This window comes from Lutjanus erythropterus, chromosome 19 (assembly GCF_056507025.1).
Source record: "Lutjanus erythropterus isolate fLutEry1 chromosome 19, fLutEry1.hap2, whole genome shotgun sequence".
Lineage (NCBI taxonomy): Eukaryota > Metazoa > Chordata > Actinopteri > Lutjaniformes > Lutjanidae > Lutjanus > Lutjanus erythropterus.
In genome coordinates this window covers 10,806,808-10,936,494 of record NC_139335.1, presented here as the reverse complement: position 1 = coordinate 10,936,494, position 129,687 = coordinate 10,806,808, and the positions used below count along the sequence as shown (strand labels likewise).

Here is a 129,687-nt window from a genome sequence, read left to right as displayed (position 1 = left end):
ATTCTGAGCCAAATTTTTCAACTTGAGACTGACCTTCCTAAATCTCTACAGTTTATACTTAAGCTGGATGATAGCTTCACTCCCTACACTGCAAAAAAAAGAGAAAAGACTTGAGGTCCCTAGTAATTAATACTGTCAGTGTCCTCCGCAGCTTTAGGGTTTTTTACAGCGTGGGTATATTGTTGGTTATGTGCTCAATATCCTTGTTCTCCTGCCTGCTGGACTCAACATACAGATCTTCCTGAGCTTTCTTCAGCTGCACCATGATCTCTGATACAAGCCTGCCTTTAGTTTGGAAAGACTTTGTGTTTTGACTGGGTGGCATTTCCTGCCCTCCTGCAGCTGGGTTGGTACTCTCCTGCTGCAGCAGCAGCTCCTTGTTCACCTTATCTGGAAAATGTAGTCATAAAAGTTGAACCCTATATTACCCATAAGGAGGTCCACTCATTTATAGATCACAGGACAAAAGATGCATATTACAGTTTAGTTAGTGTCTTATCTGTACTTGGACTTTTGCATTCGTGATTACATTAAATTATATCATATTACTTTGTATTGTATTACAGAATCAGTGCCAAATACTCAATATCTTATACAATCAAAAAACAAATTGTGATTACAAAAGAGGCACAGAGAGTGGTCATTCACTCCACTCTTCATTCAAAGTTTATTTTAATCCAGTTGGTTTTGTTACATGTATTGTGCATCAGGCATTTGAAATAGGTTACAGTCCCTCAAACTTCTAAAGGCAAACAGTCAGGTGGATGATAGATATGACAATAGATATGACTATATATATGAGTGTGTTGTGCAGTCAAGAGAGTATATCCTGACAGAAGATTCAAAAATCATTTATTTCCACTTTTAATTCCCCAAATATTATGCCAATTTCTCATATAATGTTTTGTTAAGTATTACATTACCATTTTAAAAATCTTCTTGGCCTTTCATTTACACATTTTAAAGAGGGAAAGATAGAAACAAAGATAGCAATATTACTATAAAAAAAACTTCTCCCCTGAGAGGCCTCTCAGTTAGTCAGATGTTTGGAGAGGTGCCAGAAAGTACAGCATGCAGTGTGTGTGTGTGTGTGTGGCACTGCAGAAATAGGGGCACACATCATTAGGTCGAGTGTAAGTTGATATACTGCAGCAATGTAAAAAAGTGCCATAAAAATTCCCAGTTCAGATATTTGCATGGTTAGTTATTGGATGTCATTGCACCTTCTCTTAACACTTGCTTTTGTTTTGTCAAAACATGTCAAAAGTTTTCAAAGTACAGTTCCTAAATCATAAGAGAAATGAGTTGTACAGTATTTATCAACATAAAGTCCTGGACTGACTAGTTGATAGTTGAGTCAGGATATGATCTAGACAGAAATCTGTTGAGCCTGTTCAGCAGAACGATCCTAGCATGGGTTGTTGACTTTGTCATAGATGGTGAACCAGTGGAGGCCATTGTTTGCTTTGACTGTGTTTCCACTGCCTGTCAGCAGTGATGGTGAGGTCTGGGCTGGGTAGCATTCATTGTTGCTGCCACTGATAATCTTAGCAGCCACAGCTTGGCTGGAGTGTTGAATTCTGGATCAGTTTCAACTCCAGCAGTCACTGCAGTGATCGTGACGTGGAGTAGGGACGCTAGAGACTCATTTGTGTGTGCAGATGGACGAGCAGAATGTAGGCAGACTGAAAATATCTTACTACACCATGAGTCAGAGAATCCTATGAAGAATAAGGGTTGATCTGTTGGGAATAATATCTTCTCATCATGCAGTGTTTAGAAAGGAAGTAACTCCCAGTGTTTGTTTTTGATTCAAATTATGATCATTTGATTAAAATGTACAGAGAGGAATGTCTCAGTTTGTTCTAACTTTTCATTCATCTGTACATACATTCATGTTCTGCATATAGTGTCAATATCACAACACATTGGCATTGCTATCTTTGGTTTATATCTGGCTGTATTACAACATTAAATCAAACACAAGACTAAAATGGACTGACCAAAATAATGTCACTAAAATAATGTCCTGCCAAGTTTATCATACCTTAGTTCTGAATACCAGTGCCATCAGTGCAGAAGTCAAGTTGCTCTCCCCTTGTTGAATTGACATATAAAAGAAGACATCAAAATTGTGTTTATTTTCTTACAGCATTACTTCTCTCTAGCAGATTTCTATAGCTACTTATAGTTAATAGTTTCCTGCATCAGTGTGGCATGAATATCATCAAATAGATAAACTGTCACATACAGCATAAACAATCAAGATATACTGTGTTAGCATTCAGCAGTAGATATTGTGTTGCAATCATAACTGTGTGAGACTTCCAAGAAACAGGAGGATTTTAACCGCAATCATTTTTGTGAGAAGTCTTCCTTACCAAACTAATTAGTGGCAGAACCCGGTACTCATCTGCATCCTCAGTGTTTGGTGGGATTAATTATTAATTGATGACAGTTAATGATTCATGAGTCTCTTTTCTTGCTTGCTGCAGAGGTGCGATGTGTGCTGCACAGGTGTTAGGGGGAAGCAGGAGGATTACTTCATGTGAGACCCAGTTCACACACCTGCACAACACAGGCATTTTTGTGGAGAAACAGGTTTGTGTTTCACATCATCTGGGATCTCATGCCCACAGGTTTTAACAGAATCACTTGTATATAAAGGCAGTTTAGGGAGCACCATGCATGTGTCTCCTGTTCGTCAGATTCCTGTGTATTTGTCTAGACCAAATATATGGTTTTGTTCTGTTTGTTCTGCATTATAGAAAGTGAGAGATGCATCAGTTGAGTTGAGAGTTGGGTGCACAGTTTGGTCTCCACCTACTTAGTAGAGACATACTTGAGAAACAGAAACAACTCTGCTGAATCTACTATCTAAACATAGCAAATACAGTAAATAAACACAGTGGTTTTTATATTATATTGAATTTTTGAAGCATACATGAGAGCATCAATAACAGTTTGAGGGCTGTTTTAGTAGATCATTTAAAGACAAAAACTCAGCCTTCCAGCTGTTTGGTTTATTGATTGAGCCAGCACCATAATCTCCAGCTCCTGACCTTTCTCAGTCTACTCTGATAACAGCTTCCTTGTCTCAGCTCACACCTGTGGCTCTCTCAGAGGGAACAACCGTTGAGTCAGGCCGGCAGGGAGGGAGGGAGGGAGGGCTGTCTGCAGGATCTAACTGGTCTTATCACAAAAACAAGGGGGAATAAATCTGCTAAACTCGACCACACATCAAAAACCTTTCTGCCCTCTTTAATATCTCCAACACCCTCCTTATGTTGTGTCATTTTGTAGCAGTAGACTAGGTTTCCTTTTGCCTGTGATGCACAGGACTGAATGAAATAGCAGCATGCACAGTATTTTACTCAGACTTCAGCTCTACCCAGCTATTGATTATGTGATCACTCCTAGTTGCAAACAAAACCTTAAGTTAATGCCCTATTTCACTGAGACGTAAAATGTCTTTCTTGTAAGCTTTCAGATATAAAAAGCCATCAATTCTGACAGAATGACAAGCAGTTATGAAACAGTCTCAATTTAATACTGATGCACCTGTATGACCTACATCAGAAGACAAGATCATCTGCAGGAGGTTTGACTATTTCTATGTAGTTGCTCTGAATGCCTGCCACTGAGTCAGATTCTCAGTGAAATCAGATGAAACAAGCCTGTATTTACATTTTCCCAGGCTAAGTTACGATGAGCTGTGTGTTAGCCATTTAAAAAGAAGCAGGAGGACATTTTTATTTTTTATTTTTATGGATGAAACACTACAGCTTTTGTCTCCAAGGGCCTCCAGAATCAACAAAATAGGGAAGTTTCTTGTAGTAGCTTTTAAATGAAAAGGTCACATGCTTGTAAGCAATATTTGACCCCTTCTGAATATTTCTTTAGTGTGGTAAACCTTGTCACCCATGTACAAGCAAAAACCTCTCTGAGGTCTTTACCAAGAAATGATGGTCTCCCCTCCACTTCTCTGCTTGGCTGAAGAAAGAGGAAGCTGTTTATGGACCGTCTGACGATGTCCTTTGGGTTAAACATTACCCTTGCACTCAACCCTTTTATCTGTGTTTGATTGATGGGACTTCAGGGGGCCTTGAGTGCTCCTACAGGTTCTCCGTCGCTTCCTAATTGCTGTCTTTGCCCCAGCTTCAACCCTCCTCTATCCCAGGGGAAACTTCACCATTAATTACTACTACTTCATGGTATATCAATCAGAGATTCCCAGTAGGCTGCTGAACGGTCCTCACATAGCTGAGTACATGTAAAAGAGTTGACGAAGTCCAATAAACTCATTCCTGTGGTGGAAATACTATCTTTTGCCTACTTTAGGACCACGACTCTGCATCAGCTTGATTTTCAGCGTGGCCATCATTCATGCTGGCAGGGACGAGACCCGTGGGTGCAAGACAGAGAGGAGACATGAGCTGTGAAGAAGCTCTAGCCTTTCATACTGTGAAACACATACACCACCAGTTGTGAGATCTGTCTGCCGTTTGCCGCATGTTTTGGTTTTCCCATACATTTCAACAGACTAAACTCAGTTTTGATTACATGGTAAAAAAAAAAAAAAAGAAGGAACATGATTTTTCACTTGCTGTATGGGTGGAGAGCTGCTGATGGTGTTTAGCTGTGGAGGAGGTGTTAAAAAACAACATCACTAGGCACTTATTATATTTCCTGTAGCTAGAATTTTGTTAGTTGTTAAAGTTTGTTCAAAACAACAAATGTAAAGTTGCTGAACAAGGACAGGCTTCTGGAAAATACCCCTGGGAAAAACAAGCCATCATTCAGTCAACAGTACTTAAATACAGATTTGAAGTAGATGTACGTCACCTGAATACGTCCATTACATTCTGCCTTACACATTTACTTCACTTCCTTCATTTCTCTTAATTAAACCACAGAACAATATACAAAAATGCTTAGTATTTATACACCTGGACTAATAATATAATAATATATTTAACACTCTTAATATAACACTCTGGAAGTAGCAGTCCTGTATGATGAGTACTTCTACTTTTAATCATCTTAGTGCTGTTAATACTACAGTACTTTAAGTAAAAATTGGCACACAGGACTTGTAAGGGAGTATTTTTATCACATGGTATTGTTACTCTTACAGCTTGAGTATTTCTTCCACCATTGGAAAAACTGTTGTTTTACTATTTCTAGTAGATCTATAAAGAATACTATTAAATATAAAAGTCAGGCACTCCCATGATTCTGTGTTCTAATGACACAAATAAGTCCTGTGCTCTGTCAGCATAAAAATATGATTGTATTATGTTTTGCTTTATCATAATAGCAGAAAGGCACTGGCTGTGTGTCTGAGTGTCTTAATCGAGAGGTACATCAAAGCAGCCATGAAGGAGACTTTTCCAGGAACCTGAGCCTCTTGTGCCCCGTAACCTCATCTGAGGAGAGCTGCGTACTTGGTGCCCCTTGTCAGCACCTCAGAAACCTTCTGCTTCCTAACATCCATCTCTCTCCTGGAGAATATTCCCAGGTGGAGCTGAGCTTTCACCGAAACCATGATGGAATGCACTGAAATGGTCTTTTCATTAGATGGAGCAGCATCCGATGCAGTAGAACGGCTCCACTTCCTATAATGAAAATCTTCTGTTTTACAGTACAAAGCAAAGTGATTTTGAACTTGCTGATTGCTGCAGTCTTATTTCTAAAGACCATTAATGTGTCAAATATATTAATGTGTTATAAATGCAGAAACTGAAGAGACTGCAGAGAGCAACATTTTTAAAATAATTTAAAATGTGTAGTGCAGTCGCAGAGATAATTGCTGTAAAAATGTCTTGGACTGTGGTCTTGGTTTCTGTAAATGGTCTCACACTTGGGAATGCCCATGAGGCCCGGGTGTGAATTAATGATTAAGACATGACTGCAGAATCCAACGAGCCAAGTATGGGAGGAATGTCAGCAACAATGATGTGAAAATAATGGCATGTCACATATGTGAATCTCATTTCTGTTGTGGATTCATTCATCCCTCTGCACCTCTCTCCCCTACTCTCTGTCTTTCTATGTATCTATCCACGACAAATGACTTCAGTGAAATTCTGCAAAACTGCACCTGACCTGAGCTTCAGTTTAAATACTTCTCTGCAAAGACATAGTATATTTTCTTAAACAATATATATATTACACCGTTCTGACTAAATTGCTTTATTAATTTCTTAATTATTTTTCTTAATTATAATAAATGTCTCTTGCTTCAGTATTTTGTGCAGTTGTAATATGAAGGGAAAAAAAAACTATTATTATTATTGGATTGGATTTGGTTGGCAGATAATGTTAAAAGTGTTTGATCAGGATCAGTAGCAAAACTTAAAAAACAAAAAAGAAAGGAGCTCCGTGACTTTTCAACAAGTAATGTTAAAAGACACCTCAGGGCCTGGACATCCCCTGTCCCAGAGCCCAGCAGACATGTCCAATAATCCATGCATGCCCTCATTATGGATTGCCTCATTCTTTTGTATTATTGCATATTGTTTTATGTGTTCACTTTTATCTTATGTGTTATGAACATATATTCACATCTATAATAACACTCTTTACCATGGCTTTTGATTTGCTTGGTTGTGTTCTTGAATAACTAAAGAAGACTGTGCTGTGTTCAGATTCAGTTTATTTTAATTAATAGACCTAAGTCAGCCATATTAACATCAGCAGACCCAAATCCCAGGCTCATATGACACTGATGTAAGTGGATGCTCATTGGTTTATGATTTTGGGGATTTATATAATAGCCATTATAGGACAATCAGCTTCTTTATTGGCACAGTAATGAAGCAGGACTGTATAATTCAACTGAAACGTCCTGTGAGCACCAGGTTTATGGATTGCTGCCCAGTGATATCATGTGATGTCATGATCATCATCATGTCATGTGGCTATATTGCATAGTTTGTCTAAAAACTGACCAAAATGGGGCGGGGGGATATGAAGGTTTACATAATACATTTGTATTAGTCCTCTGACCTGTTTACACAATAAAATTGTATCAATATTTATATTTCTATAATTAATATTTTAGCTACAGCTACAAATATGATTGAAATATGAGGGGATGCAGATTATATGTGCTCATGAGTTATTAGAAAATCCATTAGCTTACTTGGAGTTTTTGTATGATAAAATCTCTAAATTGAAGATGCAAGCCCAGAATAAACATATTTGATGAGAGAGTGCAAAAGGGAGCAGGACGACATTTCACAGCTCTAGTCACACCCAAATCTGTGCTGAATGTGATGCATAGTAACCTCAAATTTCTGCACAGCTAGTCACAAATTATTTTGGTGTTTGCTTACAGTACTTATAGCCAAACTAATAACACTGTGCAGGTCAGTCATTTATTGGACAAAAATCTTAGTGCAAACCTTGACTTTTATGAACATACCTGATGAATTGTCTTGTATTATAGGCTCACTATTGAAAAAGTCATCAGTAGGTTTTGATTTAGGATTCTAATGTTTGTCACGTTTGTAAAATGTGTGAAGTGTAGCATACTCTTGTGACTGTGCCAAAGACAAATGTTTAATGTTTAATAGTATAGTTTAATAGTAATAATTCAAATAAGGGGAAACTTTTACAAAATAACAAGATTAGCTATTGAAATGTAATAACACTAATTCTACTGGGAATATCCCACCTTCTGTTAAAATGCTGCATTATTGTCATCCAGACTTTTATTTTAAAATCTGCCTATGTGTTGTTGTCACATGCAGAGACATTTCATAGAAGCCTGTGTCCCCTCAGTTTGTCCTTCTGTCCCTCAAAAAATGTTCTTCAGACCCTGCCTGCACTGCCCTATACTATTTTGACATTTTCTCCTTTGCCTCTTTCCTGTCAATATGTTTTTTTAGACACCAGCAACTTTTATTGTTGAAATTCTGAAATCTTATTGGGCAACATCGAGTGAAAAGCTGCACACATAACCAGCGGCTGGTTCAATTTAAAGCCTGTTATGACCTGCTGGATAACTGGGATATTACAGTATAGCATAGTAGTATATCCCTACACTGACTTAGTCGACCCAGTGGCCTAAGACGTATTACAATCCTACAATACTAATCCTAGTATTATAGCCTAGTATTTGTAAGTTATTGTGATATTAATGTTAATAAAGGTAACATTAACCACCCTGACTCCCCATTCTCAAGTTCAAATGAGTCCAGTGACTCTGGTTAGTCCTGAGATAAGCATGTATGAACTTCTGACTGAGCTGTTTGTATAAATATCGGCCATTTGTAAATAATAATAACGAATTATTTTGTGAAATTATTTTTTTTAATCTACAAATTAAATCAGTTTCATTTATCAATTTAAAAAAACTAAATATAACTAAAAATAAAATATTTCAGTGGACTTAAAATCATTGTTTATTGATAGCCTTGCTGGAATTCCCCTAAAATGATGAAACTCCAGGCCTGGACACTGTAATGTTTGAATTATTTTCTCCCACAGAGATTTATGTCAGCCAAGAACAGGCCTAATCCAGAGCAATGTAAACTGTAAACTGGGTTTATACTTCTCCCATTCCTCCCACTGCAGATCCTGAATTTAGTAGGCTAATATGAATTTAATATTTAAATATATTGTTAAATTCATTACAATTTCAATGCAGGGCCTCGTCATTCATTCAGTGTAAGGGTTCCCTGCGGAGAGGTGTGCATTTGTGGGGTGAATCAGCGTGGATGGAGAGCGTTACCCCCCGGTTTCAGTCCCTGGACCCCCTCTCTGGCTGAGGATATCGCTTAGTCACCGCCGTTAACCGGGAGAAGCAGCGCCTCCCTGTGTACGCACCGATTGGTTGGTGATCTTGACGGGCTTGCCTTCTCCCCAGACCGTCTCCAGTCCAGGGCGGGGCTGACTCTCCGCCAAACTGAATTAGGCTACAACCGGCAGAAGAAAACTTACCCCGGGTCGATCCATGGAGCAGTGTGGGAATGCTGTATCCGTAGGTGGGAATCAGAGAACCGGACGGGCAGCCACATTTCGGCCACATCACCGTGGACTGCCTCTGCTGCTGGTGTGATCAGGAGTGACCACATTTAACACCACGGCACCGGGCTTGGCTTAAAAACATCTGCGGGGTGGAAAAAGAAGCGCGTTTATTTCCTGCGCCGCTACCAGGATGATGTGACAAATCACTCATCTGCTGCTTGAGAGAAAAAAAAAATCAGTGAAACGGGATTTTTTTTCTTTCACTGCTGGAGATCATCTGAGCTGGTTGTTTTAAGGGTAAGTTGTACCATTATCTCATGACTGTCTCCTGCGGTCGCCCATACGGAAGACAGCAGCCGGAGGAAGCGCTCACGCGTCGTGATCGAGGAGGATACGCGAGCTTATAGTAGTCGATTGAATTACTGGTCAATTGGTCGACATGGAAATCCTTCACATAGCCTAGTGAGCACAGCATCATTTGGGGTACAGGGTGCTGGGCCAATGTCGCTGCTTTTAATGGAGTTTTCATAGTGAAAGTAGGCTATTTAAAGTGCTCATGTAGTATAATTGGGTCTACCTTTAGGCCCAAACACCATTTAAAAAAGTGACATATCCTACACATTAGAGAAGGGTTGAAGTGGAATTAATGGGGTGTGAAATGAGCCTCGTGTCCAAAATGAGACATAGGATGAAGCTAAATTACTTTTTCCCCCTCTTTTCCCTAAACTTAAAATTCAGGAGAGATTATTCTCATTAGAACCACGCTGTATGGGGCAAAGGCTTGATGGAACGTTATATGGCTTAAAGCTGCTTGGCCTAATTGTAATTTTATGCTAGAGTAGAGTAAGAGTAAAGAAAATAGTATATCAAGGGGCTTTCCAGACAGTAGGACAACACAAATACACACATCATACACAACACATCACAGGATCCATGTCTGTAACACTGTCACCATAAATAAATCATGGAGGTTATAGGTTGTTTCAAAAAACAATAGCAGATGGAACAAATTTTGGACAAAGGAAATAGCCTAAATGACTATGTTGTACAATAATCATGCAACACATCAGCACAAAGTCACACCATGACCTCACTCATCTTTGTCATCCTCCTCCCACTCATCCTCCTCCCTCCTCTCCCACCTTCCCCTGGTCATCATCAGCATCATCTTCCTCAAAGGCGGCCATTAATGTTTGTGCATGTTTCTGTGAACCAACTAATTTTAGCGTCACACATTTGCTGTGCTGTAATTTAGATGGCAGCTCACAAAAGTTACGTAATTCACAATAAGAATGTGGGTAAAAAGAGCAGCAAACCGCATGTGCTCCTCACCTCCCTGCCCTCGACCCCTTTGAACCTGAAAGTAGTATTCCTTCCTTAGATCTTTGTCTTCCTCTGAACTGTGGGTTTCGTGTGGCACTAACACATGGTGACTCAAAGTGAGTCACGGTAGACAGTGACAAAGGGCACAAATTCCACAAAATCATACGCATGCATGGAGGGGTCACCTAAATGTCTAGTTTTGACTCATCAGAGGTTGAAAGCTCCAGGACAGCAGCTCACATATTAACAAACTGCAAACTTGTTGACATCAGAAAGGTTACACACTCCAATGTCCATACAATACCTGGGCAGACTGAAGTGAAACCATAGACGTACTGTATTAGAAACTGCTGAGTTATTTTGGCAGACAGGACATAGGAGCACATGGCCTGGTTTGTGTGCCCAGTGTTCCTGAAACCTTATCGCATGGAGGGAGGGGAGGATCATGGCTGGGGGTGATGTAATCACACCGATAAAGCAGAACCCTGATGTGTGATAGTGGCAGTCATACTCATCCTCTGCATCTACTCCAACTGGGCCCCAGAGAGAATATTCCCTGTGTGTGTGTGTGTGTGATTGGATGTTTATGTGGGTGCATGTGGGTACGTGATACTTGCAGGGAGCTGGGAGTAGCTCTGCTGAGGCAGGTGGACCATCCAGACCGGCCTGTGTTGACTGGCTGGTATGTGAGTTTTTCAGGGGGCTGCTGAGGGGGCCACACTGTAGTCATGCCTGCATGACTCATGGCGCGGTATCTGTCTGTCTGTCAGTCTTGCCAAGTACACAGTCCTGTACAATTGCTTCATGGTGTTGCCTTCAAAAGAGCACAGAGCAGAATTTTACGCTCAGTGGTTATGTAATACCTTTATTCATTGCCATTCTCCAATAGATATTTCTTTTCATACATCTAAAAGCATGCATCACTGTGCAGTATCACCATAGCAATGTTGTTCATATGTGGCCTAATCACTTCAAGATTATGCATCTACAAACATGACACAGTTTTTCAGTCCAGAATGCTCTCTTTTAGTAGATTTGATGCTCTTCTGTTGAGATGGCGCGGCCTTTAGTAGGACCACAAAGCAGCTATAGATTTCCCGGATTTGTCTTGCTGAAATCTGCCTGTTCCCGAACAAGGGTGTACTCTCTGTGATTGCTGGTCATTTTCTTCAGAGTGCAGATGCAATGAGCGTCACTGGGCTGAACAGTCCCATGTGTGCAGAACACATGCTTCTCTAAATAACCTCAGGCTGTTTCCCTGACAAACACATCTGTATCACGAGTCAAAAATTTGTTCACTTGAGTATCCTGTTTACTAGGCAACCTGAAGTTTTAGTTTTCTAACTGGGTAGAAATTTGCTCTGGCCTTAAGGAGTTATACTAAATAGTGGTATAACATACTATATTATCTGCAGTAATAAATCTATAAGTCTGTCTCTATCTGTAATTTACTGGACACATATCAATTCCTGACCTTAAGAATAATCTGATAATTATGCCTGCTTTTAATCTCACATGCTCTCAACTCTGATTTTTCCATAAAGTTCCCCAAAGCAGCTTTTTATAAATTCACACTTTATAACAATATCACTGAAAGGTAGAAACAGTAGTATTTGTCCAAGCTGTTCATAAACGCACCATAAAAGATAGTTGATTGTTGTGTCTCATTCCCAGGACAACAAATACTAACATTTTGGGTAAGTGAAGCGTCCTGAGCACAGCAAAGTAATGAGAAAATAAGGAAATACAGACAGAGGGCATGGTCTTTGCGGATACATCCACTTCCACATTCTAGTGGGTCACAAATAATGACTGAAAAGGATTATGTTTATATGAGTTGATACTTTTTTGGGGGGTGGAAATGTTGCATATTCTGACTTTAAATATTATATTCTGTATCTGCTGTATAAAACACAATACAACATGTTTTTATTGCTGGACCACAGGGACTCATTATAGAAGTTTTGTGCCTTATTTTATACTCGCTTTGCAAAAACTCAGCTCAGGATATTTAATATCACTGGGAACTTTGGAGTCTTGCCTTGAGTTCTGTGGCAGTGCTTGTCCACTGTTTCTAATTTTGGAATGATCAACCTACTCACTGTAAGTGTATAGTGTTGAAGAGGTTTTAATATCATTATGCAATGTTTGCTAAAGCTAAAAGAGTTAAATTATTACAGAGTTTAATTACATATTTGTCATAACTGACATGCATGACGCATGTCTGTCGTCACAGCAGGCATCTGCTTTGTGTGAAAACTGCTACAGTGAGGACTGTCTTATGGGTTAATGTGTGAATGTCGGGCACGGCAGCAGTATCTGGAGAGGTCAAACATGTTGACCGACTTGTTCTGCTACTTTAGAGACAATACGCACACTTTCCTGCTAAATATATTGGTTGCAACTGTTCCCACAGCTGAGCTCAAACAGACATTAGCCTAAAAAGGCATGTCAGGTATGGTTTTACAGGGGATTGATGGTGAGAGAGCCCACAGGCAGTGTTTGATCTAGTCCTCACTGGTACTCGCTCAGCTCGTACCTTTTTGACTTTGATGTGGTTATGGTTTTGACTAAGTTGTCAGGAGCAAGAAGAATAATTTTTCTCACATGTCAAATAATGTGGTATTTGTGGAAAAACAGAAGCTGTCTCTCTAGTGTATGCCGTGCAATGCAACAAGGAATGTAAGCAAATATATTCTGCCTTGTTATCGAAGGAAAAAACAAAACAACAAAACGTGTTGGATGTAGTGCATTGATTTTAATTTTAAAGGAAGTGTGGTGTTTGTTGCCTGTACAGATCATCATGCTATGGCTGCTTGTTTGTCTGCCTGGAAATACAGTACACTGAGTATTGCACGATCTCAGAGTGCTTCCCCTGTTGACGGCTCGGTTGTGTGACTCACAGCCGTTGCATTCAATTGTTCACGTCCCATGACATCTTGGCGGTGACATGATGCAGCGGCAGCCATGATGGTGAAGTCAGTTGTGATGTAATGCTGTAATGCAGCAGCAGGGCTATTTCAGGTCTACCTCTGAGCCTCCAAGGCCTCTGTCTGCCAGCATGCCACCCTGCCCTTCCCTCAGTCAGCACCTCATCTGTCATGAGCCCGACAGCCATACATGAACCGGCATTCACAGAATTTACTAGAAACCTTTGATGCACAGGTTTGGAGAAAAGTCAGAGGCGTGACTAAATTGAAAATACAGGTTACAATGAATTGTTTTTACAGTTATTTGGTTTAGGCCAACATTAGGCTGCAGCAGAGATGAAAACATCTAATTTGGGGTTGGTAGTTACAGGGTGTTTTCTGTCCTGTAGCTTGTGTTCTCACTGACATGGTGTCTGAGTCTGGTTAACCTCAGGACAAAGCTCATTTTCAGGGCTGTGGGAAAGCTGTGTGTGTTTTCTCAGAAGGCTGGTGCTTATAGACAAGCAGCAATGGCCTCTTGAACTTTGATCTTCCTCTTTGAGTGTGAAGAGCTCTCAGAGGGTGTGTCTGCAGATAAACCAATAAATATCTTTCTTTACCTTGTGCCTCGAGGCAGAAATATATATGTCAGGAATGTTGCAATTGCGTAGTCCTATCTGTGTGAAATCCCTTGACCGAGGATTTTGTTTTGAAGCTCACAGAAACTGGCATTAAGTAACTCTTAATCGTCAACTTGTGCAAATCAGTTCAGTCTCCTTGTACAATTTTTTGACTCTTGGAGAGGGCTTGTCCTGCATCATAAATTTAAAATCTCCCCAAAAAGGCAGTGCTAGGACTGCTAGAGGAGGATATGCACCAGTTGAAGGGATTTTCCACAATCGGGCAACCCAGAATAAAATCAGTGCTGCAGCCCAAATAGTGAGTTGGTGCCATAGAATATATATTAAATGGAGTGAATTCCTGTTTAATATAGGATATGTGGTTGGAGCGAGATGATCCCCCTCCCCAGATGCAAAGAAGCTCACGTAGGCTGCAGGAGCAACATTGGAAATTGACAAGTGACAAAGAGTCCTTTATTGTGATTTGATCAGCTGGTTATCACTGCCAGCTGTCTTTGAGTGTCAAGCTGAGTCCGTTATCGTGAAAACAAAAGCTCTCTGCTTACTGCCTGCCAGACTCTATTGACATATTGCTCAATTTAAGCTTTATAAACTTCTACATCTTCTAAAAGATTATTCATGATTTTTTATGTATCATAAACAGACACTTACTCATTCAGCAAATTTATTTGAACTCTAATTCATGTGAAATAGGCATACTGTCACCTAGAATAGTAGGACACCGCAGCTGTAGCATTGTTATCAGAGAAGTAAGTATTTCAGCTTAACATGTTTCTTTAAACTCTGATGGCATCTCATTATATTATTATAATTTACTGCATATTTCTCCTTTAATGTTTTATCACTGATTGGTAACAGATGATTTAATCCATGATGCCATTATTTACAACTTTGAAAAGCTTTCTGAAATTTGACTTATTATCAAATAGTTAGACAGAGCATAACTTGCTGTTCATAATACGCCCAGTTAGTGTATCACTAACCCACACTGGAGCCTTCAGCTGCTGTAATGACAGCACTGTGTTGTGTCTGTTTACTTTTTCACAGATCATTGTCAGGCCAGAGGACCTACTCAAGGAACACCCTGACTGATACAGTATCCCAGCAGTGTTACAGTGGCGATGAGAGTGCAGTTTTAAATAGGATAGCCTTCCCCCAGCCCCCTTCAGTCGTCCTCCCGCCCCTCTATCTTTGGCACAGCCAGTCGTCATACCCAGAGGCTGTGAATCCTCATTGTGTACCAGACTGCTAAACTCAAGTTGACTGTTCCCTGAATGGAACGGCACACACACAGTTATATCTGGACAGCTTCAGCAGTCCCACCAACATCACATACCATGCACCAAACTCACTCCAGCAGCTTTCCCAGAAATGAGGGTGTGTTTTGGACTCCTCAGTGACTTGTCTTTTACTGGCTTTTTTCGGAAGAGGTGGATCTTAGTGAGTTTGAATGTTCTTTTCTTTTTACTGAACATTTAAATTTAAAACACCAGTACTAAGAGATCGCTGAAGTGTGCCCATGGTGCGTCATAAGACCTGTTTCATTATCAAAGTGTACTACTTCCTCTGTTGAACTATGTTTTATGTTTGTCTGTCAGACAGATTGACGTGGCATCAAGCCAGGCGCCGTCGGCATATTTGAACAAGTACCTGATCTTGTAACTCTTTCCTTTTCTACTGCCACTGCTTCTTACACCCATGCCAACTTTCCCTTCTATTTACCAGTTGACAGAGCTTGTAATGCCGTGTGCCAGGGAAAATGATGTAAAGCCTCTCATTTATGGTGCCCAGTTGAACACGCCCAGTTATAGTGAAGGCATCACGCTTGAAGCCTAATATGTGCTGAAGCATATTCAGTCAGAGCTAGGCAAAAACAAACATGAACAGCAATGCAAATCAAAAGTAATTTATTCCTGGAGGCTGTTGGGGTTTGTACTCCCACTCAGTTGGTTTCACTTCTCTCATCTTGTCTGAAATAGACATTCTGTCTTCTCACCGATATTAAATTTCGTGGTCATTTGTTGCCCTTGCATGACAGTATTTGCCTGTTGTCACACAATGAGCAGAGTCAGGAAGTGTCCCTACATGTGTGTGCTCTGTGACCTGTTGGGGAAAACTGACTTTATTTCCATAGACAAAGAGTCTGTGTGTTTTCTTCAGTTAAGTCAGGACTGAGGAGGCCTCCCCCTCACTGGGCCTGTGACTGTCCCAGAGGACCTGACCCAGCCTTCCCAGTTTTCCTGTGCCTTTGTTGGGAGTTTTCCACAGATCTCTTGGCCCAGCTGCATGATTTCATTCTTCCTCCTTCCTCCCCATCGTCCTCACTTTTATATTTCCCTGATCCCAGCTCAGAAACCCTGGATTCCCCTTTGGGTGTTGCTTTGGATGCCCCCTCACTTTAGAGACTAGATTATTAGCTGATGAAATGATTATGTCTTGGTTAAAATGAGCGGTGGATCGATATCAGAGAACTGAAAATCTTACATATGAGGTTTTATTTGCTTTGATCCAGCCTGTAGCAGATTTTTACTTCAGTATGAAACTCTTTTGTGTGCTCTGCAACTAACATCTGAATGATATGAATGCAGCGGTCCACAGATTCTGTAGTTATTGTATCCTCTTCGTGTTGGAAGAGGAAACCCTGAAGGGGTTGAGGACAGTATAAGATGAGTTACAGATCAGAGCTCGTCTATGTTGACTTAAGAAGTAAAATCACACAGAAATGCAGTTATTTTAAACTTAAGTGTAAAATATTTAATTGAAAAGTATTAGAAGAATGAGATTAAATTGTACAAATAATTTATTGGTTATCTGATTTAGTGCACCTACTGCAACTGTTTGGAATTCTGTGCTATCCAAGCCAAGTATTTTCCGTGTACAAAATAACACGTGGATCTATGAATGTTCTTTAATATCTGAAAGGTTTTTCTGAGAACTGCCTCTGAATACCAGTCATAGAAATGGCGCCAAGTTGATGAGTGATTCTCACTTGTTTTGACACAGAGACCCATATCTCACCTCACATTTATCTGAGTCATTGCTCCACAGTCTACGCTGTTCGCGCCCTTTGCCAAAATGTGACCCACATTTGTGTCCCACCACAGTGACTGAGTAAATGTCAGACTCAGATTTCTGCAAATGTCAGACTATATATCAGAAATGCACTGTTTGTAAAGTCAATTTTATTCCTTTTTTTTTGTAGTTTGAGCAGAGGGTGATGTGTAGTTTGCTGTGGGATGTTTGTGGGATTGATGTGTGCTCTTCTCACCACACACAGTGCTGGGAACTTCAGTACATACTGTAGCTGTGAATAAGCACTTATCTGTTGGTCAAACCACATTATCATCCGTAAACCATACCCAACCAGATAAACTTTGTGCTTGTAAGACTCATTTTACTGACGGGTCGGGTCTGTGCTTCTTTGGTTTCTCTTTCATCTGCGTATTTGCCTGTGTAACAGATGAAAGAGATTCAAATATTGGAGCCTTATTAAAATGACCTAGTTGTTATGTGTGGAACAAAAACAGTTTCCCCTCCCTCCAATCCAGAGGGGAACCTCAAGACTAAATAGGTCTCTGCAGCTGTTGCCTCTGCAAAAATAAAATAAAATCCTCCTACCTGTTATGGAATCAAGTTTGTACTCTACAAACATGGAATCTGGCCCTGTGCGACAGTGATATTTTACAGTAAATGTGTTTTGGTGCAGGGGGAGGCTGCTGGCCTCAATTGATATTCCCTGTCCTTCACTTGACTTAACTCAGGCTATGCACAGCGACACATACACACTGTACACTCATAGACACACACACGTGCTCACAGAACCACAGGAGTGCATTTGTACATATATTCACAGCCTGTGGTGGTGGAAATCAATGCAGTCAATAATCTGTACTCTGGGCAGCTGCAGGTCTGCACATCTTTCAAGGAGACATTTTCAGAAATTGCATGTGAAGGTTGCATCTGTCAGAGGAATTTTTGGTAGTTTCAGCAAGTGTATGAAATGAAATGTTTGAAAGATTGAAAGGGCAAAGTTAGATTATTTAATTAGATTATATAGTTAATTGATTTAATTAGACCTTGCATTGAAAGTTGAGCTTTGAATCAAATTACAGTCGAAGGTGATTCAAGAAGAGAAGAATAAATTAGTGATTGAAAAATGAATGAAATATTCTAAGTGTAAGCTGCCCTTAACATTTCTTTTTTCATGCCATGGTATATGCACTATGCATTTATGAATGTTCTGTATTTTATCACACCTGACCCTTGATATGGGCGACTCTCCTCTCTTGTTGATACAGGTTCACCTTACTGTGCTTTCAGAGAGATTTAGCAGCGTGGAAGGTCAACAGCTGCTGTCAACAAGAAAAAGATAACTGAAGAGGGACTTTCTAGCTTGCTGTAGTATTTTTGAGAACAAACATCAGCGGTCTACTTTATTGTGAATTTATAGTTTTTCTCCAAACAAGTTGCATTATAATCATCGAATCCCAAAGAATCCTCAAACCATGTATATTATGTCAATTCTGGAGCTGTACAGCAGCTGCTTACTGCTCCTGATACTTCAAATACTTGCTTCTCTAATAACAGTGCTGCAGCCACAGTTAATTAGAGTTAATTAGAATTCAAATTCATGCCAAATATTTGCTGAATGAGTGTCTGTTTATTTTAGAAGCATAGCTGTTTGTAATGTTTTAATTGAGCAACCTGTTAATGGATTGTATATTAAATATTAATAAAATAAAATAATAATTGTATATTAAACAGGTTTTCAGCCTATGTAATATACTGTCTGTGGCTCCAACTCACTATTTGGACTGCTGTGCTCATTTTGGTATGTACAATTGCTACATATTGCTCCCTTAAATTATTTTGTTAGCCTTTAAAGCCATTTGTCATCATATCATGGGTTACTTTACCCTTTGAGAAGCTAACTTTTAAGTAAAGTTATGATTCAGTTAGAAATCAGTTTTAGCTGTCATTCTTTATTGCTTTCAGTAACCCCTTTAAGCATGAGGTTGACTTCTGAAAGCTCTGTCATAAAAGACTAGACAGCCTCCATTCTCTCCTCTGCTTGAATCCATGCTTATATGGCTTAATTCCCATTGCCTCAGTGCTACAGGCCACACTTCATCTGCTCTCTTCAATAGACGTGTCAACTTTGATGTCACACTACACTGAGATCTCACTCTTTGATTGCTATGCGCCATGTCGGAGTGGGCGGCAGGACTGACTCAAACAAGCCCTATTATTTTCTGCGTAGGGTGACGTATACTTCATCATGGCTGGGGATGGGATGTGTATGTTTACATGTGCAGTGTGGATGTGTTCCTGTGCATGTGAGCAAGTGTATGTTGTTTCCGTGGTTGTGCGGACCGGACATGGAGAATGTGCCCGGTCTGCAGTGTGTTTCCTGCCTTCGTTTGCACGTCTCCCCCTCCTCACCGCTGCACTTCCTTCCCTCCAGCACTCCTCGGTAAAATAAGCAGTAACCTGACCTCCATGCTGGTGGTCTCCCTCAGAGGATGTGAGATGACAGAGCTGATGGCTCTGCTTTGTGAAGTATTTTTAACCCTGTTGATTGATTAGAACTCAGAGATGAACCTAAACAGTTGTGATAGTAACATGACACTATATGCTGTGTTTTCTCTGGTTTTATGACTTGATAGGATTACCTTGGCTATTGTCCATTAACCATACATGCCAATATGATGTTTCTGCTAAGCCATAATGGAGTTACCTCGTCTTGTGCCTCACCCTGAGTAATTATCTCAGCTGGGAATTTGCTTAGTTTGCCATTTCCATTGATGGAGAAATGAAAACTTCAGCCTGCTCTTGCTTTTTTTGACTACGATCAGGCTGCACAATGACCGTTGTTCAGCCCAGTCCACATCAGGCGATACAATGCAGCCTTTTGTAGGCTTGATTTAGGCTGATATCATGCTGGAAACTATTTAGATGGGGATCACATGTTGTTAGGGCACGCTCTTTCTGCGATTCTCCTCTTACTCACTTAACGAGAGAATGTCAAACCTCCTGTAGACAATGAGGTGCTTGTTTATAGTCTCAGGACACATTTTGGACGATTGGGCACTGCACGAAACATTGCTTGCTCCCCTTTGTTGTTTAAAGTTTAGTCTCTTAGTAAGCCAGAAGATGTTGTGTCAAAGGGCAGGTCAGGGGATGAGAACTACACCACACCCTTGTCAGAAAGTCAGATGCTCACCTTATTGATCTCCTGATTATGTTTGATGAGTTGTGCAAATCGAGCGTTTTGAGATTTCTATCTTTGACAAGGGCTGTCAAACTAGTCCAGGTCATGTTTGAGAGCCCTTGTCTAATTTGTAAATGTAATATGTAATAAAAAATATTTCCATGCTTAGGAAATTATATTCATGAGTCTTACCAATATTATCTGTGAAATTTCAATGAATGCAACAACACTTTGAATCCAATTACATTGATTTATTATCATTTACTACTTGTAATATGCAGACAGAATCTCAGACTCATCTAATTGCCTCTCATTCCTCTCAGTCCTGTGAGCTGAATAACCTATCAGGGGTTCTCAAACTGGGGTCCGGGACAGGGGTTCCTGAGAGGGTTGTAGGAGGTCCCCAACAAAAGGAGGAAAAAAATATTTTGTTTTTCATCATATTTTTGGAAGTGGGAACAACAAGGGAAGAAACAGTGTTTGCCGTTTTGATCAGTTGTATTTTATTCTGATTCTTGTTTGATCATTGATTGACTACAAATACGTTATTATCTTCTAACCTAAAAAGTACTCAAAGGAGATTCCTTAAGACAAAATCCTCTGAAAGTGGGGGTCTGTGGTCTAATGTTCATAGATTGTACCTTTCTTGACGTGAAAAGTTTGGCAACCTCTGAACTACAATATCGTAGCGTTGTGGGGTAGGTGGATGAAAGAACAATGATGAGGAGGTAATGTGCGTTTGTTAGCTCAGCTGAGCCCAGATTTATTCCCTTGCCACAGTATCAGGTAACCTGAGGTTGAGGTGTCCCCGATAAAACAACAAAAACACAGTTCCTAACCCACTGGCTCCCTGAGCTTGTTTTAATTTGAGCTAAATCTCGTTTAAAATGCCCTGCATTTCTCTCCTCCAGACACAGACAAACTACTGTGTAATATAACAACTAACAAACATCACCACTTCTTTTTTCCTTCTGGAACTACTACTCAGGCAATTACCCACTATGGTGGACCCCTCCCTCAATAAAGCCAAAGGAAAACAAGAGCACATAAACATGAACTTATGCCCAGCATTTCAGTATTTTACATTAGACATGCTGATGCATTGCAAGGCAAGATCTGCAGCTGAAGACATATTTTAACTTGGCCACTGTTGGTTTTAAACATGTACCACATCGCTATGTTAGCCTTTGAGATGAGGGCAGGCCCTCTGGAGTATCATAGTCTCGTTGAATTTCATTAACTGTCCACGTTTGTCACACTGGACATACTCTGTGCCAATGCGGCTGGATTTTCCCATTCTGTGGTAGGCACTGAGATTCCTTGTGGGGTTCAGCTGGAGATACAGTAAGCTGAAGATAAGTATCTGTGGCAAACAAAGAGGTTTCAGGTCTGGCAGCCTAAAACAAACCGCTTATCAACTGCTTTATCCGAAAGTGGTGAAGGCCATTTCACTGTGAGCTGATTCAACAGGGTGTTGTCTGATCTAACTGAATTGGTCAATGTAGTATACACACAGCTCTGTTGTTATTGTATGGGACCATATCTAGTTGTCTTGGCCTGTGAGATATATATAGCCCACACCAAGGGAGGTTTTACTGTCGGCTTCCTCCTCAAGATTAGAGACGCAAACACAGCTCTGGACTGAGACATGATACAGATTTACGCAGTGAGCCTTATTTTTCCAGTGAAGTGAAGACAGGTCTATCTGTTGTGAGCTGAAACAGGCCGGCTAACAATCCTGAGAAAAGAGGTGCGTATCTAAGGGGCCTTTGCCCCGTGCACAGCAGCTCCAGTAGAATGGATGTAGTGAATAATTCACCTGTGCAGAATGACTAAATTATTCATGTGCTGAATTAGCCACGCATGTAATAATGTTTCACCTGTATAGCAAAAAGGAAGAAAACTTTGTAGTCAGCACAGCTGATATTCTCTTGGCTGATATTCTGTTTGTAAAGGCAGTGAGATTAAAGTAATTGTATATCTTGGTTTCTGTGTTCTGTTCCATCTCACCTCTCCTTCATATTGATTTCCTGTGCAGGATATTGCCGCACGTAGAAAGGCAGGGTCTGGTGCTGATAAAATAACCAAGCGCAATTTTCTAGGACCAGCGTTCGCCTGGCAATATATAAGGCTTTGTAGAGGAAGACAGGAAGCAGTGCGGGCAGTATGATGGTGAATACAGATATTGCTTCTGGTGGTGGTCCTTTCTTGCAGAGATAAATAGGTGAATCCAGTTCCATCAAGCTAGTTTGATGTGCACAGCTTTTGAGAGGTGTAGTCATGTTTGCTTTTGACAGAAAACAGTCCACTGTGCAGAGATCTGGAGCAGGATGTTTTTTATGTTGGTCTACAGTTTCATCCAGACGTACATTTGCAACTGAGTTCTATAAATACACCACATGCACGAAGCCCGCTGTTAGGAGGCCATTTATACTTTCATGAGCTATTCATATCTCTGGCACTCGATCCTGTCATTTAGTAAACACTGTTATGACAGTGAGGGAGTCTGGCAATAGGCCCGATACAAATCTGTCACTCTAGACTGAAACCACTGAGACTAAAAGGTTAAGTCTCCATTGTTAAATCCCACAGAGTGCTGACAGCCTGAGCTGAAGATCTGGTAAAACATGGGAAAAGGCATGAGCTGCTCCACCCTTCTTGGGTTTGTCAGCCATGCCCACCCTCAACCACCTACCTTGCCAGTCACAGCAGCCCCACCCGCCCACCATGCCTAACCCTCAGCTAGCTGTGACACTTGATCTCAGGGTCAGCTGCGACGGATATTTCTGCTGTGTGTGTTTTTTAATGTCGTAAGGGCTGGTTTGATGTGACAGCCTGTCACATGTCACTAGGGTCAATTCAGATGACTGCAGCTCTACTGGTGCTCAGTTGCACTTCACTCTCTGGCCTGCGGCTCTTCTGGGGTATTTTCTTCCCTGTAAGATTGGCAGAAAGAGAGTTAGAGAGAGGCTTTAAGCCTGGACTGTGGACTACAGCTCATTTTTTTCACTGAGGAGCAAATGGTGTGTAGAAGACATGTGTTGAAGTCACCCTGTTCATAGGCACTTTAGAGAAAATGCCCTAATGCTTATTCATTTGGTTATATCATATATGTAAGTCTGTATCCAAATCAACTTCCACAGCTGGTTAAGTGACCTGGCATTAATGTCTACTTTGCACAATAACATGTTTATTTTAGTGCCTGATTCTGTGTTCTGTTTCTGTTCTCTTCACCAAAATGAAATATCAGTAGCTTTGTAGTTATGTCAGCTTCTTAATTCGTCCCAGTTGGAAGCACAATGTGCTATATAAAGATCAAACACATCGTTCTGCAATTAATGCGCAGATAGGCCTCAGATGCCCGTAGGAGCTACACACGATACATGCCTGCAGTGTTAGTGAAAATGATTTATGCTAAGATCATCTGTTGGGGTGAATTGCCAGAACTGTTGCTTCTTCGTATTGTTTTCCACATGCCTCCACCTAGTTACTAGAATTACTCTCTGGTCATGAGTTTCTGTTCATCATTACGAAATCTCATTTAAAGGAACTACAGCTACTGTAAATTGAAGTTGATTTCACAATGTCTTCTTATATTGTTTCTTGTTGTGTTAGTGAGAAAATAATTTGGGGAGAGTGACTGCCTGGTTTCCCTCCATTGTTTCCAGTCTCTAGCATTGCCTACAGCATGGAGTGAAACATAAGAAACAATGGATAGTAGGAGCATTTATAGTGAATGACTAACTGTTAGAGCACTGGGAAATCCAAAGATAACCTGTTTGTGCCATTGGGTTTTCAGTAAAATGGTAATTTGTTAATCAGCATGGAACCTGCTTGTTTTAAACGAACTTGTAGGAACATCACTCTGTGATAATTTTAGCCTAAATGGTCAAAGTTGACCTGTAGTGGACAAAGAAGCAGAAGCAGCATGCAGTAAGAGAAAGAGGATGAAAGAGGGAAAGGAAGGATGAAGGCCTGAGGCCAGGAAGCGCTGCGGCTCTCAAGAACGAGGTATCCGGACTTCTCACTACCCAGATTAATGGGGTCATCCATCATGGTGCCTGCCCATGCATACTAGTTGGCAATTCCTTCTGTCTACTGTCCACCCTGACTCCATAATCCCTGCTGGGAGCAAGTACGACCCTACCTGGCCAGCCATCTGAGGCTCTGTCTGCCTCAATGACACAGCTCTGTCTGCCACCCTCAGCATGGCTTCAGCAAGCTTGCCTCCTGTCGAGTAGTGCATAGCAGTAGAGTACACAGAGTACCCGGAAACCAGCCAGCCCCTGTCCATAATGGTTAGGCTTCATGTGGTTTCCTTCTCTGCCATTTCAGCTTGGGTAAGTTTCAGCCAGAGATCTTGAGGAATGTGGGTATGGCATGCACTGAGATTAGAAATGGCCCCAGATAGAGAAGATTTCAAGAATGTACAAATATTACATAAGACTATCTTAGAAATGTTTAATTCATGAGTTATTTTTCATTAACATGTGATATGGGAAAGTCATGTGTGCTTTGTAGATAATGTGTTCAGTTTAAAAAGTTCTATGTCCATCATTTATCTTCATGTACAGTAGCGAATTGCGATTGAAAATTTTGAACAAGACATCTGCAGAAAAGATAGCAATCCAGTATAAAAGAGGCCATGGCTAGATCGCTATTTTATTTATGAAGAATGTGAAGCGGGAGGGCAATGTTCTCTTGCAAGTCTCTGTGCATATTTGAGGCATAAGGAAAACACAGAAACCTGGTTGCGTTGTGCACAATGGACAAGCACCAAATGAAGCAGTAGCGTGGCCCCCACCCACGCTTAGCTTTTGTTACTCTGACTTGAGTGTGTTCAAGGTGGCACTTAGAGTTGCATCCACTGAGCCAGTCTTCTGTTTGACTTTAAGCTTCACCTGTGACAGCTGGGCCTCTGTTGTCATAACCCAGTGCCTTTCTCTGCATGACTGGAGGCCATTACCAAGTGATTATTTTAAATGATAGCATGGAAAAGTTCACTGGGCTTGAGTTTGTATGCTGAACGTATTACAATAGATTGCAGCTCTCCAGACAGAGAAAGAGAGTGCTAGTTATGCCTGTCAACCGCGGTCATTATGGCCTGCTGGACGTCCCTACACCTGGAGAGATGTCAGCATGTTCTCTGGGTTTTGTCCGCCTGTCTGTCTTCCCTTGCCTAATGGAGGAAAGAAGTGGCCTGGAGAGGCAATGTCAGTCCCAGAATTAAAAACAATCTGGGTCTCGTGATTGAGTGGGAAGTGTTAGATTTGCACAAGGGCCAAGCGACGGCAGGAAGCCAATCTTGCAAGGCGCAGTGTAAAGTTATGGGTGTGGGTGTTTTCCCTCTTTAGATGTGAATCTCGAAGTCAAAACAAATCTTTTTGAGAAACTAGATTAAATCGTGGTGGTCTAAAGAATGTCAGTCTCAAAGCAGGGCTGGGAATGTAAACACTGTGGGAAACTATTACACGCTTCGAATTGTTGCCATACGACAGCTTAACCAGAAAAAAGCACAATCACCTTGAGGGTAAGATAAGACATTGTGGCGCATTAGTTAAGCACTTGTTGAGGTTGAATGTATGCAACAGTCATGTCTCACTAAGCCGCTGCCTTTTTTTTTTTTTACCATCAAACTTGACCATGAACAGATAACATGCTCTGTCAAGGGAGGGCTAATCCTACTGGCCTGGATAATTGCTAAACACAGAATTCAATCAACTCTCCTTCCCCCAAGGATATCTCTCCTTCTGAAGGACTTCTTGCCTATGAAGACCCTTCTTTCACAGACAGAGACTAATCTCGAGTCCTACCTTGTGCAGTGAATTCTAATTATCACTTGATGGAGAGATGACTGACATTTTCAGTGCTCCCTCACTGTTAGAAATGAGTTGGTGGCTGTCGTAGCCACGCTTGCGTTTGAGTAGTGACTGTGCCAACTGTTCCAGCTAAACTCCTTCTGAGACACGAGTTGCAGGCCCGTGCCAGTTCAGCTGCCATGTTGACTTTGGAGGAGGATGAGAGAAAGGGGAAGACAGACTTTCAAGGCACTTGGCTGGACTGTCTGTCGAACGTTGGAGGTTTACCTTGGGCTTTGACCAAATGCTCTTACAACCCACTGATCAGTAGGGTAATGGAAAACCAAATAGCTGCATCACGGCCGCATCAATGCATGAAGTGTTGCTGGCATCTTCTGCAAAACTACGTTTACATATGTAATTGCAATTGGAATGATAAGAATAGGGCTGCAACTAACGGTTATTTTCATTATCAGTCAATCTGTTGATTATTTTTTCAATCAATTGATTAATTGATTTGTCCATAAAATGTCAGAAATTTGTGAAAAATGTTGATCACTGTTGATCAACCCAAGGTGGTGATGTCCTCAAATGTCTTGTTTTGTCCACAACAAAAGATATTCAGTTTATGAAAGAAAATACTTACACACAGCTGAGGGTCCATTAATAATTGATTGGTTGTTGCAGGTCTAGATAAGAAAACAGTTTTTGCTGCTGTTAGATACAGATGTTAAATGCCTCTGGCCCAACTGTGTTTTATTATAAGCTGTCAGATATCTTAGTGATGCTCTGACTTCATTTACATAATTAAACTGTTTTTTTAAGAAGTCTGTCTGTGGGGGTTTCATCTGGCTCATAAGTAGATAGCAGGCGTAAAGAAACAATGATGCTCTAAATGGCAGTCACTCACACAGAGACCACATGCAAGTAAGGATGACAAGAGTGAGAGATTGTAGTAGTACAGTGCAGGAACAATTAGACTCATTTAGTTTGCTCCCATCTGTCCCTCCTTCTTTCTCTGGAGGCAGAGCAGCATCAACACAGCATTCAGGTTAAACAGAGTTAAAGCAGGAGGAGCCAAAGCTTAAGCAATCAAACAGTGTTTAGCGTAGAAGAAAATTAGGTTCCCTCGCTGTCTACTTTCAGTTCAGCCTCAGTCCGTTCCAATCTACAACCCTGAAGCTGAAGGCCCCTCCCTTCACTGATCTGCTCAATATCAGGAGCCCTGCTGTTTGAACTAATGGCGAGAGTAATTAAATGTTGGGAGTTCTAGCCTGGGGCAAGAGAGATGGCTGTTATCAGATTTGCATTTCCCAAATGTTAGTAGGCAGTCTGTCCAGAGAAATAAAATCTGTTATAATTCTGTCAGTGCATTTAAATGCAGATGATTTTACAGTCTTTCTTTAGTAATCCAAAAAAAAAAAGCATGAGTGAAGTTGTGTCATGTCCTTTTACTCTGTTTCCGGTCTTGTCCACTCATCTCTCTCTGCTTCCCACACTCGGGAGTATGTGACTCTGCACCAGCCAGCTTTGGCCCAGTCTGCCTTGCTAATCTGGTATCATACTCCAGACAATGTCAATGGAGGTCAAACAACATTCAAAATAAAAGCCTAATATGTGCACAAGGCCAAAATCTTCCAGACTGACGGTGAACAGAGGATGAAACCCCACTACAACAACTTACAAAACAAATTGCTGTTTTATAAACATCCAATCTAGTTTTTCTGCCTGTTGTAGCACTCTCAATAAATTTATTGTGGCGGAAATGTCAGCATGTGCTGTAGTACCTATTCCAGTGTCCTTCTGTGAACTGGTGAATTGAGAAATATCCGCCACAGCTAGACTGTGTTTAAATATTAACACATTGGTGATGACCCCTGCTGCCCTCAGTTTGAGGTTTTCCTCTGTCTCTGCTGAGATCCACTGACAACACTTCCCATCATCACTTGGGCTAAAACAGAAGCCTGTGGTGCGTTAAAATGGCAATGCGAAGCAGATGTGGTCACTAGAAGTCATGGACTTTTTCAAGGAGCTGGATCTGTAACAGGAGAAGAACGGACGTGACCTGTTGTGACTGCTTAAAGCGCAAAGTCCCTGATGTGACAACAAGAGTGCGTGTGTGACAATGCCATCTTGAAAAGGATTTTAACTGAATGAGACTCTGGAACAGAAATAACTTGGATAGATGGAAGGATCAGGGAGGGCATTTTTCAAATTCATTTGGTTTTGCAACAGTTCCATAGCTGAGGAGACACCCTATTTTGCAAGTTTACACATTTATACTTTGCAGAAGGGCGGTCATTGTTATGTGCATTCCTCCTGTCTGCAGAGTGAAAGATTGCTTTAATCAATAATGATTGCATAATTATGCAGTGTACTGCAAGCCTAGTGGGCCACCGTACCTAAATTGACCTCCCATGGGGCTTAAGCCCCACTTAATATAGGGCCCTATGAAATCTGTCATGACTTTTTTAAATCCTCAATTCTGCGTTTCTGGACATGATTATTTTTCACAGAAACCACAGGGCCCTACCTTAATCTGTCACTTTCTCGCTGACCTGCCGTGCTCCTTTCCAAAAGACACTTGGGCACCAACCCCTGTCAAAACATACTTGCCACTGGGACTAATAAATTTGCCGGGGAAACCCTGCTTCGCATGCACATTTTTGTGAGATACTGTTTGATCACTGAAAGTACAAATGATGTCTGTGTACTGTTAAGGGGTAAAGGAGTTGAATTTTCCATGGGAATAATGGTAGTTAAGAAAATGACGGGAAATGGACCACCAAGCCCAGAGAAGTGAGGTTAGATGTTGGGGCAATAAAATGAGGGGCTGATGATAACAAGGCTGCAGCTACAGGCAGGCGCTCGGATGGTGAGGTTTATTATGCACCTCCTTCAGCCCACAGGCTTTGTCATGGGAATGCATACATAGTCATTAGTCTCTGATAGATGTCTGCTAGAGGCAGAGCAACTTTTAACCACAAATAGGGATTAAGTTTGTTTTTAACTGTAGAATTAAGGAATTCCTTTTAAGACTGCAAGCGTCCTCACTCTCCAGCACAAATATTTATAGCTTTTTTTTCCAAGTGGCTCTGTAATCTGTTTTGGGGAAGGCATAAACAGCTGGAGACTGTTCTCAGTGGTTTCCCCTTTAGTGTCTAATGAACAGAAATATGTGAATACCCATGCTTATATCAAATAAGGGGCCTTAGCACCCTCTTGTGAAACAATTTTGCAGCACAGAATCATTACAACCATCATGTGTATAGCTGTAAACATTACATTTAAATTTGATTTTGTAATGAGAGTTGCCTAAGATTACATGTGATTCACTGAGACTCATTATAATAGCGACATCTCCTTCTCTGTCTGTCTCTGTAGCTGGCAGGCCTCGGGTGGGACAGAGAACATGGCTGAACCACGGCGGGAGAGCACCAGCAGTCTGCAGAGGAAGAAACCTCCCTGGCTCAGGCTGGACATTCCCACGGCTCAGATGTCGCTAGACGAGCCACCCACTTTTGTTCAGGTGTTCTTCCTCGCTAAATCCCTCTCTTCTTCTTTGTCACCTTTATCAGTTTGTTCATGACTTGTGTTCACACTATTCCTATGTATCCCTTCCTGTGTAGCCGGTGAAGCGACAGGGGTTCCTGCGCAGTATCAGCATGCCAGTGGAGACCTCTCACCTCCAGTCCCCACCCCGCGACCTTTTTGACACCCGGCGGCCTGTCTTACAACGCCAATCATCCATCACACAGACCATAAAGAGGTAAAGGCAGTTAGCCATACATTGGATTTATACTGTATATTGACATTTTGATGTATGTGGGCTGTAGCATGCTTCAATATTATAATATGAAGAATTTCACACCTCTTTGACAGAGAAGCATGCAAATATTTTTCTTTTTTATATCTTATAGGCTTTTGTATGTGTCTTGAGTTTGCATATTATGGAATGCAATGCTATGTAACCTAAGCAGCACATTCTTATATAAGATTCATGAGTTAAATAGAGGATGTTGGCAGCCTGTGTCCCCCTGCTTTCCTTACCTTTTTCCACATTGCATGGCTGTTTCTGATTAAAAATCTCAGTGTCATCTGCTTGGTAATAACTTTCCTAATGTTATAAATCTTAATAAAAAAACAAGTCCTAACCTAACAGTCTGCTTTGCTCTCTTTGCATGATGGCTACAGCACTGTCCAGCTGCACTTTTCCTTCTCACTGCCTGTTGTTGTCTTTTCTCTTTCCTTCTCCTTCCCTCTGTTCCTTCTTTGCCACCTTCCGGCCCTGCTCTGCCTGGTCGCAGCAGCAGAAGGGTGCACTTTGAGAGGATTAACACAGTGCCCATTAAGGGGCAGCGGGCTGCTCGCCGCAGCACCAGGAAACATCACTCGCTCTCCAGAACCCTGCTCAGGTATGGCAGGAAGTCCCTCACGTGACTGCAAGTGTTAGAGATGTCAGTCAGATGTGTATACCCCCTTATTTACTATAAGGGAATAAGTGAGTGTACTGTATCTATGTTTAGTTTACAGTGTCAATTCTGGCATGATTTTCCCAATGTAGCTTTAAAGGGTTAAAGTATTAAGAGAACAGTTCACACTAAACTCAAAAATACATATTTTTCAAATGTTTTTTGTCACTTTGAGCACCATAAGTTGAGTGTCATGTAGTCCAATTATATTTGAGAAAAGGCATCTTTACAGCTGATATCTCCAGAACTCACACCAAAACAATCTACATGGATAAATATCACTACAAAAGAGGAAAAATATGTATTTTTTGATTTGGAGGTGAACTGTGGCTTTAAATATACATCTCAAGATTCACAAGAACTGTCGTTTCTCGCTCAGTAAGTGGTTGCTGTTGCTTTGGGGTAAGAGCCACAAACACTTTTTAAATGAGTCACAAGAGGACCTGAAACCAAAAGTATTTTCCTGTGACAAATTCCTCTTCATTCAGAGTTTCAGTATTGACTGCCAGGCAGTGGGAGGGGCCACACATTTCCCTACACATCTGTCAAACAGCACAACAAGTTGTTGCTTCTGGGTGGTACCTGTTTGTGAGCCAAGGCTCATTCCAGGTCTGGTGGCTTCTTTGGTGGACACTGATTAGATAGCTCTGGGCTATGAATATGTTCAATCATAATCATAGAAACTGAGGTTAGAGTGTCCCTGCTGCAAAGAAAGGCACACGTATTCTAGACTATTAGCTGTATAATCATGTCACTGAGATAGGACCAGCAAAATGTGTCCACTGAAAGAAAGAATGAGCTGAGCTAATGAGAAATAGACTTTAACCAAACTTCAGTGAACATTCACTCTGCAGCTGGTAATTAGTGTAGAAACAGCTAGCTTGCCTGAACTTTCCTTTGAAGAATGTTTCCACTTCCACTTCCTGCCCTCGGGGTGCAGTAACATTGTTTGCTCTGGTACTTATTAGGTTTCAACTTCAACAACATGATTGCATGTATATTCATCAAGGTTGGGTGGATTGGGCTAAAGTCATGAGACACAATTAAAACTTCCGAAAAATCCCCCTCTTTCTCCGTGTGGATTTTATTTCCAGCATTAGAACTCCAGTAATCCCTCTTCTGCTCTCTCACCACCATGCATTCATTGTGTATGAGAGTGTGCGTACCTTGCTACCTGTCCTTCCTGGTGTGTCTGGACATAAACATGTCCAGGCTTGTTCCCTCTACTATCTAGGACACTTTTTTTTATCATCCTGGGCAGTACTGTCTTATCAGTCCTGTGCATATTTGCAGACCCCATATACAGGAGTCTAAAGAGGGCCATCATTGAGTGCGTTTATGTCTCTTGGCAAGTTTCACCACGCAAGCTATCATTTAATCTCTCTGTGGGAAATGAAGCATTTGTGTGAGTTTTGTGACCCAGGGCTGACAGGTCAGTGTTTGCGGTATTAGGGGAACAGCGGACTGGTTTGGGGTCAGTAAGGACGGCGATGCCACACAGAAATGGCAGAGGAAAAGCCTTCGCCACTGCAGCCTGCGCTATGGAAAGCTGAAACCACAGGTGATTCGAGAGATGGATCTGCCCAGCCAGGACAACATCTCCTTAACCAGCACGGAGACCCCGCCTCCTCTCTATGTCCCCTCCTCACAGCATGGGATGCAAAAGGTAAAGGAATATATAAGTTGATGACTTGCTGTAGCAAATATTGTTCTTATGTGAATCTGTTTTATTTTTTGAAAATGTGTCATACAGATGGTGGACTGTCATGTACTTTAGCCTAATAAAAGAAACTCAGGCTTTTTAAAAACTTGCCAATACCAGTCATTCTTTAACTGATGTTCCTGAATAAATCAACTGGCATAAGCTTGGCGCACAAGTACTTTGAACCTGTCTCTTGGTTAAATTGATCTTATTTACAACATGTATTAAATGTCAGAGATATAAAAAAATGTATAAAAAATGTCTGTGCCTTGATAATTCATGTTGTTGAGTTGTTGAACCCATTGGTCTCCAGATTGTGGACCCGTTGGCGCGAGGACGAGCCTTTCGTATGGTGGAGGAGGTGGATGGCTACAGTGTGCCTCAGACCCCCATCACCCCTGGAGCGGCCTCACTTTGCTCTTTCACCAGCTCTCGCTCAGGTCTCAACCGACTGCCTCGCAGACGTAAGAGGGAGTCTGTGGCAAAGATGAGCTTTAGGGCCGCAGCAGCGCTGGTCAAAGTGAGTGAAAGTGATGATAAATATATATATATGCATATATCTGTGTGTGTGTATATATATGTATATATGTGGATTTTATAAGTACTGCATTAGTTTGTAATGGCATATATGTTTATGTATGTGTTTCCCAGGGGCGCTCATTACGGGAAAGCACTCTAAGACGGGCCCAAAGACGCAGCTTCACACCCGCCAGCTTCATGGAAGAAGACATGGTTGACTTTCCTGATGAACTGGATACATCTTTCTTTGCCAGAGTAAGGCAGGAAACACAACAATGTTGTTATGCTGTTGTTATTATGTTACCATGTTTATTAATAATTTACTAATAATTGTCATTTAAATAACCAATGGCATAATGTTTTTTTTTTTGCATCTCTACTCACTATTTTTTCTTTCCATCATGGCCTGTCTAGGACATTCTGATGCAGGAGGAGTTGTCCACGTATACAGATGAGGTGTTTGAGTCTCCATCTGAGGCGGCCATGAAAGAGGCAGAGCCCAGCAGCAAGAAAGATGAGACGGAGCTGACAGGCAGCGCCCTAGATAAGACAGAGCTAGAGAGAAGTCACCTCATGCTGTAAGTTAATGTACTGTGCAACTGGAAAACAGTTTTCACTGTGAGATTTGAGCATAATGTCAAACCAGCATAAGTAAACCTATTAAAAAGAGATTAAAGATGAGGTTTTCTTTGCTCTATTGACAACAAATTTGACAAAAATATCAATAATGATATACCAAGGAGATCATATAATGAAGTGGTTCTTGATATAGCCAGATGATACCCCTGAAAGTTTTAAACATGTATTTCAAAAATTCCAGATAATGGATGACATCATGAAGAAAGGTAAAGCTGACACACCTCTTTTCATTTGTGTCTCGCCCTTTCATCTCCTCTGTTAACGCTTCCAGACCTTTGGAGCGAGGATGGCGTAAAGCCAAAGAAGGAACTCCAGGACCACCAAAGGTGCCCTTGCGGCAGGAGGTGGTGAGTGTTACGGGACAGCGGCGTGGGCAGCGCATTGTTGTGCCTGTTAAGAAACTTTTTGCCCGGGAGAAGAGGCCTTATGGATTGGGCATGGTGGGGAAGCTCACAAACCGCACCTACCGCAAGCGCATTGACAGCTACGTCAAGAGGCAGATAGAGGACATGGATGACCATAGGTACTGCTTCCCCCTACATATCTGACTAAAGAATGCTTTCTCTCAATGCTGTTCTTTTTTAAACCATATATTCTCTCTCTCCTCTAGGCCTTTTTTTACATACTGGATCACCTTTGTCCATTTGCTCATCACTATCCTGGCTGTATGCATCTATGGTATTGCGCCAGTGGGCTTCTCCCAGCATGAGACAGTTGATTCTGTGAGTAACAGCAGCTCAGTGTCGTGTGAAGCATCTTTGTTAACACACCTTCACAGCACTTTCATCTCATTGCAACTCATTTCATAGTGGTTGCACTTTTTGTGATTTGGATGTCTTTTTGATTTAGGTTTTAAGAAACAAAGGTGTGTATGAAAATGTCAAGTTTGTACAGCAGGAGAACTTTTGGATAGGTCCGGGTTCGGTAAGCACTCTTCTCTTTATGGTGTGTCACAGATAAAACAACGAAAATAAGCAATAATCATGTGAAATGTCTTTAAATAAACATGATGTTTTTTTTCTCTTATCCATCATCAGGAATCTCTGATCCACTTGGGGGCCAAATACTCTCCATGCATGCGGCAAGACAAGCAGGTGCATGATCTTATCAGGGATAAGAGAGCTATCGAACGCAACTCGGCTTGCTGTGTGCGGAACGATCGCTCCGGCTGTGTCCAAACCTCAGAGGAGGAATGCTCGGTCTGTAAACAAGCCCAATTTTTATCTGTGTTCTTTGACCATTATAATTGAATTACAGACAGAAGCTGTGCTCGTTCTAACCCCCTCTGCTTGTGATTTTTATTTCTAGAGTACTCTAGCTGTGTGGGTTAAGTGGCCGAGGCATTCCAGCACTCCCCAGTTAAATGGTAAAGACAGACAGTACGGCTCAGTGTGCCATCAGGATCCCAGGTAAGATATGACAGTATAGTTCATCTATAACAAGGTGCATGGTATAAATTGACTGGTTGTATAATGTTTGTATATTTCTGTCTTGTTACAGGATATGTCTAGAGCCCGCCTCAGTATCACCTCATGAATGGCCTGATGACATCACCAAGTGGCCGGTGAGTACAGTACAACCCTGCCTGGTATTTAGACATGGGGTGGATGGGCCTGAACTTTTTTCGGCTTCAGAAGACCAGAAATAGTTTGGGAACTGCTGTCTTAGAGGAATGAATTACGTTTGTTCCAGTATTAAAAATTAGTTTTGATTTGTTTAAAGGAACACCTTAAAGGTTAGAATAATTACCTAACCACTGGTCCTGGGTCTGTCCTTCCTGGCACATATGCAAATGTATCACACGCTTAAAAACTGAGATATTTTGCCATTGCTTAATGTTATCACCACCACATTTCAGTCTTCTTTCTTAGTTTAATCCAGCGTTAGGCTTATTTAACAAAAAAAAAAGGCTTGTCTTCTTTCTCAGTTATACACTGCTGCTGTATTGTCTTCTCAATAGAACTCACACAATTTAGATATGCTAGTTTGTGAGGGGTGAGGCGGCGCTGCAGAGTCGAAAATGCAGTATCGCAAATATATACTAAATAAAAAACTGCTTTTTGTCTTTTAGATTTGTACCAGGTACAACACAGGGAACCACACCAACCTGCCTCATATAGACTGTACCATCACAGGCCGACCCTGCTGCATTGGAACCAAAGGGAGGTGAGAAATGAACCTATGACAAATTTATCCTGGACACATAATGTATGACTAGTTTACTAATTAAGTAATATATGTTTGTTTGTTTGTTTGTTTGTTTGTTTGTTTGTTTGTTTGTTTGTTTTCAAGGTGTGAAATAACATCCCGGGAATATTGTGACTTCATGAAGGGCTACTTTCATGAGGAGGCTACTCTCTGCTCTCAAGTAAGCAGCTTTCTCCTTATTATACACAGAGAGAAGCCATTTAACACAAAAAAGTGTGAAACTTAATGTGTGCTGCATCTGCTGCTATTTTTAATCTGCTGTATTATTTTGCTAACTTATTGAATACCAAAACAGACTGGGAGTTCACCAAACGTTTCTGTGAGGGAAATGTGTAGTCTGTCTTCATTTCCATGTCAGTTTGGTATTTGTCACATTAACAATATGTGTCATATTTTCCCTTTTCTGTCTCCTTCTCCAGGTGCACTGCATGGATGATGTATGTGGACTGTTGCCTTTCCTCAACCCTGAGATCCCAGATCAGTTTTACAGGCTCTGGCTCTCACTTTTCCTGCATGCTGGGTGAGTCAGCGTTAGCTGTCAGGATCATGGAAACTAGTTCAGCTCAGTCTAAGAATTGTCTGGCAAAAGAAACAGACCAAAAGCAGAGCAGATGTATTTGATTGTATCATTAAAAGTTTGTTTTGAAATGATTTTGCTTTGTGTAGCTATTTTTTAAAAGTTAGCTCGAAACATGAGCAGGATTAAAAAAGAAAAAATCTCCACATATGTGAAACTCTTACTAACCAATGCAAATAAAGAAAAATCTTGCGGAAGAAAAGCACAATTTAGAAGATAAAGTCAGCCAAAACAGAATTTTAAAGAAGCTGAAAGTCAGCTTTGTCTAGCTTAATATACAATATCAGTGTTTTGAAAGACTGTTTGCACTCAGCGGTGAGGAACAGGATGATTAAAAGATCAGAATCAGAGTGAGGTTCATTGGCAAAATATGTTTGCCACATATACGGAAATTGACTTCAGTTGTCAACAGATCTTTTTTGTTCTCATACTCCAGGCACAACAGAACAAATGCACAGAGCGATAATGAGACAGATATAAATATATGAAAGACAGGAAAAGAAACAGGAGACAAACAGAAAACAGCAGAACAGGTGAGGTTGTTGGTTGTAGTATATGGGTAGTCCAATAAAACTACACAGAATGGAAAAGTTGTTGTAAACAAAAAACAATAAAGTCTGAGCATTACATATTTAGTCTTTATAATGAATTCAGCTGTATACATGTTAAAAAGGATTTGCAAATCATTGCAATCTATTTTTATTTACATTTTACACGACACCACAACTTTTTTGGAATTAGAGTTGTACATCACTGGTTTCCAGTGGTAACTGGAAAAAAAGTTTTTATTAAAGTACTTCAGCATTCCTGTGATATAAAGTCAGTCAGCCAGCACAAAGAGCTGACCTCACTGTTAAGAGGAGTAGCACTTCACCTTCATGCTGTCTGTTATCTGTCTCCGGGGTAATTAAACAAAGTGCCCTCACTACACGAACTCATTAAGCTTCAATGAGATAGAGGCCGATTTTGTTGATGGGCAAAGTCATCAGGCTGTTGAGGGGCTTGCCTCTTCTACTCAAAGGAATTATCTTCTCAACACGTGCGGCTTTCACCTGTACACACACACACACACACACACACACATCATCACATTGCACACACATGAGCAATGTCCATTTCTGCCCTCTCAGGATCCTTCACTGCCTGGTGTCGGTGGCTTTCCAGATGACCATCCTGAGGGACCTAGAGAAGCTGGCGGGCTGGCTGCGCATCTCAATCATTTACATCCTCAGTGGCATCACTGGCAACTTAGCTTCAGCCATCTTCCTCCCCTACAGAGCAGAGGTGATCACCGGTCTAACACTCACAAAATATCAGTGCAGAAATATCAGTGCACTCATGAGTCATATTATGTGTCAGAGATTTCTTGTTGGGAGATCATTGGGTGTGCTAATAATACCATACTTATAATGGAAATGGGTTTAAAATTGTGTTATAAATGTTTTCAAACATATTTTTGTAGGCTTACATCCCTCTCTCTGCTATCTTTGTCTCAGGTGGGGCCAGCCGGCTCTCAGTTTGGGATCCTGGCCTGTCTGTTTGTGGAGTTGTTTCAGAGCTGGCAGATCCTTGCTCAGCCCTGGAGGGCCTTCACCAAGCTGCTGTGTGTGGTGCTCTTCCTCTTTGCCTTTGGGCTGTTGCCCTGGATCGACAATTTTGCCCACATTTGTGGCTTCATCTCCGGCTTCTTCCTGTCCTTCGCCTTTTTACCCTACATCAGCTTTGGCCGCATGGACCTGTACCGCAAACGCTGTCAGATCATCGTCTTCCTGCTGGTGTTTGTCGGGCTCTTTTCAGGCCTTGTGGTGCTCTTCTATGTCTACCCAATCAAGTGTGAATGGTGCGAGTTGCTCACCTGCATCCCTTTCACGGACAAATTCTGCGAGAAGTACGACCTCAACGCTCACCTCCACTGAAGTGTGGACGGTGTGAGCACAACAGGAAGGCATCAGGTCAAAAGATGTGGACTGACAGATGATATTAGCCAGTCTGTGTCTCCGCTCTGCCCCTGTGTGACTGGGGGACTGTCCCCTTCTCTGTGAACAGTGACAATATACTTGTGTTTTTTTTACTCTGTCTGTATGAATACCTATGCCACTCATCTTAAGGACTTCCTTTAAGCACCTCCCTGTTCACCGGCAGTCATTGTCACTCCTTCACTGTCCAGTGAAACAAAGGTATGGCACTTCTGAACCTCATCAAAGCTCCCAGCTGCCCTTTACATGTGAGGCGGGAATTAGAGAAGCCAGCACTGGTACAAAGAGAAGGAATTTCTTTTACAGTCACACTCCAGACAAAGGTTTTATTATTATTCAGGCAACCTCATACAGAAGCAGGGACAAAAATCAAATATTGATACCTTTGGTGCCTTGTTGATAAATGTACCAACTACTGCCATATTTTTGTTACATTATGCTGAGCACTCGAATGTTTTCTTTTATTTGTTTATTGCTTCTCAAGAAGTGATGATTGTTTTGAACATGGTAGTGTTTTAGCTACCTGTCTACTCACATGTAACTGAAAACAACAGTAAAAAAAAATCTATAAATTAAAATGGTCTGTGCCTTTTTGTCAATTCTGGAATTTATCAATTCCAGAAATTCCAGTTGAAGATTGTTTTATAGTTTATTTAAATTATGCAACAAAGAAACAGAACATTTCTGCTACAAATTTTCAATTGACGATCAAAAACTTTTGTAGTGGATGATAATTTTTTACAGCCTTAACTAACTCACTTTTACAGAACAGACTGACTTCATCACATCTTTTGATTCAAATGGTTTGCCAAAAAAGAACAGTATGTACAACTCCAGATGTAAGGCTTAACATGATCAATTAATTGCATCGTTTACATTACAGTTGTGAATGATTTGACAAGTAAAAACTGATAAATGGAAGAACAATAAACTCACAAAGCCAAGATGCGAGTGGTAACATAAGAAATATAATTTGGAGTCTGATAAGTTATCAACTGCAAAGCCACTGGTTCCTCTTTTTTCGGATGAATCCACTCTTCGTCCCCCTCCTTGTTCGGTGGGACACTCTGAGGTGCTCACAGGAGGTCCAGTAAGACCTTGTTACCAATACTAAACCCAGTCCTGGTGCATACTGGCTCTGTGCCTCTGTCTGTCCATCTGTCATCTGTGTTTTGTTAATCTTTTCTGTCCTGAGTCCATGTTAGAGGTGGGTAATTAGAAGGAGGCTAGAGGGAAGGGGGTAGGGGCTGACTAGTTGGACTAGCAGCCGCTGTTCCGCCTTGCATACGCCTGCCCTCCGAGCATGTACTCCATCTCCTGGAACTGCATGCTGGATACAGAGATGGCTGACGGCCCTTTCTCCTTGAAGCCGGCCTTGAGGTAGAAGGGCACCAGGAAGTCCTCGCAAATCAGCAGAGCTCGGCGGAGGCCCGGTATGCAGCGCAGGTACTGCAAGTAACGCCATAGGAGGATGGAGCCCTTACCCTGCTGGCGACAGTGACGGTGCACTGACAACACATGGATGTGCACAGTGGGGGTGTGTGGGACATGCTGAGTCATTGCCTCCTGGAGAAAAGTCATTACAAGAACAGAAGGAAGTTTGTACAAAAAAACAGTAATACGCACTGAATGCAAGACTGGTCATATTGTCTTCTTTACGCTGTTGTTCTGATGTTTTCATACCTGTGAAAGCCTCTCCTTATCCCAGCCAGAGCCGATGATGAAAGCAACCAGCTGTCCCTCCTCAAACCAACCAAGAGACAGCTCAGGACACTGACCCAGGAAGTTCAGTACTTCATCCAGGGTAAGTGGACACTCTCCAGACACAGAGACGAACGCTGGGGAGGATGAAAAGAACTAGTTGATACAGCGTGTCATGTCCTGGGAGTAATGATGATGAAGATCAGAAAAAGACTACAGGATGAAAGAAATGTGCTCTTTCAAATTAAAACTGGTGCTAACATGATGTTGAACATCCAAACCCAGTATTTAAGATATGATACATTTATACCCTCCCCAATGACAGAATGGAAAATACAGTATATTCCCTTTAAACACATACAATGTCAGCCAAGTTCTTACCTTTTGATACATACAATTAAAAGTTATCAGGTTAATTATATGAACAGTGGCTGTGAACAGCAGAAACTCAACTTACCTTCTCTCTCAATCTCGAACACACTGATGGCATCCTGCGGCGTGAGGTTCCTGAACTCGCTGGCAGGGAGTGTGTGTCGTCTCTGTCGCAGGGGGCTGACCACACTGACCGGCGTCTTCAGAAAGAAGGGCTTGAGGAAGGGTGAGCCACTGACCTGCTGTGTCATGTTGCCTCAATAATTAAAGACAGGAGGTTCTATCTGTTGGTCGGGACTCTCCTGTTTGCTTCTTTTCCAGCCTTTTGCAAATCTAAACTTCACACTGATGCTATAAATGATGCAGTCAGAGTAAGTCAAACCCTGCCGACCAAGCTCTCTGTGTTCTCCGATTGTCCTACAGCTCTGGCTGTAATGTAACTCACTTCAGCAGGCAAGATGCTGACCTACGCCTCTTCTGCTCTCTCCTCCTCCTCCTCCTCTTCCTCTCTGATCTCATATGGTAAAGTGGTTCACTCAAAGTAGGATAGCTGTCTGTGCACGTGTCTCCAAAGTCTCTAAATCCCCTGCTCTCAAATGATTGACATTGTGTTCTTGGGCTGTTTCTTTTGTGATTTATATTTTATTTTAAACATCCCAGTTCAGAGACAGACAATTCTCCAGTTTCAGCTTGTCATTATGCGTATTATAATTTGAAACAAATTTGTATTAACCCTAGCTCCAGGTGTTGACAGCAATCAGTTGTGTTTCCCACACCTTACTTTAAAAAATCAGTGGTATTTTTATACATTGACTATGTGGTATGAGTATTTGAAGATATTTAAAGATCATATGACAAAATTCAGGCAGATTAATTATATCAGTATTTGCATTCAGCAGAAAAAAAGTTCAGGTGTGTGTTTTTTCAGTGTGAGGATGAGTGAGAGGTGGCATGACTGGATACGGTGTTAGGCATGCTTTCGGAAATCAAGGGCATGTGGACTAATTTAACCTTACTGAGTGAGGGCCGGGGGAGATTTGTGTGGATTGCTGTTGGGATGATTTCATGCCTCAAAGAGGTTTAGCACAGACTAATTAAATGAGAGAGCTCTTGCTTTGACTGACCTGATGTAAACCTGTTTGAACAGCCCTGTTTGACTGTCAAAGACACACAAAAAAGTGCCCTATCACTTTTATTTTTAATTATTTTTTTTATAGAGAGATAATCCTAAAGCTCTGTATTATACATGTAAATTACAAGCATCTGGAAGCATTGATTCTCAAGCATCTGCAAATTATCAAAGTGAGCAATGTGTTTTTGAAGTAGTCTTTATTTATCAGAAAAACAGGCTTCACACCACTCACCTGGCTTTAGGCTTAGCCCTAATATTGTTTAATGTAGCCTCAAGAGATCAAACCAGAATAGAATTGTTTAGGATTATTGTTTCACCCCATTGCTTCCTCTTGGCTTTCACTACAGTGATGAATGGGAAATCTCTCACGTCATCTGGACAGCAGGCCAATCACAAATACGAGAACATCTCTGCTCATGAGTTCATCAGATGTTAGAGACGAACACATACACGGCTGTCCAGAGATGAAATGACCTTTTTTGACCTGCAACTCTGTCAATCTGTGTGGCCTGTGAGAGGAGGGGCAGTCTGAAATAATTCCTCATGACCTCTTAAAAGAGCCTGTTATAGCCAACTGAATGACAAGGTTGGGTTTTAAGAATTCCAGACACAAGTTTCAGCTTTGCAGACAAGCTAATAAATTTAAAAAAGAGTTTAGGAGACAGGACTTTGGTTCGTGATACTGTGAATGCAGCATGTGGGAGCTGATAGAAGATTAAACTGATGTTTTTGTATACAGAAAACCTCACCCTGGCTGACAGTGTCATAAACCCTAATCTAATTTTGTGTGTGGGTGTGTGTACATACAATTGCACACATTTTCTCAGTGTATTATATTTTTACAGGCATGCTTGAGGCCTGTATTCTCATTAAACTTTACACTGGTGTGCACCTGTTGGTCCAGCTGAGCAGAGAGAGAGCAACAGTTAAACAACACAGCAGAGGAATGTCACTAAACACCTTACACACTGTCAAAATAAAGATGAGAAATGGGTAATACTATACAGCAGATCATATGTAAAGAATTTTTTGGTAATACTTACAGGTATAACCTCTACAACTCTATTATTAGTATCTAGAGATAAAGGTTGTACATGAGCTTTGTTGTGTGTGTGCAAGTGTGTCTGTCTGTCTGTGTGTCAGTAGCCTATTCATCCACTTGGCTCTGAGTCAGCTCTAATCAATTTGTTGATGCAGGTTGTACTGTTTTATCCGTCAGCCTTCTGGTGCCATGGGTGGTTTATTTGCCAGCAGCACTGAGTAAATGTTCCTTATTTCCGGGACAAGTTAACTACAGCACAAAAATACTTTTAAAATGGCATGTTACTACACTCTTTCATCCCATTTACACCTGGTAGTAAAATGTGATCTGTATCCATATAGGTTACCCAAACTGCTGTATGGATTGATTTACACAAACATACGAAGGTCAGGCAGCTCTGATAACATACCGATCATGAAGCATTTACATCCTGCATTAATTGATACCAGGTGTAAATGAAGTGTTTATTCCACTTTTTGACAGACAAGATCAAACTGAAATTCTAATCCTGTGTGAATCATAAATTTGCAGGTCCAGAGGGCCTTTCAGGTGGAAGATTAACTGAAAGTCTGACTTAATGGTTTTACAGCGGTCCATGTCACGTGTTATAATTGCAAAACTGCAGTGTAACCAAAATCTACTGGACAGTTTTGTTGTCTGCTTTGCCAGCAGAGGGCACTACTTATTCTAATACCAGGACTCATCTCTGGCAATGTTTACACCAGATTTACATACAGAATGAGAGGGGCTCTATGACTGTAATTGCTGTGAATTTAAAGGTTAATTTTAAATATAAAATGCTAAATCTATGTGTACGGAAATATGCATATCAAAGAAGGAAAGTCTGTAGTTGCAGAACATTAATCTTCAAAATGTGAGTATGTGAGAAAATTTATTTTTTTGTTAGAACATGCACATATTGGTAAGAGAGCATTCATTTAGTCCTTGTCTTTTGAGATGTGGTGAGTTTTTCTTCTCAGAAACATCAGCATATCGCATTTGAAGCAGACAGATTTGCTTTATAGCAAGAGAGATTAATGAGAACACTAAAAACAGTTTGAAAATACGTAATAACAATGATAATAATGATGATAAACTTTTTGTGGCCTGAAAAGACATGCAGAGATTACCTTAATACTTTCTTTTAACTTGCAGGCAAATTTAGCAACATATAGCACACACTAGACCCATCTCCACCCATAGTTTTGCCTTTTCATCTCAGAGGAATGACCCTCTTATCATCATACAAATAAATAATAATAAACAATGAATCAAATGATTTCACAAAATACCAATGCATTGCAATGGGTACTGTAACATAAAAACAAACAAGGTTGAAGAGGTTGAAGTACTGAATCTTTGTTCTTTATTGTTATACACATGCTGCTATACACACGAGGAAAGACAGGTATTGATTTTACAGAGAGCCACAAACCACCTACTGTGGAGTTATCCTGGATACCAGGTCAATAGTGGTCGGAACAGGAACAGGAAGGCACAGTGTCAAGTTGAAATGGCACAGAGGAGGAGGGGGAAAGACAAAATAACCATGTTACTTAAAAGCAGTGAGAGGTTTACGCCTCTACAAATTCACATGCAAATGCTAGCCTGATTATTAAAATGCAGTGTTTGCATTTATTGCATTGGATGTGTTCCTTCCAATCAAACATACATTAAGAGAATCCACTTGAACCTAAATACTAACATTAAATGCATAATTGATACATGGCCATAACATAGTAAATAAACAGTTCAGTTTAATATTGCAATAACAATAACGATACATTTTTTCCAGTAGCATGAAGTTTGTGGTAGAAAAAAAGGCTCTATACATCAGCATCAAAAATCCTGTCTACGGGCTGAAAACTTGTATATTGTAGCATTTATAAGAACACTAATGTCCAATGCAACAAGCAGGTAGCCATATCAATTCAAGGCACATAGATCTATATGCATGGCGCTACACATACAGGACCAAGGTAAGTAAAGGCGTTGCAGCCAGACAAACACTTGACTCCTTATTTTGCAGCTACATCACATAAGCAGACACTGGCATTGCCACACAGAGACTGTACAGAGATGTGCCACATCTACGGATGTCAGCTGGAGCATCTATGCTTGTTGCAGGCTTTAGCTATCTTTGAGTTCAGCTGTTAGGATGTGAATCTGCAGCTCTTATCGATTATCCGAGTCTTAAATAATGTGCATGTCCACTGAATCTAGTTCCATTACTTCAATATCAAGATTTTTTTTTTCATATGTAATATGCAAGTATACAATTTTGGAAGTAACTACACAGGATTCTAGTACAGTTATGATACACAGATATCACAGAATTTGAAATAATAAAAAAAGTGACATGTAGATGTTTAAGACTGCATAAAACTAATCTCATATACTCATGTTATAAGGAATGGATTATAAACGATTTTGGCAGAGTGCAAAATCACTTCAAATGGACACACAGATACATAAGTAATGTTTTCAAATTTCCGCTCAACTCAAATCAACCTGACCGAAAAACAAATTCTCAAGTCATTAATGTATTTCACTAATGAATACAATATCTAAACACAAACTGTATTTATAAATTCTTCTGAATTTAGTGTCAAGCAATTGATACAGAGTTAATTTAAAGTAAGTGTGCTTAAAAGCACCACCATGACAGGTAGTGAAATATCTCTGGAATCCACATTACTAGACCACGACTCTGGCCAAGACACACAACTGAACACCATCTGACAGTTAATGAAATGTTTTCAAAGCTGGGGAAACAATACCGTCTTTTAAAACTTCAGTCATAGAGTAAGGTACCAAGAGCATCTTTGCTGGAATCAAATTTCTTTTCTAATGTGAGAATCATTGATGGAATAATTCCTTCCTCATCCTAGTGAACTGCCTTTCAGGGCCGTCGTCGGCTCTGATCACAGACGAAGAAGACTTGACTGGAGGGTGAAAGGAACAGAGGTACTGGATGATCTTTGTAAAGCATAAATCTGTTCTGATGGATGTTGGGGAAAAGGCTGGATCAGAGTCAGGGGTTGAGGTGCTCATCCTCCATGTGAAGGCTGCTCGTGGGACACAGGAGAGGCTGGCTGGAGCAGTTTGTGCTCTGACTTTTCAGGCTTTCTGTTGACTCTGATGACCCTGGAGAAGAAGAAGCAACAGATAAGCAACATGAATTTTCCAGTCAGACTGCGGAAGCAGTGTTTATTCTTGATAACATGGCCTGGTTTGAATTAAAAACTGGCTTATCACAGGAAATTCACTTGATGATACCTGCTGGATCTTTTATTTTTCCTAGCTATGACAGGTGACAATGCGTCATTTTATGGAGAACAGGATTCAGTGAGAGCAGTAGAGCTCATACACAGAGAAGCAGAGCAGACAGGAAAGCCTACATACCACAGTTATTCCTCCATACCAATAGAGCAGGCATCGGGACCTAGAGCTGCCCAAAGTGAGGTGGTACAAAAGGACAGGATGACAGGGAACGGGAGAGGGATGTTAGGAAAATAGAGAAGCACAAAAGCACCCAGGTTAAATGCAGAGCACAGGGAATCACAGCCTTGAGTTTTGGATTTAAGAAGAGAAATGTTAGAGAACCAGAACAGATCGATCTTTCTAGATCAACTAGAAAGAAAACAACAATAAGCAAGAACCAGATCATCTGTTGTTGGCAATGTTATCAATTTCAGGAGCTGCAGTCAATGATCTATCAAGTGAGTTTCTCACCCGGCAGAGACAAGTCGCCTGGTGGGTCACTCTCTGTTTTGGTCAAGCTGCTGTGTTCACTGCTGCAGTCCTGTAGGATGTCTCCTCCAGAATGCATCCTGTCCTCTGGATCACCAAAGAAATAAATGTCAATAAATGTAACTCTCAAAAACAACAAATCTCTACCAGTGTCACATGATTAACTGAGAAAACTCACCATCATCTGGAGACAAGGATTCAGCCACATCCTCAGTTGCTGTGGCCTGTAAGTAGAAAGGAAAAAAAATCTTGTTAAATCTTTTGTCCATAGCAGAGTCAACATTTGAATGCAAGGTGGTGACGTGGGGGCTTACGTCTGTGGGAGCGGGGCTGCTGGACAGCATTGTGTGGGGCTGAGCATCAGACATCTCAGACAGCTTCTCCTCATCCTCCTCCTGGATGGGAGAGGATGGAGACCTAAGGGTGCTGAAGTGGGGGGACAAAGAAAGAAAGAAATCATGAATACAGAAAGATACAGCTAATTCAATCAATCACAGCTACCAACATGGACAAAAATTCACTCTACGTACACCACACTTCTCAATGGAGGAAATGTGCAGCAGCACCAGTTTACTAATGGGGGAAATAATTGAACACCACATCCTTGCATGAAAAGGGTTATGGTGTAAATCTGATTAGTGGTCAAGCCTAATGTAAAGTGATGTTTTTAACTTGTGTTGCACATACATATTAACTGATTTCCCGTCCTAACCTGATTACTTACAGTAATGTTTTCATGTGCATGTACACATCGACATACTCATTGTGAAATTACCTGTCAGGTGACTTGCTGACTTTGCTTTTCTGCAGACTACCATCACTTAAATGCTCTGGAGAGCTCAGCTGCCTGCTGTCACCTCCCAGACCCCCTGAGAAGTTGATTTCATCATAGAGGGGGGCAGATGGGATGGCAGGGGACACTGACCGCAAACCATTCAGAGCCTCTAGCAGTGAGATGGGTTCAAAGCCAGGAGGAACAGAGTCGGTGCTCTGAAAATAGACACAGACAAGGACTGGTGTTGACAATGCACAGCTGATGAACAACTAGCTGCATAAGTTATAATAAAGATTCAACTATTTAAAATGCAAATAGGCTATAGGGCAGTTTAAGTGTCAGATCTATAGCTGTAAGTCTGTGATGACACACAGTGCACATTTACCCACAATATTTGCTGAACAACAAGCCTTACAAAGCTGCAATGGCAATATGAGATACAACTAAGAAAAGCAATGCAAAAAAATGCATGTCTTCCAATACTGCACTACTTTGCAATGTTTTTACTGCAAAACTTCATATGGCAATAAAGCCAAAAAATGTTAGTGCAGCACTAACTCATGCCCAGTTTCCCCTTGATGCTGCTTCCCTCCTAAGCCAATTTTAGCAGATTTTAACTGATTATACACAGATGTGCATGAGACTTACTGAGTGCTCGTCATGGTCCATAGTCTGAGCCAGAACAGGGCTGAAAGACACGGGGGAAAGAGCACCAGGCTTTTTCCTCACAGCTCTGATCTGCAGTAAGGCTCTGAAGGCTGGCGCGAGGAACACAGGGTAAAATTAAACATAATTCATATAATCATCGACTACTCTTCAAATAGCATTATTTAAGCTCCTCGAAGAGCAGAACTTTATAACAATAATGTAGAACTTCTTACGCAGCCTGCAGATGGGACAGTTGTTGGCCTGGTAACGTAGAGTGTCTGCGCAGGAGTTGCAGAGACACAGATGTCGGCAGGGCAGGATGAGTGTATCTCGCAGATCAGACAGACAGACGACACACTCGTTGCTGTTGTCACTGTTCTCATCATCTGATGGCTGGAAAAAGAAAACAAAGTCAAGCAAATAAAACAACAATAAAAATTAATGACCTTTTACAGCATTTTGATTCATGTACAAGGTAAAGTTTTCAATGAAACCTTGGTTTCTTGGTTGTTTTTGTTCTCAATCCCATAGATCTCCTGTAAGAGGTAGCTCACACGGTCCACCTAGAAAGATACAGCAACAGGAATTTGACATTCATGTTTCAGAAACACATGTTCCTGTACACGGTGAGGTTCAAGAGAAATTAAAAGCAAAATGTATACCATATCCTCTCCACTGTCTTGTTTTGTGTTCATTTGTTTAACTTTTAGAAAAGTATGAGAACAGTGGTACAGAAAACGATTCACTGGCAAACATGTACAAATCTTAAAATTATAACCATATCTTAATATGATTTGTATTCAAAAACAGATTAAAAACACAAGAATCAGAGTGTGAAATTACTGTGAGCTGTAATCTACGTTTACAACAAACATTCATCTATTTAATGCCAGACTCCCAAGGGTCCTGGCACAGATTTTTCAAAAGCTGCAGTATGAGGGTCACCGCTGCTCTGTGTAAAACATCCTGCACTTCATTAACAACATGCTGTAGCACATACAGAATGTATTCACAATTTACTGACTTGAATTTTGGGTGAAGTGCAAAGAGAGGACATCCACAATACAATCCACTTCCAACTTTGATAAATTGTTAAATAATTTTTAAAAAGATGAAATGAGAACATACAATTTGCTTTTGCTTCAGAGGCTTGACGGAGAAGCTGCCATCAACGTGCTGGAAATAAAAACAAAAAACAAAAAACAAAATCAATCATGATTCAGCTCAGATAAAAACTTGTTTTATACAGATTAAAATGATTAACTTTTATTTAGATGTATACGTACTCTTTCAAAGGCTGCTAAAAGTACATGGGCATGTCCAAGGCAATCTTGAAAAGAAAATATAACATCCTGGTTAATGTCGATCCAAATGTGTAGCTTACAATTCATCTGCTAACATTGACAGCATTAATGCAATGCTTTATAACTGCAGAACTGTTATTTTACTTTTTTATAAAAATGCATTTGCCAGACTGAGTAGAAAAGATATATGGTCCTATTTCTCAGCTCTAGTAACCTACCGTCCCCTTCGTCAACCACAGCTTGGATTACCATGGGAAACACTCCTCGGTCAAGGTCAAAGTTCAGCTTTAAAGGAAAAGACACATACATTTTAGAATTTATTGTGTACCCATGTGCATAGTAAGTTGTGTTGACGCACTGATGCAGACCTTGAAAAAACATGGGCTGTGTAAGTTTCAGGAGGAGGATAATTAATGCTATTTGTTTTTGTGATGTGTGATCCGGTAACAAACTTCGCTAACTGCTGCAGATACTTACATCTTCCTCTTTCCACTCGCTGAAATCTATTTTGAAACATGGCATGGAGAACTGTTGGCTCACCCCTCGCTTGTAATGCACAGTTTCAGAGACCAGTGATGGATTCTTTGGGCTGTACCTGCACACAGTATGTCACAGAGAAAAATGGTGAGTGTGCATGACGATGAGGGGTTCTGGAGTTCCTGAAAATCCTATTTTCCCTAATTAGGCAACAGCAAAGGGTCACATTTAGACATTGCTCAGGAAAACATTATAGTGGCTGTCATCTTTAAGTACTCAGTACATTCATTAGTGTTCCATGAAAAAAAAACCCTGAAAAATAAAGCACAGCTGTAGTAATATCTGATCTTTTGATACCAGAAAAACATCTAATCCCTCAGTCTCACCATGACACAATAACTTCAGTGTGAACTATTACTTTCATCTTCTTCTAAGGCTTATCTGCAGTATCCATGGTGACGGGTGGTTGCTAAGGACCCAGCACATCTATTCTAGTCTTTGTGCTCCAAGGCTTGAATCTCACCATCCATAAAACAGAGTTTAAACGTCTGTAGCACAATGTTTTCCACAGTCTGTTTATGTGGTTAAAATCTGAGCAGCTGATACTCTCGTAGACAGATAAATGTTTGTTTAATTCGGACAGGAAATATGACATGGAAATTTCACGAATTAAGGAACAGATCTGATTCTGAGTCTGTTAGTTGAACTGTTGATCCTTTGTGCTACTAATAGCTACAGCTTCATCTGACTAATTCCCATAAAAAAGGAGTTTTGAGATCAAATTCTTACACTGCCATCCCATTAGAGAACTCCTCAAATGCCTGGCAGTAGAGGGTAATGGCCACCCGAGCATCAGCATCAAAGGTGAACTCCACACCGTACTGAACCTTTGGCTTTCCACCGTCTTCCACCGGCGTGTCCGAGTCATCTTTATATCTAGAATCAGGAGGTTTGACAAATTTTAGGCCGACAAAATGTAAACACTTTTCTTTAAAACCGTTCTTTATTTTTACTGTAATTTGTATCATAATATTGCTTTGCTATCTTTACCTGACCAAACGCAAAGAGTCCTTTCTAATGTTGACCAGACTCCTCAGGGTTTTCACAGGCTCGTGGGGTGCAGGCGTCACATATGGAAACTAGTGTAATAACATCAATATAAAATGATGATATTTGATTTGAAATTAGCAGCATGGTTTCAGTAATGGTATTATTAACAAAGCTGAATTCTCAGATGATTAAAACAACTGGGATGAAGAAACATCCTCTTTCTTACCTGCACTGGCCTATTTCCAAGAAAATTCAGGTCCATGTTTTCTCCAAAAAGGTATCCCTCTGGATGTGGTGTGTCAAATTTCTCCCCTCCCATGAAGAAGTGGCTGGCAAAATAATTCCCTGAGGATGAGAGAAAAAAAACGATTAATTATAAAGGTTTTGCGCAGTAATTTTAGTTTAAAAGCAGTTACATAAAATGATCCATGTGTAAACATACAGTAAAATGGTTTAGTTGAGGTGTATTATGATTCTTTTGAGCAACACAGTTTTTTGCAGAAGAAAATGGGTTTATGTTTAATAATGCAGTCTTCTCCGAGGCAGCAGTACGGTCGCCTCAATAAAATTCAAACCCCAAAACACCTTCAGACTGGTAGTGATAACACTGTATTTTCAGGCTGTCTTCTCTGCTATTTGTTCCATTTGATGTACATCTATGATTCAGTGGAGGAAGAAAAGTTAATAAAACTGACGTACATCAGCAAATCTGCCACTGTTTTACATTAACAGCCTATAAGATTATCTTTACCTATACAATATGTGTTTCATGATAATTCAAATTAGTCTAGTAATTTTAACCCCCTGTAAATAAACAACAAATAAACAAACAACACAAAAAAGATAACCAGTGTCTTTATAACCTCGTATCAGTCATCATGGGTGTATGTTGACAAACAGGAGTTTAGGATTTTAAACTGAGTTATACTGATATCCCGTCTCCATACTGTGTTTTACCATCTGAAAACGCCTTGATAACAAATTGAAAGTGTAATACAAACTTGCTTGTTGTAAATACATAATAAACTTGTACACTTCCAGGAAAAAGTACCAATCATGTAAATGATTTTGTTTTGGAAGCTAAAAATAATTTGTTGACACGTGTGTCATGTCTCTTGATGTCAGCATCGTCTGTCCCTTCTTGTAGCACTGATTTCTTGTGGATGAAACACTTAATCGAAGTCAGTACATTTAGTTTCGGTGTTGGATATAAAATCCGTCTTGCATTGTGATGACGATGATGCTAATAAGGTTCATAAACCAACTTGAATTAGTTCGGTAGTCCTCAGCAGATGCACGAAGTCTGATACATAATACTGTAAACATCATTTCCTCAACAACATCTCATCTATAAACAGCAAACAGTCACATTTCTATATGCTCAAATTGCTGTACTGTCCAGCTAATGATAATCGACATATAATTAGGAACCAGCTGGTCTGCACTCGATGCTTGCTCTTACTGTACAAGATACAGCCACAATATAACGTTAAAAGTCGATACCGACCAGCGATTACTTACCAGATTTCGGTGGAAATCGATAGGCCGAGTTGGCCTGGATATCGATATCCTCAACACCAGCGATTCTGCGGCTCAGGATGGACCCCATCTTTCCCTGCTGGATCGCCGATGTTAGCTACAGTTAGCTAGCAACTTGGCAGCCAACGGCGCGTCAGCAGCTCCAGTTAGCTCTGCCTTCAGCGACACTAACGCCACAAGAAAGATAACATCAAACCAGAGGAAACGCTTTCGTTAATTTGACATTTTACACGTCCAGTTGATCCGTGGCTACGCTGCGAAGGCTAATGCTAACAGGAAACAAACTGAGACGGGCTGTTGTTTTGCCAGAGCTGTGCTAACGTAGCAGGGAGTCAACCTGATTGGCTGTCGCCAAGCGTTTCCAGAAAACCAGGGCGTTCGCTCTACGTGATGGGACTGCCCGGCGGGGAGGAGGTCAGGAGGGGAAGGGGTCAGCACAAGGGCGTCGGTTGATGCTTAACCAATCCTTATTTATGATTTTGTTTAAAAATATGGTAACTTTACGTTTAATGATGCTTGATATATGGTTAGTCCCCATTTTATTATTTTATTTATTTATTTATTTTATTTATTATACTGTGTGACCTGAGTGCTCTCAGAATCGCGAGTATTTACTGCCGCCTTCTGGTCACAGTGAGTAACTACAATAGATTAGTCTAATTAAGTTTAATTATTAACTTCCGGTTTTCCTTTCAAAAATAAAGCAACAGTAAAATAAACCTACAACATAATCATAAAATATCTATTTTAACACTACAATATTGAACACTTTCGCTTAAATTCATGGCTCACGCACATCTTGTATAGTTGTTGCAACACTACACAACAACAACAACAACAATACTACTACTGCTGCTAATAATAATACATTAATTATTCATGTGATTTATTATTGTAGTGTAGGTCCTCACTGTGACCACTGGAGCAGTGAAGTCTTGTCATTTTCAGACGAATATGAATGGTGAATGTTATGCCATGAAGATGTGCCACTGTATGTTTGATTTGACTGTATAATAAACGTTTTTGGATCATTTACAAGGCGTTTTAGCAAGTTATATGTTTGTATGTGTGTGTTTGACCAAAGTGTTTCTTAGGATCATGAGTATTTACTACCATCTAGTGGTCATACTGAGTAACTGCAACACATTCAATCAATTTAGCGTACATGCAGACATTAAAAACTTCTGGTTAGTACTTTCAAAATATAATAATCCTTTTTGATTCCACAGCATTAAACACTATATGGCTTTAGTATACATATATAGACGTTAGTGTAAAGTGTTGGAGACACATCAAAAGGTAAAAAACACCAGTATAAATATTCTTGCAGAGGGCTGTAGTGATGTAGCTTTTAACTGTGACCACGAGGGAAGAAAAGATAAGGCAATGGTATATTGCCTGCGTTTAACCTTGATCACATTATTTTGAAAGAACTCACCGGAAAAGATTAGGTTTAATGTTGCAATTCTCATTGCGACCCCTAGAGGACACTGAACGCCATGATTCTGCAGTAAAACACTGTGTGTTAATTGTGACAGACACGTCAAAAAGTGATGAATATCAGTACACGTATTTCTACTGAAGAAGGTTTCTACTTATAATCACTAGAATACGCTGAAATTGATTCTTTCATGGTCATTTCTGTATGTTTTTGTATTAGTGTCTCACATTATTTTGAAAGTATTTGCCGGAAGTATTAGCATGGTTTCATGTCTGCATTGCCGCTACTTTGATTAATTTTATATTGCAATTCCTCATTGTGGCCGCTAGAGGGCATTAAACACCTCGATCCTAAATGAATTGTAAACGGTCCTTTTCAGGAAACTGTTCTCTACATTGAAAAACTGTTACAATAATACAACAATTAATGACCAAAACTGGTGCTGCTGTTGTTATTTATAATTATCACGGTATTGATGTGCTAATTTGATTATTTATTTGATCTTTTGTATCGTTTTTTTTAAACTGTGCTGCAGTTCCTCACTGTGACCACTAGAGAGCAGCAAAGACACACGATTCCAATAATCACCTCTTATAGTTCTACACTGCATGCAAGCGACGAATTTAAAATAATATTGCAGTTCTTCACTGTGACCACCTGAGGGCGATGAACAACCGCCTCGACACACACTCAGATCATCCGTCATCTCAAATTACCTTCAGGTACAGGATACATTGATCCCCATATCAGAAACTATTAATAAAACATAAAATATATTTAAATGTCTTTTAAAAAAAAAAAAAAAAAAAAAAAAAAATAGCAAGTGTCCACCTGAATTGTTCATAACTGTATCTTTCTTGACGTCTGCTGAGTGTAATGTAAATAATGGGCGTTCACTGCTTTCACTGGCAGAAGCTGAAACAGGCTATCATACAGTGTTTATATCGAAATCACTGTTATTAATATGACGTTATTTTTATAACATATTTTTTTAGTGATATTAGGATCCGTATTAGTAATAACTAATAATTAACCACTCCATTTATTAGCGATATTGAAGCTAGCGTCAAACCAGACGATATCATACTACCACTTCCGGTAAGACCTTTCAAAAATAAACATTTTTTTTTTTTTGCATTTTATTATTATCACCATTTGTTTACTTTATAATCTAATATTAGGTAATGATATACATTTGTCACTTGTCATATTTTTGATATGTTGCGTTCTTGTGTAAAACATGACAAATGACGTCGGGGGTAAATCCGTCTCAGCGGATGTTGACTGTCATCAGGAGGGTCGGAGCTGCTAACGTCAAACAACTTCAGTTACACCGCGGGCAGGCAGGCTGCGTTTCTTACAAAACCAGGTAATTTGGTTTTCACCACACTGACAGCTGCACCATTACAGTCGCAACTAGGAACAGTGTTTCACAAGCTGTGGACGTTTAGTCCATTCATTTTCAGGTATCGGATATTGTCTTCAGTCTGTTGTTTCTGTGCCTAGAATGGCGACGCTAGCTAGATTAGCTAACGAGAGCTAGCAAACATACTTTGCTTTGCTTCAGCTAAACAAACACATCGTTGTCTTCCAAGTTACCTAACCAGCTGAGTGCGAAGGAACATTCGCTGTCAGTCATTTCTCAACTCATTAATTAAGGACAAGTAAGATAAATTCTCGGTGACCTGCCTATTAGCCAACCGTAGTAACGTTAACACCATTACGCGTTATGGCCGTTAGCCACCAAGTCAATTAACGTGAATAATTATGTGATATAGTTGTAATGGATACACGCCGCAGTTGAAGTTGACATCATTATTGCCGTCCGCTCACATCCATTACGTAACTAAGTTATTCATGGTTAGTTGTGCAAGTAGCTTTGAGCTGGATTATCCGGGAAAGGATTTTAAAAAGGCATCAGCTAGCAAACGTTAGCTAACCTAGTTGGTTAGCTGAGAAGCGTTAGCGTTCGTTTGTCGTGGGTTGGTTATTTTCTCTCAGGCATCAAGACTTCATATCGCGACGATGTTCCACCCTTGTTCTTCCTTTTATCGCTTCCCTTTGTGTCACTCAGCTGGGCTTTGTTTGCATGAAGTTCTTTTGAGATTGAAAAAGTAGATTTTGGACTGCACCACAGCCATTTAAGTGACATTGTTATTGTTTCTATTTTTGAATATTACAGAATGAACTCCACTAAATTGTGAGGATCCTTAAACTCTGTGTAGTTCTGTAGTGTAGTTACCCCTGTTTATAGTACTTTTTGTTGTTTTGCTGCTGCCCAGAATTGCAGATTAACTTTATTAAAATGAACATTTTTGCCACATTACAGGTTGTGTCCTTTGACAGATACTTCAGGTGGAACCTTTCCTTTCCTAGTAGCAGGTAATTTTTTTCTTCTTAACCATTCTGTCAGGGGCCAATTAACTATGATATGCAATATACTGTATTGGCGGATATTAAGTTCACAGTATACAAAACCTCAGTGACACACTCTCAAGGACGGTAAACACCAAGTTTCACAAATGCTGTATTTATTACATGACTGATGTTAATTGTGCACAGACTTTTTGCTTTTTGTTAAACTTCTGTATATAGTATTTACACACATACTTGGTATGTGTACTTACATACACACAAATATGCCAACAAAAACCTGCATGCCTCGCTTACATTTTAAGGCGTAAATTGCTTGTCTGACATACCAAACAAAACTGAAAGAGTCTCAATCTGTTTCCTGTGGAAAAACACTTTATCAAAGCCTTTTTTAAGTCACAGGATATGGAGCCAGACCCTGCTCTATTTTGTAGTGTTCAAATTTTCCTGTAGCTGTCTACAGTCATAGTATACTATAAAATCCTGAAATTCCAGTGTTGTTTCTCTGAGACATTTGTTGAACACTGCATTCAGCCACAGCATGCATTATTTAGCCAGAGAGAAAATCATGCCTCCTGCTGAAAGTTCAGCCCTGAGACAGGATGAGGGACCTCACTCTTGTGTTCTTGTTGTGTATCTGTCTTATTTTCAGACTGACCTCTAAAGTAGGTACATTCTTGTTAATGTTGTCTTTACTGTGCTGATCATTATCAGGGTACACACCCATTACTTTCTGATTTTACTTGCAACATCCCGTCTCATGACAAAATACCACAAGTACTGTTTTTAATATCAATTAATTAATTAATCAATCTTATACAAAACAGGCTGTGCAAGGGTGTATTTATTTTACTTAATACTTTGAGCTATCACAGAGGGATAATACTTACCTCTTTACAATTTTGCTAGAAACGAAAAAATACTGGGTCTAAAATGTATCTTTATAGCATCGACCTTACTCTGGGTTAATGTGACTTAGTACTAATGGGATGTGTGACCCATTTTTGGTAGGGTTACTGGATCAAAACAACCCCTCTGCTGAAGTTTTCTAACCATTGACCCAGTATTGCTTAGGTGTTATATTGACCTCACTGGGTCAGTTTTAAACCAGTGCTTTTAGTGTGTAATAACTGTTCATTTTTGACTCTGGTATGGCTCACTTGATCCTTCAGTCAAACATATTGTCAGATTTTGTCTCAATCTCTAAAACATTTTACAAGAGCAGTGTTAAAAAAAGCTCTTTGATTGCTCAATAAATATCAGGGAGTGCTCCAATCAACCATGGCAACAAACCAACATGAACACTATCGTCTCCACTTCATCATAAAGTGGCTTCAAATGCCACTATATTTTACTCAGCTGTTCTGAAACTCATGGCACGTGTACAGACTGACATCAGCAGTTAAAGCACTTCATTAGCCTCTCTGACTGTCGTTGGAACAATTTATGACTTGGGAGAAGTCTGTGTCAGAGAGTAATGAGCCACGGGACTCAATTCAAACTGTGCATGTTTTTCTTTTTCTTTTTTTTTTCCACTCACAGAATAAAAGTCCACAAGAGAGTTGTGAGGGGAGCTCCGTGTCCAACCCCTTTCCCAATACAGACATCCGGCCAGTATGTCCAGTGACCCTCCTCCTCCGTACCCTGGAGGTCCCAGTGCCCCTCTCATTGAGGAGAAGAATGGACAACCTGGTAATAAAACTAAACATGCAGGATTGTGGTGAATGTTAACACTTACTCAGATGTAGGTGTAGGGACTTAATTCCTACTTTTCATGTGAGATCATTTCAAAAAGTTAAGGCTGTTTTCTTTGCTCATTTGTGTGATAGAAATTACTTGAGTCATCCAGTGTTGCAATTGTAAAAGAGAAATCTAATATATTTACTGTAATAAAACATAAAATGACCATGATATGTAATCAGAGATCAAAGATACATGTTAAATTGAAATAACAACAACGCTCCAGGTCACTTAACTCAAAGTTTAGAGTGTGTATTTTCAGAGCAGTGGACTTGATTTCAGGATAATGGGCTTAACTTTACATAGACAAAAATCTTACAGTTATAAACAACTGATTAACTTACAGTGTAGATGCTTGTTTTTGTCAAATTACAATGTTCCGCTTGTTTTGTGCTCCTGCAGTATTCCTGCAGCCTGGACCGCAGTATGCGTTTTTGCATGCGCTATTTGTACATGTTGCTCCTTTAAGTTTGTATGTTATTTTCATCTCTTTACGCTGTCAGTCTGAAATTTAAACAACGCAACAAGCTGTTGTTATTTGGACATACTTTCTTGCAGTTCGCCAGTTTTGTTTCATTAATACCACAATTGGCATCATCAAATAGCACAGTATGCCTGCTGTACACCCAATATTAATATTGGCTTGAATAGACTGTCACCATGGAGATGAAAAAATACTGTTCTGCGGTATGAATTCTTTGCATTTGTTTATCTGACTCAATACAAGAATCTGACAAAAGATCTGCACTGTGTACTAATAGCTCCCGGCAATGATAAGCTATAATAATACACTTTGCCGATCTTTTGTCTCATTATTGTTCTTAGTTTGCTTTTTGGCCCAGTACCTGTGCAAGTTTTTTTTGGATCCCCTACACCCTGTTTGTCCTTGACTAACCTCAAACCTTCTTTGTGTGTGAAACAGTAAGAACTGCTCCAATACAAGGACAGCCCTTGCCTCCAGACTATGGTCCTCCACCCTATGAGGCCCCACAGCCAGGCTTCCTTCCCCCACATGTCCCTGGAGAAGGGCCCATGCCTATGCCAATGCCTCCACCACCAGGTGCTGCAGACAGTCTGAATATATTAAATAAGCACATAAAGCATCAAAACAAGCTGACAGACACACTACCATAACATATGATTGCCATATAAAAGTGTTAAGGTTACTGAAAGGATTTCCTTACTTTCACACAGACCAACATTAGCTTTGATTTGGTGTCATATATTTGGTCACTTGATGTGATATACACAATATTCATTCACCTTCTGTTTCAGTTCAGTGCAGTTCAGGTTCATTTTTTTTACTTGGGCTCTGCTTCAGTTGTGCTTTACATAGAACTGCAAGGATGAACGTTAATTCTGAGTTGGCAGCACTAGTGACAGTTTAACATCAGTTATTGAATTCATTGTTAATATCACTTACTGGAGCTTGAAGGTTGTGCAAGACATTGATTTGTTTATTCCTGTTGGGTATATCTCCATCAAACCTCCTTTGCATCATTACAAGTTCAGTATATTCAGTGTCATTTCCTTCTTTACAGGCGGCCCCTACCCACCTCCGCCCGGTCACTTTCCTCACCCGATGCCAGGACAGATGGGCCCCGGTCCCAGTCACTTTGTCCACATGGGGGGTCACACAGCGACCGTCCTGGCTCCTCCGGGAGCAGCCACCACTGTGACTGTACTGCAGGGTGAAATGTTCCAGACCTCTCCAGTGCAGACTGTGTGTCCACACTGTCAGCAGGCAATCGTCACCCGCATCTCCCATGATGTTGGACTTATGAACACACTCTTCTGCCTCTTCTGCTTCTTCGTAGGGTAAGTAGATAACAGACCAGAAGTCAAGCAGACACCAAACAGCTGTTGTGTTGGATTTTGCAGGCCTCACACCCTCTATTTTATAAATCTGTATCACACACAAGACTAAAGAAAATAACACTAAAAGGTGACAGCAGTTCCAAAATACACAGTGCTCTGTCTTGTAACAGAGGGGAAGAATTGAGGTTTTTAAGGCAGGTCTTATGTATGTACAAGTCTTTAAAGGTCTTATATTGTATATTTTCCATCAATCAAATTTAATCAGTCTCAAGAATGATACAACAGTTAACACTGATTAGTGTCATTGAGCTTTTTAATAATAATGATATTGAATCGTGTTTTAATACATTGAAATCTAAACCATCTAACCTGGTCGTGCCTTTTTAGGGTCTGTTGTCAGCAGCCTGTTTATATGCAAAATAAGTCTGTTGCCTGTTTATGCTCTAACATGCAAATTATGCTGTATGCTCCAAATACTTTGACATCTGGTGTTTCACCAACATGTTCTTTGGCTCACAAGTTAGTCTCTGAATGCTTTGCTCAATGTAGACGGAGGACAGTCTCCTAGCTTTTGTTGCTAAAGCTGGGTGGAAACAATTAGCGTATAAAAACCCTCTGGTGGAACTAATGCAATGCCAAACCAAGTCTTTGGGGCGGCCTTTACTACTGAGGATTATAGAAGCACAGGACTGTTTCCTGTAAGGCGTGTCCATGAAAAAATTTTAAGGTGGGGTAGGTTTGGTAGCAGCTGTACACGCCACAACAACCTTGCATGTAGAAATTTCCATCAGTAGGTAGCGAGATCTGTGATTGCCTGGTATATTGCAAGACTGACATGTACCTGATTTGGGTTTGTTTTGTGTCAGTTAAAACATTGACATTGTAAAGGACATGATGTCATTTCAAAGCATTAAGGGGTTATCAATATTTAACTTAAATGACTACAGCGTGTATCAGTGATGTTGAATATTTAATCATGTTTTAACAACCCTGTACTAATACCGATAACTGTGATCATTTTAGTCACTATAGTCGTGACATGAAATATTCATGATGTTTCATCTCTAGTGTCTATCTTGTATTATGCACTTACATATTTTGCATACAGCGCTATCAATGACCTTTTATTCCGATAAGGTGCCCATAATTAATTTACTTCATTCAAATCAAGCTAAACAAGCAGACATTGCATGTCCTAAGGTTTGTTTTTTTAATGTCTGGACTTCTGCTCAGATGTAAGTATTATTTTCTTCTTAAAGGAACTTAAACAGAGCTGATTGTGCAGCGCTTTTTCTTGTTTCTTCATGTTTGAGGCTTACTGTCAGTGCCAGCATTGTGCATTTGCCTGCACTCTCCATAAACTTGTACAACCATGCGCAGGTGTTGAATTTTTGTCTGTCTGTCTGTTCTAATTTCCAGGTGTGATCTCGGCTGCTGCTTGATTCCCTGCTTGATTGATGACCTCAAGGATGTGACACACACCTGCCCTTATTGCAAGGGCTACATTTACACATACAAGCGTATATGCTAACCACCGACAGCAGTATGCTACAGAGACATGTACATGCACACACATAAACTCACACCTCCTCCTGCTGGTAGTGACAGGCTTCCCCCCCATTTTTGCAAAGTGTTGTGTAGCCCTCTTAAATTGTAAGTGCAGTTTTTTCTCATTATTTCACAGAATATTTACTGTATATATCTTTCAGCATAATTCTTTCATGTATAAATCTGCATTTGAAATGTACAAATCTCACTGAACTACAGAAGATGTAGGGCACTAAAACATCCACAGAGATGGATAGGGCACACAGGTGCATCTGGTCCTGTATGGAGACCTGGAGAAAAAGGTTTGTGATGTTAAAAGTTAATGGAAAAAAAACAGACAGCCTCAGTTAGAGAAAGCTGTGAAAAACAGTCACTTTATTTATTTGAAATCATCTGTGAATCTTGCTGTTAAGCAACGGTATTGAAGTCAAACATGCTGGGTTAGCTTTCTTGTTTCTTTTTTTTTTATTTTTTATTTCACATATTTTATCCATTATTTTAGCAAGTTAATATTGAGAACTGTGAACATTTTTGTCCATGTCTGATAATTTTGTTCTAACGGACCCATTTTTTTTTTCCTTTTATCATTATCCCTTTTGAATGTGAGCAAACTAACAAACCATTCGATATGGTAAATGTATTTTGCTTGTTTGGGAATGCCTGAGATTGACGTTACTCGCTGTGTTTATTAATCTTCTGGGCTTCAGTTAGAAGTCACAAAATGTTTAGTGATTTACAGTTGGGTGGATTCGCGTTGATGCCCTCTTTCCGTGTTGTGCTTAATTTTGATAATAAATCCAATATTTGCACTTTAAATTGGAATTCACGTTTCCCATTTTGATACATCCAAAACTATCAACCTCAGCTATCATTTATCTTTTAGACATTTTGCTTTTGAGGGAAAAATGACTTGCAGTGTCATCTTATGAGTAAAAGCAGTGTTTAAGTTTGGCTTTTACTTGGGTTTGTTGTTAGCTGAGTGAATCTCACCATATATGCACTTATTCAGAGTATAGTAGACTCAAAGTAGAGCTGGCAGAGTTTTACAGTTATTGTTGGAGACGCACTGCATTACATCACGGTTACCTGTTCTCCTCTCTCTGTCCTGTGTGTCAATGTGATGCACCGCTCCACCCTAGATTATCTTCTCACTGATACTGTTGGCTGATTGTTGTTGGTGCCACAGTAAAGAGGTAGCTAGTTTAAAATAGAAAAATATGTTGGCAAACAAATGACAGTGGTGGCACCATCATCACATAACACAGTTTAGCCTGTTACCCTCCTAATATGGCACCAGCCCTTAAAGAGTACCTGCATTGCTCAGATGCATGTTAGATAATAAAGATGTCTTCTGACTAATACTAAATAGTGACCTCTCTGCTAGGATTAAGCTTCAAATAAATGATTGTATCAGACATCTTGCAAAATGACATTGATTCCATTGAGATTAACTACTAACAATGAAACAACCATTGCTCCACCACAGCATGCCCGGACTGCCATTCACTCACCAAGTGCAGAGTTCATCTGCATGAGCCACATGTCAAAATGAATAACTCTCTCTGGCTAGTTCCTTAACTCTATGTGCATTTGATTTTTTTCCTTGAGGCTAGCTAAGCTGTGCAAGAAAGTCAATTTTGAGTTGAAGGATTGCATTGAACTTTTAATACAAAGTACTGTATGCCATTGTTGTGGATAATGCTGGTCTGCATTGCTCTCTAAATGTCTGTGATATGTATAACTATGTAAGTCAAAATTTGTTTGACTGTTGTATACAGGTACTATTTTATCAATAAAAATCAGAACATGATTTTCCATTGAAACTCTTTTTAATAGTATTTGGAAAACAAAATTATGCCTGGAAAATGAATACTGCACACACTGGTGCTCAACAGAAGCATTTCCATGACTGTCAGAGACTGTTGGTAATAAATATAAGTTTAGAAACGGGGGAAAGGTATGAGGGAAGTAATCTATGCCATATGAGTATTATATACATTAAAATGTTTAAAGTGCAAAGGTTTCAGTCTCTCCATCGGTGTCCACATTGAGCATTGCAGCATTTGTAGAAAGTTGTCATCGGTTCGTCAGCTGATCTCGTCTGAATCTGCATGAAATACGCCCGAGGGTGCTCACACTTTGGACAAGTTTCTGTGTACAGACAGAAGTAGTAAAAGTGTCAGTTTGAAAGCACAAGAAATCTTGGGGTTCCCTTATTTGGTTTATACCGTGCAGAAAAAAAGACGACATGTATGCAACAGTACAGCTGTAAAAGCTCTATTGATGATTGTTCACAGTAATATGAGAATCATCTCCAAGAAAAAAACAAATTCAAATCTGTCTGAGTGCAGCCTTTATTTATTCTGCAGTATTTGCTTAGAAATCAGAGCAGCTTTGGTAAGTAAAACAGGCACTTGAGGAATTTTATGAGTTACTACAAAGTTCAACAGTGTAATACTGACGGTGTAGAGGCTGTGTGCAGTGCTACGAAAAAATGGACACTCCTTGAGATTTACTGCCAAAAAATTGTGTTGTGTTATCATATGACTGCCAGTTCAAAGTCCAAGTGAAAAACAAAAAAACAACAGTAATCATAAAAATATGTTATGATAAACAGTGAAGAATGCACAACCCTTTTGGCATCAGGGTTTGAGATACTAAGAAATATTTCATCAGAATTTTACACTTGGTGATTTAAGTTTTGAACAATTAGCTTTACAACTAAGTTAATCTACTTTTTCAATTTAAAAAATTATAATGTATCTCAGTAGATTTTAGAGTGTAGAATAGTTAAATTCAGATCGTATGTTAAATAAAAAGCTACATGGCATGGATGACATGACAACACAAGTCTCATGTCACTAAAAAGATGGACATGCTTTTGTATATGCTACTTTTCAAATGTGATTTAAATCTTTAAAATAGAAGTTTCTTACAGTTTTGGTGATGATAAAAAAAACACTGTAGAGATCACACATAAACATAAACAAAAAGATTCAATCCATAAAACACCAAGCAGGGTATTATTTTGCATAGCAAATACTGTTGTATCACAAAGTAAACATGCATAAGAGAAAGTAAACTGTGTTAGCATGCACATGTGGGGGCGACGTTGATGGGGAACCAGTGCAATAATAAAATAAAGAACAGGTATTCAATAACTGACACAATGGAGTAGAAGAAGAAGTACACTACTTAACAAATTTGAGATTTGTACTTGTACTTTACTTGAATATTTCCATTTTATGCAAGTTTATACGTCCACTCCACAACACCTCTGAGGTGAAAATGTCCTTTTACTCCACTACATTTATCTGACAGCTTTAGTTACTAGTAACTTTTAGGGTTGGAAGAAAATATTGACAAACTTGAGTATCACTGTTATGTAATATTGTGATACATGCAAAGATTTGTAGTAATGAATCCCAACCCCTGTATTGTGATATGTATCGCATTGACAAATTCTTGCCAATGCACAAACTTAATTACTTTACTGATGGATTACTTGTTTCTTTATGGGATGAGAAAATTGTCCGACCTCTTAAGCTAAGAAACTTTTTAAAACCTCTCTTGAATTTGCTAGAAAATGCATTGTCAGCTAAAAACAGGACTGTTTTTTCTGAGCTCATAAAAGTTGACTTTTAATAGATATGTGGTTCTGGAAAAAGTCATCTATGCCTCTACCTCTGTCTACATGTCAGCTACAGGAATAATTTTAAAATCTCAATGTCTGTGTACAAATTGTTAAATGGTCTTGTCCCCTCTTATATTACAGACATCCTGTTCCTATATCACATATTAAGGAAACTGAGGTCATCTGACCAAAGACTTCTGTCTGTCCTGTGATCTAAGACGAAGTGCATGAAGCTGCATCAGAACTTTGGAAATCCCTTCCTCCCTCCTGCCAGTTCTACCCACTATAAAGATTTTCAAAAGCCAACTTTAAAAGACACTTTTATTCATGAGCTTTTAACTGTGCATAAATGGGCTCTTTCTGATCATTTATCTTTACTTTCATTATTAGTTGTTGTTGTTATTGCATATTATTTGTGATGATAATAATGGGTTTTAGGTTTTTTTGGGGAGAGTTTTTCCTTACTTGTTCAAGGGTCTACAGGACATATACTGTTGCACGCTGATTGTAAAGTGACCTGAGGCAAACTGACTTGACTTGAAAAGCAATAACATTTTTACTGTTATTGTTATAATTACTGTTGTTATCATCATTATTATTACTACTACTGTAACTGTCATTTCCTTCCCTCTGTTTGTATTTCTTCCTTCTTGCGTTCTCTTTTCCTCCATGTGTGTTATAAAGCACTTTGGATCAACTGTGTCGTGTGTGAAGTGGTAAATAAATAAAGCTGAGTTGAGTTGATTTGTAAAACACAGACAGTGATCATTTTACTGCAAAGTGACTACTACTAAGTAAGGTTCTGAACGCAGGACTTTTAATTGTAGTGGAGTATTTTCGCAGTGTGGTATTAATACTTCTTTTACCACAGTCACTTACCGGGTGTTGAGTCCACGTTTTCCCAAGCTGCAGCGCCACCAAGCACATCATCCACCTCCTTCAGCTTGGGATACTTTCTGTTATTTACCTGTAGAAAAGAAAAAAAAAAAAGTCAGTCTCACAGAAACTAAAGCCAATTGTGAAACTAAGATTATTAGTCTGAAGTGTAGTAACACTGACTGAAAATAAGACTTTTAAATGACATAATATGTGCCGTGATAAATCTCGACAAAAATTAACTCACCTTTCTTGTGATGTTGTGTACATACGGACAGGTGTTGCAGGCGAATCTCATGCACTTCTGTCCTTCCTCGACAATTAACACGTTTCCGCAGGTTGGACAAAAAAGAAGCATCGTAAAGGCGGAATATATGTAGCTTACAGCTACGAAACGTGGTATAAGTAGAATATTTTACACAGCTAACAAACGCTTTAAGTTTCTCTACTGTAAACAGTTTGTTCCATGTGGAGGAGCGGAAGAGGAGCTAGTGAAACCGGGTGCTACATGTTTTATCGCTCGGTGGGAAACAAAACATAACGAGGCTTTACATTTTAATTCAACGCAAAATATGATGTTCAGATTGGGTTTAAAAATGTTACTGAATATGGAATAACCAAATATTTTGCTGTTTGAGAAAATAGTAAAGTGGTGTCGAAATTTTCCTCCACTGATGGGAACCATTGGTACTGAGCTTCGGTTGCCTTCCGGTATATATTTAAGTAGGGGACACACTGTTTGTTGTAATTTTTCTCAGTTATATTTGTTAAAGTCTCACACTAAATCTTGTAGTCTCTTTACTATTCTTTAACGATGTGAAGCTCAGCACAGCGTGATAGTTTTAACATTATCCGCCTGACGAACCGGGCTGTTGTTTGCTGAATGACTTCCGCGCCAGATGATGGAGGAGCAGAGCCAGGACACTGTTGGAGGAGGAGGAGGAGGACAGTCTGTAAAGGATGGAGAGGTGGAAAACGATAAACTGACTGAGATGGCGGTGCCAGACGCAGAGGAGGAAGAAGACGAGGAGGCTCTCCCTCACTCAGAGATCCTGGACATTTTCGAGGAAGGACTCGCTCGACTTGTGCAGGACCCTTTGCTCTGTGATCTCCCAATCCAGGTTAATGATGATTTGTAAAATAGTGTTAAAATACAGAAATATAATACGTACATGCGGTATGTTGTAGGCATTTTCACACTCCCAGCTGTGATGCTTCACATTAGATCTTCCTTTTACTGTATTTATTTTACTGTAGTCCACCGGTAGCAATTTAATGATCACAGATTGTTAAATTAAGTTCCCACCAACCAAACCACAAGTCCAAGAAACTCTGCTTGAATTTTTGAGAAATGTGAAATGTGCATGTACAGATCAGGTGAAGGGTATCGACATTGCTAAAGAATAAAAACAGTTAAAGGGATGACAGTTGAAAATCATCTCTCCACTCATCTCATGTCCCCCTGACAGTTTCAGAGCATCTCTACAGAAATTGTTTGTAACTGGTTTGAATTAAGTAAAACAACCAATGATTATTTTTTAATATTATCCGTCTCTCAATTAGTTTTGTCAGATAAAATGTCAGATAATAGTTAAGCCTAAACATTTCCACAATCCAAGGTGACAATAATTACTAAGCCCAATATTATTCTAGGATGCCTGACAATATTGGCAAATGTACATTGTTCCTTTTCAAATAAATAAATAAATAAATAAATTACATAATTGTTTTTTATATGTCAGCCTTTTCATTTACAACACCATGGCTGAGGATTATATTCTGTTGATCCCCAACAGGCACATGGGGTTTGAGCTGTTTCCTCTGGGAGGTTAGCACTCATTGCAACTCTCGAAAAAAAAAAAAGAGGCGGGGGTTTTCAGAATCTGTACAGAAGAATTTTCTGTAAACTTGATCATTTTAACCTTTAGGTGACCCTGGAGGAAGTCAATTCTCAGATTGCGTTGGAGTATGGCCAGGCGATGACTGTGAGGGTTTTGAAGGCAGATGGTGAAACAATGCGTAAGTGTTGATGTTTTATTGTGTAATTTGAAGCAAAACAGTACTTCAACACATACTGTATAGTATGTGTTTTCTGATCACATAATTTTGTTTATATTTATCTGTATTATCTTTAATTTGTGAACATCACTACACAACTTGTATTGTTATTTTCCTTTTATTTGTGTTTTATTTACCATTATTTGAAAAAAAAAAATGTTTGTCTCTAAGCCATAGTGGTGGTGCAAAATGCCACAGTCCTTGACCTGAAGAAGGCCATTTCCAGATTCATGGAGTTGAAACAACAACGTGAAGGCGGCGTGAAACATGTCAGCTGGTAAACACTCAGAAACACAAGAACACAAAAGGGATTTGAAATAAGAAAAAAGTCAAACATGTTACATTCACACTGTTTGCTTACTTTCTTTTACAGGAGATATGTTTGGAGAACGTATCATTTAGTATTTCAAGGAGAAAAGCTTGAAGATGACAAGATGAGGCTTAAAGAGTAAGTGTGCATAATAATCACCTCCTTCACTTGCAGTGATGTTGTTATCAGCGCAGTTTGACTATTTCTTTCCTCTCTGCATTTCTTTGTATGTTTAGCTACGGCATCAGGAACAGAGATGAAGTGACATTCATGAAGAGACTCAGGAAAAAGTGAACAGCCAACATTTGTCACCAAAGTACAAGTTCCTTCAGTGTGTATTAGTCATCATGAATGCATGACTTACTTTAATTTGTTTGGGCCATTCCTGACACGATATCTCTGTATACATTATAAACCCCAAATGTTTATTCAGAAACTTGCTTTACATACTGAGCTGCTTCTGAGTGTACGTGTAATTAAGTTCACTTTTTGCTGCTATTGTGCAGTGGTTTTGTATTTATATTTTATACAAATATTAAAATATATTATTTTATTTTTGTGTGGTTGTGTTTTCCTTGAACTTGCACCTCCCTGTGTAACATTTTCCAGAGAGGGCAGCTGTAAACCTGACGATTTGAATATTCCTGGTAGATGTGAACACTACATGCCGTTGTTAACCTGTTAGTTTGAATGTTACCTGTGCAGGATACACCGTGAGCAGCGCAGGAAATTAGGTAACACGTCTTTGTCTTTCATATAATATTCTCTTTAATACAGTTTAAATGGGACTTAAAAGTTTAGATGTTTGAGTCATGTAGTGAATTCAGTGCAGTTACAGTTTGGAGCATTGGATGTGAGATTTGTTGTTAGGTAAGTGTTGCTTTGAAAATTAATTCTAGGATTTTATCTGCAGGTCTAGATTATTTTTTGATGCTTTTGCTGGCTGAAAACAGGATTTGTGTCCTAGACTTTTTTTTTTAAATCAACTGTGTCTTTATTTTTTAATTATGTTTTGGAGAAAAGGCAGTGTTTGACTCAACATTCAGTAAACAAGCTGTAGCTTGTTTTTCTACCAAACAACTTAAAATGCCATACAGGAGTTTCTAAAGTATAAATTTAATGTAGGACTTGATGTTGATGTCAGTTTAGTAAAGGTGAAATAGTAATAAATAATGAGTGAGGACTTTTTAGTTTCAGCCAACCTTTGATGGCATTTACCAGTTGGTCAAATGTAAACGTGTTTATTGTTGACAATTTGGAGACAGACAACATTGTTGATCACTGTTTTATCAAAATGTAGCCGTAAATTGATAAACTGGCAGGTATAAGTCTTTAAATGAAACACTTTTGGTCTGCTATCTGAGTCCTGAAACCTATCTCTGGTTTACATTTCAGATGCAAGAGAAATATGCAAATCATGCTTGTAAATATATTTGCCTTTTAAAGATTTAAAGATATGGGATCTGGTGATGTATGTTTGGTGTATTTGCAAAAGGAACTAATTTTTAATAAAGCGATGTCACGCTAAAAAAAAAAGTCTGGTGATGATATCTTAAGAGACGAGTTAAGATAATTGCATACAATGCCATACTGAATGATCCTATCCAGATATCATCATGTCTATGTTACTCCAGGCAACTATTGTATTCATCACATCAGTATGATTTATCTTTTGTAGAATTAATACTTATAAATGTTTTTTTTTTACCTTGAGAAGAAAAATAGAAAATTATGGTCACATTAGAATAATATTTCTCACCATAAAATCTAAACCCCAATCAGTTTCACAGCTTCTATTCTATGTACACACACCACATATACACCTCTACTTTCATTTACATTATCGAACATTGCACGTTCAACAAACATCCAAATATCAAAATATGAAAATAAGGCTGAGAACAATCTGACAATTTCCTTGTCTTTTCAGTATCCACCATGACTTCTTTAGACAGTGAGCTGAAGAAAATAGTAACAGAGCTGAAACATCTCTCACTCAAGAGACAACAACTTCTGGAAAGGAAAAAAGTCCAGTGCATATTTCAGGAGTTGAGGAATCGTGCTGAATTTGGACAAACAGGTGACGTACGTAAGACAGAAGAAATTTCACCTAACCAAAAAGTGCCTCTTCTGTCTTATTCGTGTGAGTTTTCATTTTGTTTTTATACCAGAGGAGGCGGCCTCAAACCAGAAGGAAATTGACAGAATTGATGAGAAACTGAAAGAACTGTCAGAAAGGAAGGCTGAACTCCAAAAAAGCCACGATAACATCCTCAGCACCGAAGATAATAAGAACAAGAAACGAGAGAAAGGTGAGCTCAGGTTTCCTGCAGCAAATCATTTCTCTATTATATTTGTTTGGTAACCACCTTTTTTTTTTGTTAGAGGTTAATTTCACCTCCAGTCAGAAGATAGAGCCTCCCAGTCCTGTTCCTGCCTCCCATATTTTCTATGTTGAGCCTCCACCCACTGTTCCTGGTGAGTGAGTGATGCACAAGTACTCTTTTGTCTGCACACAGCAAAACCGGCACACTAGAGAATAGGGATGTAACATTATATCACAACATTGCTATAAAAAAAAGCCACAATATTACATTGATAATTGTTTTATTTGATAATTTTACTTGATATTACAAAATGACTGCTGACTGCTGCATTGATTTTTTTTTGCAATTATACATAATTCAAACGTTCATTGCCAATTTCAGTTGGACATGCTGAGGTCATGTCATGACTACTTTTATTTTATTCTATTAAAGAGGGAAAGTAGATGCGCTTTAAGTTAAAAGGAAAATTGTTCTTATGTGAAAAAAAAAACTGCTGTTTTCCATACTGTACATTATTAAATAAAATACATTTTTCTTTGTTTATTAATATTGTGGTAATATATTAATTAAAAAAACCCATATATTTCATGATATGTATTAATATATCATGGACTTTTATTGTATTATTGTACCTACTAGAAAGTGGAAAAATAAGCTCCTCACAATGTCATGCTTGTTGCTGTCACATCTGGTGAGAACAGACTCTTCCACCTACTTCTGTCCATTATCAACAGGATTTTGAATGAGAAACCAATAATTAATTCTTACTGTTCTTAACAGCCCCCACAGTGATTCTGGACTTGGACAAGCTTCCACCACGTCCATGCAGGACACAGTGTCCAGAGTGTCGGCAGTTCGTCATGACAGAGACTTATACCTCTGTCAGCAGTGTGACCTGGATGGTGTGTCTCATGACAGCTTTGATTGGGTATGAAACCATTCCCTCCATCCTGGTGAAATGTTTGCATATGATAATGTTTTCATATAATCTTACCTTGTGGTGTCTATCTATATTTGTGCAGTCAGTGTCACAGTTATTAGCACATGCTTCCAGGTTCGCTGACATTTTATTTTGTTCCTGTTCCTTCTTTTGCAGCTGTGCGGCCGGTTGTTGCCTCATTCCCTTTTGCCTCGATAGGTTCAAATCCACCACACACAGATGTCCTAAGTGTCGAACATCAATCCAGACCATTAAAAAGCTATGAGAGGAAAGCAGCTGTTGAGAACCTGAAGCTCAGACTGAAAGAGCATCACACACTGACTTAATGGTGAAGTAGAATTTCAGCAGCATGGTTCCTTTGCACAGTTTTTCTGTTAGCACTTGTAATCATCATAGATCACTCTCTGCTGTGTAGGAAACACTGAATATCAGTGGCTGAAGGATGTTTGTCAGTTCAAACATTCAGATGCTACCACTTTGGTTTTAATGGAGTGCATGTCAGCAGGAAACGGCTGGATGGCAAAAAATGTGATCAATATCATTGTAAATATACTTTACTATTCTTGTAAATATACTTAAAATCTGTGAAATTACACAAAACATTCAGATGTCTGTGCAGTGATATGTTTGTTCAGCACAACCACCAAATGAAAGCCTTTACCTGTCATCTTTTTTAAATAAGTGCTAAAAGGTAAATTAAATACTGGTGATGATCATAGGACAACTGTGAATCCTAAAGACTTCCTGTATTTACAGAATGACTGCTACATTTACAACTGTATAATAAAGAGTAACATATTGCAAACAAAATCAAGTCAAGTCATTTTTACATATAGGCCAATATCACAAATTTGTCTTAAAGGGCTTTACAATTTGTACTATATACAACAACTCTTCCCTTGTCTTTAGACCCTTTTTCAGATGAAAAAAGTGGAAGAGTTGACAAGAAGAGCAACAGCGGAGGGTTACCTCTTCCAGGATGGACAGACAGCGATAGATGTTGTGCGTATAGAATAGATCAGCATGGCAAAATTGGACTATGGACATTCAGGAACTATAGATAGACTGTAAACAAATAAGAATATGGATCCGAGAGGTTGTCAAGCAACTTACAGGTGTTGTCAAACAGGCCTGAGCCACATGACCTCGTCTCTACCATGAGGACCTGGAAAGAGGACAGACTACACAAACATATGAGAGGCAAAGCTCAATCACTTCATTCACACAGATTAGATTGGAGAAAGAAAACAAACACAGTGGGAGAGAGAAACAATGACAACATACACACAAAACAGAGAGAGAGGTCCCAGGTCGGCCGGTAGTCTGGCACAGAGAAGCCTGAGTGAAAAGAGATAGAGAAAAAGACATAGGTACACAGCTTGGACCTGTATTTGTGGGACAGCAAGGGTTAGAGAGAGGCAGTGGTTTTCACTAATTAATAATATTCTTGTCTGTTGGACAGACAGGGCCATAAATACTCGGCTTAATAGACTTAGATAGCAGGCAGAAATGGTCATTTTTGCATTTCATTTTGACAGTAAAATGTTAAGGTGATGGTGTGACTTTCGCTGGGGGCTGTCCTGAACGGGCCATAAGAACATGTCCCTCAAGACATGAGGGAACCTGTCTATGGTGCCAAGAGCCTCACTGAGATTCAGTAATAGAAGGACGGAGGTGGAATCTGAATCCATAGTAAGCAGAAGATCATTTACTATTTTACAAAATGCAGTTTCAGCGGAGTGACAAGCTCTGAAAGCAGATTGAAAAGGTTAAAAAAGATTACTGTTGAGTCACAGCTATTTCTAGTACCTTGAATTGAGGGATAGAGACTGAGTATTATTCAGAGACCCTGGATGAATGTGCGATTTCTTAGAGTGGGGACAGTTGTGCCAGTCACAGGTGATCAATTAAATTAATTATTGGTCAGCATTGTAGGTACCAGAAATGGCCAGAGATCTTTATATCAACTTTACAATAGTCTATACTAGTATAGTAAAGGCAAAATATTTCTTATTCCAGCACATAACCCATTTAGAAGGGCTACATTTAGATTTCCAAATGAGGCTCTAATGATCTGAGAGAAAAAAATGAGCTGAGTTTGTCAGCAGTGCTCCAGATAACATGCAGAGGCAGAGAGTGAATCCCTTCAAATTCAGCAAAACAGCTGTTAGTGCAGTGATCTTAATGCTTGAACACATCCAGCCGACTGCCCAGAAACTATCCTGCTGTGGTGCATCATCTTGTGCATAACAGTTTATTTGACACTGAATTTTATTTTCTGCATACCAGAGGATTTTTTTTTTTTTGCAATTTGCAAACAGTCAGACCACAGACTGTGCTTGATTAGATTCACATGTGGCCAGCAGATGTCACTGCAATACAAATCAACTGTAACGCAATAGGGTTATTTTTCAGTATGAAGTGAGTGAATAACACAAATAGGCAGTGATTACACTAATGAATATCTGTATTTTTCTGAAGATGGTACCTGTTGTTGCAAAAACCAAACTGACCTTAATTCATTTATTTTTTTAATCCATTATCTGCCAGTCTTTAAAGCAGTTCATGATGTTGTAGAAACAATTTATCATCATTTATTTGCATACAGTCTTGATAGAGCACAGCAGGCTCTTGTGACTAGTTTCCCATATTACTGTAATTTGTTTTATATCTAAAAAAAAATGTTCAGTATGTTTTACACAGTGCACAGATATACACTGGAGATACAAGACTGATGTTTTGGCTGATCTGAACACTGCGAGAAATCTTGCCAGAACTAGCTGAGAGTATTTTTAATAAATATTTGGTTTGTCAGACTGGTTTGGCAAGTGCCGCTGGGCCACTTGTTTTGGCCGATTGACACTATGGTAACCCAGTGGCCTCATATCAGACACACTGTAAACATATTAACACTCCCAGTTTAGTTAAACATCTGATTTATGCTTCACAATTTACATAGAGACATAGAGACAGGAACATTTAGCATTTGTGTGTTTACAATCTGTTTTGATAGTGATAATCATTCCAAGACAGGATGGAGTGAAGTGCATAAAGCAGCATCTCCCCAGCTACAAGCAGTTTGTCCATTAGTTCTTCAACCAGGATTAGGACATTTTCCTGCTCTTTCTGCTATTACTGGTCAATACAACGCTGTGCATTTATGAAGTTCAAGGGGCAAAAAGAAGCCATTACATGAGAACAGACTGATAACAAATAAGTGGCATAACTTAAGATTGACATTTTTAAAGCTATTTCCACTGTCAGCTCAATCTGCCAGTACCAGTCCTACTTTATGTCAGTCTCCCTATACAATCAGAGGCTTTAAAGACCTCAAAGGAAGCAATGCAGCAACTTCTAAACTGTCACTGCACAAGTAGATTATTACTGAGCTGATTTATATGGTCAGAAAGCAAAGCAAAGCTGCCCAACCTCCAAATGTTCTCATTTTTCCACAAAGGAAACAAAAGCCATCCTCCCTTGCGTAAAAAAAAGTAGGTTTGTCTGAAACAGTCCGATAGGTGTTAGAATTCACCTTGACAGCTCTCAGTCCCAGTTCAAGTGCAGTTCATGTGAGTCCAGGAAGTCAGCGGAGAAGACGCCCACTGGTGTTGACATGTCCAAAGGGCTGACCCCCTCTGCTGGCACAGACAGGGTAAGGTCCAGCCAATCCATATTGTCCATGTTGGTGTTGTGCAGGGTCAAAGCAGAGGGCGGCGTGTTTTCATTAAAGTCCACCTCCATGGTAACCACAGGTGAGTGTAGCTCCTCCATCAGTGTTTGTGACTCCGTGTGAGCGCCCAGCGTGCCATCCAGGAGGGTTTCTAGCTGGGTGTCAGTGGTCAGGGCTGCCATGCCGGTCGAGGCCTTGAGTGGTACAGCAGGCAACTGTGCCACTTGGACCACGGGTGGAGGACGGGATAAAACTGTGTTGATGGGAAGAGTGGTTACACTGGCTGTCACAGGGAGAGGCTTGTCCTGGTTGGGAGGATCCTGTCTAATGAAGGGGGAGATCTCTAAAAAACAAGAAAAGAAGGTAATGGGTGAGACTATAATAGTTATTAGTACTTAAGGTCTCATTTAACCAGTGCATCTAATAAAGAAAGGCTGCAGTATTCCTCACCACCACTCTCGATTAGCACATCAAACAGGTCATCCATCTGCTGGCTAGCTGCAGTGGGACCCTGCAGAGAAATAAACAGACCAGTAAATGTTTGAGTGGGTATAGTAACATTTTAAAGGATAGTGCACTAATCCGTGTAATTATTTGTCACCTGAACAGCTGTTAGCATGCCGCGTGTCTGTTTAACTGCATCCTCGTAGCGGGGCGGGTCTTTACACTGTGACACATGGTTTGTGAATTTTGGCTGCTGCAAGAAAGTTGGCTGACTGGTACAGGGAGACTGTTTCACAGGGAAAAGACAATAGTCCCTTACACCAAATGAAAACAGGATACATCTGATGCAAACCATCATTCAAATGCAGTTGACACTGTGCAAACTGGTAAGTAAACCAAAGTTTCCCATTGTGGGACTAGTAAAGGAATATCTTATTTTAGAAGAGAGTCCAGGATCACCCTCTACCTTATTCGTAGGTCCTTTCAGACCAGCTTGGCTAGAGGAGGCGCCCACAGGACATCCACTTGCTGGGAATGTGTTGAGTAAGCTTGTTCTACTATCCATCCTCCAAGTCTGCAGAGAAATATGGACAGGTCAGCATGGAGGCATACATTAAGGAGTACTTTAATGCGATCAATGTTGTAAAATGCTTTCTCCTACATGCATGGAAATGTAGTGCATCACAACACCCACTATCTTTCTGGGAGCAATAAACAATTGTGGGTAACCTAAATCAGTTCAATTCAATTCAGTCAATTCCTCTGTACTCTGCTTTTTAGACATGTTAGTTTAGTTGGACCCCCTGCAGCTGAAGCATCACCTCCTTTCACCCCACTAGTGACAGCCCTGTTTGCAATGCTATGCAGTGAACTCATGAGTGTTCCCCTCAGTTAGCATTGAGTTGTGTCCTCTGTTGCTAATTCTGGCTGGTTGTTCGGCTCAGCGCAGAGACGACAGAGGGCAGTCAGGGCACTACTGTCAGCCTTCACTCAGCACCTGCTCCAGTAACCCAAGTTTCCACAAGCCTTCTTTTGATGCCAATAGGGAAGAATTTCACCACTCAGCTGAGGCCTGTTATTACTGTGGCAACAAGAAAGATGCATTACCCATGATAAAGAGTTGAAGATGTAAAAAAACCCCCGTCTGATGTGTGATTAGACAGTGCCATGGAAAACACTGCACCAGATGTGTGATATGCAACCTCGTCTGAATTTACTGCATAGAAAACAATTTCAGGTGCACACACATGGCACATATAGATGACACAACTCAAGTTTGCACATTTTAAAGAAACCCCAAACTATCAGATAATCACAGCTGCTAGTGATGACTAATAAGGAGACAGACCGAAGCAGCTTGTGCAAGCATTTGTCGGTTTTCTTACCTTTGTCAGTGGCTGAGTGCGGCATTGCTGTTGTAATGCAGCTGAAGCCTCTATTTTCAATGGCACCTGTCCAGGAGTCTGGATGAGGCCTGGGCCCGCACTGCTAACAGTAGTGTGTAATTTGATGCTGTTGGCAGGAAGCTGGATAGTGACTGCTGAGGCAGGAAGGGATGCAGGCAGGAGAATCTGAGCTCCAGTCTGGACAGGCTGCAGAGTTTCAGGCGGCTTGAGAGTCTGATGGCTGATGATGTACTGATTTTGAGGAACTAAGTGGCTCTGATCTGCCACCTCCTCTTGTTTAACCAACACCGGCAGACCAGGAGAGCTACAGGATGCTGAGCAGTTTGATGGGCTCCTGTTTTCCTCTTTGATCTGGATCGGTGCAAGAGGGCTGAGCTGAGGTGGAGAATCTCCTTGCTGACTCCTCTTCTCCACCTCCAGCTGCATCTTAAGCTCCTCTACCAGCCTCTGCTCCTGCTCCAGCTTCCTCTTCAGCTCCTCAATCTGACGCTCCTTCTCGTGGAGACGTTTGTCCTTCTCAGAGTCCTTGTCATAGGGCCTTGTCTCTGTGGTACAGTCCTCCTGCAGGGCTCTCTGTGGGGAGTTCACACACGGAGCAGGGTGAGTTGGAGACAGAGTTTCTGACAGCTTGGTGGGGCTGTCTTCCCTATTACTGTCCTCTATTCCCATACTGGACACCTTTGAAGCTATAGGGGACACAGGTGGGGTTAACTTTGTGTTTTCAGACTGTGAGGCTGCTGTGAGGGCTGTTGTCTCAGTGGCAGCAGTAGTCTGGATGTGAGAGTTCTCCTGATACAATTTTAGTCTCTCTATCAAATCAGTCTTGGTCCCAGAAACAGGCAAAGATCTGAGTTTTAGTTCCATTTTCAGCTCAGCAACCTGTAAAGATCAATAAAACAGATCATTATAAGATACCTCAGAAAATCGTATTTGTCCTCCTCTGCAGCATGCAAGAGGTGTGTATAGTCAGAATATGTGCAGGCAGCAACGTGTCACCTTCATCTCGTCCAGATTAGCTGGTAAATGATCCGGCTTGCGGTTTGTCTGAGTCTGCCGGGGCTGCACAGGGCTAGATGCAGCGTTCCCACTCAGAACAACACTGGAACAGCTGGTTTGTACCTCAGTTGTTGGTCTGTTGTAATAAGACGGGAAGAAAAAGGGAGTACACATTAGAGAGGGAATCTAAACTATAATCCATTCTTCACAATCAACAGCTTTTGTGGAGGAAGCCATGGGCAGGAAATGTGAAGTATTTGAGACAAACGGCAGCTGTGATTAAACAGTTATTACTTTCTTTAAAATCAGGTGTGAATTTTTTGATTGAATTAGTTGAAAATCAATATTCAAATAATTCATCTCTGACAGGAAAAAAGTATATGTTCTAGTATTATTTAACTCAATACAAAGTTTTGTCAGTCTGTCACAGTCTGCATATAAAGGTAAACTTTATATGCGGGTGAGCCAAATCCTATCTCTGGCTGTGTAAAAGCAGTGTTTGTGTTGCTAAACGGAGCCATACTTGAGTGTGGCAGGCGGGACGACCTGGTAGTTGTACTGCTGCTGGCTTAAGATCTGAAGCTGCAGGAACTGCTGTTGCTGCTGCAGGAGGCGGGCATAAGCGGAGTCCATCGGCACTTCATTGAGCTCCTGCTTCTGGTCCGGAGGAATGTACTGATGGTACTTTAACTTTTTCACCCGTGGTTTGGGCTCTTTGCTCCTTTTGCTGCGGCTTTTATCGCTGGGTAGCTTGGGCAGGCTTTGCTGCAGAACACAACACAGAAAAGGCGCATGTAAAACCAAAGAGGACCATCTGGAGGATATTTGATCCCTGTGACTGATCTCAGTCCAGTTTATCAGGGAATACAGTTAGTATTGCCAGTACCAACACTGCAAGACTTGGAACTGATACTGGATTTTTACAGCTTTAAGCGTTAAGGTGGAACATTGTTCTGACACTTGATGAGAACTGCAGGATGAGGAAACGGGTAGTGGAAATGTGACCCTTATTGTTTTACCACCTGCAGTTACAGGATACACATGAAAACAGTTTGGCATAAGAGCAGCGGGTTCTAGCTATGAAACCAGAAACTCAAGCTGAGTTAAGCAAGTACACACCCTCCAATTTGTCAAGCTCTGTCCTCTATCATATTCCAAGGGAGGCAGAGTTTATCTTATGCTCAGAGCATAACTGGATTATGATAAATGCACGAGTTAATGCTTCACTCCCGTCCTTTGATTTTTGGCTCACATTTTATACAGTCTGAATGAGGAAGGCCAGCCTGTCATTTGACCCTAATTGAAGACAAACTGTGGCTGGCACATATTTAAGCCCAAGGATTTGTGAAACGACTTTAAACCCGGTTGTTCTTTGAACTATGTTTGACTTGGCTGAAAGCTGACATTCAGTTCACCCCAAAACTGATGTGTCTTTCAGTATGACAAAACACAGACCCTGTGTCTTCTGACATTGCATCTCTCACCAATTCCAAAGGAAACAACAACAAAAAAAACCCTGCACTCAATAAATCAGAGTGACAGAGAATTCAGTTATAGGGGTCAATTTCATGTCAAGACTGTGAGCAAATAAACTACGTAAGTTAACTCACCCTTAAAAAAACACTACTACAGTCATTTTAAGAGGACTTTGTAATAAATAACTTGGTGACACTCGGGGCTGTTAAAAACACATCTGAAGCTCACCTTCACAAGAACTGGCCCCGGTGTGATACTGGGCACAACAGTGGTGATCGGCTGAGGAGTCGATGCTTGGTGGTTGCTTGGTTGCTCACTAGCTGAGACGAGGTTGACTACATCTGATGTGGACTGTGAGTTTGGCGGTGGGGAGTGCTGAGGAAAGCAGAGACAGAAAGAAACCACACAAACCATTCAGTAAGAACAGTGATGCCGCTACGCCTGGAGTCATTATTCCACACAAGGAAAGAAAAGCACCTCAGCTGGGATAACATAACCAAAAACAGTATAATAAGACATAACACACGGTAAGTACACTGTGTGCACACTGCAAATAAAATTAAGTCACAAAATCAAATTTTTCTCATAAGTGAAAAAAATCTACTAGTGTCCAGCCATCCTTACAGTGACACTTCACCCCCAAATCAAAAATACATATTTTTCCTCCTCGTGCTATTTAGATTTTCTGAGTCTCAGAGTTTTGGAGATATCGGCTGTAGAGACGTCTGCCTTCTCTCAAACATAATAGAACTAGATCAAAACTACAGGTAAGAAGAAAAATATGTATTTTTGGTTGTGGGGGTTAATGGTCCCTTTATAACATGAGACATTTCCTCCTTTAATTTCAGTTTAACTTTAAGACTCTGCTCAATGAATTAACCTGTCTAGTTATGGTTCAAGGTGGTGGTGTACCTGCATGGGCAAGTTTAGGTTAGAGGCAGTCTCAGTCACTCCAGACTCCCTTGGAGAGGCCGAGGTGGAGCTGGGAGATTGTTGGCTGGCAGGCTGTTGTGGCGATGTTGAGGCATCACTGCTGTCCTCATCAAAGTTGTAAATATCTGGTGTCTTAGAGTGGTCTTCCTTTTCACCTGTGGGGCCAGCATCAAACAAAAGACAGTACAGCTACTTATTATTTATTTAAAGGATAAATCAGTTAACTTTCTGGCTGATGATGAACTGTTAGTGGGGAATGTGGCAGCAAAGTGGGCTAAAACAAAAGTATTTGAATGGCTCAGGCCTTCTGACAGCTGATATATAATAGTGTTGTTGAGTATCTACCATGGACGACCTCTTCCGCAGCAGAGTCAACAGGCAGGATATTCTTCTCCACCAGCTCCATGGGTCCAGGCCTGTGGGCGATCTTCTCATTGAGATCATCAGCCAGTCTGGCCCTCTTCAGCTTCAGCTGTGTGGCCTGCAGGGAGGGTTCAGCCTGCGTCTCTGATAAACACACAAAGGATCATTCGCCGTGAATCCAGCCAGTATCAGTCAGCCTCTTAACTGCTTTGTCAGTGTGACTCACTGCATGCTCAGCCAGACCTCACAAATTCATGTCAACCTCAAAGATATACAGTATATCTGGTTCTAACTTTGTAAAACAAATTTAAACAGGCAGTAAGTGCGATTAGATGAATAAGCACCGTATTCATCTGTTATCTAGACAAAATTACCCAATAAGAACACACAGGACGATGATTACCTTGTAGGATGTGCATACGGACCAGCTCAGAGCGCTCAGGCCTGCTGCAGAGTTTGTGTTTTAAGAAGTTCCCAGTCTGTTAAAAAAAAAGACATTTTTCCATATGATTTTGGTGCATAATCTAGATTTAAATGGTTAAAGTCGTGAACTGTAGTGTGATAGTGTGATAACATTAGCTGATGTCTTACCCTGGCTCTCTCCAGGCTGCGAATCTGCTCATGAAAGGCAGCAGGTGTTTTTAGAGCTGTGAAAAGGTGAATCAACAAATCCATAACTTTTCTGGGTCAGTACACTGTATTTCCACACAAGCACACTGTTTCTTCCATTTGAAAATAAATGATTATTGATTTAAGCTGTTTTCTCCTTCTTATTTTTTTCCAGAAGAACATTTTTGTTTGGTTGTTTTGCTCTTGTGATTTAATTAACAAACCACTTATTGATAGGAGTGATATCCAAAACAACAGAAAGGAGAATGTAACAACACAAGTAGAACTTGTGAAGTACTTGTGAAGCAGTTTGACGACTAGCACCGTGAACTGAGGAGCACAAGCCCATTTTTCATATCATTATTTTCATATTTTCGTTGTTCTGCAAGACTGTGACATTATTAAGCAGGAACTCATGTGAGTCAAATGAGAAGTTCTGGCTTTAGTGACTCAAGAAGAGACTGATCCATGCAGATAGTTCCTCTTTGATCAGACAGAATAAACTCTTCCTGCTGGCTCACTGACCAGTCACCTCTGCTATGACGAGCACTGTTTAGTTTGACGATCCATCGGCCGAGGGGGGTGCTCTGAGGAGTGTGTCAGAGGAGCAAAGCAAAACATTCCTGCTCGTCACCTAAACCTCACTGCATACCTACCATAAGCCTGTAAGTGTGGGAGCAGCAGGGCGCTTAAGCGGAGAATGGCCTGGGAGGGTTGTGTGCACGCTACGCTTGGCCAGGGGACGACTGACCTCCACTGAAGGCTCAGTCGCTGACTCATGGGCCTGCGTGGAGCCAGGGAGGAGGTGAAGAAAGCCTGACAGCAGGAGGCTTCTCAGGAGAGAACAGGACAAAAGGAAGAGCCCTGTCTCTCTCTCTTTCTACCTTCCCAGCCACCAGCATGATTCTGTCACAGATTCAGCTCATCTTTTATTAGGTGCAGCATGGGGACTGAGTCTGCTCCACTTTTGTCACATCAAAGGATGGATGGCATAAAGTAGGAGCTACTTCTGGTGTGCTGCTTGATGGCTGATGTGTTGAAACTTTGAGTCAGTTTTTTCTTTGGCTATGTTGTACATGACTACAATTATGACACTATCGGAAACAATACTCTTCACATTTTCTAGAGTAAAGCAAATGATTTATGTGCAGACAGACAATGGTCCTCATGCAAGAACATTTTCGCAATCTTATCTTAACTTTCTCTTACTTTTTTTTGCATGATGGGCTTGTACAAACATGCCATGTCAGATTCAGCAAACGCTCGTAATGTCAGATAACTGTGTAAATGATGTGCTTGTGCATATTTGAGTGCATGTGCATGTGACTTGTAAATCAGCATAATTAATACCCTAGTAATACCATAAAATTACACTTCCTGCCCCCAGGAAGGAATGGCATTATAGAGTACAAAGAAGAACTTTACGAATTTGGATACTGAAGTTTTGGTTTTAGAGATCAATAAAGGAAAGTTTATCTTATTGACAGCATCAACAGTGGAATTAAGGAGGCTGTTAAAGCCAAGAAACAGACAAAAATAAGAGCTGTTAATGACATGTTACCTTAGGATTGTACTGTCACCGAAATAAAGAAGAAATGTTTCAAGCATGCAATCACTGACTGTAACAGGAGGAGGTTAAGGGAAAGTGTCCATCACAGAGACAGAGGACAGAATATGAGCTACAACAGATGATGCTGCACTGTCAGGCATTGCAACAGAGGATGTTCCTTTGGACAGCCAACATGCAGCCAATACGCCTGACAGTAGGTAATAATACCTCATTAAATTAATGATGAGAGGCCTTATGTGTAAATTTAGAATTATGCTATAATCAAACAGGATAATGTCAACGTAACTATGAAGTGCAATTTATTTTTCCTACTCAAAATGTCTTAAAATTCATGCAATATACTGTCATAAGCTTCAGTTGAGATAACAGCAGACTAGGGAAGAAGGGAAACTGGATTCACTGTGAGTTTAGTTTGTGTGTGTGATGTGAATACTCACGCGGCATGATGCCTTGCTCCACAAGCTGCTCCCGAGTTCTCCTCTGCTGTAGACAGAGCTGGAGGACTGTGAGAGTGCAGAGACACAGAGGTCAGAGTTGAACTTTTACCATTCAGTGCCAAGTCCGCTGAGTCAACTAACAACCATCTCTGGCTTTAAACCTGCCAGACTTCAAATAAAACAAAGTACTTATTATTTCTCAATCAATATGCTACCCCAAAGGCCCGACAGTAAACCCTGTTCACCACCACAGACATCCTATTCACTTCCTGTATGGTTTTAACTACGGTTGTTAAGAGTACCGCAAGTTTTACAACAGTTAGACTCAAACAGTGCGATGTGATTGGCCGAGAGCCCTCCCAATGAGAGTCAGTATCTCTGTGTGGGATGCAAATACACAGAGGAGTCAAACAAAGTAACTACAGTACAGCATACAAACAGATAAAAGAGGGATTAGGGCTGTGGCCGCGACAATGAGCAAAACTAGAGATGGTCATGACACCAGCAGAAGCCACATGAGTCATGTCGATTCAGTAATTATTTTTAAATATAATGTTGCTTTGGGTGGATCAGCAGTGATCAGTTATGTTACTGTAGCACTTCAAAGACTATCTTCTAGCAGAATTGGCCGAGCCTCGCATGCACATACAGTTCTTGGACGGTCCTCTGTGTTATTTTCCCATCAATATAAACTTTAGTAAGAGCCCAGTTTAAACATTTATAAACACGTGAACGTGGACATGTTATCTCCGTGGAATAACAACGCTTCATGCAGAAGAAAACACTTTCAAGAGGAGGGTAATGGGTGATGATGACGAATGAGGCGCCGGTGTGAGCAACAAGAGGCCCTTATTGTCACCACTGTAGTGAAGTGAAGCTGGCTTAGCTAGAGCTACTCAGTGGCTCAGGGGAAACAGCTACTCCCACACAAACACACACACACACACACGCACACGCACACACACACACACACACACACACACACACACACACACAAAGACAGACCTGCTCAACTCTCCTGGGAAAGGCGCTGCGTCTGAACAGGCCTCTGTGACTCACTCTAGCAAAAATAAACCGGGCAGCTGTGAGAACAAGGCCTGGGAACCATGAAATTTGGGGGTAGTTAAGGGGGTGGGATCTGAAGTTGTATGCAGAGCCGAGGGGACGTTCACGGGCTTCCACTGGTGGGCAAGGGAACACAGAGTGACAAGTGCTGAGGCGAAGGGTGGGAGGCCGAGTCTACTCTGAGAGCAGCCCATCAACTCTGGAGCAGAGAACACTGTGTGTCTGCCCCGCCTGCTGTGTTTCCTATTACAATGCCAGGCCAGGGGGGTGAGGGTCAGCCTGAGACAGATCAGACCAGGAGATTGTAAAAAATTGCCATTGCTTTGTCTCAATATTCATATCCACTGTGACTTGGACAAAATGCCACAGGCAAGAGAATTTATGAGTGCATATAACCGCATATCAATAACACCACAAGCTGCCTTCCAGCTCCACGAGAGAATGCCGAGTTTAATTTGAGCATCGGTATGGGGGTGCACCTCATGCCCGGGGTCCTCCTCACTTTGTGTCATCTTGTGTTCAACCTGAACCCTGGCTAACCCCTCCGTGATGCAAACTGGCTCCACTCTCCAGCTCACCAGCAGAGCGTAAACAGAGGTTGTTGGAGAAACACAGAGAGAAGGCTCTGCTGAAATCCCTGCCTACTGATGTAATCTCTAATCTCAGACCCATGTTGTTCTCAGCAAATCATCCCTGGAGGTCTCCCATCAGACCTTTTATTTTATTTGACTTTTCTTTTTTTATCAACGGTACAAATAAAAAAAACGGTTTGGTGTGGCTACAGATACTTCTCATCCAGACAAAGCTGAATTTTGTCTAGAAACAGACTGACACTGGGTTATGTTGACTTTACTGTTATAAATACCACAGACTCTAAACAGAATCCCATTTTAGCAGAGATGGAGGCATCTATAACCAGAGATAGACTTTACCATGTATATACAGATTATATTGGTTTATCAAAAGTAATTTGTCTGTGCAGCAGCTTATTCAGATTTTTTTTTCTACAGCCTGCACTCACTTGGTGCAAAATGACAACCTGAATTCATAGAATTGATAGACTTTATCTTATATTGTCAGAAACTGGGAAAAAATAACCAGAAAATACCAGAAGTATGAAACAGTTAATCACATAATCTTAAAACATGTGAAACGAAATTAAACTAAACCATGTCTCATTTTTATGTTAAATTGCTTTAGCAAAGCAGAAATATGTCAGCACTGACTGACAACGTTTAGCTGATAAAATGGAGCTAACATGTCAATATGAGCTGTCAATTACTCTCTGAATTTAAGGACATTTGTAACCACATCCCAGTGGTGTATTATTTTTTTCCCAAAGCAAAAGGGCCTAAAAGAAAGCCAGATTCAAAGTGATGAGAAAATATGAGTGGGCGTGTCCTCAGACTGTTGACAAACTGGTCTGCATCTGATTAGAAAGTTACATTTAGTCAGGTCATGATTAACAATTTATTGACATACAATTTAAATCATTTTTAAAACATGATAATCTTGCAAGATGGTCTTTGAATAAATTCACATTTTGTCTTCTTCTTGCATGCTATACATATCCAGTATTGCACCATTTTTCTCATTTGTGTTGTTATAGGTGTACTTAAAGGTATCGTGCAACATTTTCTTAAAAAAATAAATATGTAAAGACTCATGCACATATTCCCATTCAAACATCACCTATGTCCCACTAGAAGTTTGTGGTGTTGGCTGCATCTGCAGAGATGCTATTGTCTACCTGTATTTATGTATTTTTCATTATTTTGCTTTGCTCGGCACCCAAATCAACCTTATCAACCCAAAATGTTGGTATTTGACATCCTGGGATGATCTGGGACAGTTTGGACAAATCCTACTGATTCTGCTTTTAAATCGTAAACAAGCAGTGTTGTACATTAACACTTTTGTAGGATGCAAAAAATAGTACATCTCAAAATATACCATAGGTAGCTCATGAACTTTCATCAATATGCAACTTCATAGATATTACAATGAGTTAACCATGATCTAGTATAGATCCTAAACAGCATTAACATTGGTGTTATCACTGAAAGACAACTGTGAAACTTTTTAAGAGTCAAGTAAATCTCGATCAGCAGCATGTCTGTGTACTCACTGTCTATTTACATTACAGGTGTGAATTCATGCTCATATCTTGTGAAAGAAAACCATAATAGTGTTTCAGCAGAGTGCTTAAACAAACACAGACAGAATAATTTGACGAGTATTATCTCCTAAATCTCTCCCACGCACACCCTGACAGCTTTTTCTACACCAAGTTTGATTTATTATCCAACAGAAGACAATAGTCTCTTCTGTAAGAATGATGCTTGGCATGAATCATTGTGATGAGCTTTACTGTTGCCCTGTCATTTCCTGTTAGGGTTCCGTGTACGTCACTATAAAACCCCCTACTACTGCAGCTGCCAGCATCAGTAAAGATTAAGAAGAGTAAAAAAAAAAACTTTACCTCATACAGATACTCAAATAAAACAATGAAATGCATGTAGGTTAGACACGAAAGAGAAAAAGCACCTGATTTGAATTTACCCCTGCAGATTGAAGGGGTCTCCACATCGAGGCAGGCCATAGAGGACAGTGGTGGTGTGCTCGGCGGCCAGGTCTGGAGTCCCATGGAGTGATGAGGCCAGTGGAGAACAGGAGAGTCAGGGAGAGAAAAGATCCAGCTCTGAGCGAACGACAGCTGGCTCTCAGAGCTGCAAACAGTTCCTCCTCTCTGGCTGTGTGCTGGCCTCAGCGGAGAAAGTGTGTGTGTGCTCAGTCAATGTCAGGAGGAGGGAACACAGTGCTGCTCATGTTAACCCTCGCTAGGTCACTGTGCTGTACTCACAGAGGACTAATCACGCTACAGCACAAAAACGCGCTGAACTTTTTCAAATGATTTTGCAAATAATCAGAAGGGGACCAGATCATTTACTGGTAGTCAATGCATAGTTGATTAAAACAAGCTGCTGGGAGTTTTTAGAGGGTATGTCTCCATGAGAAAGAGCATGAGTGTTTTTTTCCTCTAGAAATATTTGCAGCACTAAATAACAATGACAAGAACACTTTATCCACAGGGACAAGGAAGCTTATCTTTAAACATTTTTTGATGATTAGTTATGAGTTTGTTTTGTTTTTAAACATGTGATTAGTGTGTTCACTGTTGCTTTCCATTGCTACACTATTCACGTGTGCCAGCCAGTGTCCAGCAACACAAACTTGTATGTGACTGCTTATTTTAAAAACTGTGATGTGAACACATCAAACTGGACAGAGGAGGTAAAAATTCAGACACACTGGCTCATACAAAAACATGCTTAGTCGTGGCTTACAATGGTGGTTAGATGCCATTCACGACTAAACACACTAACAGGAAATGAGATAAAAGGAAATTGCACTAATTATGGTGAGTTCTGTGTGTTTCAGTGGGTCCAGGAAGGCTGGTTAGAAAATAAGTCGAAGCTAAAGAACAGGCGTCTGATCCTAAAGAGGATCTGATGTCAAGGTGAAGCTGCAGAGACACAGGATGCTCTGAGTCCGGCCATTTCTGTGATGTGACTGAGCAGGACAATGCATGCTGGGGAGGACCAGGCCGCTGTGCTCTGGATTAATAATGTTCACTCGTGGGATCAAGAAATATGCATGTCAAACAGCGTGGGACAAGGGGAAACATGGAGTTGATAAAGTAAATGGGATTGGTACAGTCAGGCACAATATGTTATGACAGCTCACCGCTGGGATTGAATAATGACAAGCAAGCCCATAAAAATATGGAGCTGGAGCAGTTGGAATGTGAAAAACATATTTCCGCGTGTCACACCGTCCGTAAATACACAAAATTCTTTTCACATTTCGCAAGTGTGCTGGCCACAGAAACGAAACAACAGATTTTATGAATGCCTTATACACCTGTTTTGTCCCACAATCAAAACCTCTCTCCTGCATTTAAGTCTGCTCTGGGGTCTCAAATTCCCATCCCTGTCCAGACCAATGCTGTTTCTCATCTTCAGAAACAATCTTAAAGTCTAATTTCTCATCTTAAACCACAAGGTAGCTCGTATTAATTCAAGATGTTTTCCATTCATGCAAAAATATATTTGAAAGAAACTCTCTAGACGGTATTCAAATGATCACTTTCATTAACAGGCTTGGAATATCATGTTTTTAGCACTACAACATCACTGCACTGACTATTATTAATAGACATTTTAGCTTAGATTATCAGACTCATTTCACTTCACATCCATCTGCTTCCCACTGGCCAGCTGTTTGTCATTCTCTTATGACTTCATGATTAATCACTTAGAGTTGACTGAGGGACTTTCACACCTGTAGTTCTGTTCATTTTTAGCCCTTTTAGTTCTCTTTTTTTTGCGGGGGGGACTTTTATGCTGAAGATATGACAGGAAAGGAGGAGAGAGAGAGAGGGAATGACATGCAGGAAAGAGCTGTCAGCAGGAGTCGAACCCACTGCTCCTGCAGAGAGGACTCACAGCCTCAGTACATGCGGTGAATGCTCGACCAACTGAGCTACCAGGCCACCAGCCTTTTAGTTCTGGTCCGGTTCAGTTTACACTGACTATTAAAAAAGAAACCAAAAGTTGTAAACACAAAGTCATATGGACTGACAGGAAACTCATTCATTGGATAGTTTTGGCAACTGTCATCCTGCATCATCAGTGGTACGCGGACGTGATTGGATAAATCAAAATCTAACAGCAAGTCATGCTGTCCAGTGCTGCACCCTATGTGTTTATTTACAGTATCTTCTCTGGTGGTTAAACAGTGCTTATGAAGAAATAACTGATTATGACCATTATTAGGGCTGAACATTATAATTCTCTTTTTCCTTAAAACATTGATATTATTAAGCTGTGATTTTTGTCAGGATCTACACCAAAGGAAGATGTTTTCTTAAGTCTGTAGAATATGATGTTTAGGCCAGGACATGACTACATTCAATATAAAATGGTACTCTGACACATATTTTGCCTTTAACAAATACTGTGCCTCCTGCGATTTGAAAGTTGCAGTAAATCATTTTAAGATGTCAGACAAATTTCAATTAATTGTCCAGCCCTAATCATTATCAGTCATGACTGCACCTGAACCACATTTTAGAAATAAGGATGAACAGATAGAAGCAGGAAGGAACAGTGGCATCTTTTACTGTGATAATATGGTAAGTAGGTCACAATCACCGGGCAGATTTAATACTGAAAGACTGAAAAATGTTATCCCCTTTATTTCAAGAGCACAAGAACTGGATGCATCTCAAGATCTTTGTGGGCAGGATTAAATAGTAGTTTAGCACTGGAAATCATGCAATCATGCAAATCACTATCTACTATCATAAAATTCTGCGGTTGGTCCATTTTGCTTTCACACCCCGAATGAATGGCAAGGCTGAGACACCCCTTTTCAGGCAGTCTTGGTTGTTTACTCCGCACCAGATGATTGCTGGACTTTGGTTTGGTTTTATCTGCCATAAAACAAGCTACACATGACAAACAACACTTTCACACCAGCCTAAACAAACCAAACTAAACAGACAAACACGCCAGTTCCTTAAAACTAAACCAAACAAAATAGATTAGATGTGAGAAAAGAGAATATAACTTATATAATAGCCTACAAATTACAGTGTAGTTTTTGTACATATGGGGTTAAGTAACTATAAAACACTTACAAAAACAAGGGAAGGAGAAACGATTTTTCAGAGGCAGAGACCAGGGGTATTTGGCTAATTAAGAATAATAACAGCCACTTACTAATAGTGCTGGGGTACAATCATGTATTATTGTGATAGGGACATTGAAAAACAACAAGCTTTAACTTGTGCGCTCTGTGTTTTATCACCACTGAGAAACAGAAAAGTCTCCCAATATTTTATCATACTTATTCAACTTTATCCAGAGGCTCCTGCCGCTAAGTATCATAGTGTTGTAATACACATGATGCTGGTTTAACAACTCACTTCCCAGAATATCAATCATGCGCTCCCAAACTTGATATCTTATTTTTTTTTTTTTTTACATCACTCCAATCTTATTTCATAACTTTTTGCTTGTCTTGTCTTGCCTCACTGTGTACTTTCACAGAGGTATTTTATTTGGTACCCTGTGTGTACAAAACAACATTGCAATTTCATGGCTGTAATAGTCATACCATTCACGTCATTATACATCATTTTCAAGCGCAATGGATTCTGGTTAGCTCAGTGAGAACCAGCATACTCTTAAGTTACAGACATCCAAATGTTTTTGCCTTACGGAGGTACAAAGAAAAACATTTGTTTATAAATATTTGCAACATTGATTCAAAGGCAAAATATTTCAGTGATGCAATAATGTAAGGCAGCTTTTTTTTGTAAATACAAAACAAATCCATGTTCCCAAGGAAAAACTTTGATTTCAGTAACTACTTAAGCTGTGATTACATGTTGGCTTCCAAAGCCAATTCTGATCTAATTCCTAACTCCATTCCACAAACAAATCACTGAAAAGAGTTTGTTTTCTCAGAGTGGCCTTGCTCTTAAATGGTCAACATACAGTATGTGTTACCAGGCCCTGATGTTTTGGTCACTGATTCAGCTCCACTTAAGGTCCACTCACTCATCTCCCCTTGAAGCAGCAGGGGCCATGAGGACACTTCTTCTAGATGTGCAGGAGGACCAAAACCCTGCAGAAGATTCAGCAAAAATAAGTATTATTAATTTATACTGTCGGAGTCATTGAGTTTTCAAAATACTGTAAATTTAAAGGTGCTCAGTACGACATTCAGACTCATTACATGTCACCACACAACTGTTTGCAGTGTTAACATATAGTGGAGTAATTCACACTCCCTTGCTGGGACAATCGCATGTGTATGTTTGTGGTTTTCCGAGTGTATGCTTGTTCCTCTCCTCAAAATGTTTCTGAAAACATTTTAGACTAGAAATATGTGATGCAGTAAGAGAATATTGTGCCATTTGTGCTCAACACTGCCTAGTTTCAAGAGTCTCTGTTGGTTTGTTCATTGTGCACACTCTACAAAATTAAACTAATTATGTTTTATGATGTGACGATGGTTTATTTAAGATCTGGGTAGGTTTAGGAACAGAAAACACTTGGTTATGGATAGGGAAAGGTCATAGTTTGGGTTAAAAAAAAAATCACTCTTGGAAGATCTTTTGTGGGTCTGGCGGCTGCCATTCTGGCTTTCGTGAGGAAAGCCAGAATGGCAGCCGCCTGGTTACAGTCTTTTTAAGCAAGAAAGAGGTGATGTGGTAATCTGTGTTTTGTGAGTTGTGTGTTCAGACGACAATTTTTTACACCAACTTTATTGAGTAAGTGAAGTGCGCATTTGTTTGGTCTGAGATACTGGTGCCCCACTGTGACCTCTGGGGTGAATGTTGTATATAGAAATTTAAATCCGAATCTTAATTTTATTCTTTCATTTGGCAATGACTTCTAATTTGTATATCTGTGTTTCCATAAATGTCCATTACAGCCAACTATCTATTGTACGCACTGTATGATATTATTTATACTGTCTTGTTTTGTGTTCATGTGAAAAGCTTAGGCGTAGTGACAGTGGATGAGTAATTTCTGTGACACAGCCAAACATTGCACAATTTCATTCTGGGCCTCCCACTCTAGATGGGAATCTCTGTAATTAGGAGCTGCACATTCCCCAAGGGTGGACAACAGCATTCTCATCTCTACCATTACCATCACCACAGTGTAATGATTTTCAATTAAGAGCCATCTGCGATACATGGCTCTTGATGATGACTTCTTCAAGTTAAAGTTTGCATAAAACATTTACAACCTTTGGTAATAATTAAGTGGTCTAGTGGAATACAATACTTGGCATTAAGAAGACAAATCCTGTAAATTAGGAAAACAGGGTGGTAATGTTGGTGTACAGTGCAGTGTTGTTGATAGCGTAAAGTAATTTGTAACATGAGCTCTGAATCTCAGCCAGGAATAATGCCAGCCTTCATTGTGCTTTTAGTTAAATCCATACTCTTTTTTTCCTAATGACTCTCATCATCAAGGCTGTTATACCAGGGCATGAAAAGACTATTGATTACTGTATGATCCCTGATGGGTTTCCATTTATGAAGCATAACTGCAGCAAGTTTATTCACTGCTCTACAAACACACGCCATTATTGCTCCCACTATAAAATTCAACAATCGTTTTGCTGTACTGATGCTGTTGCAGTTATGACAAGATCAAGCCAAAGGCCCCACTAAAGGAGATTAAAGGAGGAGGAGGCAGGAGCAAACAATTTGCTTCAACCATAGATTTTTGATTAAATACGATGTCAACCCATATAATATATATTTAAATAGGTTTTATAGTTTTAGATTGCAGTACTCAAGTTTGTTCGTGCAATTGCTACATATTGCTCCTTTAAATAAAGTTTGTACAAATTAGTCCTGTTCCAGATCGCCCAAGTGCAGCAAATATAAAATCTCAGTCACAGTATTCTTTCTACTTCGCATTTTATGTGGAAAAAACAACCACAATTCTGGCCTGAAGGTACTGTGACCAAAACGTTGTTGTTTTTTCCACATAAAAAGAAGATGTGAAGAAGTAAGGATACAAGCGTGCTCCAGCGTTTCTTTAAAGTTAGAGCCTGGGATTTCCCTTTAAATGTATGTATAATTTGTCTGCCACATGATTTTACAGGGCTGACAAATACAAAAATTGTCTCTTAAGAAGACTGAGTATTTTACTGGTCTGACAGGTTAGCTCACAAAAATGCACCCTTCATGATCATCCTTCTTAGTTTGAAGTCTATTTAATTCTGTTTATTCCATGTTTAGCTGCTATAATGCCACTTTGACACACTATTTTAGAGCAATATTGACAGTGCAATAATACTTTACACTAGCTTCATATCCTGTGTTTATTATCCACCTACATTTGCTCCTGAAATAGAGGTGATTCTTGGACAATGTTTCCTTTGTGTAGTGAAGGATAAAAAGTACAATGTATGATACAAACAGAAACCCACTATTATTCATAAGTCCACATTGTTTCCTGTAGTTATTTTTACCAGTCATGTCAGGTAGTTTGTGCTGCTGTATTGTCATAATGTCCTGGTGTGTAAGTGTATACTCCAACCCCATCACTGTGATCTGACAAGCTCATTAGACTCTTGACCCTCGGTGCCAAAGTATTCTTGAGAGCCAAAATCCACACTTCTTTTTTCCCAGATAAAGTTTCTTTGAACATCAAAGCACTCATTAACATCAAGTCCCATGTGGGGGCTTCACACTAATGCACATACTTAAATTTATAAAGTCATCCTCAGCATATTTTTGCTCACAGTACAGTACACTGTCGAGGTCAAGTAAAATTTTGTGACAAACAGTATGTTTAACTTCCATCACACAACAAGGAGAAGAACAACACTTAAGGTCAAAAACACTCTTGAAAGACCATAAGCCAATTTCAAAACAACACTTAAAGGCTTTGGGAGTAATTCTGCTGCTAAAACTGCTGATGGGCACACTATAATCAAGTTCAGGTGCACCGTGATGAGGGAGTCATCTATACAGACCCTCAGCTCACATAGGTATTTCCTATAAAACCCAGACTGCATCAAATTCCATGTGGATTTTCACTGGGGAGGTTCCAGGAAGAATCCCGGGGAAGATCTGGATAAGACGCACATTTGACTTAATGTAGGTGCAGGTATGCAAAGCAGACGGCTAATTTCTGGCCCACTCTGAGATGTCAGACTGAATAAGATCGATTTGAGTTAAGCAAGCACGTTGCTGAGCATGTGCTGCTACACCACACAGATGTTCAGTTTGATCAAACTATGAATCTGTTAATCAGACTATTTTATTTATATATTTTTAAGTATCAGGTTTTGGCATTTGGATGACTGATTGCAGGGTTGTAAAACACTGACATTTCAAGCCTTAGAGTAGAGTTATTTATCATGGTAGTGAAAAGTCTGGGTGGCTGCCATGGCATTATCTTCAGTAAAGGCATTAAGTGTATCGCATTACACCTGGATCTAAGTTTAGTCAAAGCTAATAAACCAAGAATGTGCTCTTTAATGATGGAACACAAGTCAAAGTGTCCTGGTCGGTGCCTGAACATCAGCCTTTAAATGGATAAGGCTATAAACAGTATATGATTTAAAATCATTAATATGAGCATATTTAATGGGAGAGATTGCATGTGTTGAAAGAGGTTGTAGTAAAATTGGATATTCATTTTCACTGGGGAGTCTCCATAACACCCACTACCATCACATCCCATGAAGGCCTCTGCAGATGGTGGGAAAGCCAGAGGGAAATCCCTGTAGGCCTCCAGTTTTCTTTGAAGCTGCACTACATGCAGCTGCTATGAGAGGCTAAAAAAGGCAGGCCTGTGGCAGCTTTGGCCACATTAACATCATCATCGAAAACAACTAATTGCATACACTTACCAAAAAGTAAACACACTCACACTTGCCCAGAGGCATACTGTAATTACATTTAAGCATGCGCATCAAACACATATTATTTATATTTGCTCTTTTGGATGAACTACATGACCATGGGCAATCACAGACATTCCTTCCCACGTTTTAGCACTGGCAAATAAAATAATTAAAGTTCATCCAACTGTTTCACCAAGACTAACAATCAGTCAGTATTAACGTTTGATGGAGAGGTTAAGGCTTGCAAAAGTTGTTTTTTTCCATGACATCAAAATACCACGGAAATTGAGTGTACTGATTTGCTAGCTATGAGTAAATCAAAATGGTGCAATACGTCCAAACAATTGCTGAGCTGAGTCATGTCACAGCATCACATGGATGTGTTTATCTCACTATTTGTGGCATTTTGTTGAGAGGCATCTCATAAAATCTACCTGTGGTTGATTTTTCATTTTACACTCACAGATTAAAGATTAATGGATGCATCTGACTCTATTTAAGACTTGAGATAATATGATGCAATGCACATATCCCATCAATACCAAACCCTCTGCAAGTTCTACATAAGTGAGATATCAACAGAAAAAAACATCTCTGTAAAGCAGTTAGATTTCCTCAGTCATGGTGCCTTTTCAAACTTCTCAAATATGGCGGAAAAATATTCAGACAAATATGTGTTTACAGAGGAAAAAGATCAGCTGATATGATGAAAAAAAAAACCCCAACTGAATATGAAGTTAGAGTCATTTTTTTAATAACAGGGGATATGCACTCTTTTTCTAAAATGAATAAGTCTGTTGTGGACAAGGAGGAAAATAAAGTGCATCTATGATATTGTGTATTTGTTTTTGTACAGTCAGTCATCATTAAGTTCATCTGGTTTCAGTTGGGAACACAGGGGCAATAGAACAAGATAATATTTATATTAAAATAGGTTGACGAGGGTCCATTAAATTGAAAGGCATAAGAATGAAAGAAGAAGAATTTCAAAAAGCGTTGAGAGAATGGTGTGTACACAGCTATAAAGAATAGAATAGGGAAATGTTTTAAAAAAGGAGGTACAAAAACCTCACTGTGAAACAACACGTACCACATTAACCAGTGATTAACTCAGCACTACAAAGCAGGAACAGGCTATGCTGCTAAAAATAGTTGATCGTATAGGCAGAACAAGCAGCTGGACACCAGGGAAAAAAAAAAACTTTTCCGTTTCTGCGTGCGTCTGGGGTATAGCAGCGTCCCCACAATCTGGACATCATGTAAAAAAAACAAAATGTTACAACTGCAGCGAGGGGCGGGCAGCCTCTTCACACTTCCCCTCGAACATTCCCTGATTTCAACAACCATAGCTTTCCCATAAGTCTAATTAACCCTCGAGTGGCTGTTACTCAGAGCAGTTGCACAGAACATAAGCCCTCCTCACTCCTCTCCTCTCCTGGTTGGACCCAGCCAGCGGAGTGCTTGGCAGGGGGTCGGTTAGGGGTCGACCACAGACAGAAATAACCTCTTGTTTGCTCACTGGCATGCTACAACCCGTGGTGTTGTTCTAGGAGCCAGACATAGTCTCTGTGTTTTTGTCTAGTATCATAGTAGATCCTGAAGCCCAGTGACAGTGATACTGCATCAGTGAGTGGCCGCTTCAAGAAACAGTTAATCGTATTTAAGACTGGAAAAGTCTTTGAAACAAAGTCCGACCACAAAAACGCAGATGGAAAAAAGATAAATACAGTCTTAAAAACAATTATTTTTTATTGTTTTATGAAATAAAAAATAACTGTTAAAAAGCAGTTCTTAAATAGCTGTTCTAAGTAGCTTGAATGGAGTTTTGCATTCGAGTAGTAGGACCGTTTAGTGGACTGCTTCAGCTATATTACACTTATGTAATACAATCAGAGCAGCTCTGCTGACTCAAGGGGAAAGCGTCTTACTTTATGTCAGCTATAGTCTTCACATTGCATTTAAATTCAAATGACATTAGCAGAAACCTGGTTTTAGTGTTTGGCACAGGTACAGACTGTTGTGATAATGTCATCAGAAAAGCAAAGTTTAGAGGCTCCTGAAGTGTGAAAAAAGTCATTAATTCAAATTAGTGTTAATGCACCAACTTACACAGAGGCAGCATGCCAACATTTGGCACCACATAACTTTTCCATGCCTGAGTGGAAAGTGAAAACCTCTTTCCTTATTCAGTTTGGGATATTCAGGCTGGGTTTTCAACTGAAACACTCTGAAGACATGGGCAAATCCAGCAAGCAGATACCTTCTACTGTTTCCTAAACTTAATTTTGAACATTTTCTTCCTAAGCTCTCCACCAATATACTCTCCATCAACACAGCTTAGTGGTGCGCATACCATTTTAGTGTCCCCAGAAAAAGATTGGGAATAGCATTCGCTAATTGAAATAACAGGTAACGATAACAGTGTAACCGTGGCCTCAGCCTCGGGAGAGGCAGACAGTCAGAACAGCAGGCTGCAAGAACACAGTCCAGACCACAAGGGAAGCATTAACTGATCTATAAATACCAGGAATATTAAGTATGTTTGTTTTCAAATGGTTAAATGAATCATAAACACTAAAGCAGCACATAGTAAAATAAAAGTCACGCTGATCATCAAACAAATGTAAAATCAAGTATAAAATGTGCAATAATGTCCTAACAATGATGCATATAGAAATAAATATGATCCATTACACCGAGCCGCGTTTCTAATCCAAAACTGTTTTTCTGTCTGTCAGATACACTCCCTTTATTCATCCACTGTCATCTCCCTGCAACCGATTTACTTCCTGACTCAACTATGGGAAACAGTGAAGTTACTCTGATTACAGACATTTCCTTCCTCCACCATTCACAGCAATGCCTGGAATGGCTGCAGTATTTACTCAGGCCTGAAGCGGTAAACTGCAGATCCCACACCCACATGGCATATGCATCACAGGCTGCAAAGGCCACGGGTTCCTGGGAGAGTAGTTCTTCTTAATCCAGACAGAAAAAAAAAAAAAACTTCAGCAACAGACATGATTCAATCAGATAATCTGATCAAGGTGACTGGTATTTCAAAAGCCTCTGCTCTGGCTGAATCCATCTGTGCTGCTCTGGGACCCCTGACCAGACACAAGATTGGATTCAACGTACAAAATTGTACAGGAGCACAGTGCCTCTCCAAGTGCCCCATTCTGGCTTTGGGCCCCCTTAACCCCCCCCCCCCCCCCCCAACACCCCCCACCCACCAAATTCCCCCTGACTAATGACAGCTATGTTTGGATCCTAAATGGTTTTCATGCCCACTTCTTGTGGTTTCCAACTTTTTTTTAAGTTGTTTTTAAAAGCCCCTGTGAGTACCATTCTACCTGGCTTGGTGTTAAATGAACCCTCACTTGGGATTTTAACGTCAACAAAAAATAGCTCTTATATTCCTTTCATTTAGGCTGCATTTAATGTGCAAAACAAAAGATTTGGCAAATAGGAGGACATACTTTTTCTTGTTTGTGCATCTTGAATTGTCAGCAAACTCATCTGCTTCAGGAACATAAACCAGCTTGGATTGCTGGACGTATTTTGATAAAAACACAACTGGACTTTTGCACAATATTGCTTCGAGAGTCTCACCAGAGAGGGGCACTGCAAGCTTATATTTGTTATATGTGAAGCAAGCTAACATGATCAGATTTTTACTATATACATGTATATCAGGAAGGCCCTCCTGTGATTGAGTAATGTTTATTGTCCACCTTCTCATTGTGAGTGGTTTCTATTTGTTGGGTAGAGGGTATGACTTACCCTTAAGATCATTATCTGATGACAATCTTTATTATAAACATGTATTTAAAGATGGATTTATTTCAAGATATATGTATTATTAAACTACAGCAGGGTTATCATATTACATAGTTGTTTTAGGACCTTAAAATAAAGTTAAAGCTATCCCTAAAATCTTGAATGTGAGCATAAATGGTTGTTTGTCCACCCTGTAATCGACTCTCACCCACTGTCAGCTTGGACTGGCTGGGACTGATTCCAGGTCTAATGGATAGATGGATTACACTGCCATCTAGTGTAATAAAAGGGGACAATTATAGGTGCCTTCATCCATTTTCCTCTAACCCACAGGTATCTTTCCTGTTAAAGTTAGGAGGTACCCATCATCTCTACCCCGTTTTACTCAAGATACATAATCATCCATCTCAGAGATACATAATGACTGAGCAAACAGTTGACATTGTTTATGCTGATTTTTTTTTTATGAGGAATGAAACCAAAAGCAGCTGCAGCCTATTAGCTCCTCTACCCATCAGAGAAACTGCAACCACAAAAGCATGCAAGTAGCCAAACGCATTTTGCATAAATTACCAGCTGTGGTGTTTCTGTCTTGTCTTGCTCTCCAAACGTCTGCACGTATCATCCAGTGCTCAAACTGGCATGTCTCGCCAAGATGGCCTACTAGACGCACCACATAAATTGCGTGAGCCAGTAGCTGAGGACCTGACAGATTTATTTATATCTAAGAAACAACGGATTAGGCAGTGGAGTAGAGGTGCAACACCAAATAATTATCCTTTTATCTATTACAAAAGCGCCACCATAAACAAACACCTGGCTGTTTTACAGATGATTTCTCTGATAAGTGTTCGTAGTTACCATTTAGTACAGTCAAGTTTGTCTTTTGAAGATCAGATCTTCCTCAAGTAATTATTAACAAAAACAAACATCTAACCTAAAAAGAAGATTAAAGGAATGATTAAGCCTTTATACGTCCTCATCCTTTTAAAGCAGGGACCACATACTAGCTTGGATTTAATCACAGACATGGGGGCAGTGAAGTCTCCATGAGACGCAGCTTTTCAGTTGGCTCCTTTGAATCTAGGAGGTTAAAATTATATCTGAAGTGTTGCTTCATAGTGATAATTTTAAAATCTTTTCAGTCCATATGCCCTCCATCAGCTCTGTCCAAATATAGAGCTAAGTATGAAGCTACAAGAGTGTGATAATATTAGTCAGTGATTCTCTCCCTTCGAGGCGAATCGTTGGAGTGGATCCATCATGATTCTGCAGGACGTTATCTGTTTCGAAATGTCCAACTGTATTAAAATAATGGTGGCTGAGGTACCCATGGTCAGGATAACTGCACTAAAATTTACATTCACATTTATTTCACTCATTTCAATATATTATCTTTATGGAGTGTGAAGGGAATGGATAAAAAGTTTTACTGCTGTACTTTCTGTATTTTCCAGTGTAAATCTATTTTTTTAGAGAATGTGTACTAAACCAGACAACTGTTTCTATGTTTCTACACTGCTAAACCTTTTTACTATTACATCTCAATAAGGACAAGAGACATTTTGTGTATTGGTCCTGTGGTTTTCTAAAAACAATCCATGCTGAACTCTTAATTGAATGAGTGACTTGATTACTGGAGTCACTTCATTTTCATACATTATATTGCTCTCTCAGTGCGGCTGCTGTGAAGTCCTCGGAGTCAGCGGCAGTGATTAAGTCCTATACAAATAAACCAGCCTCGAATTGACTCTCGCTGAATATAAATGTCAGAACAATTTGAGAGGTGGGACATTGTCATTTGGCAAAAACTTCACTGGAGCCACGGAGACTTCTGAGCGCTATCATCTGGAGAAGCTTGACATTTGCTATAAATAGATAAGAGTTGAAGGGTTGATATGAAATCCCCCCGGGTACAGTAGCTGAAAAGCTTATAAGGCTTTTCCTTTTTTTCCCCCCAGCTATAGCATTTAGTTTGTGGTTGTTCATTAGTGCTTCCACAATAACAACTTTGACACAAAAGCACACACTCACATTGTAATCAAACAGCTACTTTGTTAAAGGGTATTTAAAAGATGGCAAGAGGATTTTCTCTGTCAGTTGTTTTTACACATAGTTTATACTTTAACCGACTAATATAATCAGTATCACTACCACTTTCCAGTTCCAGTACGAACGTATATTAAAATCATCAAACAACTATTTAAAAGTAGGCCTGACATGTAACAAAGGGCGCTGGCTGGAATTGACTCGGCTATCAAGCTGCTCCACAGCAGCCTCAATACAGTTTACTTTAGTACTGTACATAATAGTATGAAGTCAACCATTTTCACGAGTTTATCAGTCAAAGAAATAAACATAATCTTCAGTAAGGTACACTGTATTCAATGCATCCTTAGAGAAATAAAAATTGATTGTGAATTTGTAATTTCTGGGTTCATATTCCTCGTCAGTGGGATCAGTGTTGTTAACACACACTCGCACTTAATTACCGGGAATTTAAAAAAAACATCTGTTGCTTGAGAGTGATTGCAAATAAATATGTGAGACTGTCAGAAAATAAGTTCCATCAAAACTAACTTTTTAGCTGTGACGGCTACAGTTGTCAGTTTAACTTCAACTCCACCAAACGACTTGAGCAATGAAGCAGTGAAAATATTGGGCAGAGGGAAGAGCGTGGAGAGATATACGACTTGGAAAGTAAATTTGCAGAGAGAAAGAGAACAGCAGCAATAAATGTCCACCTTAGCTGCGGTGAAATACAGCTCTGACAGGAGCTCAGGCAAATAAAAGGACAATTTGTCATAAACGGAAAAGTCTTCTGACCCTGACACAAAGTGGGCAGCTTGATCATGTTGGGAAAATAGTGTCACCAACTGCTTTGTCACGTAGTGGCAACATTACCACTTCATTATAACAAGCAAATGTAATGTAATGTGACAAAGTACCGTCATTATCTATGAAACTTGTGACAATATTGCAAATTCATCAAATGACAGAGAAATAAACTAAAAAAAAAAACTACTACTACTACTAACTGCAAATTCAGTTAAAACTCTTATAAGCTCATCATGTTAATAATGTGACTGGATTTTTTTTTTACATTTGCAGATGAGGATGGGCTGGGCAGACCCGAGACTTTCCCTCAAAGGTCAAATTTAGCTCCAGTTTGCTTTGAGTAACCCAGCCAAGCGTCTGCTCTGTGTGTGTGTGTGTGTGTGTGTGTGTATATGTGTGTGCACGCGCATGTGCACTCCTGCCAAACCCTCCCAGAGTGCATGTTAGGGAGATCAGCTTTGCTCCAGTAAAATGTGTGGGCTGAAAATAGGCCTGATCGAAGAATAGTGTTTCATATTACATTGCACAGGAGACCCATGCAGCTGAAGCTCTTACTGATGTCCCCTTCACTTTTCTAGACTGAGGTCTCCTCTTCTCCTGAGCAGCACACAGTGGACACCAGTCAAGGTCACATTATCACCACAGCAAACTAGCAGAAACAGAGGACAGTGAAATGTGCAAGCATCGAAGATTCAGTTAATTCTTAAATATTTTAGCCCTCAAAGAGCAACTCCACCTCTGTTCTTTTAAGATAAATGGCTGTTTTGTGTGATGACACGGCTCTTTGCAATTAAATTAGCCTGTATATCATAAAGTTTTATGTTATATCCCATCTCACCATTTAATTGTGTTTTATTATATTATCTGTAAAGAGGTGTTAAAAGGTGCATGACAGCGATCCCACAGCAACAATCCCTGAATCATCACTGTACAAGACACCTATTTTTCTACCTGTTTATGTCATCATTCAGAACAAGCGGCGAGTTGCAGTTTAATACTATAATATTCTTTATAATTATTTATTTAATTGTGAGGGCTTTGTGACACCAAAGAACATAATCACATCAGAAGCAGTTAACTGATGCAGAAACTTCTGTCAGTCATGAAATTTGATTTCCTTGTGTGGGACCTGATGATGACAATCGCCAAACTGTTCAGTCAACATCATGTCTCTTGGTAAAAGACTTCTGTAATGGGAATTAGTCTTCGTCTGATTTTGTGTTGCAGTGTTGTCTGGGTGGAAACAGTAGACTTTCAGAGTTGCAGGGTTGCACTGTGCCAGAAAGACTTTGTGATAGTGAGAAGGAAAAAAAAAGGTGTGACGAGGTGTTTGTCAGAAATTGGGTGAAACGGGAGAATTGTGATCCTGGGAGGAACAATGAAAAACGTGAGTCTCCTGGGAAAATTGGGAAGGTTGGCAAGTATGTAGCTTTTGGATTTGTTGAACTGTTCATTAAGCTTTTTTCATCGACTTTTGTTATTATATCATTCGACACAAACACAGTATCCAGGTCTGCATTTTGGGTCCAATTCTGTGGTTTTCTTGTTCCCCAACTTGACATTTTATGACACCTTTAAGTTACGTACGTGAGGTCACATGGCAAAACACGTACTTTGACCAAGATTTGATTGTTCAGATTTGAATATTAAGGAACACTGAGCTACAGAATAATATAAAAACCTCAATACAAAAATAATGGACCCTCCCTTTAAGTCTGGACTCTCACTGTTCATATAACGGTTAATCTGTGATGACAGAGTGAGTTTATTACCACTCAGCTTAAAACTGTGAGTCATAAACATTTTGGTCCCTTTAGCAACACAGTGCCTTCTTTTTTGTGGCAACATTGTTTTTATTCATATTAACATGAGAATGACTCTGCCTTGTATGTTTGTGCTTTGAAAGCTGCTAAAAATAATCAAAGAGGCCACAAGCACTGTAAACATAGTAATGGGCATTTTGTGGGTTGGCTCACCTGGGAGCAGACTGGATGGACATTTAAACATTATTGCTACTGTTGAGTCATAATTCTCTGGGATATGTGCCAAGGCTGGCAGCCCAATTCTGGATATCTCTGCTGTGGCAGGTCCACAGTTTTCTCCCTCCAAGCAGCTAATGTTCCCAGCACCAAAAGCATTACGACCCCCCCACAGACCCACATATCTGGGTCTCTCACACATAATGCATCGCCTGCAGCAAGAATGCTTTTGAAAGGCAAGGTGAATAGTCAATGACATCTGAAAATAACCACCTACAGCTGTGATTCTTGAAATGGAAGAAAAATTCTCTGAAGTGAAGCTGAGAGCGTACATCTTTTTGTTTTACTGAACTTCCAAATAAGTGGCAGTGGGACCTCCTGGGTGTAACTTTTATATCATGAAGCCCATCATCCCCTGTCTCCCTGTAATGTACTGTCTTATACAATTGCAAAATACCAAACAACGGTCTTTAGAACAACAGGAATAGTTTAACTTTTTTGGAAGTACATTTATTCCCTATCTGATGAAGAAGCTATAGCAGCAGCAGTTGGTTAGCTTAGCTTAGCATGAAGCTTGGAAACAGGAGAAAACAGCTAGCATGGCCCTCTCAAGATCTGCACACAAGCACCCCTAGAGCTCACTAATCAAGACGTGCAAAAACTCAAGTGTGAAAACAATTTGCTGTTTTACAGGTGGTTATGTGCCGAACTATTTCTTGGCCATGAGCAGCAACTTTCTGGAGTCTCTGCTGGTTGCCTGGCAACTGCTCAGTGCCAAAAAAAAAAAACAAAAAAAAAAACAGTGACTCATATCATATTGGCTTTAGTGAGGGTTAAATAAACAAAATGGTGGTAATTATGGTACTTTACAGGTGCTGGTTAGCAGATTTTATAACTTTTAGACAGAGCTAGGCTAGCTGTTTTTGCCTGTTTCTAGTCTTTATACTGAGCTAAGCTAACTGGATCAAATAGATATGAGATTGGTGCCAATCTTCTTGTTTAACTCCCTGCTAGAAAGGATAAGGGTGTTTTCTTAAAATTTGACTTTTGCTTTAAGACATCATTGTTTTACATAGCCTATATCTATTCCCATCTTTCTATCACAAAGGGTGTTGATTGAATTCAGGAAAAAAACAACGAAAAGTGAAATCTCCATTGCAAGATGTAGACAGAGTGAAGCAGCCAGACAAGCGCTTACTCCCAGCGGTCAGGAGGCTCATTATCCCCTGTGAAGCTCACATAGTTAGAGGAGAAGTGAACTCTCATCCCGCTATAATGAGACTGGCATTCCACTAGAGACTTTGGCATGAAGTTGGCGAGGCAGCCACCCTGTTGCTCTGCAGCTGACTGAGGGAAATGAGCAGAGGCTCTGATGGCGTCCTGAATGGGCTGTTAGGTATCTACTGCCAGGCATCACTGCTTCCACTGCTCTCTGTGGAGCAGGATGACCTGACATTCTACTGACAGGCACTTTTAAGGATTTCTCTGACTTAGGCAAAACTGGACAGATGTTGAATCTTGCAGTTTGTAAGAAATGAAAGAAAATGAGAAGAATAACAGAATTCTGTCTGCCTCCTTGGTTATTCTTTTTGTTTATTATCTTACTCCTCAGGTATTTGTAATTCATCAGCTACCTTTTTAGTCTAGCAGCAGCCCTTTAAAAAGATCTGTAGACAAGAACAGGTCAGATTTCCCACAAACATGGCATCAGCCTTATTTCATTTTTTGTGTATATTATTATTTTCATTTCTCTATTTTTTGGAGGACTGGAAGAATTCTCATTTTTATGTTTTTGTTTAAGTTACAGTATGTTTTAGCTTTTGGGCCGAAGTCAAGTGCAAGTTTGATCCTGATGCTTCTCTGTCTGGTGAGTCTGACTGGAGGATTTTTGCTCCTGCATATTTTTTTTCTGAGATTTTGTTTTTTAAATTAAACATTACTAGAAAGAAAATAGTTCCTGCATGAAACTGAAAATAACAAGGACTGTGGATTATCTTGAGTAACAAGGTCATTCTGTAAAGAGACACTGCAACTGAGTTTTTAAAATATGACACGTATTTTGTATTTGGTGTTTTGAGCATCACAAGCTGAGTGGCATTTAGTCCCATTATACTTGAGAGAAGGAAGACATCTCTTCAGCAGATATGTCAAAAATTCAGCAACTGACACCAAAACAATCTAGATGGATAAATAACACAGGCGGCCAGAGGAAAATATGTATTTTGATTTTAGGATGAACAGTCCCTTTGAAAAGAATTATTAGACACGATGATAGATTTGTGATCAACAAGCATTTTCTGCACAGCTCTCTGTCAACATGCTCCACTGTTATTTTTAGTGTGATTCAGCCTTTTCTTAAGTCTGGTGTATTTTCTAAGAAAGACTTGACCACAACAGCAGAAATACATTGACTTACAGACAAAACAACAAACAGAAAAGATGAAGAGAACAGAAGAGAAGAGAGCAGACGAAAAGAGACATGTTTCTAAAAATGTCCAAAAGTTTCTGCTCACATTCTTTTTAACAACAGCTTTAAACTCAGAGAGAGTTTGAAGTCTTTCCAGTGGCTATTTCCAGCTATACAAGAGTCGGATATTATGAAGTCTTTCTTACTCGTCGTTGTCAGAATAATAAGCAGACATACCTGCAGGTATGTCAGTGACCGAACACTTCAGCAAAGTTCAACTGTTCTGGATTCAATTTTTTTCTTGTTAGACAGAGCAGCCTCTCTATGGGACTATGAGCACTGAGGGTGACCAAGAGATTTTAGTTTGTGTGACAGTGAAGTTTCAAAAGCGCTGAAGAGGAAAACATGCAATTACGACATCTAAAACATCGCAAGAGGTTGAACGTTAATCTACTTATGACAACATGCGTTAAATGCTTCAACACTAAGTTGTGTGCCTCTCCTGCGATACGAGTAAGTTTTCAAAAGTTCCCCTTTCTCATGACAAGAATGTGCATCATCTAAACATAAAAGGTCGCTTCATCTCAAACCCTCTCAGCTGGGCGCTTAACTAATCAGATTTCGTTCAGCTTCTTTCTGCTTTGAAAAGACTTTTCTAAAAGACACTCAATTTTATACGCTCAATTTCAAAAGTTTGTCTCAACCACAGAAAGCTATCAGTGATAAATCTGAAAAATGCTTTGGACCATTGTGAGCTGCCAGTCCATTTAGTGATTGGTTTGGACTGCACAAAAACCAAATTATGCACTTTCCACAGCCACATAGTTTGAGTTCAATTTACAGAAGACACACTGGAAACACAAAAAGAAATAAGCTATTTGGGAAATAGGCCACTTTGACAGCAGTGACTTCAGTGAAGATGAACCAAGCTCAGAATTATTCTGCTTTGCCAAATGCACATTTAACAGCTTGAGCAAAATTGAAATTTATTAACAATACATCTCAGGGCAATGATAATCTTCAAAAAGCTAGTTTGCACACAGTAGTGGCCTTGAAGCGCATACGACTGTTTCACTTCGGCATCTTTTTCATCTGTAGGAAATCTCAAAGTAATACCCTGCAGCTGTAGTACCAGGTCATGAAATACTTTGAACACTACAGCGTGCCATCAGGTCTGTCTCACTCATGGTCATCCTGGCAATTTTTCTGTTACCATGACAACATTTCTCTGCACTCCTCTGCCTCTTGATTGTGTGGAAAATGTTCAAGAAGACAAAGGGAAAAATGTCAGAATCTGAGAAGCAGTGACTGAGCACAAACAGTCACCACTGACTGGCCTACTTTAACTACAAATTACTTAAAGGCTCAGATTGATGTATTTCAGATGTTGCATATCTCACCAATTTTAGTCTCAGTGTTCTCAGCTATCTATAGTCGTAGAAAAGTGTGTCGCTCCATCTTACAGGCCAATCCTTCACTGTCATCCTACATTAATAAAAATCAGTCAGCCACATGGTGTGAAACTTTTTCTGGTTTTAAAGGTTGATTTGTAGGTACGACTAACTTTTGGCACCTCATACAGTGGTGCAAAAACTCACAGCTGCACATTTTGTTGCATCCTTCAAAGTTTGGACTAGGACTAAAAACACAACTCAGAGATTTCAGAGACAATATTCATATATTTTTCTTAAGGGTTGTCAAAAGCATTCACTATGCTAGTCAGTCTGTCTGTGTAGTGTTTTGTGTGACTGCTTGATGGGGATAAATACCGATTATCTTCCCTGCAACACTATCAAGATTTAAAGGACCAGTTTCATATTTTGAGAAACGCACTTATTCATTTTGTTGCAGACAGTTTGTTGAGAAGATACTATTCTCTTTTCTGTACGGTAAACACAAAGCTACTGCCAGCAGTCGGTTAGAAACGGGGGAACCAGCCTGGGTCTGCCTTAAGGTAACAAGATCCACCTTCCAGCACTTCTAAGCTCACTAATTAATAAAGATAGGAATCGCGAACCGGTTCCAGCTGAGAATTGGCTCTAAATTGTCCAATCCATTGGAATCATATTTGTCAGAGCTTAACAAATTTATTGATGCCAGCCTGCTTTTCTGACAGTTGCACACTGCAAGACAATGATGTCGAACTCATGTCTTTATGCCGCTGAGCACAGAGGAAGAAACTGTTGCATGGCTTTAACAGTGCTAATGTCTGTAAAATGATAAATATATCAATGAAAAATCAATATGCTGAAACATCTTTTGACACAACATTGGATTAAATTCCTGTAATAACATTTCCAAATGAGCAGCCTGCTCATTACTGTGGGCAAATATCATAAGTTAAAATAACTTTTGTGCCACACAGGCAGACTTAGCAGACTACTAACTAGAAAAAACTAAATGAAAACAAACACTGTACAAATATGATCTAATTTTATCCATTTTAGATGACAGACTGTTGCTGCACTTAGCTCTCAGGCTACAATCAGCTTGACTCACCCATCACATGCATGCCTTTTTTCTACTCTGTGTCGACACTGTGGAGAAACTCCGACAAAATGACAGTGCTAAAATCTGTGTAGGCCCACGTTTTTCAACACATATAAAACTGATCAGAAATCAGTGAGGGGACTCAAAGAACTGGAACAACAACAAGAATTTAAGCTATGGGCATAGACATTGGTATCAATTAAATCTTACAAATTCCCATCCCTACCAATTAACAAAATATGCTATATCTTGTTTGTTTAATCTGTGGAACAAGCTGTGGTTTTACAGTTTCAATTGAAAATTGCCCAAAGTGACCTTTCATTTTCAAAGAATGAATCATAAGGAAGAATCTATAATTGTCAGAGTATTTTTTTTGCATATATCTTAGGAAAAGAACAATTGAAAGACGGCACAGCCAGATTTCATTCCATATAGACTCTCTTTTTAAAGAAGAATTTGAAAATGTAAATCATAGTTGTCAGGGTATAAAACCAATGATCTGTTGATCTTAACAAATCAAAACTCAATGGTTTAACAATGGGATAACTGTCAGTGGAGAATAAAACAAATGTTTAAATTAAAAAATACAACTGAATCATGACCTTAAAATCAAAAATCATATCAAATCACAGATTTGGAGAATTGTCACACCCCTAGGTTTAATGGAGCATTATATAGTGAACTATTTTTTGGTTTTTAGTCTGAAGTCTCTGCTGTTTGCCTTGCAACCTTACTTAAATGACAAGACTTCAGTCACTGCGCTCGGCCAGGATAGTACGCTCCTTACCGTAACCCCCTGTAAAACCACAAACTGACATTTGTACACTTTAGTTTTGGTATGGATTACACAAACAAGGTATTCCATGGTAATTTAGTGAGTTTAGAGGTGATGGCAGATGGATTATGTTACTTTTGGACAGAATCAAATATGATCAAGGTAACAAAATCTACCCCACTGGTTTCAATCAGCCCCGTGAAAGAAAATTGAACCCTTTTCTCTGGCTTGAAAATAAAGTATTCTGCCTCATTATTCATAATAGTATTTATCTCCCACTATGACTCTGCATGTTGTCTCATATTAGAACAATGAGCAGTTGATACAGTATCAAGAGAGTCTGGAGATGAAAAGAAACCACAGGGTTGAGAAAGTCAAATCAGAAGGTCATGTACATTTGTTTGTGTGTCTCACTTTGAAGCGGAGAGCTTCAAGCCATGCCGGCATGAATAACTCATACAGCTGTGAGCAGAGGCCAAAAAGACTGGGGTCACATGACAAAGGACTGTCTGCATGACACTTCTGCTTTTCACAACCTTTTCAATAGAAACTATGTTGAAATGTTGCTGCAAAGGTCCTACTATTATAACTTGAATCTCACAAAATGACAATAATAGGGTCACTTTTAACAGAAAATGACTGACATGTTGAATTTGTCACAGATTTAAGAAACAACAATATGTCATCTAATGATTAAAATAATTTCAAACGAAGGCTAAGCACTGCAGCTTATATGCTTCAACATAACACTTTGTTATGAAGTATCCAAAAAACCTTTCCAAACACTGGGATAATAGAGCATGATGCAGTAATGAACACTGATATTTCAGAACGGGAAAGGTCAGCATGCTAACAGCAGGACCTCTCCGGAAAAACATTATCTACTTACTTTTGATATTTCTTATGTTTAACTTGAATTAAAGGATTGCTGTAGGTGGTTATCTGTGGGTTCTTAATATGTTTTACATATTTTGTTACTACCTTATACAGCAATATAAGTTTTCCAACAAAGATCCAAGGAGCTATACATGCTTACAAATGCTGTACTTTTCACAGTTATGTTAGTTTGGGGAATTCTGTATGTGCAATATAAAATCAAATAACTAATAGTACTGACCCTTTGGATAGCAGGATTTTATATTGACACTGAATGTGGATTTACTTGTCCAATGAAAATGTTGTATTGATCTTATTATGGAAGTCTGATTCTCTTCAACCTGCCCAAAAAAATAAACTGACGTTAAAATGACATTTAAAAGCTATTGCTAAAAAAGAATGGATAAATATAGAGACCTAATGAGCAGGATTATACTAAAAAAAGAACACAAGCAGCGGACACAGAGCAGATATAATAAGAGTAATTCAAGTGTGGATCAAAACTTCACAGAAAAGTTAAAGCATGAATATGCAACTTCTTTGACACTATTGGCACAAGGTGTATGTGCTAATGTGATTCACTGCACATTTTATTGGACTGTACTACATTGCAGTACCTTGACTCATATTTAACTGGCCTAAACTTTTCTCAGCACTCAGCGACAATGTAGCTGGCCACGTTTGGCTGTTTTATAGCTGTGTGGTTGGTAATGTGAACAATATGGTAAGACACTGAGGTCACAGTATCCATACAGGTGGACAAAACATGGAGGCAAACAGCCTTTATGTTTTGCTTTAGGCCTGAACCGAACCATGTGACAGTTTCATTAGCTCAAATGTAACAGAAACAAATTACATTACTACCGTACAACTGTACACTACAACCGTCTTGTGATGCAATTACACCAGCCTCTTTTCTTTTCTTCCCACCTGGCAGGCCGCTGGTGAAGATGAGGAACTCTGCCATATTTATTAGTGCTTTGAAATGGCTAATGTCTATTACATGGCTATTATTATGATCTAATTAGGTTGTGCGCCCAAACAGACACAACTATTTCATCTCATCTTTAAACAGTAGGTCAGAATGACCAGATTTCGTTATCATTTTTGCTGACATTATTTTTTTCATTTATGTTGTCCTCACAATTTAGTCATGAAATAAAAGACCACAATGAATACTTACGTCAAAATTTTCATTGACAAAATTAACATGGGTGGTTGAGCAGTGGAAAAAAAAGGCTTCCATGACTAAATAATAGTAATCTCAACTTCATATCTGGGAGGGTTCGTGACTGCATCTTGCACAGCTGTGACACTATTACTTTGAAAAAATCTGTCCACAGACATATAAACACTTGTCAAAATATTGTGGTACTCTCTGCTACAATAGGTTGGCCATGAGGACATGCACACACAGACTCACAAGGTGAAAACAATACCAGCCCCGCTGTGGAGGCTGGTATAAATTCCCCACTGTGTGAGCATTTAATCAGGCTCTCGGCTTGTTTTGAGCAGAATTACAACACTCTCGTCTGCCCACCTGCTCCCACCTAAAGCATGGCAAAGAATGACTTGCGCCATAAAATTATTGGCAAAGATGTCTGCAAGAGTCATGCAGTTGTCATGCAGCAGCCCTGTAGCACAATCTGTTGAAAATTTATGCGTGTACATATTTGATCACTGTAGTCTCAGAGCAGTCCTGCAGAAATGTGCTACCTATTCCTGTTTCAACAGATACAGCCTATTGATTACGGTGCTGGTCAGTTTTATTGGTGCACCAAGTAAGCTTTGTATTTGATTATTCATTATTTACTCATATATAATATAATTAAACATGATGCCTTTAGACTTTATCAGGACATAAATAAAAAAACGCTTCATCAGCATTGCTCATGTTAGATTTAATTCATATTGTGCTTTTCTAGATTTCATATCTGTAGAGTTGAAAACAACTACTTTTTTGTTGTTGTTGTGGTTTTTCAGGTGTGTAAGGGATATAAAAATATAATCCACACGATAAAGCTGTAAAGAACAAAAGTTGTGTTAACTTCACTGTATGATGCATGATAACAAAAATAGTGACTCATCATTTCAGATGGTGTCAGAAACGCTGACGAGGGTAAATACCAACTGCTGGAAGGTATAAACAGCAACAAAAAAACGATACTACAAACAAAGCAAAACTATAACATGTTTGTTTCACAGTCATTCACTATTTCACACCACACAATCAAACATTTCAATGAAATGTCTGGGTCTGGAGTTTATTTGGTCCTAATAAAGCTGTTAGTGTAGTGTTCTCACTTTAAAGGAACTCTAAAGTTTCATCCTTAGGGACTGTGCAAACTATTTATAGTGAACTTTAAAGATGCACAAAGACGAGACAAGCAAAAACTCCCCCGACAGCCAATTGTAAATAAAAGTAGCCTCCCATGGCTAAGACGATTCAACATCAAAGAAAAAAAAGAGTGAGATTTCTCAAGTGGCAGATGGTAAGCCTCCTTTCACTAATCATAATTTTAGATAAAAAGGTTTCTCTAAAAATAAATTGCCAACTAGCTTTTTTGCAGATCCATACTTGTCAAGGCCCCTTCATCATCTGTTACTGTTTGTAAACGATCAGTAATTAATAGCAGAGGGTGCAGGGTTGTCACATAGTCTGTTGAAGTGAACCCTGGAGTAAAGTGCTCTGCATGCGGTCACAGACAATTTGAGAATTGTGTTAATAAAACTCTAATTCATATCACAATGTTCATATACAAATCCTTACTAAGAGTAATAACATTCAGGCTGTATTTGTTTTTCTAAAACTTGGTCCTTTAACAAACAAGATTCAAAGCCTGTGAGTAAATACACCAGTTAGTGTAGGATGTGCCATTTATACAAATCAGGTTGTAGTAATACACAGATAAACTCTCTGCAGAACTGTGCTCCTGTTGGAATGGATAAAATATTTTCTTAGATATCACTTGTGTTATGACTGTGTGGGAGAGGTGGGAGTAATGAAGTCCAGGCGGGTTACAGCTCCAGATAACACTGTTATACTTTAACATATTCTTGTTTTGACTTTAGAAAGAAAAAAAACTTGTGATGTTCATATGTTCCTCATTTTGCTGGGAAAAATTGTTTGATATGATGCATTTCAATACATTTGAATCATCCTTCACAATTTCTGACATATTGTTTTTTGAGATACTTGTGCCATTGATCAAAGTGTTGGTGTGTTTTAAACCGAAGTTGATGCAAAATGAAAAGTCAGGATGTGACAAAAATCATCACAGAGGATGGTCTTTAAAATATGAATATTTATACAAATGTGGCATGTAGTTTTTGAAATGTTTTTTTTTTTCTATGTTCCAAAGAATAATGTTTGGACAGACAGACATCAACATGCCTCAAGCCAAAACAGGCACAAAATATATTGAATGGCTTGTTATTAATTTGTGCACAATTTGATTTTAACAGGCAAAATCTACTTGTTGTTCCAAAAAAGTCGGTCAGTTAAACTTTAACATATAAAGTACTGAGCTGTTTACTCTAGTTTTACGTAAATGTCTGCATTTTGTGTTTCACAACAATTCATAGAACTGAAAAATAAAGTCATTTTTCTCCAGGGTGAAATGTAAATAAAAGTATTACTAATAACTTGGATTTAGTTGTTTCTAATGCCAGTGCCTGGAGTGACTGCAGGTTCTAATCCTGTGTTAGGAATTTTTTGTCGTTGGTGTGACTTAAATCACGGACTGTACCTTTATAGACAGTTTAAGACTCACCACAATAATAAACGGCTGTGAGAGTTGTAATTAGAGCCATTGTACACAGCTCTCTCTCTCTCTCTCTCTCTCTCTCTCTCTCTCCCGCTCTCTCTCTCTTCATGATTAACTCACTCATCGGGGTCTCTTCTACTTTGCGTTGTCTTTCCCCCACTCTCTCCCTCTCTCTCTCTCTGTGTATCGGCTGTGTGGAGCGGAGCAGCCTCAGAGGTGTCTGACACCCTCCAGCAAAGCCAGGTGCGCCACTTCACTGATGCGACCCCTCTCCAACTATTAGCAACAGTGGGCTGCCTTTTCAGAAGAACCCGAACTGCTTTTGCATTAACATTTTTTTTTCAAAGAAAGAAAAGTACAGGAGCGCACTTTGATTTTACGCATGGAAGTTGGAATCAGCCTAATTACATTTACGCATGGCTGTGCCTCGTCTCTTCGGAAGATGCGTCCGGGCTTATGAGAGCTTATCAGGGCGTCAAGAGCGGGGTAAAAAGTGAGCAACGATGCGGGGCACAGAGCTGCTGCTCGGTTACTTTCTGGTGAAAGTTATGGTGTGCGACGCGGAGGGTGAGCCGGGTCAAACCGTCGACGACTTCATTATGGTGACCGGGTTTAACGACTCGAAGGAAGGGGAGAGCGGAGTGACGGAGAGTCCGCACATGGAGGACAAGTGCCGCGGCTACTACGACGTGATGGGCCAGTGGGACCCGCCGTTCGTATGCAGGACGGGCAGCTACCTGTACTGCTGCGGCACCTGTGGCTTCAGGTTCTGCTGCGCGTTTAAAAGCTCCCGGCTGGACCAGACCACCTGTAAGAACTACGACACCCCGCCGTGGATGATGACAGGAAGACCCCCGCCAAAAGTGGACGTGGCGCTAGACAGCGCCAAGGATAAAACCAACCTCATTGTGTATGTCATATGCGGGGTCGTGGCCATAATGGCACTGATAGGAATTTTCACCAAGCTCGGTTTGGAAAAGACGCACCGTCCGCACCGAGAAAATATGTCAAGGTAGGTTTGAATTTATACCAATGTGCGTGATTTTAATGACCAATTATTTTAGAGTTGCGAGTTATTTATCCTATATTTTCTCTAATTTGATCTGTCAAAACCTGATAAAATAAAAGGTGGTCGTTTCTATGCATTAACTCACCTCTGTGAACAAAACGCTAAAACTGAATCAAACCCAAGTCACAGAGTGACAAGTTGTTCTGCAAATTAAATTGTTTAACACTATGAAAAAAGAAGGTCAGCTCAAAGTTCATTATTAATATTAAATCAGAGAGATATTACTGGGAAAATGAGTTGGGCACAGTTAAAGATGAATCCCCCATCAAAATAACTTTTATGACACTCAGCCTGTTCATCTTTAGTTGCATACCCAGTCTGTACAACAGCAAGTCACATGCACATCTCACTTTAATTTGAAACAAAGGATTGTCAAACTATTTCCAGCGATGTTGTGACATGTTTTACACACGTATGACAGATTTTTTGTCCAAATATAACTCAGGAAGTGAAGATGGTTAACACAAAAATAATTAAAATTAGTTATTTTACATTAAGGGTTGCCAGTAATGTTACACCTCTTTGGTAAAAACATTTTTTTTTCTCTGGATCAAATTCTATAATGCATCATTTAGTATCTGCAAGATGTAGAACAACATTTCATGAAAAACTAATTTGTACTGACAAACACACTAACACCCCCCATCTTTCTCAAACACATTTCACATTTGGACACAAAGGGGCTCGCAGGCTACATGAGACTAATTTTGGCCTTAAGTCTATAGTGAGGATATGCAGTTGTTGTTCTGTGAAAGAGCATTAGCCAGCAGTCCATGTTGTGGCAGTTCAGTTTCCACCCTTTACAATAAATAAGCTAAAAAAAACACAAACATTTGAGAAAAACCTTTTTTTTTTGTCATATTTGCTGAATATGTCACTATATTCTGACAATAGTTCATAGTGCTCCTAATGACATTTGCAATAATCCACCACGCCTAAATGAAAACAACAAATCAGAGCCAATCAAAAATCAATCAAAAAATGTCAGTACACCAACGCTTTGGCTTGGATTGATTGTTCAGCAAGTCCTTAACAGAAAAATGTCCATGTTGGTAGCCAGTTCAACCAGTTTATTCCGACTGATATGTCTGTTTATTGTTAGGCCCCCCGAGTGGATGTGGTAAGTATGACAGGAGAAATGTAAAGAGCAAGAAAATCTCCATTTGGAGGAGGTGAGGTGGATGGACAACTCAAACAAGCAGAAGACCAGGATTTGATTCCTTTGTGAAATATTATTTACATTTTTGGGCAACTTAAATTGTCATTATGGATGTGACTCCCATTGCATCACTTCCTGCTTTGCTTGAGTGATGTCATCTCTGTCACAGGAGAGACATATGGACATATGTACCATAGCTGTTTTAACCCAAACCACAAACCAAAAAAACAAACAAACGTAATTTACATTTGTAATGTCATGTGAAGTATGTCGTCGCGTAAGTGATGTTGCATCACTGAAGTGCATCTTTTTTTTTTTTTTTAATCTCATTATTTCCATCCAGTTTTAACAACAAAAGCTGGGAGACTGTCTTCAGTCTGTACTGAGCAAAACATTCAGTTCCCCCAGTGGCTTGATAGGCAGTTTCATCTGAATGCCATGGCCTGTTCAGTTGTCCAACCAGCATCGCTGTGTATCTGTCTTATCAATAGCCACTACTTAGCAGCCCCTCATGGGAAACCTTTCATGAATTATCTCCCTTGAACTCTGCACAAAGAAAAGAGCATGGTTTCCACATGAATTTGTATTTGTGTGTATAAGAAGGCAGGCCAGTCTACAGGGTCATCAGATAGGAAGGTGAATGGTGTCAGAAAATTGAAACTTTAGAGGGGCATTCAAGATAAGTACCACTCACCCTGTGAAAATATATGAAATGCCGTATGTGGATTTGGAAGAAGCGTTAAGAAAATAGCCCTGATGACATCACCATGATGTTATCAGGGTCTAGGGCTGTACTTATAATTCTCATAATTTTGTGAGTCGAATTGGATTTTTCGATATGATTATATGACTATTCATAACTTTTTTTTCATAAAGACTATCGAGCAACACTTTACTGAATTGCTAGATTTTTAGATTTTTGAATGAGGTTCAGCAGGATTTTCAGGGTCACAGCAACGCTCACGTAATATTGAAAACAAGCCAAGTTAAAGCCTGGATTAGACTCCCAAACCAATGGCATCCAAGCTAATGTGTGCTAACTATGCTAACGATCGACTGGAAGTGTGCAACAAACATTTTTTGCTTACACTAAATAGCAAACAAAAGACAGATACTATATCCTTATAAGTTGCTGAAAGCTGTAAATTCACCACTTTTAAGCAGAAGACAGAAGATATGTAATCTCAGCGCCTGACCGGGCTGGGTCTCTCTTCCTCAGGGCAGCTGTCACTGTCTCAGAAATATTTTGTGTCCTTGGGGTCTGTAGCAACCTGTACCTGTTGCAGACATCTCCGGCAAGTGGACAGGATGACTTGATGTACAGAGGTGGAATGATTTAACCCCCGAGAAAAAGCTGCGTGAGCTGAGTGCTCAATCTGCAGCCACTCCTGGAGTCTTAACTCTCCTGAAGATCACTGCACACTAACTGGCAAAAAAAAGACTACTCGACTTGAAAAGTCTTAGTCAAAAACTTGGTATTTGCCCAGGTGGATGTGGTTTTGCAGGGTGTAGCAGTGCATGCTTCAGTTAGCTCATGGCTGTCTCAGCCTGTACTCTGAGTATACAAAAATAAGTTGCACTGAATGTCCAAGTATGGGCTATTTTTATTTCTAAAGCTCTGATCTTGTCAATATATTTTAGCCCTATTTATTTCAGGGGGGTAGTGGGGGGTAAACCCAAGTAAACTCAGTTTATCCACCTCCTCCATCTTTAAATGTGCTGAGAGTTTACTCACCTATTTTCAAATCGACCGTATCAATCAATGAAGAGAAACAAAGATTAACTACCACCTCTATATCTACCACTTCACCCCCGACTTAAATATATTTTCCAGTATAAAATGAAGGTCAGTTTGAGAATTCATCTTTGTTACCGGTTTTGCTAGTTTATTTAGAAAGTGACAAGATGACTCAAAGCAAGCTGACAAGAATGTGCATCAGGCACACCACACTCTGTGTGACGCAGGATGTAAGGCACTGCCCCTGGGCAAAATACCAAGTTTTTAGGAAGTCCTGTCAACTGAGGGGTCTCCGATGCACAATTCAAATCTTTGACTTTCAAATTTTTTGTTTCAGATTGGGACTTTTTTCATAGACAGCCCAGGAACTTAAGAAAACGTTACGAACTTGGGAAGCAGAATATGAAAGATAGGGAGACAGACAGGGTCTAAGGAAAGATGCTACTGAGTTGCATTATGGGAAATGTAGGATTTTGTGTCGAGTTTGACCAATACTACACTACAATACAACACTGGAGACTTCTGTGTCCTCTTTCCTACAAACAGCCACATTTCTGTTTACCATGAAGTTTATCTTCCTCTAACTGAGGCAGCACATAAAATAGCATGGTCATATGAGTGATTTCAGAAGGCACAGTCAAACCCTTTACTTTATCATTTATTGTGGGACAACTTGTTAGTGAAAGCTGGAGTGCACTGCTTTACTTGTGCTTGTTACTTAAAGATGTCCTCACTGAGATTGATCTTTTATATTTCCAGAGCCCTCGCACATGTTATCCGCCATCCTGCAGAACATACGGACGACATTGGACTTGGCCAGCACTACGAGAACATACAAACCAGAGTCACGGTTAACAGTCTCCGTAAGTACTGCAGCGTCAGCAGTACACAGCACTTACGTAGCTACAAACCTACATACACATTCAGGCAAGAGAGCAGCTGGGTTCCATTTATCTATTCACCAATGCTGCTGCCATCTGCTTCTGCCAACTGCTTTCACTGACCAGACTCGATGACACCACCACAACCAATTCCAATAGATACTCATAAACTACAAGATTGGATTTTTCCTTAAACAGGCATATAAACCTAAAATTGTGAGCCCTATATACATTTACAGTATATATATATGCTTGACTGTCCTGAATTAGCTGTGGAACAGGAAATGGTGGCAGGAAAAAAAAAATCCTGGTGGCTGGTGAGGCAATTAGTCATGCCCTCAGCAATCACTTAACATACACACTAATTACCACCGACAACCTAGAACTCTGTTTCTTAGCCAATACTTTTTGTATGCAACGGCCTCACGCATTATATCACACTCTCTTTCTCTCCTTCATCAACACCAACACCTACACACACCCACACATATAGAAAAGAGTTCTTATTAATGGTAACCTGCTTACTGCCTTGACAGGTTCAGTCAATAAAGGTTTCTCTGCCTCCCTCCCTTCCTCTCTTTTCAAGCTGCATAATTATGGTAAATGGCATCTCATATGAAAAAAGCGTTTTACAGACACAGTCAAGCAGCATTTTATGGTTGTATTCTTCCTTTATAGATACTGTACTTGCTATAGCTAAATAACAGACTTAAAAAGTACATAACATATTTTTGTGGATCAAGTGAGGATGACCTCTCCTGATTATGAGGTCCAAAGTCATGCAGTAGTGAGGTCAGAAGGCGAGGAAACAATAAAATAATCAAGCCAGGTTATAGCACAGTTACAGCATAAAAGGAATTACTGAATGAAGGAAATCAAAATGAAATGACAATATGTGGCGCACTGATGTCCTTTAATCTAGAGTGCTTCTCAAGATGTTTCACTTGAGGCAGATGCAAACAAATACCAGTGATTATCATGTTCTATGGAAGTTTGCATGCTCTCATCACAACTGAAGAGTACAGCAGGTGATTTCACTGATTAGTTTGGACGGTTTGCTAATTAGAGAAAACACCTGGTGTAATCTGTGGTTCAAATGAAAACCTGCCTGCTCCTGGCACACATGGCAGTTGACTGCCTATCTCAAATTACCTCGTCATATACACAGCCAGGATTTTGTTGTGCAAATATTTAAGCGTTTTCAGTGAGCACACCATGTCTGAAATTAATCTAAATTCATCTACTCGAATGCATACATTTATTACAAATCAAGAAAAAGTAAATTACAGATGAGCAACAAATTGTTCTTCAGCCAAAAGTGCTGAGCCAAATGTTTTCCACAATGTTAAGATGCAAAAATAGTGGGAATGCTGACAGATTTTGCAAAATCACAAGCAAAAATGATCTTAAATCTCAAATTCTTCAAACAGTACTTCTTGATGAGTAATCCACAATATAATAGCAATCCAGGGAATGCGTAGTACATATATGTTCATACATGTACATTACTTGGTTGCAGAAATGTAAAGTAGTCAAACCTAAGGACAGGACACAGAGATTTACAGTTTTCTACTTGTACTGTTTAAGTCGTTTTTTTTTTTGTTTTGTTTTTTTTTACTTGGCTGCCACAAGGCCCCCAAGTTTTATGTCACCTTGAAACTTTCTATCCAACCTTTCCATCTCATCCTATTTACTATAAATATTACTGGAGTGATAAATACAGTTTAACTTGCAACAGATCAAACCTCAAATTTTGAAAGGTGTTCTATTTTAGATGTCCTTTTGTTTTAGGTGAGATGTTTTTTTGCTCCCTTAAATCAGCTGAAGTGAGGTGTCAGTACTGACATGATAATAATTAATCATTCTAAAATCAGAGCACTTTCTTACCGCACCTCCTCGCAGAGTAATTATCAGTTCATTAAAAATCAGCCAACACTTTGACAGTCAGGGCTGGTCTTCAGAAGGAGATACTGTGGGTTTTCTTTAGTATCATTATTACCTATTGTAGTACAGCTCATATACTACAAAATACTATAATATATGACACACTTGCTTTTTGCTGTTATTCTGCCTGCATAGTTTGAACTTCAGTACTTTAGTTTGTCAACCAAAGAACGTGCAGGTTAGAATAAAAGAGCCAGTTCATAACAATGGGAAAGGTATTTGTGCGCAGCTTTTTGAAAGTAGTATCTTGTGTTGTGTTGTGGTGAGCAGACTTAGATCACACAGTAGGTGAATGCACTAAGGACCTTTTGTTCTGGTTTAAAATCACATTTTTCCTGCCAGTCCCTCGAGGAAATGAAAGAAAATTATCAGTAATGTGAGATGACACAACATCATTGCACTGTAAGACAAGTGGAGTCTCTACACCTATTTAAGGGTTATGTCACTTTTGTAAAAAAGTGAAAATTGAATTGCTTTGAAAAATGCGCAGTTGTCTCACCCCACTTGCCTCTTTCTTTGAGTCACAAAATATCTTAACACCTGACAATCATTATATATTTATACTGATATATTTAGTTTTAGTTGTAATTTAGTTGTAATAGGAAAAATGATGTCCAATGACAGAATGCTTTTCATCCATATAGCAGTGTAAAGGGAATCACTGCATTCTAACTATACTGTGTGCACACTATACTCATTTATGTACCTGCAGAGAAATGTCTAAGTTAATAGATAAACAAATTTTAACAAACTTGCATTGCATTACACCCGTATTCATGTCATCCACATAGTGTAGATTCTCTTGTGGTATCAATATGAGTGAAGCCGCAAGCTTGAAGATTACTTTGTATGATGGATGTCCTCCAGTTGATGGGCTGCAGTATTTGCAGTGGAACACCTCAGACAAGCACTTTTGCGGTATAAATGTTCTAAAGGTTTATGTTTTATTAAAGTTATGTAATTCATACACTACCACACTGAAGAAACATTTGATGTACTGCAGCTTTCCTTTTGTTTGGTGAACTTGAACATGGAGATTTAGTGCACTGCTGTATCTTGCAGGGATGCAAGGAGGGATTCTGTGTAAGAGACTTGACAACAGCAGAGGGATTATTGTTTTCTTGACAGCAATCCTTGCAAGGTTACAAGAGGTGAGGTGATATCTTCTGCCACATGAATCCGTCCTGTATTTGTCCTCTCCAGCTGTGCTTTCTAGTGGCAGGTGTTACTATGCCACAGCTATAACAGTCTCTGTATATTATGGATAGTGGTGCAAAGCAGTGATTGAAATGCTCCAGAAGGAGCCCCTTTTCCTCATCTGTTGCCTGTCAAAGATAACAAAAATCTGTTAGACTGCACTATGAGCTCTCATTCTCCTCAAGACACCAGTAATACAGATTTTGCGAGCTGGGTTTCTTTGGCTACCAGTGCTATCATGTTCATGTCCTGCTGGCCATGTGCGTACATGGGGCAATTGTGAAGTGTGGCCTCTTTATACTCCAGGCAGTCAGCCAGAGAGAACAAAGTCTCCACTCACTGCCAGCGCTCCGCTGGTGCATGACAGTCCATTTCCTCACTGCCAGATAGAAATGTATTTCAGCGGCATTACCTCTGACAGCAGCTGAGAAATGTAGAGTCTACCTATGCTTCTATTTTCCACCTGCCATATACTGTACGCTGAACTCTACACTGAGGCCTCCAATCTTTAAGCTGGTAATTAAAAACCGACAGAGAGCTTCAAAATATGCGTACAGAAACACAAGATGTTTTTTTTGCTCTTAATAGTTTGTGTAAAATGAGAAAGTATGTACAAATTGTTAGTTTATTTTTTAGTTTTTTATACCATCCTGACTGCCACTTCTTGAAGCTCCAGTAATATCCTTCATAAAAAACTAAATATTTGCTGTTTCACAAAAAATCTGCACCTATTAATTATTTTTACACAACTCAATATTATGTACTTTGCAATATGTTTTATGCATCTTGATTTTTTTAAGCGTAGTGAAACACATAAAAGCCTGTCTATAAATTACTCAAAAGACAAATGACACCTACAATATAAATATAGTGTTGACAGAAATGGTGAGTTATTGGTTCAGAAATAATAGAATATTTCTTTATCACCAACTTGAAAGTAGGCTGTCTGTAAATAAGAGCGCCCTTCTCCTTGTACCATTGATTTCGGGGCATACAGCTCCCAAAATACTCCCTTAAATCTTTTATGAGTTCCAGGGAGGTGTCTGTGTCTAGAGTGTTAACTTGCTTATTTCCCGACACAACCATGGAGTCTTTAACCTTACAAGTTTCCAGAAGTGGCCTACTTTCTTGCAGCAGCTGACATAAAAGTGGCGACTCTGACAACAGTACAAGCACAAATGACACTCAGTCAACAAAAAGTCAGATAAACATTAAAGAAGGAGATAACAAGCACATGCTTCAGCGCCTCAGTTTAAATTGAGTTAGACATCCTGAAAATAGAAAAGTTGCACCAGATGTTAACAAAAGCACTGTCCTCATTTATTAACTGCAGTAAATTCTGGTCCCATCTTAGACTATAAATAGAGGACATTAGAGCTACAGGAGAGATGCAGACAGACCAAAAAAAAAATCATTTTTTTTTGACAGTATTAGGATACAAAATAGTTCAGCCAAAGCATTCAGCTGCAAATTATTCAAACATTTTATGTTTGATGGCTTCTGCGTTTAAGGGGATACCCTGACCTAATGAGCAGAAATAGTTTTACATATCATATCAATATATTTAACTGTTTGTATATTTTAACATACCTGTGTGTACCAGGGATTTCCTAAAAAGCAGTATTAATCATAAAGTATGGGGGTTAAATACATCACAAGTGAAGTACTGTATATTCTATTTAGTCTATGGAACCACATCATATGATCAGAGTTTTAGCTTAAATAGGATCACAGTGAATCAGAGCCAGTCTGCATGGCCCACTTACGATGAATTGTATGAAAGTGAAACAGGTCAACAAGCCCAAAAAGGAACCTGACAAGGTAACACAGATAGATCAGATGCAGAGATCTCCTGTTACATTTTTGGCCAATTTTTATATTTTTCTCGGTAAAGCAGCCACATGCTGTATGGCATTTATAAATCACTGTGTGTGTGAAAGTGTCTTGCTGTCTTTATTAAAGACTACAATTTAAATAAGGCCTTCAGTAAAACTGGACAATATAGGAGCTTGTTATAAAGAAATCACAATCATAAGGAGAACACACGGACACCATCAGTTTTTTTTTTGCTACCCTTAAATGACCTCAAAATCTGATGTGTCTTCGCCACCCGCTTGTTGAGCTGTAGCCAAGTAAAAGCTGTCCTCTGCATCATTTCATGAGACAGCATCGATAATTTGAGACTTTCCAAATTAATTAGCACAGTAATAAAGTTTCTTGCTGACCAGTGGGGAATAAGAGCCTAATTAACCTATTTTCTGTATTAATGATCTGTTTTTATCAGACACATTCTAGACCAAGGACTAGTGGACTTTACACATTTTAAACTTTGTAAACTTTAACCATTGAAAATGGCGTTGATGAGCTGTTTGATATTTTTTGTTTAATATTGATATCCTTAATTAGTTATTTCGTGCTGGACTCACAGGGGATTAAGACCAGCAACTGCTCTGAGATAGGTTACTATTACAGGGAACATTTGCATCATGACAAATAACAGAATGAGGGCTGATGTATGACCTCATGACATTTAAAATAACCGTCATCATGACTCTGTGCCTAATGCTTAAAAGGAGTAAGAATGATCAAAACTGTATGCATCAAGTATCAGCTCTAAAACATGTTGATATCTCTGCTCAGATTGTGTAACACACAGCACATGCAGCAGTCCTCAAACCGCTGCCTGCGAAGTGGTACGTTCCACTAATCTCCTCCAGTCTAAACGAGGAGAAGACACTCTGAACATCTGTTTGTTCTGTCATGCCAGTAGGCAGGGGGCCAGTCTATTTGCTGTGCACCCTTTAATTTACCAGATGTCTACTGTAGGATTAGTACAGTTTTGCAAAGAGCAGTCATGACTCCAGCTGGGTCCCCAGAAAAACCTACTTAAGGGAAAGTGACACAACCAAGTCAGAGAAACAATTATTCTATAGTCACATCCATCCATCAAACTGATTTATATCCTGGGAATTCAACATAGTTTTGCTTAAAAGAAACCAAGCCAGTTTTAACTTAAATGAACAAATGGAAAAAAACAATTAAACATCCAATATTATTACATAATAAGATAGTGACTATTTGACAATACTTGCCATTCCTATCTCATGTATATGTGTATATATTTATCAGGCAAACTGTATATACACACTTGAACATATTACCTTAGTGATTAAAGCTAATTCGTGACTGCCGACAATGGAAACAGTGTCCTCTGTTTTCCCTCCTTCAGATAGCAACCAGATGAACAACCTGGCTCAAACATCAACTCTGATAGTTCAGCCTTACCCAGCCGTGGGACCAATCACCAGCCCCTATGAACAACAGAAGCCCATCAAGGATCTCAACCAGTATGCCACGCTCAAGGCTGTGGGTAAGTTGTTTACAATCAGCCGTGATGATGAAAAAGCAGTTGCTGTTCCTCATTTGATCTGATTAGGTAGCACATTATATTCTCTGCAAGTAAAACTAGCATTATCAATCAGGGTTTTCCTGTGTTATATAAAGAGGAGTGTCAGAGCTGATTAATCATGGAGGTAGGGCTCCATGAAAGCACCGATAGTGATCTCTACAGTATTGTCATAATATCAAGAAATATCTATATTTAGGTATTTGATCAAAAATACTGTGATATTTGATTCTGTCCATATTGCCCAGTCCTAATTATATCATGGCACTACATAAGAGTTTATGGTATGTGAGAGAAAATATGTACGCCAAGATGCATGTCGTATATCGCGGCAAAAATATGGAGATATTATTTATAAGGCATATGGCCCAGTCCTCTATGGAAGACATGTTTATAAGTTTATGAGGCAGAACATTCATCTGAAATGCTTCATGAAATGCTTTATGTAATAAGTCATATTAAATGTGATTAATTTTATGTTAAAAATCAACAGGCAAAAAACTATTGATGATGTAAGACAGTTTTTTTATTTACTTCAAATAGAGGAAGAATCCTGTTTGCAATACACATGCTATCAGATATGTTCTTTAACAGTGTATTTTTCTTTAAATAATAACCTAGTTGGTTTGAATCTCCAGCTTACAAAACTCCTTGTCAGTTAATCCACAGTCCATCAATGCCAATAGAGAGGGGAACTGAACGTTTATTTATAGAAGCACGTTTGCTGTTCTTCTCATGTGCTAATTTTGGAATGTCTGCACTCAGTGCCTGGACAAACAGTATCTGAAACAATAAATAATAGCAAATACCAAAATAGTACCACTCAGCAAGATGATGCCAAACGATTTTTTCATTAGTCTCGAGGAAAAAAAAATCAAACATTTTTGCAGTGTCAAAGTATTAAAATCAAAATACATTCCTGCAAAGCATTAAATAAAACTAGTGGGATCCATTAGTGCAAAAAATAAAGTTTATGTACATTTAGGAAAAAGTATGCATTTTCTGATTATGACTGCCGAAAGTCTATATATTACAGTGGAGTGGGGAGCGTATAGACAGGTGTTTTATTTGCTACAGTGGTAACAAATGGCTCATCTGTCCATGCTGCCTACCCAGTAATTTTACCTATATGCAAAAACAAGGAGGTCACTTTGCAACATTAAGTCCCAGAGAATGTATCATCAATATTTACATTTTGACTTGTCTAATAAAGTGGAAAACGAGAATTCAGCTGTGTGATACATAATCGATATACCACCACCTTTTCGTATTGTTTCCTGTTGCAAAAATAACCACTACAGTAGCATTTCAAAGAACAATTAGCCTTATATAAAGAGGAAAAATAAATAAATATTCAGAGTCAAAGTGTGGCATATTTGTGGGTCTGTATTTGATGCTATTTAGCACCATGAAACATGAGTCTTTTTATAGATTCTACCTCAATCAATTAGGTTTGTTTGACAGACCTGGCTCTGGAATGGGTGACAGCTATCAGCATACGTGTAGAAGTAGTCCAATCACATAACACTGCTCACTCTTTGTGATTCACACGAGCAGCTGAAGCTTCTCCGCTGCTAATCCACTGAAGTGCCGTCAAACAAACTGATAGTTAGAGAAAATAAAAATAGAGCAAATCGTAGCTAATGAGACTGGGGACAGGAGACAATCAGGAGCAATCAAAACTCAAATGAGGTGGGTTGTAGTGATGAGGTGCAACTATACTGTACACGGTGAGCATGAGCACCTCTGTGGTCCTAATATACTGTACGTGTTCATCTGCCAGCACTGATGTGGCTGGTAGTAGCTGCTGTAAAGGATATGCTGCTTATCACTGCATCTCTTTCCTGTACCATGAAGTGTGATCTGGAATGCAGACACAGATGAACAGACCACATTAAAGGTTATCTGGGAGGCATTTCATTAAAAAAGTTTGAAATGTTAGCAGGAAATCTGATGCTGGAGTTTTGGTTGGCGCTGACTCAATTAGTGCTCAAGTGAATGCAGGTTTCATACATTGTCTCACCTGATTGGACACAGTGGTTGTTTAGAGCAAATTACAGCAGATGATTATGACAAAAGTCAGGATGTACTGTGCAGTGCTCTATTGGGAAGCATGTGAGCCTTACTGACTCTCACTAACAGTATTATCATTCTACACCACAGTACATTACTGTGCACTATGGGGGCGTAAGATCCACAGTGGATGGGGGTCATGTCATCACAAGTTACTGAGCAGGCTTAGGTGGCATTTAATAGTGAGCTTGTAGAATGCAAACACCTTATGTCATACTCTGGTAGGAGAAAAGAAACTCATGAAAGGCTGTATCTAGAGTGATAGTTTGGTTCGTCTGTACTGGTCTACTGTAGAAACATGAACTGCCCTCCAAACTGTGTCAGGACAGTCTTGTCCCCTTTCACACATGCAGCATGCATACAGAGATTATCTGTGTCAGACGTTCTCACACATGTTGGAAATACGTTGTAAAGTTTAGGTGAGGGGTGGTGCCTGCAGAGCACGCAGCAGGAGGAGGAAGACTCATCTGTAATGTATGTATTGATATCTATACAAACCGAGTCTTGAAATTAACAAACTGTGATGGAAGTAGAGACGGATGAAAGATGTGGAGATCAGCTGACTGCAGTGTGCAGACTTGGCAGTGATATTTTTTTCCCAGGATGGAAAAGGCATGTCAGAGTAGGGCAGAACATGACTCCGCCATCCTGGGGGCCTGCTAGGAGAGAGGGTTTGCTGTGTTCTGCAGGATGCACGCCTTCTCTCCTCTGACTGTATTCTGGTGTTTTCATATCATGGATGATGAAGAAAGGCATTAAAACATGAGCTCAAAAAATATTAGACTGATGTAGGCTGGTAGGCAGTGCCTGAGTTAGCGAACACCTGGCTAATCGAAAAATGGGCAAAGACAGAGCGTGAGTGGAGCTGATCCAGCTCTCCTAAAGAGATGCTTGAATAAAACATCAATCAAAGACAAGGCAGTAAAGGGCAGAGATCCTTGTTGTAAAGATGCAAATATATCATTATTTATTATTTCTATCAAGGAAACTAAACATGATTTTAATTATGGTTAGGGTTAGGATTTGTCGTGTGTTTGTTACCTTAGAATGAGCCAGTCAAAGGGTATGTGTCCTCTTCCACAGAGGTTTATGTGTTGCACCACCATGTTTCTACAGTAGCCCAGAACAGATAAACTAATCGCTGGCTCTAGATATGGCCTTTTCCATTTTGCATGAGTTTTGCAGTCACTGTAGGTTCTCCTACATGCTTGGAAGGGGAGGGTGAGACAAGGTATTTGCAATCAGCAAGCTCACCATTAGATGCCACTAAATCTTACACACTGGTCTTTTGAAGTAATGAAGGGAATTAAGGGAACATACACTCTGTATGGTAAAGCCAACACTGGCTTAAACCTCAAATCACAAATATTCTATGTGCGACTTCATAGATCAAATGTGTGTCACTGTGAAGCCTGATGATGTTGAACGACTTGACTCTATTCCCTCTCTCTCTTTTTTATGCTTCAGCAACAACAATTTAACTTTAGGCCTATTTTTAGCTGCCTGTCTAGTTGTGCACTCAGGACACAATGCAATGGCTAATGAAGGGAAAAATGACAAGAACTATCATGTTGTTTATCTGCATTTGTTAGCAGAGAAAGCTAATGACAGCTTCTACAGCAACCGGCGACAAGTGATTGAGATGACAACCAAGGGCAGCCTTCCCATGGAAGCTGTGGATATGGATATGGAGCCAGAGCCGAGTAATCCTTACAGCCCACCCAGACAGCTGTCTGCAAAGCAGAACGGACACAAGTACAAAAGCCCCAAGAGCCGCAGCTCGCAGTCACTGTCCTACAGCTCCAGCACTGCTGCTAGCCCAGCAGTGCTAAGATCCTGGGAGAGCAAGGACATGCTCGGGCTCCGACAGACCTATGGCCCAAAGAAACTCTGTATCATAGAGAAGGAGCTGCACACCACTCGCTACATTCCTCCACAACCATACTTTGTCACCAACAGCAAGACAGAGGTGACAGTATGAGGGACTGTCAAAACATCAGGCTTAAAAAGAGTCTGCATTAAAGAAAGACAGTAGCTGCTGACTGTGGTGGTGTTGTAAGAAAGCAGCATGGACTCTAGTATGTGCAGTTGTGCATTTGATGGGCAGCATTCAAGATGCCATGCCTCAGGAGGGCACAGTGATGAACATGTTGTCATTGACATTCATATAATCCAACTGCTAAAACAAAACATGAAAGTTACATAACTCATATAAACAGAGATGAGACATGTCACACATACAGTTGTCACTGTATAATGAAACTGTCATCAATACTACTGAGGTATCAATGGACCTTAATTATATAATTTCAATTAAATCATCATCGTCTAAATCAGGAAACCCTACATATTTATCTACTCAAGGTCAAATAACCTGTGGGTAATTGGGTATTGATGAACTGCCTCGGACAATTTATAGATACTGTTTCTAAGTGTTTGGCACTGCTAGGTAGGTGATAAAGTGCAGTGTCCATGGATGACAAATTTGAGAAAATGACCCTCTAGCTGTTTTGTTTATTTGTTTTAAATGAAAGATCTAGTAGTTCTCAGTATATTGCATGTTGCAAGTTAATCAGGAAGAACACGTTACAGTTAAATGAGTATAATTGATGTTTTGAAAGCTCACAGCACATTTTAGACTACAACTTGATTATCATCTACAAATGAATTACACCCTAAGCTCTCAACAGTCATCTAAAAAATTGCTTATATATGTATCGTCATTCAGCGTCAAGCGTAAAAACATTCAAATGCAAATTAAGTCAGTAAGACACAATTTCGATGGCCGTGACTATCACTGATTTAAGTAAGAACTGTATTAATTTAAGAGACAGACTTTGACGTAAATGTTGTCTAAAAGTAAGTTTTTCAGGTTTGTTTCAAAAAAGCTGTACACATTTTGGGACAGATTCATAAGCTTAAGTTTATCATTCAGTATTTCTAAAAAAAAATATATAGAGCAATCAGTCTGTGAAAGTGTTACTGTTGACCTATAAATGACTTAAAATCCATTAAAAAGTCAATTTAAATTTTGTGAATGTGGTGTCACTTTTTGAAGTGGTAGATGTCTCATTTTGA

General features: G+C 39.8%; 9 protein-coding genes across 16 annotated transcripts; 5 read left to right on the top strand and 4 right to left on the bottom strand.

Annotated features, from left to right (window-relative positions):
* Positions 1 to 8,895: 8,895 nt before the first annotated feature.
* Positions 8,896 to 38,488, top strand: rhbdf1a (rhomboid 5 homolog 1a (Drosophila)). Of its 4 annotated transcripts, none has more exons than XM_084743339.1 (19): positions 8,896 to 9,273; positions 29,243 to 29,387; positions 29,488 to 29,627; positions 30,169 to 30,273; positions 31,783 to 31,996; positions 32,346 to 32,552; positions 32,684 to 32,806; positions 32,966 to 33,129; positions 33,462 to 33,713; positions 33,801 to 33,912; positions 34,040 to 34,114; positions 34,228 to 34,389; positions 34,499 to 34,599; positions 34,691 to 34,754; positions 35,262 to 35,356; positions 35,483 to 35,558; positions 35,818 to 35,918; positions 37,106 to 37,259; positions 37,472 to 38,488. In XM_084743339.1, the coding sequence occupies exons 2-19, from the start codon at positions 29,271 to 29,273 to the stop codon at positions 37,889 to 37,891; spliced, it is 2,682 nt and encodes an 893-aa protein (XP_084599465.1). In that variant the 5' UTR covers positions 8,896 to 9,273; positions 29,243 to 29,270; the 3' UTR covers positions 37,892 to 38,488. The 4 variants fall into 4 exon arrangements, with proteins under 4 accessions (XP_084599465.1, XP_084599463.1, XP_084599466.1 ...); XM_084743337.1 differs by having other exon boundaries at positions 30,166 to 30,273; XM_084743338.1 differs by lacking the exon at positions 8,896 to 9,273 and adding an exon at positions 21,792 to 21,810 and having other exon boundaries at positions 30,166 to 30,273.
* A 560-nt stretch (positions 38,489 to 39,048) lies between these two features.
* Positions 39,049 to 40,636, bottom strand: aanat2 (arylalkylamine N-acetyltransferase 2). The gene is made up of 3 exons (XM_084743341.1): positions 40,110 to 40,636; positions 39,635 to 39,789; positions 39,049 to 39,517 (listed from the first exon to the last, which is right to left on the bottom strand). The coding sequence occupies exons 1-3, from the start codon at positions 40,273 to 40,275 to the stop codon at positions 39,212 to 39,214; spliced, it is 627 nt and encodes a 208-aa protein (XP_084599467.1). The 5' UTR covers positions 40,276 to 40,636; the 3' UTR covers positions 39,049 to 39,211.
* A 3,830-nt stretch (positions 40,637 to 44,466) lies between these two features.
* Positions 44,467 to 52,088, bottom strand: mgrn1b (mahogunin, ring finger 1b). The gene is made up of 16 exons (XM_084744271.1): positions 51,727 to 52,088; positions 50,432 to 50,550; positions 50,206 to 50,294; positions 49,945 to 50,091; positions 49,156 to 49,273; positions 48,897 to 48,963; positions 48,661 to 48,704; positions 48,503 to 48,550; positions 47,869 to 47,937; positions 47,608 to 47,767; positions 47,375 to 47,484; positions 46,727 to 46,941; positions 46,266 to 46,377; positions 46,130 to 46,175; positions 45,934 to 46,038; positions 44,467 to 45,345 (listed from the first exon to the last, which is right to left on the bottom strand). The coding sequence occupies exons 1-16, from the start codon at positions 51,812 to 51,814 to the stop codon at positions 45,233 to 45,235; spliced, it is 1,650 nt and encodes a 549-aa protein (XP_084600397.1). The 5' UTR covers positions 51,815 to 52,088; the 3' UTR covers positions 44,467 to 45,232.
* Positions 52,089 to 54,449: 2,361 nt separating this feature from the next.
* cdip1 (cell death-inducing p53 target 1) lies at positions 54,450 to 62,474 on the top strand. 3 transcript variants are annotated; one of them, XM_084743903.1, is made up of 6 exons: positions 54,450 to 54,554; positions 55,515 to 55,567; positions 57,101 to 57,250; positions 58,221 to 58,358; positions 58,840 to 59,116; positions 60,536 to 62,474. In XM_084743903.1, the coding sequence occupies exons 3-6, from the start codon at positions 57,175 to 57,177 to the stop codon at positions 60,645 to 60,647; spliced, it is 603 nt and encodes a 200-aa protein (XP_084600029.1). In that variant the 5' UTR covers positions 54,450 to 54,554; positions 55,515 to 55,567; positions 57,101 to 57,174; the 3' UTR covers positions 60,648 to 62,474. The 3 variants fall into 3 exon arrangements, with proteins under 3 accessions (XP_084600029.1, XP_084600031.1, XP_084600030.1); XM_084743904.1 differs by having other exon boundaries at positions 54,546 to 54,651; XM_084743905.1 differs by lacking the exon at positions 55,515 to 55,567 and having other exon boundaries at positions 54,480 to 54,554.
* A 12-nt stretch (positions 62,475 to 62,486) lies between these two features.
* Positions 62,487 to 65,681, bottom strand: polr3k (polymerase (RNA) III (DNA directed) polypeptide K). The gene is made up of 3 exons (XM_084743906.1): positions 65,422 to 65,681; positions 65,178 to 65,265; positions 62,487 to 62,815 (listed from the first exon to the last, which is right to left on the bottom strand). The coding sequence occupies exons 1-3, from the start codon at positions 65,530 to 65,532 to the stop codon at positions 62,688 to 62,690; spliced, it is 327 nt and encodes a 108-aa protein (XP_084600032.1). The 5' UTR covers positions 65,533 to 65,681; the 3' UTR covers positions 62,487 to 62,687.
* Positions 65,682 to 65,875: 194 nt separating this feature from the next.
* Positions 65,876 to 68,095, top strand: snrnp25 (small nuclear ribonucleoprotein 25). 2 transcript variants are annotated; one of them, XM_084745021.1, is made up of 5 exons: positions 65,876 to 66,295; positions 67,103 to 67,193; positions 67,404 to 67,509; positions 67,606 to 67,680; positions 67,779 to 68,095. In XM_084745021.1, exons 1-5 carry the CDS (start codon positions 66,074 to 66,076, stop codon positions 67,834 to 67,836), a joined length of 552 nt encoding a protein of 183 aa, XP_084601147.1. In that variant the 5' UTR covers positions 65,876 to 66,073; the 3' UTR covers positions 67,837 to 68,095. The 2 variants fall into 2 exon arrangements, with proteins under 2 accessions (XP_084601147.1, XP_084601149.1); XM_084745023.1 differs by having other exon boundaries at positions 67,404 to 67,501; positions 67,779 to 67,842.
* Positions 68,096 to 68,197: 102 nt separating this feature from the next.
* Positions 68,198 to 71,619, top strand: LOC146309309 (uncharacterized). Its single transcript, XM_084745020.1, has 6 exons — positions 68,198 to 68,276; positions 69,473 to 69,622; positions 69,714 to 69,854; positions 69,928 to 70,020; positions 70,650 to 70,797; positions 70,966 to 71,619. The coding sequence occupies exons 2-6, from the start codon at positions 69,481 to 69,483 to the stop codon at positions 71,072 to 71,074; spliced, it is 633 nt and encodes a 210-aa protein (XP_084601146.1). The 5' UTR covers positions 68,198 to 68,276; positions 69,473 to 69,480; the 3' UTR covers positions 71,075 to 71,619.
* A 1,639-nt stretch (positions 71,620 to 73,258) lies between these two features.
* mrtfbb (myocardin related transcription factor Bb) lies at positions 73,259 to 86,674 on the bottom strand. Of its 2 annotated transcripts, none has more exons than XM_084744295.1 (14): positions 86,326 to 86,674; positions 82,714 to 82,779; positions 80,689 to 80,744; positions 80,501 to 80,576; positions 80,080 to 80,241; positions 79,714 to 79,889; positions 79,030 to 79,176; positions 77,849 to 78,090; positions 77,326 to 77,461; positions 76,309 to 77,208; positions 75,390 to 75,497; positions 75,081 to 75,209; positions 74,930 to 74,990; positions 73,259 to 74,822 (listed from the first exon to the last, which is right to left on the bottom strand). In XM_084744295.1, exons 1-14 carry the CDS (start codon positions 86,423 to 86,425, stop codon positions 74,353 to 74,355), a joined length of 2,829 nt encoding a protein of 942 aa, XP_084600421.1. In that variant the 5' UTR covers positions 86,426 to 86,674; the 3' UTR covers positions 73,259 to 74,352. The 2 variants fall into 2 exon arrangements, with proteins under 2 accessions (XP_084600421.1, XP_084600422.1); XM_084744296.1 differs by having other exon boundaries at positions 86,341 to 86,673.
* Positions 86,675 to 113,333: 26,659 nt separating this feature from the next.
* shisa9b (shisa family member 9b) lies at positions 113,334 to 128,969 on the top strand. Its single transcript, XM_084744087.1, has 4 exons — positions 113,334 to 114,154; positions 117,868 to 117,971; positions 124,360 to 124,500; positions 128,202 to 128,969. Exons 1-4 carry the CDS (start codon positions 113,646 to 113,648, stop codon positions 128,588 to 128,590), a joined length of 1,143 nt encoding a protein of 380 aa, XP_084600213.1. The 5' UTR covers positions 113,334 to 113,645; the 3' UTR covers positions 128,591 to 128,969.
* Positions 128,970 to 129,687: the final 718 nt, after the last annotated feature.

What these genes read in the sequence shown, in the direction of transcription:
- rhbdf1a (XM_084743337.1), top strand. Translation starts at nt 29,271, where the DNA reads ATGGCTGAACCACGGCGGGAGAGCACCAGCAGTCTGCAGAGGAAGAAA. An exon ending in CTCTCCAGAACCCTGCTCAG is followed by an intron (nt 30,274 to 31,782) that starts GTATGGCAGGAA and finishes TTGCGGTATTAG; the next exon opens with GGGAACAGCGGACTGGTTTG. An exon ending in ATACATCTTTCTTTGCCAGA is followed by an intron (nt 32,807 to 32,965) that starts GTAAGGCAGGAA and finishes TGGCCTGTCTAG; the next exon opens with GACATTCTGATGCAGGAGGA.
- polr3k (XM_084743906.1), bottom strand. Translation starts at nt 65,532, where the DNA reads ATGCTTCTTTTTTGTCCAACCTGCGGAAACGTGTTAATTGTCGAGGAA. An exon ending in TACACAACATCACAAGAAAG is followed by an intron (nt 65,266 to 65,421) that starts GTGAGTTAATTT and finishes TCTTTTCTACAG; the next exon opens with GTAAATAACAGAAAGTATCC. An exon ending in AAACGTGGACTCAACACCCG is followed by an intron (nt 62,816 to 65,177) that starts GTAAGTGACTGT and finishes GTCTGTACACAG; the next exon opens with AAACTTGTCCAAAGTGTGAG.
- LOC146309309 (XM_084745020.1), top strand. Translation starts at nt 69,481, where the DNA reads ATGACTTCTTTAGACAGTGAGCTGAAGAAAATAGTAACAGAGCTGAAA. An exon ending in GCCTCCACCCACTGTTCCTG is followed by an intron (nt 70,021 to 70,649) that starts GTGAGTGAGTGA and finishes TGTTCTTAACAG; the next exon opens with CCCCCACAGTGATTCTGGAC. An exon ending in CTCATGACAGCTTTGATTGG is followed by an intron (nt 70,798 to 70,965) that starts GTATGAAACCAT and finishes CTTCTTTTGCAG; the next exon opens with CTGTGCGGCCGGTTGTTGCC.
- shisa9b (XM_084744087.1), top strand. Translation starts at nt 113,646, where the DNA reads ATGCGGGGCACAGAGCTGCTGCTCGGTTACTTTCTGGTGAAAGTTATG. An exon ending in AGTCACGGTTAACAGTCTCC is followed by an intron (nt 117,972 to 124,359) that starts GTAAGTACTGCA and finishes TCCCTCCTTCAG; the next exon opens with ATAGCAACCAGATGAACAAC. An exon ending in TGCCACGCTCAAGGCTGTGG is followed by an intron (nt 124,501 to 128,201) that starts GTAAGTTGTTTA and finishes TGCATTTGTTAG; the next exon opens with CAGAGAAAGCTAATGACAGC.
- cdip1 (XM_084743903.1), top strand. Translation starts at nt 57,175, where the DNA reads ATGTCCAGTGACCCTCCTCCTCCGTACCCTGGAGGTCCCAGTGCCCCT. An exon ending in GGAGAAGAATGGACAACCTG is followed by an intron (nt 57,251 to 58,220) that starts GTAATAAAACTA and finishes TGTGTGAAACAG; the next exon opens with TAAGAACTGCTCCAATACAA. An exon ending in CTCTTCTGCTTCTTCGTAGG is followed by an intron (nt 59,117 to 60,535) that starts GTAAGTAGATAA and finishes TCTAATTTCCAG; the next exon opens with GTGTGATCTCGGCTGCTGCT.
- snrnp25 (XM_084745021.1), top strand. Translation starts at nt 66,074, where the DNA reads ATGATGGAGGAGCAGAGCCAGGACACTGTTGGAGGAGGAGGAGGAGGA. An exon ending in TCTGTGATCTCCCAATCCAG is followed by an intron (nt 66,296 to 67,102) that starts GTTAATGATGAT and finishes TTTAACCTTTAG; the next exon opens with GTGACCCTGGAGGAAGTCAA. An exon ending in GGCAGATGGTGAAACAATGC is followed by an intron (nt 67,194 to 67,403) that starts GTAAGTGTTGAT and finishes TTTGTCTCTAAG; the next exon opens with CCATAGTGGTGGTGCAAAAT.
- mgrn1b (XM_084744271.1), bottom strand. Translation starts at nt 51,814, where the DNA reads ATGGGGTCCATCCTGAGCCGCAGAATCGCTGGTGTTGAGGATATCGAT. An exon ending in CTGTCCCATCTGCAGGCTGC is followed by an intron (nt 47,485 to 47,607) that starts GTAAGAAGTTCT and finishes TCCTCGCGCCAG; the next exon opens with CCTTCAGAGCCTTACTGCAG. An exon ending in TGGACCATGACGAGCACTCA is followed by an intron (nt 46,942 to 47,374) that starts GTAAGTCTCATG and finishes GTCTATTTTCAG; the next exon opens with AGCACCGACTCTGTTCCTCC.
- aanat2 (XM_084743341.1), bottom strand. Translation starts at nt 40,275, where the DNA reads ATGACACAGCAGGTCAGTGGCTCACCCTTCCTCAAGCCCTTCTTTCTG. An exon ending in GTTCGAGATTGAGAGAGAAG is followed by an intron (nt 39,790 to 40,109) that starts GTAAGTTGAGTT and finishes CATCCTCCCCAG; the next exon opens with CGTTCGTCTCTGTGTCTGGA. An exon ending in ATAAGGAGAGGCTTTCACAG is followed by an intron (nt 39,518 to 39,634) that starts GTATGAAAACAT and finishes ACTTTTCTCCAG; the next exon opens with GAGGCAATGACTCAGCATGT.
- mrtfbb (XM_084744295.1), bottom strand. Translation starts at nt 86,425, where the DNA reads ATGGGACTCCAGACCTGGCCGCCGAGCACACCACCACTGTCCTCTATG. An exon ending in CAGGGGTAAATTCAAATCAG is followed by an intron (nt 82,780 to 86,325) that starts GTGCTTTTTCTC and finishes GCACTCTCACAG; the next exon opens with TCCTCCAGCTCTGTCTACAG. An exon ending in TGAAAGGACCTACGAATAAG is followed by an intron (nt 75,210 to 75,389) that starts GTAGAGGGTGAT and finishes CCTGTGAAACAG; the next exon opens with TCTCCCTGTACCAGTCAGCC.